This window comes from Scyliorhinus canicula, chromosome 4, assembly GCF_902713615.1.
Source record: "Scyliorhinus canicula chromosome 4, sScyCan1.1, whole genome shotgun sequence".
In the NCBI taxonomy this organism is placed as follows: domain Eukaryota; kingdom Metazoa; phylum Chordata; class Chondrichthyes; order Carcharhiniformes; family Scyliorhinidae; genus Scyliorhinus; species Scyliorhinus canicula.
Window position 1 is genome coordinate 227,392,091 of NC_052149.1, and position 113,663 is coordinate 227,505,753.

Below are 113,663 nucleotides of genomic sequence, written 5' to 3' on the forward strand. Positions count from 1 at the left end.
CATTCACCCCCTGCAACAAAAATCAAGTCCGGCGGGGGTGTTGGTCTACAAAGTCAGTCTGTCCGGTGGTCGAACTGTCCGCTGTGATCTGCGGAGCACCGGGGTTGCAGCCTCTTGCGGTGGCTGGATGGGTGTTGTGTGCTGGGGTACGAGGGCGGACTCCAGGGAGGGTTGTATCCGAGCTTCATACTCTCCTGGTTCGACCGGGGACTGGGGGCGCTGGGGGCTGGCCGGCGCGGGTGCGCGGAACTGTTGGAGCGAGCTTGTGGGCTCGGGAGCACGAGGGGGCGGCAGCATGGGGTGTAGGGTGTGGGGTCCTTCTGTGGGGGTAGAGGGGGCTCTGGATCTGGCGGGTGCCAGATCCCGGAGGGATACGGTGTCCTGACAGCCGTCAGGGAACTCGACGAATGCGTACTGGGGGTTGGAGTGGAGCAGGCGCACCTTTTCAACAAGGGGGTCGGTTTTGTGTGCCCTGACGTGTTTCCTCAGAAGTACGGGGCCCGGTGTCCTCAACCATGCCGGAAGTGAGACCCCCGTGGTAGTGCCCCTAGAGCCTCTCTGAGGGGTCTGATTGGTCGCTGTGTACAAAAGGGACCTAATAGCGTGAAGCGCGTCTGGAAGGACTTCCTGCCACTGGGATACTTGGAGCTTTCTAGACTGGAGGGTCAGTAGGATGGTCTTCCAGACCGTCGCATTCTCCCTCTCCACCTGCCCGTTCCCCCTGGGGTTGTAGCTGGTAGTCCTGCTCGAGGCAATGCCCTTGTCGAGCAGGTACTGACGCAGCTCGTCGCTCATGCAGGACGAACCCCGGTCGCTGTGTACATAGCTGGGGAAACCGAACAGGGTGAAGACACTATGCAGGGCCCTAATGACGGTGTGGGAGGTCATATCAGGGCATGGGATGGCGAAGGGGAATCGGGAGAACTCGTCTATGATGTTGAGGAAATAAATGTTCTTGTTAATTGAGGGGAGTGGCCCTTTGAAATCAATCGTGAGGCGTTCAAAGGGCCTAGAAGCCTTGACCAGGTGTGCCCTGTCTGGTCCATAGAAGTGCGGTTTGCACTCCGCACAGATCGGGCAGTCCCTGGTGATGGCTTTTACCTCCTCGTTGGAGAAAGGCAGGTTTCGGGCCCTGATGTAGTGGGCGAGCCGGGTGACCCCCCGAGTGGCAGAGGTCCACGTGGATGACTTTCAATCGGTCAATCTGCGCGCTGGCGCATGTCCCGCAGGATAGGGCATCCGGAGGCTTGTTGAGCTTCCCAGGTCGGTACTTAATATCGTAATTGTAGGTGGAGAGTTCGATCCTCCACCTCAGAATTTTGTCGTTTTTAATTTTGCCCCTTTGCGAGTTGTCAAACATGAAGGCAACCGATCATTGGTCGGTGATGAGGGTGAACCTCCTACCTGCGAGGTAGTGCCTCCAGTGACGAATAGCCTCCACAATGGCTTGTGCTTCTTTCTCGACTGAGGAGTGTTGGAGTTCTGAAGCGGAGAGGGTATGGGAGAAAAATGCTACTGGTCTCCCTGCCTGATTTAGTGTGGCTGCTAGAGCTACCTCTGAGGCGTCGCTCTCAACCTGGAATGGAGTGGATTCATCCACCGCCGGCATGACCGCTTTGGCGATGTCCTCCTTGATGCAGTTGAAGGCCTGGCGCGCCTCAGCTGACAGGGGAAATAGTATGGCCTTAAAGAGTGGGCGGGCTTTGTCCGCGTATTGAGGGACCCACTGGGCGTAGTAGGAAAAGAAGCCCAAGCACCATTTGAGGGCCTTGGGACAATGGGGGAGGGGGAGTTCTAACAGGGGGCGCATACGGTCCGGGTCGGGGCCCAGGACTCCGTTTTCCACGACATAGCCGAGGATGGCTAGTCTGGTTGTTCGGAAAACGCATTTCTCCTTGTTATAGGTGAGATTCAGTTTCTGTGCCGTCTGGAGAAAACGGTGGAGGTTGGCGTCGTGGTCCTGCTGGTCGTAGCCGCAGATGGTGACATTGTCCAAGTACGGAAATGTGGCCCGCAGCCCGTACTGGTCCACCATTCGGTCCATTGCTTGTTGGAACACCGAGACCCCATTAGTGACGCCGAAAGGGACCCGGAAGAAATGGAAGAGGCGGCCATCGGCCTCAAATGCCGTGTAGTGGCGGTCCTCCAGGCGGATTGGGAGCTGGTGGTATGCAGACTTCAGATCCACTGTGGAAAAGAGTCGGTACTGGGCGATCTGGTTTACCATGTCTGCAATCCTGGGGAGGGGATACGCATGAAGGAGCGTAAATCTATTTATGGCCTGACTATAGTCGACAACCATGCGGAATTTTCCCCCGGTCTTAACGACCACCACCTGAGCTCTCCAGGGACTATTGATGGCCTCTATAACCCCCTCACTGAGTAACCTTCGGACCTCTGTTCTGATAAATACCCTATCCTGCAGGCTATACCGCCTGCTACGAGTGGCTACGGGTTTACAGTCCTTTGTGAGACTGGCGAAGAGTGGAGGGGGGGGGATTCGCAGCGTAGCGAGGCTGCAGATAGTGAGTGGGGACAGGGGCCCGCCGAAGCTGAGGGTGAGGCTCTTAAGGTTACATTGGAAGTCTAGGCCTAATAAGAGTGGCGCGCAGAGGTCGGGCAAAACGTACAGTTGGAATTTTGAGTAGCTAGCGCCTCGGATTGTGAGTGTCGCGGCGGTGCGCCCCTGGATCTGGACCGAATGGGAGCCTGAAGCGAGCGAGATAGTTTGCCGCACAGGGAAAACGGGGAGCGAACAGCATCTTACCAGGTCTGGATGTATGAAGCTCTCAGTGCTCCCGGAGTCGAAGAGGCATGGCGTTTTGTACCCGTGGATTTGGACCTCCGCCATCGAATTTCGCAGATGCTTCGGGCGTGATTGGTCCAGAGTGACTGCGCTGAGTTGCGGGTAGTTGGCGGCTCGATCAGCTGTGCTGGAGTGGCCCCGTGATGACTGCCCTCTGAGTTTGTAGTCGTACTCTTCCGATGAGTTGTCCGAACGTGGAGATGCATGTCGGGCCCGTGGATCGCACGTGGCGGGCGGCGAGGAAGATGGCGTCCAAGATGGGGGCCCCCATGAGTCGCACGTGGCCGGCCACGTGGTGGAGGTTTTCCAAGTTGGCAGCCCCCATGGATCGCACGTGGTGGGAGGGGGCGGGGTCGGGGCATAGGCCGCAGCGTTTCGGGCCCCGCAGGCATGGGAACGATTACTTTGTGCCACTGGGGAGTTGGAATCTGGGGCCCTTTTAGCGAGGCACACTCTTGCGTAATGGCCTTTCCGCCCGCAGCTGCTGCAGGTCGCGTTGCGGGCCGGGCAGCGCTCCCAATTCCGACGATGGCGCGTTCAGAGTGTGCAACGATGATGACAGGATTCTGATCCTGGCAGCACAACGGATCCAGAGGACGAGTGCCTGGAGTCCACCTACCGAGTGGGCATCATTACCACACATGAACATGCCACACCTAACTCATCTCGCATTCAGTCCATCCTCACCGTGGATTCGGAGGACGAATGGCGGCGGTGATGCAGGTCAACCGCTGCTCTAAGCTGGACACAGGCGCTTCTGCCAACCTCCTCTCACAGGCAGACTTCAAACGCATCCAGAAGCCACTCCGCTGAAGGAGCGCCTGAAGGAACAGCTCAAGGAGCTTCAGCAGCAGGGAATTATTTCCAGGGTAACTGAACCGACTGACTGGGTCAGCTTGATGGTGGTGGTTAAAAAAACCCTCTGGAGACCTGCGCATCTGCATTGATCCCAAGGATCTCAACCAGAATATAATGCGTGAACACTTCCCCATCCCGAAGCGGGAGGAACTCACCAGTGAGATGGCACACGCACGGTTTTTCACGAAGTTAGATCCGTCACATGGATTCTGGCAAATTCAGCTGGATGAGTCCAGCAGAAGACTCTGCACCTTCAACACACCGTTTGGCAGGTACTGCTATAACCGTATGCCGTTCGGCATCGTCTCAGCATCGGAGATCTTCCATCGCATCATGGAGCAGATGATGGAGGGCATCGAAGTTCAAACTCAAGTTCCTAGATGACCAGATCTCTCAGCAGGACGTGCGCCCGGACACAGACAAGGTCAAGGCCATCAAAGCCATGAAGGTCCCGGAAGACAAGAAGGTGGTATTGCGCTTCCTGGGCATTGCCAATTTTCTGGGCAAGTTCATCCCAAACATGGCCTCACACATCACGGCCCTACGAAACCTAGTGAAGAAGTCCACTGCCTTCGAGTGGAAGGCGGACCATCAGGCAGAGTGGTTGGAGCTGAAAGCCAAGCTCACCACTGCACCCATATTGGCATTTTACAACCCAGACAGGGAAACAAAAATCTCGACAGATGCGAGCCAGGATGGCATTGGTGCGGTCCTGCTGCAACGCGATGACACTTCATCCTGGGCACCGGTTCCCTACGCATCGAGGGCCATGACGCCCACCGAACAAAGGGATGCACAAAACGAGAAGAAATGCCTGGGCCTTCTCACTGGCATTCTCAAGTTTCATGACAATGTCTACGGCCTGCTGACATTCACAGTCGAGACGGATCACAGGCCCCTGGTCCACATTATCCACAAGGACCTTAATGACATGACGCCTCGGTTGCAGCGCATCCTCCTCAAGCTCAGAAGGTACGACTTTGACCTGGTCTACACGCCTGTAAAGGAGCTCATCATTGCTGATGCATTGTCCCACTCTATCACCGTGCCTAGCGAACCACAGAACATCATCCAGCACAGGGCTAAATCGCTGGCTTTGAAAACAACCAAAGGCAGGCTAACAGCACGGTTCAATTCCCGTACCAGCCTCCCCGAACAGGCGCCGGAATGTGGCGACTAGGGGCTTTTCACAGTAACTTCATTTGAAGCCTACTTGTGACAATAAGCGATTTTCATTTCATTTCATTTCAAATTGAGTCACAGGTACAGCTGCGTGCTGGCACCCTCCCGGCATCTGATGAAAAGGTGGATCGTATCGGTGAGGGGACAGCCAAAGACCCCCTCTTGCAGCGTGTTATGCAACATCTAGCCAATGGCTGGCAAAAAGGGCAATGCCCTCAATTTTTCAATGTAAAGGACGACCGGACGGTGGTTGATGGTATCCTCCTCAAACTGGACCGGATTGTCATTCCACACAGTCTCCAGAACTTGGTGCTCCGTCAAATCCATGAGAGCCACCTGGGTGTGGAAAAGTGCAGACACAGAGCCAGGCAGGCTGATTACTGGCCCGGGATCAGCCAGGACATCACGAACATGGTCCTTAACTGTGCGACCTGTCAACGCTTCACAGCCAGCGCAGAGTAAGGAGACACTTCAGCAGCATGAAATCGAAACCTCTCCGTGGTCCAAGGTTGGCATCGGCCTATTTCATGCGAATGGTCGTGATTACGTGTTAATCACTGATTACTTTTCCAATTACCCTGAAGTCGTGAAGCTCTCAGACCTCACATCTCGGACCGTCATCCAGGCCTGTAAGGAGACGTTCTCCAGGCATGGTATCCCACTCACTGTCATGAGTGACAATAGCCACGAGCCCGGTGGTGGCGGCTACCCTCAAAATTTGGGGGCAATGGAGACGGCATAGGGGAGAAGTGGGTGGCTCGATGGAGGCCCCAATACGGGGGAACCATCGGTTTGTCCCAGGGAGCATTGATGGCGGATTTCTGGGCTGGCACAGGGTAGGGGTTAGGAGGTTGAGGGTCCTGTTTGTGGAGGGGAGGTTCGCGAGCTTGGGGGAGTTAGAGGGGAAGTTTGGGCTCCCCCCGGGAACATGTTTAGGTACATGCAGGTGAGGGCGTTTGCCAGGCAGCAGGTGGAGGGGTTCCCCTTGCTGCCCCCACGAGGGGTGTGGGATCGGTTGCTCTCGGGGGTGTGGGTTGGAGGAGGGAGGACTTCGGACATATACCGGGTGATGCAGGAGGTAGAGGAGGCCTCGGTGGAGGAACTGAAGGGTAAATGGGAAGAAGAGCTGGGTGAGGAGATTGAGGAGGGGACGTGGGCGGACACCCTGGAGAGAGTGAATTCCTCCTCTTCCTGTGCGAGGCTTAGCCTCATACAGTTCAAGGTGCTGCATAGGGCCCACATGACTGGGACGAGGATGAGTAGGTTTTTCGGGGGCGAGGACAGGTGTGCTAGGTGCTCGGGGAGCCCAGCGAAACATGCCTATATGTTTTGGGCGTGCCCAGCGTTGGGGGAGTTTTGGAAGGGGGTAGCAAGGACGGTGTCGAGGGTACATAGAACATAGAACATAGAACGATACAGCGCAGTACAGGCCCTTCGGCCCTCAATGTTGCACCGACATGGAAAAAAAAACTAAAGGCCATCTAACCTACACTATAGAACATAGAAAGTGGGATCCAGGGTCAAGCCAGGCTGGAGACTCGCAATTTTTGGGGTTGCAGTGGAGCCGGGAGTGCAGAAGGCGAAAGAGGCCGGTGTTCTGGCCTTTGCATCCCTAGTAGCCCGGCGAAGGATCTTGCTCCAATGGAAGGATGCGAGGCCCCCAAGCGTGGAGGCCTGGATCAATGATATGGCGGGTTTCATTAAATTGGAGAGGGTGAAATTTGCCCTGAGGGGATCAGTACAGGGGTTCTTTAGGTGGTGGCAGCCTTTCCTGGACTTCCTGGCGGAACGGTAGGGAAATAGGCCAACAGCAGCAGCAACCGGAGGGGGGGGGGGGGGGGGTTAGGATCGGTGGGAGGGAGAACTGTGCACATGGGTTTGTGGGATGTGGCGGGTGTTATCTCTTTCCCTTTTGTTGTTTGTGTGTTCTTTTGTTTTTTTCTTTTGTTTGTAGTTGCTTTTGAAGTTGGGGGGGTATTGTTCTTGGGGTGTTACCACGGTTGTTTTGTTTAATAGAGTTGAGATGTTTATATTTTGTAAAAATTGCAATAAAAATTTTTTTTTTTTTTTAAATGAGTGACAATAGCCCATGCTTCAGCAGCCATGGATGGTCTGTTTGCCCAGTCGTATCGGTTCAAACACGTCACTTCCAACCCGCACTATCCGCAATCAAATGGAAAAGTTGAGAAAGGGGTGCACATAGTGAAGTAGCTCATCTGCAAGGCCGTGGATTCTGCGTCAGACATTCACCTTGCGCTGCTTGCGTACAGGGCGACCCCTCTGTCCACTGGCATGTCACCGGCTCAACTCCTGATGAACAGGGACCTGCGAACGACACTTCCAGCCATACATGTGCCCAACCTGGATCACCTCCCGGTGCTGCAGAAGGTGCAGCAACTCCGAGACCGGCAAAAACAGGGCTATGATGCTCATGCCACTGATTTGCCCGTGTTATCCCAGTCAGACACTATTCGGGTCACGATCCCTGATGGAGGCTGGTCTGCTCCAGTTGTCGTATTCGACAGGCTGCCCCCCGTTCATATGTTGTGCGTCTGGCTGATGATTCTGTTGTGCGATGAAACAGACGGGCACTGCGCAGAGTTGCCTGCCCACAACCACATTCTTCTCCGTTTCCTTCTGTTGTTTTGCCACCTCCTGATTCCTCGACTCACGAGGCCACCAGTCAGGCTTCAATCCCATCCATCAAGGTGCTGTCGCCCCACCACCAGCTCTCCGGTGGTCGCCCAGGATAAGACGCAAGCCACAGAGACTCGACTTATGAACATTTGTTCTGTTTGCTATGTCCTGTGTTCTCGCATTAGACAGCTGTTTTCACATGTACATATGTTCACATCCACTGCATGTATATATGTTAATATTGGCCTATCCTTGTAAATATGTTCACATATGTCATCCAAACATAAAAAAGGGGAGATGTCATGATATGCAAACACCCACATAATGATACACAGACAAGCAGCTAATGGACACAGGGAACAGGACATGACCAATAAGCAGGCAGGACACTCAGGGATGGGATCTGACTATAAAAGACACGAGTCACTCACACTCCGCCTCTTTCCACTGATGACCATCTAAAGAGTCAGTCAAGGGTGTTGTTACAATCTCACACCTCCACCACGTGGAGCTAGTCTGGTTCAGTCAGAGTAACCACACTTGAAACGAAAAATGAAATGAAAATCGCTTATTGTCACGAGTAGACGAGTAGCTTTTGTTAAACGGATTATCACTAAAAATGCTTACATACTTCTACGAAGCACCAAAAGGATAAAAACAAATGTAGACTTTTTCACAGAAGCACTAAAACCGAGCAACAGTGAACTTATAAAGCTACTTCAGGGGCATGGTGCTGAGGTTTTAGACCTCTCCAGTGACTACATGAAAAGAAATTTCAAAAATATAAGTGAGCAGTTGCAGCTATTAGGATGCACAGCTGAAGAAGTGAAGAAATTCTTTTTGGATTATCCACCAGCGTTCTACGCTTCATTCGAAAAACTTTCCAACAAAATCAATTGTCTTCTAGAAAGTGACATTAATATTAAGCAATTATTGAAGAAGCCAAGAATATTGGAATTCAGTGCAAACAATTTGAAAAATCGCATAGAGGAACTAGAAAGGATTGGATATGACTTTAAAAAACATGGCGTTACCATTTTAGATTCCAGCAGAAGGCGATTTGAAGCAAAATTAGAGAAGCTAAATGAGGAGGGATAGCCATGTTGCCTCTGCTGTGATGAATCTGGTACCATTCTGTTATATTCTGGATGGGTATGTTTGATCCCATAGCTCAATCCTAGAATGTTTAAAATTACTTCTGGCTCTCTGAATCATGTGTGCTATACAACATTCTGAGTGAGTGTTTTACAAATTATGCAGTATGAATGGTCAGTAGATTTAATAAATTAACTTATTGTAGAAATTATTATGCTTTAATTAACTTTGTTGCAATAATTAACAAAGTAATTGCCCTTATTGGTCTTGCATCAATAAAAATGAAAAAAAAAAAAAAAAAAAAAAAAAAAAAAAAAAAAAAAAAAGGTAGACGAGGGTAGAGCAGTTGATGTGGTGTATATGGATTTCAGTAAAGCGTTTGATAAGGTTCCCCACGGTCGTCTATTGCAGAAAATACGGAGGCTGGGGATTGAGGGTGATTTAGAGATGTGGATCAGAAATTGGCTAGTTGAAAGAAGACAGAGAGTGGTAGTTGATGGGAAATGTTCAGAATGGAGTTCAGTTACGAGTGGCGTACCACAAGGATCTGTTCTGGGGCCGTTGCTGTTTGTCATTTTTATAAATGACCTAGAGGAGGGCGCAGAAGGATGGGTGAGTAAATTTGCAGACGACACTAAAGTCGGTGGAGTTGTAGACAGTGCGGAAGGATGTTGCAGGTTACAGAGGGACATAGATAAGCTGCAGAGCTGGGCTGAGAGGTGGCAAATGGAGTTTAATGTGGAGAAGTGTGAGGTGATTCACTTTGGAAAGAATAACAGAAATGCGGAATATTTGGCTAATGGTAAAATTCTTGGTAGTGTGGATGAGCAGAGGGATCTCGGTGTCCATGTACATAGATCCCTGAAAGTTGCCACCCAGGTTGATAGGGTTGTGAAGAAGGCCTATGGTGTGTTGGCCTTTATTGGTAGAGGGATTGAGTTCCGGAGCCATGAGGTCATGTTGCAGTTGTACAAAACTCTAGTACGGCCGCATTTGGAGTATTGCGTACAGTTCTGGTCGCCTCATTATAGGAAGGACGTGGAAGCTTTGGAACGGGTGCAGAGGAGATTTACCAGGATGTTGCCTGGTATGGAGGGAAAATCTTATGAGGAAAGGCTGATGGACTTGAGGTTGTTTTCGTTAGAGAGAAGAAGGTTAAGAGGTGACTTAATAGAGGCATACAAAATGATCAGAGGGTTAGATAGGGTGGACAGCGAGAGCCTTCTCCCGCGGATGGAGGTGGCTAGCACGAGGGGACATAGCCTTAAATTGAGGGGTAATAGATATAGGACAGAGGTCAGAGGTGGGTTTTTTACGCAAAGAGTGGTGAGGCCGTGGAATGCCCTACCTGCAACAGTAGTGAACATGCCAACATTGAGGGCATTTAAAAATTTATTGGATAAGCATATGGATGATAAGGGCATAGTGTAGGTTAGATGGCCTTTAGATTTTTTCCATGTCGGTGCAACATCGAGGGCCGAAGGGCCTGTACTGCGCTGTATCGTTCTATGTTCTATGTTCTAGACTTCAATGAAGTTACTGTGAAAAGCCCCTAGTCGCCACATTCCGGCGCCTGTTCAGGGAGGCTGTTACGGGAGTCGAACCATGCTGCTGGCCTGCCCAGTGAGCTAAACAGCCCCTTAACTTAAGTTAGCAGAGAGTCGAACTCACAGAGAACTGTGCTAACTGTGCTATTAGCTCAATAAACCTGATTGAACTAACTTCAAGATCTGGAGTATCTTTCTGATCTAAGATGCATCCAGTTGCAGCCAGTGTTAGACCAGTCTACCTAACACAACACTGTAAACCCCAGTCTCTTCCCCCCTCTCACCCTGTGGACCCCAGTCTCTCCCCTCTCTCCCCTTGTAGACTGCAGTCTCTCTCTCCCTAAGGACCCAGTCTCCCCCTGTGGACCCCAGTCTCTCCCTCCTCTCCCATTGTGGACCCCAGTCTCCCCTCTCTCCCCCCATGCACCCAGTCTCTACCCCTGTGGACCCCAGTCTCCCTGCTCTCCCCCTGGAGACGCGAGTGTCCCCTCTCTCCATGTGGACCCCAGTCTCTCCCTGTGGACCCCAGCCTCCCCCTGTGGACCCTAGTCTCCCCCTGTGGACCCCAGTCTCTCCCTCCTCTCCCATTGTGGACCCCAGTCTCCCCTCTCTCCCCCCATGCACCCAGTCTCTACCCCTGTGGACCCCAGTCTCCCTGCTCTCCCCCTGGAGACCCGAGTGTCCCCTCTCTCCACGTGGACCCCAGTCTCTCCCTGTGGACCCCAGTCTCTCCCTGTGGACCCCAGTCTCTCCCTGTGGACCCCAGCCTCCCCCTGTGGACCCCAGCCTCCCCCTGTGGACCCCAGTCTCCCCTCTCTCTCCCTGTGAACCCCAGTCTCTCCCTGTGAACCCCAGTCTCTCCCTGTGAACCCCAGTCTCTCCCCCTGTGGACCCCAGCCTCCCCCTGTGGACCCCAGTCTCTCCCCCTGTAGACCCCAGTCTCTCCCCCTGTGGACCCCAGCCTCCCCCTGTGGACCCCAGTCTCTCCCCCTGTGGACCCCAGTCTCCCCCTGTGGACCCCAGTCTCTCCCCCTGTGGACCCAGTCTCCCTCCCTGTAAACCCCAGTCTCTCCCCCTGTAGACCCCAGTCTCTCTCCCTGTGAACCCCAGTCTCTCTCCCTGTGGACCCCAGTCTCTCCCCCTGTGGACCCCAGTCTCTCCCCCCGTGGACCCCAGTCTCTCCCCCTGTGAACCCCAGTCTCTCCCCCTGTGGACCCCAGTCTCCCCCTGTGGGCCCCAGTCTCTCCCCCTGTGAACCCCAGTCTCTACCCCTGTGGACCCCAGTCTCCCCCCGTGGACCCCAGTCTCTCTCCCTGTAAACCCCAGTCTCTCCCCCTGTGGACCCCAGTCTCCCCCTGTGGACCCAGTCTCTCTTCTTGTGGACCCCAGTCTCCCCTTTCCCCCTGTGGACCCCAGTCTCCCCCTGTGGACCCAGTCTCTCTTCTTGTGGACCCAGTCTCTCCCCCTGTGGACCCAGTCTCTCTCCCTGTGGACCCCAGTCTCCCCCTGTGGACCCCAATCTCTCTCCCTGTGAACCCCAGTCTCTCCCCCTGTGAACCCCAGTCTCTCCCCCTGTGGACCCCAGTCTCTCTCCCGGTGGACCCCAGTCTCTCCCCCTGTGAACCCAGTCTCTCCCCCTGTGGACCCCAGTCTCTCTCCCTGTGAACCCCAGTCTCTCTCCCTGTGAACCCCAGTCTCTCCCCCTGTGAACCCCAGTCTCTCCCCCTGTGGACCCAGTCTCTCCCTGTGAACCCCAGTCTCTCTCCCTGTGGACCCAGTCTCTCCCTGTGGACCCCAGTCTCTCCCCCTGTGGACCCCAGTCTCTCCCCCTGTGGACCCCAATCTCTCCCCTGTGGACCCCAGTCTCTCCCCCTGTGGACCCCAGTCTCTCCCCCTGTGGACCCAGTCTCTCCCTGTGAACCCCAGTCTCTCTCCCTGTAAACCCCAGTCTCTCCCCCTGTGGACCCCAATCTCTCTCCCTGTGGACCCCAGTCTCTCCCCCTGTGGACCCCAGTCTCCCCCCCTGTAAACCCCAGTCTCTCCCCCTGTGGACCCCAATCTCTCTCCCTGTGGACCCCAATCTCTCTCCCTGTGAACCCCAGTCTCTCTCCCTGTGGACCCCAATCTCTCCCCCTGTGGACCCCAGTCTCCCCCCCTGTAAACCCCAGTCTCCCCCTGTGGACCCAGTCTCTCCCTGTGGACCCCAGTCTCCCCCTGTGGACCCCAGTCTCTCCCCCTGTGGACGCCAGTCTCTCCCCCTGTGGACCCCAGTCTCTCTCCCTGTGGACCCCAGTCTCTCCCCCTGTGGACCCGTCTCCCCCCGTGGGCCCCAGTCTCTCTCCCTGTGGACCCCAGTCTCTCTCCCTGTGAACCCCAGTCTCTCTCCCTGTTGACCCCAGTCTCTCCCCCTGTGGACCCCAGTCTCTCCCCCTGTGGACCCAGTCTCTCCCCCTGTGAACCCCAGTCTCTCTCCCTGTTGACCCCAGTCTCTCCCCCTGTGGACCCCAGTCTCTCTCCCTGTGGACCCAGTCTCTCCCTGTGGACCCCAGTCTCCCCCTGTGGACCCCAGTCTCTCCCCCTGTGGACCCCAGTCTCTCTCCCTGTGGACCCCAGTCTCTCCCCCTGTGGACCCCAGTCTCTCCCCTTGTTTTCCACCTCTCTGATATTCCATTCCTTTGGAGGGCGCAGTATTAGAGAGAATAGGAGACAGTTTGATTTCCTGTTGCTGCAATTATTCCAAATGTTACTGTGCCGAATTTAATTTCCCACATAATACTGACATTTCTCCCTCATCCTGATCCGCTGCTTGTTCCAGACAACATCAATAAAATAGATCTAATAAGAAAAGGTTCTTTGCACAATAAATGGGAGCCTACCTGCTCCATGCTGAGTTCAATCCCGAGACAGAGAGACGAGATCCCGGATTGAATGTTGTTCCTGCAATCGGAATCAAACAGGGTCCGGACCGCCCAGGCAGGTCGCAGATCATCAACTGCCTTCAAAAGCAGCAGTGCTCAGACTCTACACCTCCTCCCCACCCCCCGCCAGAGGGGTCCGGGGACCGGCGCCTCTCCCTGATATTCAACAGTCAATCAAATGTACACTCCCCCCAAGAGCCAATGATACAATCAGAGTGATTGAGGACTGCATCAGAGTGAGTGAGGACCAGTTCAGAGTGAGTGTGGAGCAGTTCAGAGTGAGTGTGGACCAGTTCACTGAGTGTGGAGCAGTTCAGAGTGAGTGTGGACCAGTTCACTGAGTGTGGAGCAGTTCAGAGTGAATGTGGTCCAGTTCAGAGTGAATGTGGTCCAGTTCAGAGTGAGTGTGGACCAGTTCACTGAGTGAGGACCAGTTCACTGAGTGTGGAGCAGTTCAGAGTGAGGACCAGTTCACTGAGTGTGGAGCAGTTCAGAGTGTGGACCAGTTCAGAGTGAGTGTGGTCCAGTTCAGAGTTTGGACCAGTTCAGAGTGAATGGGGAATAGCAGAGATTTTGTGCGGAGACAGTAAGCTGTGTCATTCATAGAAATGTTTGGTTACATTTTGAGAACCTTTCCCTTGGCTAGTCACCCTGGCCTCCTCAATCCAGCTTTTTAAAAATGTGCAAGAATGCACGAAATGGTAACAGGAAATGAAGCATAAACCGTGCTCCGTCCAGAGTCTGTGTGCATTCTACCTTATCATGGACTTTACCCAGCATTTAATCTTCATTTATAGCCATTGTGTTATGTTCGCACTCAACTCCACCCATTTAATCTTCTGCAAATCATGCAGATTGACAATATTGGCATCATCACATGCTTGAAGGTCATGGCAATATAGAAAATAGGTGGAGTAGGCCATTCGGCCCTTCGATTCTACACCATCATTCAATATGATCATGGTTGGTCTTGCAAATTCAGTATCCCACTCCCGCTTTCTCCCCATACTCCAAGGGCCACGTCCAGCTGCCTCTTGAATCTATCCAAAGAATTTCTGCTTTCTGTGGTCGAGAATTCCACAAGTTCACAACTCTCCGAGAGAAGTTCTTACTTATCTCAGTCCTGAATGGCTTACCCCTTATTCCTAGGCTGTGACCCCTAGTTCTGGACGTCCCCAACATCAGGAACAAATTAATTCCACTTCCAGCCTGTCCAGTCCCATCAGGATTGTATATGTTTCTATGAGATCCCCTCTCATTCTTCTAAACTCCAGTGAGGACAAGCCCAGTCGATCCAGTCTTTCTTCATCTGTCAGTCCTGCCATCCCGGGAATTAGTCAGTAAACAATAGAACCAAGGATCTGACTCAGACTTTCAAAGTCCCAAAGTATGGTGAAAGTGTTCGCCATGGCCCCAAACGAGAGGATATCAGTTTGGAAGAGGGGGCAGAGAGTCATAGAATTTACAGTGCACAAAGAGGCCATTTGGTCCACTGAGTCTGCACCAGCCCTTGGAAGGAGCACCCTACGTAAGCCCACGCCTCCACCCTATCCCTGGAACCCCACTTAATATTTTTTGGACACTAAGGGTAATTTAGCATGGCCAATCCACCTAACCTGCACATCTTTGGACTGTGGGAGGAAACCAGAGCACCCGGAGGAAACCCAGGCAGACACGGGGAGAACGTGCAAACTCCGCACAGACAGTGACCCAAGCCGGGAATCGAACCTGGGACCCTGGAGCTGTGAAGCAGTTGTGCTAACCACTATGCTACCCTGTTGCCCCTAATTCTACTGCCCACCCTCATTTGGATTCATCCACATGATTTGACCAAATTGCAGTGTTTCTCAATCTAAGGCGTTGAGCTGCATCCAAAGTTCCAACATGTCAGAGATGCAAAGATGTTTATTCAAGTTCTGTGATCTTAACTTTTAACGTGTTGCACTTGAAGTAACCTCATTCATTTAAATATTGCTTCGTGCAAACGGAGGTTATGGGTCACTGGTAGCATTCCGGCCTCGGCGGTTGGCTCAAGCCATATTTCAGCAACGGAGACAAGAGATCCGGTCTGTGAATAGCAGGCTGATAGCTAATGGTGTACCTGTGTCCAATGGGAATGCAGTGATCCTGTTGACACCACCAGGGATTGGGCCTCTAACTATCAAGCCAAACTTGCCAAATTCCTTCACACCGCCACTCTCCTAAACCTCACCTACAACAAGGAGAAGTACGTGTTTAGCACGACCCGCTTAGCCACCCTCGGCTATGTGGTCCAGAACAGAGTTCTGGGGCCCGATCCCGACTGCATGCACCCCCTCATGGAGCTCCCCCTTCCCCACTGCCCCAAGGCCCTCAAACGCTGCCTGGGGTTCTTCTCGTACTACGGCCAGTGGGTCCCAAATTATGTGGACAAGTCCCGCGCACTCATACAGTTCACCCATTTTCCCCTGACGGCCGAGGCACAACAGGCCTTCGCCCGCATCAGAGCCGATATCGCCAAGGCCGGGATGCAATCAGTAGAAGAGACACTACCCTTTCAAGTAGAGAGCGACGCATCAGACGTCGCCCTAGCCGCCACCCTCAATCAGGCAGGCAGACCCGTGGCATTCTTCTCCCGCATCCTTCATACCTCAGAAATTCGGCACTCATCCGTCGAAAAAGAGGCCCAAGCTATCATCGAAGCTGTGCGGCATTGGAGGCATTACCTGGCAGGCAAGAGATTCACTCTCCTTACTGACCAACGGTTGGTGGCCTTCATGTTTAATAACACAGAGCGGGGCAAGATCAAGAACGATAAGATCTTGAGGTGGAGGATCGAGCTCTCCACCTACAATTACAAAATTTTCTATCGCCCGGTAAGCTCAACAAGCACCCAGACGCCCTATCACGAGGTACATGTGCCAGCGCACAAGTAGACCGACTCCGGACCCTTCACGACAACCTTTGTCACCCGTGAGTCACACAGTTGTACCATTTCATAAAGGCCCGCAACATGCCCTACTCCGTCGAGAAAGTACGGACAATCACCAGGAACTGCCAGGTCTGTGCGGAGTGCAAGCCGCACTTCGACTGGCTGGACCGTGCGTGCCTGGTGAAGGCCTCCCACCCCTTTGAACGCCTCAGCATGGATTTCAAAGGGCCCCTCCTCTCCACCGACCGGAACACGTATTTTCTCAGTGTGGTCGATGAGTACTCCAGATTCCCCTTCGCCAAGCCATGCCCCGACATGACGTCTGCCACCGTCATCAAAGCCCTCAACACAATTATCGCTCTGTTCGGCTTCCCCACCTACATCCACAGTGACAGGGGATCCTCATTCATGAGTGATGAGCTGCGTCAGTTCCTGCTCAGCAGGGGTATCGCCTCCAGCAGGACCACAAGCTACAATCCCCGGGGAAACGGACAGGTGGAGAGGGAGAGCGGGACAGTATGGAGGGCCGTCCAACTGGCCCTACAGTCCAGGAACCTCCCAGCCTCTCGCTGCCAGGAGGTCCTCCCTGATGCACTGCACTCCATCTGGTCACTACTGTGCACCGCCACTAACAACACACCCCATGAACGTCTCTTTGCCTTCCCCAGGAAATCCACATCCGGGATGTCGCTCCCGACTTGGCTTGCAGCTCCAGGACCCATCCTGCTCCGTAGGCACATCCAACTCCACAATGCGGACCCGTTGGTGGAGAGGGTGCAATTGCTCCATTCAAACCCCCAGTATGCCTACGTGGCGCACCCCGACGGCTGCCAGGATACTGTCTCCCTCAGGGACCTGGCACCAGCAGGTTCTCCACCCACACACCCCTCCGGCCCGGCGCCACCCTCCCCCGGCCCTCCCACCAGCTCTCCTGCGAACCAGTTGAAACTGGCTCAAAAGCTGGTGGAAGTAGAGTCTTTGAATGTTTTCAAGGCAGATTGCTGATAAGCAAGGAGGTGAAAGGTTATTGGGGTAGGAGGAGAAAGGTGGATGTGAGGTTATACTTGAATGGTGGAGCAGAAAGGAGGGGCCGAGTGGCCTACTCCTAATTCATTTGTCTGTAAGTGACTGAATTCCATTTACACAGCTTGCTCCATATTCCATGAAATCTCTGGTGGGAAGTACAAAACTACACTATACTGTAAGAATGGAGTGATTCTTAAATGATCCCAGCTGCAATTTAGCCCACAACACCCTGGTGCGTTTGGCTCTCACTTCAGCTCTTCTTTTTGAGCTCAGTGTGGTGAGCGCTAGTTTTTGCACTGAATTGTCCCAGCACAGGAGGCCATTTGGCCCATCCTGTCTACACCAGCTCTCCAAACGAACATCATGACCTTCCCCTAACCCCTGTGCATTGTTTCTATTCAAATAATCATCTAATGCCCTGTTGAATGCATCAATTGAACCTGCTTCCACCACACTTCCAGGCCGTGCATTCAAGACCAGGACCTCTTGTGTGAAAAATGTTTTTCTCACATCGCATTTGCTTCTTTTGCAAATCACTTTAAATCTGTGCCCACTCATTCCCGGTCCTTTTAGGAGTAGGAACAGCTTCTCCCTAACTACTCTGGCCAACCCCCCTCATGATTTTGAACATCTCTATCAACCCCCCCCCCCCCCCCCCCCCCCCCCCTTAGCCTTCTTCTCGCGAGGCAGATCAGTCCCAACCTCTCCAATCCATCCTCATAACTGAATTTTCTAATTGCTGGAATCATTCTTGTCAACCTCTCCTGTACTCTCTCCAATACATTCATGTTTCACAGGGATGGATAAATCTTACAGCAGAACACAAAGCTGTTAATTGTACTGAGCATCCTAACAGGAACAGTGACTCCCATTTGTGTCCGTGAGGCCACATGATATATTCCTCAGGTTGGGCACTTCTATGTGCCCAGATCTCCTCGGGCAATCCAGATGACAGGCCATTCTATAAAAGGGCCATGTTTGTCCCTTTAACACCACAAAATAAATTGGAGATGAGTTTGGAATGTGCATGTTCTGCAGTTAGAGGGCACAGACCTAGTATTCTCAGTGAGATTAGGCACTCAACGCTGTGTATCTTTCTGTCAAAATACACAGTTTCACAGATATTGTAGGAGTCAAACAAATGACAGCTAAGAAATGAAAAGATGTATCATTCTTATATTAGAGATAGTCAGGGAAGGTCATTGAGCTCATTATCAAAACCTTTGTTGCAGTTTCTGCGCAACTATGAATGGCGGGGGTGGGGGGGGGGGGGGGCTAATAACAAGATGTGGGCTTCGCTGGTTAGGCCAGCATTTATTGCCCATCCTTAATTTCCCTTCAGAAGATGGTGGTGAGCTGCCTCCTTGAACCGCTGCAGTCCCTGTGGTGTAGGTAAAGCCACTGTGCTGCTATGGAGGGAATTCCATGATTTTGACCCAATGGCTGCGAAGTAACGACCAATATATTTCCAAGTCAGGATGCTGAGCGGTTTGGAGGGGAACCTCCAGGTGGTGGGGTTCCCAGGTATCTGCTGCTCTTGTCCTAGATTGTAGTGGTCGGGGGTTTGGAAGCTGCAGCTGAAGGAGCCTTAGTGAGTTCCTGCAGTGCATCTTGTAGGTGGTATACACGGCTGCCAATGTGCATCGGTGTTGGAGGAATTGAATGTTTGTGGATGGTGTTATATTCTGGACACGCAGGCCAAAAGAACAGGAAGTTGAAGCACATGGGGTTGAATTCAAATAACAACGCAAGTTTATTGAATAGCTGTTCATTCTACAAAGACTTGACCTCGACTGAGGCAAAGCCTGTGAAGCAGCTGATGATGTCACAAACTATCCCGTGACTAACCTCTTAAAGTGACCACGCACCAACACAACAATAACATTCGATGATCCTGGGGGCTCCATGATAGCCCCCCTTTCTTCGGTGCCTTGTGTAAACGATTACTATCGATCACATGGCCTAAATATTATACTGACATTTCTTTCCTGAAGACCACATGTTTGAAGGCGTTTCAATGTGGCTTCTAAGTTACGCAAGTGTTCCTGTATGTCGTCAAGGTAACATTGCACCCCCTGCAGACCGCTTAAGATCTGGTCCATGGACCGTAGAAACAAAGTGGGTGGCGGCGTAATACCAAAAGGCATAGCAAAATAGGCCTTTGTATGCTTTAATGTTGAGCAGGTGTTGAGATTCAGCTGCAATATTTGCTTGCAGGTAGGCCTGCGATAGGTCGATCTTGCTGAACTCTGCTAGGCCAACGAACAAATCCTCAATCATTGGTAGCAGGTATTGATCTGCTAGGAAAACTGGATTGATAGTTGTTTTGAAATCTCCGCAGATTTGTACAGTCCTGTCCTGCTTCATTACAGGCACAATAGGGGTTGCCTTGTCACTAGTGGTGACTGGTGATATATCCTCTCAGAGGCACTATTTCCTCAGTGACTGGACTAAAGTGACCCCGCATCAACAGAACAACAACCCCAAATACATAACAATGTTGAGCTTCTTCCAGTGTTGTTGCAACTGCACTCATCCAGGCAGGTGGTGAGCACTGCAGTCATTGAATGTCATGGGGTGATTGGTAGATCTCTCTTTGGAGCTGGTCATTGCCTGGCACTTGTGTGGTGGGAATCTAACTTGCCACTTGTCAGCCCAAGCCTGGATATTGTCCAGGTCATGCAGCATTTGGACATTAACTGTGCCTATCATGGCTGTAGAATTTCTCAAAGTGCTTACCACCAATAAACATTTTTTTTTACAAATAGGAAGATCTATTAAACAAGGATAAAATAATAAATTACTCGGTTATTTTGGTCCTGCAGACACCGTCTGCTCCCGCCAGCAGCACCTCTCCACCCATGGGTATGGCCAGGTCGACTGTGGTCCCGCCTCCATATTGATTTTATGGGACCTTTCCAGGGGGCAATGTTCCATACCATCACCAACGCTCACTCAAAGTGGATGGAGGTCCACTTTGCAGGTAATGACTGCCTGGGCCACTATCGAAAGGTTGCATCAAACGTTCAGCACACATGGGAAACCAGAGGTGCTAGTCTCCGACAACAGGACGGTGTTCAAAAGTACAGAATTTGGGTCGTTCATGTCCGCGAACAGCATCTGCCACGTATGGACCACCCCTTACCACCTGCCGCCAAATGGACTAGCGAGCAGTTCAAACATTTAAATGAGGTATGAAGAAGCCGACCTTGGATTCCTGGGAGACCCGACAGACACGCTTTTTTTTAATACTGCATACCACGATGGGAGTCGTACCTGCTGAGTTGTTAATGGGTCACTGTCTAAGTTTGGTTATCCCAGACACTCCTCGCGTAAGCACTGCTACTCGGTCAGGTAGACGCCTCCAGAGGCCACACGGATTATGCCCAAAACCCGCCACTGGGCTAAGAAGCTGAGAGATGGTGTCAGCCCACTGACGCGGATGTCATGCCGGACCTGGTGGGGGTTGGGTTGGGGGAAGAGTTATAACCCCTACAGGGGTCAAGGAATAAGGACAATCCGATTCTCCGTGACCTCCTCAGAATATGAACTTCCCCAGTAATGGGGGTGGGGCTTCCCCTGACCAAGGGGAGCCCTCGCTGTTATAAAAACCCTGACCTCGGCGCAAGTCAGGGAGTGAAAGAGTGTAATTATTAATAAACCTTGTTCACTGTTTTCTACCAGTTTCATACATGCTGATTTGGCAGATTCAACAGACAGATAAAAAGGTATTACAATACAGAGAAAATAAATATTGATTCATAAGAGGTTCAGAATCAATGTCCAATGAGGTATTTTTTCACTGAAAACTGATGTTGTAGAAATCACTTCTCCAGTGGCCGAGACGTTGCAAGGTGAGATAGGCATGCAAAGATTAATCAGTTTTGTACTCCGAAGAATGAAGATAGATGGGTGACGGTGAGAGGGGCTGGGAGGAAGCAGTCAGTACAGGGAACTCCTGTGGTCGTTCTCCTCAGTAACAAGTATACCACTTTGGATACTGGTGGGCGGGATGACTTACCAGGGGTAAGCCATGGGGTACAGGTCTTTGGCACAGAGTCTGTCCCTGTTGCTCAGAAGAGAAGGGGGGAGAGGAGTAAAGCATTAGTCATTGGAGACTCCATAGTTAGGGGGATAGATAGGAGATTCTGTGGGAACGAGAGAGACTCGCGGTTGGTGTGTTGCCTCCCAGGTGCCAGGGTCCGTGATGTCTCGGATGGTGTTTTCAGGATCCTTAAGGGGGAGGGGGAGCAGCCCCAAGTCGTGGTCCACATAGGTACCACCGACATAGGTAGGAAAAGGGATAGGAATGAAAGCCAGGAATTCAGGGAGCTAGGGTGGAATCTTAGAGCTAGAACAAACAGAGTTATTATCTCTGCGTTGTTAGACGTGCCACGTGCTAGCGAGACGAGGAATAAGGAGAGAGAGCAGTTGAACACGTGGCTACAGGGATGGTGCAGGAGCGAGAGCTTCAGATACCTGGACAATTGGGGCTCATTCTGGGGTAGGTGGGACCTCGACAAACGGGACCGTCTACACTTGGACCAGAGGGATACCAATATCCTGGGGGGGAAATTTGCTAATGCTCTTCGGGAGGGTTTAAACTAATTCAGCAGGAGGTTGGGAACCTGAATTGTAGCTCCAGTATACAGGAGGTTGAGAGTAGTGAGGTCATGAGTAAGGTTTCAAGAGTGTACTGGTAGGCAGGAAGGTGGTTTAAAGTGTGTCTACTTCAACGCCAAGAGCATTCTGAATAAGGTGGGTGAACTTGCAGCATGGGTTGGTACCTGGGACTTCGATAGTTGGCCATTTCGGAGACATGGATAGAGCAGGGACAGGAATAGTTGTTGCAGGTTCCGGGGTTTAGATATTTCAGTAACCTCAGGGAAGGTGGTAAAAGAGGGGGAGGGGTGGCATTGTTAGTCAAGGACAGTATTACGATGGCAGAAAGGACGTTTGATGAGGCCTCGTCTACTGAGGTAGTATGGGCTGAGGTTAGAAACAGGAAAGGAGAGGTCACCCTGTTGGGAGTTTTCTATAGGGCTCCGAAAATTTCCAGTGATGTAGAGGAAAGGATTGCAAAGATGATCCTGGATAGGAGCGAAAGTAACAGGGTAGTTGTTATGGGGGACTATAACTTTCCAAATATTGACTGGAAACGCAAAAGTTTGAGTACTTTAGATGGGTCCGTTTTTGTCCAATGTGTGCAGGAGGGTTTCCTGACACAGTGTGTAGATAGGCCAACAAGAGGCGAGGCCACATTGGATTTGGTACTGGGTAATGAACCAGGCCAGGTGTTAGATTTAGATGTAGGTGAGCACTTTGAAGTTAGTGACCACACTTCGGTTAAGTTTACTTTAGCGATGGAAAGGGATAGGTATATACCGCAGGGCAAGAGTTATAGCTGGGGGAAAGGCAATTATGATGCGATGAGGCAAGACTTAGGATGCATAGGATGGGGAAGGAAACTGCAGGGGATGGGCACAATTGAAATGTGGAGCATGTTCAAGGAACCGCTACTGCGTGTCCTTGATAAGTATGTACCTGTCAGGCAGGGTGGAAGTGGTCAAGCAAGAGTACTGTGGTTTACTAAAGTAGTTGAATCACTTGTCAAGAGGAAGAAGGAGGCTTATGTAAAGATGAGACGTGAAGGTTCAGTTAGGGCGCTCAAGAGTTACAAATTAGCTAGGAAGGACCTAAAGAGAGAGCTAAGAAGAGCCAGGAGGGGACATGAGAAGTCTTTGGCAGGTAGGATCAAGGATAACCTTAAAGCTTTGTAAAGGCATGTCAGGAATAAAAGAATGACTAGGGTAAGAGTAGGGCCAATCAAGGACAGTAGTGGGAAGTTGTGCGTGGAGTCCGAGGAGATAGGAGAGGTGCTAAATGAATATTTTTCGTCAGTATTCACACAGGAAAAAGACAATGTTGTCAAGGAGAATACTGACATACAGGCTACTAGACTAGACGGGCTTGAGGTTCATAAGGAGGATGTGTTAGCAATTCTGGAAAGTGTGAAAATAGTTAAGTCCCCTGGGCTGGATGGGATTTATCCTAGGATTCTCTGGGAAACTAGGGAGGAGATTGCTGAGCCCTTGGCTTTGATCTTTATGTTGTCATTGTCTACAGGAATAGTGCCAGAAGACTGGAGGGTAGCAAATGTTGTCTCCTTGTTCAAGAAGGGGAGTAGAGATAACCCCGGTAACTATAGAGCAGTGAGCCTTACTTCTGTTGTGGGCAAAGTTTTGGAAAGGTTTATAAGAGATAGGATTTATAATCATCTAGAAAGGAATAATTTGATTAAGGATAGTCAACACAGTTTTGTGAAGGGTAGGTCATGCCTCACAAACCTTATTGAGTTCTTTGAGAAGGTGACCAAACAGGTGGACGAGGGTAAAGCAGTTGATGTGGTGTATATGGATTTCAGTAAAGCGTTTGATCAGGTTCCCCATGGTAGGCTATTGCAGAAAATACGGAGGCATGGGATTCAGGGTGATTTAGCAGTTTGGATCAGAAATTGGCTAGCTGTAAGAAGATAGAGGGTGGTGGTTGATGGGAAATGTTCAGCCTGGAGTTCAGTTACTAGTGGTGTACCACAAGAATCTGTTTTGGGACCACTGCTGTTTGTCATTTTTATAAATGACCTGGAGGAGGGCGTAGAAGGATGGGTGAGTAAATTTGCAGATGACACTAAAGTCGGTGGAGTTGTGGACAGTGCAGAAGGATGTTGCAGGTTACAGAGGGACATAGATAAGCTGCAGAGCTGGGCTGAGAGGTGGCAAATGAAGTTTAATGCAGAAAAGTGTGAGGTGATTCATTTTGGAAGGAGTAACAGGAATACAGAGTACTGGGCTAATGGTAAGATTCTTGGTAGTGTGGATGAGCAGAGAGATCTCGGTGTCCATGTACATAGATCCCTGAAAGTTGCCACCCAGGTTGAAATGAAAATCACTTGTCACGAGTAGGCTTCAATGAATTTACTGTGAAAAGCCCCTAGTCGCCACATTCCGGCGCCTGTCCGGGGAGGCTGGTACGGGAATCGAACCGTGCTGCTGGCCTGCTTTAAAAGCCAGCGATTTAGCCGAGTGAGCTAAACCAGCTAAACCAGGTCGAGAGGGTTGTTAAGAAGGTGTACGGTGTGTTAGCTTTTATTGGTAGAGGGACTGAGTTTCGGGGCCATGAGGTCATGTTGCAGCTGTACAAAACTCTGCTGTGGCCGCATTTGGAGTATTGCGTGCAGTTCAGGTCGCCGCATTATAGGAAGGATGTGGAAGCATTGGAAAGGGTACAGAGGAGATTTACCAGTATGTTGCCTGGTATGGAGGGAAGATCTTATGAGGAAAGGCTGAGGGACTTGAGGCTATTTTCGTTAGAGAGAAGAACATTAAGAGGTGACTTAATTGAGGCATACAAGATGATCAGAGGATTAGGTGGACAGTAAGAGCCTTTTTCCTCGGATAGTGATGGCTAGCACGAGGGGATACAGCTTTAAATTGAGGAGAGATAGATATAGGACAAATGTCAGAGGTAGGTTCTTTACTCGGAGAGTAGTAAGGGTGTGGAATGCCCTGCCTGCAACAGTAGTGGACTCGCCAACATTAAGGGCATTTAAATGGTCATTGGATAAACATATGGATGATAAGGGAATAGTGTAGGTGGGCAGGAGGTTGGTTTCACAGGTCAGCGCAACATTGAGGGCCGAAGGGACTGTACTGTTCTATAAATGCACAGAACTTCTAACGGAAGCAATGTAAATGGGGCCAGGTGTTCAGCCTGGGAAGAGCTCCTTTCAAAGTCTCACATTACTATGTAAATTTAAAACGCATGGGATTACTACTAGTGTCTCGAGATGGATAGAAAGCTGGTTAGCAGACAGGAAGCAAAAAGATGGAACAAATGGGTCTTTTTCTGATTGGCAGGCAGTGACTAGTTGGGAACCGCAGGGACAAGTGCTCGGACCCCAACTGTTCACAATATATATATATTTTTTAAAATAAATGTTTTTTATTGGGTTTTTGAACAAGGTATAATTACCGTTATGTACACAGGATAAGAAACATATATATATATACACATCGAGAGAAGAGAAGGGCACACCCAAACATACCAAAGAGAAGAAAATAGTACGTAGTAAAAAAAAATACAATAAAAAATAAAATAGAATAACTGGTAGGGTATTGTGCACCAGCTCGACAGCGGGAGCTCTGTACACCTGGCAAAATTATTTACAACACGTAAGTAGGCGACTGTTTGCGGGGGAAGGGGGGATTGGGGAGGCAAATATACATTTGGGTGCCGGGGAGATAATTACAGTGTGCGACACTTGGCTGTGTTTCATGTTGTTGTCGCCTGCGTCTCCCGGACGGATCTTGCGGCCGTCTCGCGCCCACCTCCGCTTCTGCTGCTCCTCCTGTCCTCCCTCTTTATTTTCCTCGTTCCCCGCTCCTGGAGATGCCATGCTCGTTTTGGTATCCCGTGCCGGCTCCCATTTCCCTGCCCCCCCCCCCCCCCCCCCTCGCTGGTTCTCCTCTTGTTCCCCCCCCACGGTTAGTCTTTCTTTCCTCAGGTTTAGCTGTCTCCACCCCCCTCCCCCCGTGGTTCACCTTTCTTTCCGCAGGTTTAGCTGTCTCCCCCTCCCCCCCGGTCTATCTCTCCCTTTCATGCCTTGGCTACTTTCCCCTGATTCTTGACTACTTTCCACTGATTCTTGGCTACCTGGCTATTCTTCCTCTTGTTCGTTGACAAACAGGTCCCGGAACAGTCGCGTGAATGGCTCCCATGTTCTGTGGAAGCCGTCGTCTGACCCTCGGATGGCGAATTTGATTTTCTCCATTTGGAGAGATTCCGAGAGGTCGGACAGCCAGTCTGCAGCTCTGGGTGGTGCTGCAGGCCTCCAGCCAAACAGGATTCTACGGCGGGCGAACAGGGAGGCAAAGGCGTCCGCACTCCTCCCCAGGAATAGATCTGGCTGGTCCGAGACCCCAAAGACCGCCACTTTCGGGCATGGCACCACCCTCACCACTTTGGACATTGCCTCAAAGGCTGTCCAGTACTCCACAAGTCTGGGGCAAGACCAGAACATGTGGGCGTGGTTGGCCGGGCCTACTTGGCACCGTTCACATCTATCCTCCACCTCCGGGAAGAACCCACTCATACAGGTTCTTGTTAAGTGGGCTCTATGTACCACTTTTAGCTGCGTCAGGCTGAGCCTTGCACACGTGGCGGTGGAGTTGACCCTATGCAGTGCTTCGCTCCAGAGTCCCCACCCTATCTCAATCCCCAGGTCATCCTCCCATTTCTTTCTTGTTGCGTCCAGTATGGTGTCAGCCCTTTCTATTAATCGGTCATACATAGAACATAGAACATAGAACATAGAACAGTACAGCACAGACATGTCACTAGTTTCCTTTGTCTAGTATGCTTGCATCCAGTAGTGTTCACAATATATATTAATGATTTTACAGGTGGCATAGAGGTTAGCACTGCTGCCTCACGGCGCCGAGGACCTAGGTTCGATCCCGGCCGCGGGTCACTGTCCATGTGGAGTTTGCACATTCTCCCCATGTCAGTAACTTCATTTGAAGCCTACTTGTCAATAAGCGATTTTCATTTCATGTCGATGTGGGTCTCATTCCCACAAACCCAAAGATGTGCAGGGAAGGTAGATTGGCTAAATTGCCTTTAATTGGGGAAATAAAAGAACTGGATACTCTAAATGTACAAATATATATTAATGATTTGGAACTAAACATATTATCTCCAAATTAGCAGATGATACAATGCTGTGTGGGAGGGTGAGCTGTGAGGATGCAGAGATACTTCAGCGGGATTTGGGCAGGCTGAGGTTATCCGCATTAGTAACAAAAATAGGAAGGCAGATTATTTGAATGGGTGTAAATTGAGAGTAGATACTCAGTGAGACTTTGGTGCATCAGTCACTGAAAGTATTTTTTTCCCTATAAATGTTGAGTACGCAATTCTTTTTTTTCCCAATTAAGGGGCGATTTAGTGTGGCCAATCCACTTATGCAGTCATGGAATGTGCAAATACAACACGGATCTCAGCACCGTGAGGCAGCAGTGCGAACCACTGCATTACCGTGCTGCCCCAGAGTCACTGAAAGTAAGTACGCAGGCAGTAAAGAAGGCAAATGTATGTTGGCTTTCATAGCGAGAGGATTTGAGTATAGGAATAGAGATGTTTTACTGCAATTATATAGGGCATTGGTGAGGCCACACCTGGAGCAGTGTGTGCAGTTTTGGTCTCATCTGAGGAAGGATGTTCTTACTTTGGAGGGCCTGCAGCGGAGGTTTACCAGACTGATTCCTGCGATGGCGGGACTGTCATGAGAACTGAATCGGTTGGGGTTATATTTATTGGCGTTTAAGAGGGAGGGGGAATCTCATAGAAATTTACAAAATTCTAACAGGATTAGACAAGGTAGAGTCAGACAGAATGTTCCAATGGTGGGAGAGTCTAGAATTAGGGGCGATAGTTTGAGGATAAGGGATAAACCTTTTAGGATTGAGGTGAGAAATTTCTTCACCCAAAGAGTGGCGAATCTGTGGAATTCGCTACCACAGAAAGTAGTTGAGGTCAAAACTTGGTGTAATTTCCACGAGGGATTAGATATAGCTCTCGGGGCTAAAGGGATATGGGAGAAGGCGGGATCAGGGTAGCAAACTTAACGATCAGCCATGATCATAATGAATGGTGGAGCAGGCTCGAAGGGCCGAATGGCCTCTTCCTGCTACTTTCTGTTTCTGTGTGGTTGTCAGTCAGGTGATAAAGAGCAGACCAAGCTGTACAGTTCTACAAGCCAGGACCTAAAAAGGATGTGCTTCTATCATCTGGGTCTCAAAGACTGCTAAACATCCCAGTCATTAGGAGTTGATAGGAATGCTTGTCTTAGCAGAGTGTCTACCCTGCTGGTAAGATCAATTATCAAGTGCAAACCACATTTGTATAGCACTCTTCAAAATTGGGCTGGGCAGTTCCCAGTGATTTTTTGGACATGATGAGATGGCTTATTTCGTTAGGGTCACACACAGATTTTAAGCATAGTGTTCAGCCAAGGTTCAGTTTTAAAATTTAGAAATAGCAATGAGTATATACATATATTTAATTTTTAAAAAGTGAAATCTTGGTCCATCACCAAACTTTATTCCTGGAGTAGGGGTGAAAACCACTACAGAGTGACAGATGAAAGCTCCATCAATGGAGCCAAGCTGTCAAAAGGATGATCTTCTGAGTTCCTGTCCCCTGCGTCATCAAGGGTAGCCGCAGGTCCTGGACTTATAACCAATTCTGTTGATGGCCCAATTTATCCCTTGGATTCTAGAACAGTACAGCACAGAACAGGCCCTTCGGCCCTCGATGTTGTGCCGAGCAATGATCACCCTACTCAAGCCCACGTATACCTATCCCAGTAACCCAACAACCCCCATTAACCTTATTATTTTTTAGGACACTAAGGGCAATTTAGCCTGGCTAATCCACCTAACCCTCACATCTTTGGACTGTGGGAGGAAACCGGAGCACCCGGAGAGGATGTGCAGACTCCACACAGTGACCCAGCCAGGAATCGAACCTGGGACTCTGGAGCTGTGAAGCATTTATGCTAACCACCATGCTACTGTGTTACCCGTTGAAAGAATTAGACACTGAAAGGATTGCAATTTCTCCGCTGTCCCCTTCTCTAACCATTCCTTTCACTTGTACTCCAATACAATGGTTGATCATCCAACTTTCCTAAATGCACCAAGACTTAGTTATAAGCCCAATACCCAGAAACAAAAGTAAAATTCCTAGATGTGAATAAAGTCAAATCACCATTAAAAAAAAACTTAAAACAGTGCATTTATTAATTACAAAATTTCGATGGCCATTATCAGAAAGTTACCGCTTAATCTGTGTAAAACTACGGCTCATCCTCTCCAGCAGGAAGTTTGACAGAACAGAGATTCCTCAAACTGAATAGAGTCCAACTTTATTCCCACGTCTAATATTTTATACATACATGAGCACCATTCTGACCATTCACTACCCAAAGACTATAGTTTAAAATGTTACATATATCACTTTAAATTGTTGCACCTTTTGATGTAATCAAAGTGCAAGCCCTGCAAGAAAAAATCCATATTAAGCAGCAAGGGTCAGGTAAAGGGTCAGGTCTTGTTCCTGTCATATTATAGAATGACCGAAGGACAGCTCCAAGCTACTATTAAACCAAGACCATCGACTGCACCCCACTAACAACTTGACTTCCAGAGTTAAAAAGCACATCGAAAGACTGAGAATTACACTTCAGAACAAACATTGCGTATCTGCAACAAGTCTCTCCGCCTCAGTGTATGCCCCAAAGCAGACTATTTATTGAAAGTTTGAATTTCACTTGAATAGATACTGTAGAAAGAATTGTAAAACCATGGCCCAGCATCTTCCTCCCAAAGGCTTGCTATTTGTTACTGACTTTTACCCATCACGCAGGACATCAATAAGCCAAGTTTGCGCTTGGACTTTGTCGATCCTCAGTCACTTAGCTTCCAACGGGTTAGCGAATACATTTAATTTGTCAATGGGACCTGTCGATGGTCCTAGGTTCAATCCAGTCTGAAACAATGATCCTGACTCCAACCCAACTTCTAATGTGTTTAATCACACATGGGGGGGAATAATGCACACAGTGCACATGATCCCAAAACATATTATGTGTTGTTTAGTAACAATACTATCCTTTGCAAAGGAACCATCTTATTTTAAGTGAAATCACCCATGTGTGAGGGCAGACAAAGTATAGGATTACAGTAATAGATTGAGATCAGTTGTTATCTGTTAACAGTGCTGCTGTTTGCACATGGCTTTTTTCTTTACAAATGGTTTGTGAAAGCAGAACTGTTGAATCTCCCAGATATTAACTGCCACCTGATCAGAAAATCCCACAATTTATTATTTACAATTCGTTTCACAAATAGGATTGCAAGGATAAAGGAACATTCATAAAATTAATTGACATAATCTGTAGAAGGATTTATTTACAAATACCTATTAAAACAAAAATAAAAGTCGCGGGAAACAACTCAATCAGTGGAGCAAGATGGTTTACAACGATCCATTTCTGTGGCGTGATGATTATCTCCACAACTCAAAGTGATTTGATCCAGAGTCACATCATCAGAATCTCATCCCACTCAAAATGCCTGGAGAGGTGGAATCAGACCTCAGGTCCGCAGAGCTCTGGAGCTTAAAGTAAGTTTGTGTTGCCTGTAAAAAAAAGATTCATACTGAAAATGTTGCAGCAAATATTGATCCATAAAAGTCTTATAACAAGTAGATGGGATTAATAAAATGTATTGGTGACAATTGTCCAGACCAGAAATTCCACATCATTTCATGAAGAATGAAATTCAACTAAAATTCAGAACTGTTGAAAATGCAATGCAATCCATCATTTGGATAGAAAACATTCAGCCATATATGAATTTTTATGGAAGGTACAAGTATATTAATGCCTATCTGCTCTCAGGCAACATGTTGCCCGGCACATGCGGTTAGCTTACACTGACTGCAAAGAACACAAATACTAGCACTAACATTAAGGGGAGTTTGACCACATCTCTTTCAAGTCAGAATTGTGGATCAAGGAATATCACAGAATCAGACACTAAATTGATCAGAAGACCATTAGACAGCATTGAGGTTAATCAGTAAAAAAGGTTATTGCTGCCTTCACTCAAACTCATTTCATTCATCAAACTCCACCTTATTCCCCCAGGAAGTGATAGTGTACAAATCAAACAGTAAAACAACAAGGATTATAAATACAGGGGGGGGGGGGGGGGGGGGGGGGGGGAGGGAGAGAGAGCAGAGGCTTGCCTGGAGGTTGGATGCAAGGCTGCTGGCGGACCCGAACGTTTGCACCAAAATCGGAAGGCTGATTGAGGACTATGCAGGGTTTAATAGGAATGGAGAAGTATCATCGTCAGTGGTCTGGGAAGCGTTGAAAGCAGTAATGAGGAGTGAGGTTATCTCGTTCAAGAGAGCGAGTGTGATAGAGTCCAGTATAGGAAAGGAGAGCTGGTGGTGGCGCTGGAGCAGGTGAATAAGGTGTGAGAAGAGTTTTATAAGAATCTGTACAAGTCGGAACCTTCGGAGGACGAGTCAGACATGAGGGAGTTGGGTGTGTCCCGAGGTGGGAGAGGAGGAGAGGGCAGGGTTGGAGGAGCCTGTCGTGGGTGGAAGTGCAGGTGGTGATAGAGAAGATGTAGACAGGTAAGGCAACGGGACCGATGGGCTTCCCAGTGGAGTTTTAAAAGAGGTTTCTGAATAAGTTGGCATCGCTGCTGGTGGAGATGTTCGAGGATGTGGTATCAGGGGGTACTGCTGGAGACTATGGAACTGGCATCCATTTCGCTGCTGCTGAAAAAGAATAAGGACCCAGTAGAACGTGGGTCACACAGGCCAATATTATTGAATGTGGATGCCAAGATTCTGACAAAGGTGGGAGGGGTCCCTCTCGAAGGTGATTGGGGACGAACAGACTGGGTTTGTGAAGGGCAGACAGTCTGATGGGCGGCATCGGTTGAATATGGTGCTTTCTCCAGTAGAAGGAGAGTTAGAGGTGGTGGTAGTGTTGGATGCAGGTGTAGTGTTGGATGTAGGTTGGATTGAAGGTGATTGGGGACGAGCAGGCTGGGTTTGTGAAGGGCTGACAGTCTGATGGGTGGCATCGGTTGAATATAATGCTTTCTCCAGTAGAAGGGGAGTTGGAGGTGGCGGCAGTGTTGGATGTAGAGAAGACGTTTGATCATGTGGGGTGGAGCAATTTGTTTGCGGTGTGAGTGAGATTGGGCGAAAGCGGTGTACAAGGTCCTGAGGAGGAGTGTGCTTACAAACGGGATGAATTCCTCTGCACTGGGAAATGAGGCAGGGATGGCTCTTGTTCCTGCCTCTGTTTTTGCTTGTTTATAGAGCCCTTGGTCATTGCGCTGAGGTGCTTGGATAAATGGAGGGGGCTAGTTGGGGGGGGGGGCTGGTGGTGTGCTTAGGATATTTGAGGCATTTTCAGGCTACAAGTTAAATTTGGAAAAAAGTCAGTGTTTTGTAGTACCTTCTCTGGGGGAAGAGAGTGGAGGTGGTTGGGCGAGTGGGGGGTTGCCATTTCAGATCACAACAACACACTTTAGGCATCTGGAATGCAGATGGCTCGTGACTGGAATTGGCTCCGTAAATGGAAGTTCACGAATTTGGTGGGCAGGGTTACGGTGGATTTGAGGTGGGATAGCCTTCCCCTATTGTTGGCACGCTGGGTGCAGACTGTGAAGATAATAATAATAATAATCTTTACTGTCAGAGTAGGCTTACATTAACACTGCAATGAAGTTAGTGAAAAGCTCCTAGTCGCCACATTCCAGCGCCTGTTCGGGTACACAGGGAGAATTCAGGATGTCCAAATTATCCAACAGCACGTCTTTCGGGACTGCTGCCGCAGTTTTTATTCTTGTTTCAGTGCCTGCTGGTCTTTTTGCCAAAATTTCTCATGGTGATGGAAAGGCTGAAATTTTTTTGTTAGTGTGGATAGGTAAGGTAGCAATGATTAGGAGGACAGTGCTCCAGAGAGGGTGACAGTTGGGGGGCTTGGCCCTTGCGAATATGTCATACTATTACCGGGCGGTGAACACCCAAGAAGGTGCAGGGCTGGAGCCGGGAGACAGACTTTGTGGGTGAAGATGGAGGCAGGTTTTGTAACAGCCAGGACTGCAGGCATGAGCAAAGGCACTGCTTCAGTTTGCCCCAGGGAGGTATTTGGGGAGTCCAGTGGCAGTGGCCACGTTGAAAATAGGCAGTTTCGGCAACACTGGGTGGGTTCGAAGTTGATGCCAATTAGGGGGAACCATGGGTTTGAGCCTGGGAGGATAGATGCAAGGTTTCGTGGATGGAAGGAAAGAGGGGTGGTGGAAATAAAGGATCTGTCCTAGAAGGACAGTTTGCGAGTCTGGAGAAGTTGGGGGCAAAGTTTGGGGTGTGGCGAGGAAAGGGTTTCAGGTACATATAGGTGCGGGAATTTGTGAAAAGGTCTGTCCCATCTTTTCAGTAGCACCGCCCTTCTGGTGGCTGGAGGGAGTGTTGGTGATGAGGTGATGAGGTTGGGCGACAAGGTCATCTTGGCGATTTATGGGAGGAATTGGGAGGATAGGGCGTATCTGGGAGGAGTTACGGCCAAGTGGCAAGAGGAGTTGGGGATGGCACTGGAGGGACTGCGGTGTGAGCTGCTGCAAAGGGTTAAAGCCTCAACCTAGTGTTCAACGCTGTGGTTGATATAGTTAAAGGTAGTGCACAGAGCACACCTGACAAAGTCAAAGATGAGTCAGTTGTTTAGGGATGGAAGATTTGTGAGCGGTGTGGGAGGAGTCCAGCCAATCACATACATATTGTTCTGGTTGCAGACGGGAGCGGGGACAGATGTTTTAGCCTTTGCCTCGTTGATCACTCACAGGCAGGTCCTGTTGGGATGGAGATCAGACTCTCCACCCTGTGCCTCAGTGTGGCTGGGGCAATTGAATAGAATTCATGTATTTGGAGAAGGTGAAATTTGCTCTAGGGGGCCGAACAAGGGATTCCACAAGAGGTGGGGTTTGTTTGCATTGCATTTTAGAGAGCTGGTTGCCACCAACTGCTAGGGTGGATGGGAAGGGGGCCTGGGGTTTTGTTTCATCTTTTGTGAATGTTATAAGCGTTATATGCTTAAATTGTTGAAATGTTAAAAACATTTAAAAAAAAAATATTTTTCAAAAAAAGAAAAGAAAAAAGGTATTTGGGAGTGCAGGTGGCCCGGTTTCATAAATTCAACTTTACAAGTCTGGTTCGCAAGGTTAAGGTGGATCTACTGAGGTTGGCTCGTCTTCCCCCGTCGTTGGCTGGTCAGGTGCAGACGGTGGAGATGCAGTTTTTGCCGCAGTTTTTATTTTAGTGCCTGTCGGTCTTTTTGTCAAAGTCATTCTTTAAGCAAGTGGATAGGTTGGTTTTGTCGTTTGTCTGGGCAGGTAAGGTGGCTAGGATTAGGAAGACAATACTTCAAAGAGGGCAGCGGTCGGTGGGAGTGGGCTGGGTGAGGATGGAGGTTGGGTCTTATAGAGGGTCGGGGTTGCAGGCGCTGGCACCGCTTCTATTACCTCAGGTAGGTTTTCAGGGAGTCCTGTGGTGGTGGCCACACTGAAATTATAGAGACAATTTCAGCAGCAATTTAGGTTAGGGCAGGGTCGAGGCCGATCAGAGGGAACCATGGATTTGAGCCTGGGAGGATGGATGCAAGGTTTCAGGGATGGGAGGAAAGAGAGTGATGGAGATGAAGGACTTCGGCGGGGCGGTTCGCAAGTTTGGGGGAGTTGGGGATGAAGTTTGGGTTCCCGTGTGTGGAGGGTTTTAGGTACATGCAGGAGCGGGTCTTTGCGAAAAAGGGCTTTTTGCCCTTTCCAGTAGCACCTGCCTCCTCATTGCTGGAGGGGGTGCTGTTGGTGATGGGGTTGGAGGGTGGGGTCGACTTGCGATTTGTGGGAGGATTTTGGGGGAAGATACTTCCAGGATACTACGAGGTCTGGATAGAGTGGGCGTGGAGAGGATGTTTCCACTTGTAGGTAAAAATAGAAGCAGGAGACACAATCTCAGACTAAAGGGACGATCCTTTAAAATATAAAAAAGGAGGAATTTCTTCAGCCAGATGGTGGTGAATCTGTGGAACTCTTTGCCGCAGAAGGCTGTGGAGGTCAAACCACTGAGTGTCTTTATGACAGAGATAGACAGTGATGTGTTGGGTAAACTGGGTCTATGTGGACTGCGTTTGATGCAGTGTAGAAAGAGACAGGCTTCCAACACTTGATGAGATGCAACACAATTTTATTTAACATCTAACTATATTACATGCTTAACTGTGGGTCGACACTATGCTGACTTGACTGGAGACCTGAGGCTAGCCTGACCAGACTAACTGACTACTACATGGTGTTTGCACTGGCTGCTGCTCACCAGCTCTGACTGTCTCAGAGGCTGGATCCCAAGAGAGCGGGAAAACTGGTGCACTCTGGCATTATAGTGGTCGTGTCCTGTCTGGTGATTGGCTGCTGTGTTCTGTGTGCTCACTGGTCATCTTGTGTGTCAATCACTGCCTGTCTGCACTCCATCATATACATGGATGTATATTATGACAGATAGGTTCTTGATTACGATGGGGATCAGGGTTATGGGGAGAAGGCAGGAGAATGGGGATGAGAAAATATCAGCCATGATTGAATGGCGGAGCAGATCCGATGGGCCGAGTGCCTAATTCTGCTCCCATGTCTTATGATAATGTGTCTCTGGAGGGGGTTACGGTCAAGTGGGAGGAGGAACTTGGGATGACGCTAGAGCAGGCGTGGCGTGAGGTGCTGCTGAGGGGAAATGCCTTAGGCTCGTGTGCAAGACTGGAGTTGATACAGTTAAACGTAGTAGACACGGCACACCTGGCGAAGTTGAGGATGAGTCGGCTGTTTGAAGGAGTAGAGGATATTTGTAGGAGGGGCCCAGCTCATCTTGTACACATGTTCTGGTCCTGACCGAAGTTGGAGAAATTGTGGAGGTTGTAGTTCAGCACCATGTCGGCGATCTTGCGTGTGGACTTGGAGCCTAGTCCCCTGGGGGGCATATTTGGGGTGTCAAGACCTGCTAGAGTTTCAGGTGGGAGCAGTTGTCTTAGCCTTCGCCTCGCTGAATGCTCGGAGGCGGGTTTTGTTAGGGTGGAGGTCAGCTTCTAAATTCACTTGCTTTTCAGTGGTAGCGGCCTCTGGATTTTCGGTGAGAGCAGGGGCCTGTCGGAAAGGTGAGTACCTGTATGTTAGTTGGGTGGTTGCTAAACCCGAGACACTACACTTGTAGTGTCCCCCACCCTTCCACCTCCTCTAACCTAAGGGGTTGACAATGCTCCTCCTGCAGAATCTTTGAGGTGAGGGACGCCGTCAGTGTCCCTGCTGATTTCATCTGTGGGAAGTGCACCCAACTTCAGCTCCTCAAAAACCGTGTTAGGGAACTGGAGCTGGATGAACTTCGGATCATTCGGGAGGCAGAGGTGGTCATAGATAGAAGCTTCAGGGAGGTAGTTACACCTAAGAATAAAGATAGATGGGCGACGGTCAGAGGGGCTGGGGGGAAGCAGTCAGTTCAGGGATCCCCTGTGGTCATTCCCCTTAGTAACAGGGATAGCACTTTGGATACTGGGGGGGGGGGGGGAAAGAGACTTACCAGGGGTCAGCCATGGGGTACAGGTCTCTGGCACAGAGTCGGTCCATGTTGCTCAGAAGGGAAGGGGGGAGAGGAGAAGAACATTAGTCATTGGAGACTCCATAGTTAGGGGATAGATAGGAGATTCTGTGGTAACAAGAGAGACTCGCGATTGGTGTGTTGCCTCCCAGATGCCAGGGTCCGTGATGTCTCGGATGGTGTTTTCGGGATCCTTAAGGTGGAGGGGGAGCAGCCCCAAGTCATGGTCCACATAGGCACCAACGACATAGGCAGGAAAAAAGATAGCGATGTAAGGCAGGAATTCAGGGAGCTAGGATGGAAAATTAGATCCAGGACAAACAGAGTTATTATCTCTGGGTTGTTACCCGTGCCACATGCTAGCGAGTCGAGGAATAGGGAGAGAGACCAGTTGAACACGTGGCTGCAGGGATAGTGCAGGAGGGAGGGTTTCAGATTCCTGGACAATTGGGGCTCATTCTGGGGTAGGTGGGACCTCTACAGACGGGATGGTTTATACCTGGACCAGAGGGGTACTAATATCCTGGGGGGGGGGGGGGGGGGGAAGAAGAGAGAGAGAGCAGAGTTTGCTAATGCTCTTTAGGAGGGTTTAAACTAGTTCAGCACTTGCTTAGCAATAACCAGCTCCTTGAAGCACAGTTTGGGTTCCGCCAGGGCCACTCAGCTCCTGACCTCATTGTATCCGTGGCACAAATATGAACAAAATGCTGAACTCCAGAGGCGAGGTAAAAATGACTTCTCTTCAAATCAAGGCAGCATGTGGTTGATTGTAGCATCAAAGAGCCAGAGTAAAACTGGAGTCACTGGGAATCAGGGTAAAATTCCATTGGTTGGATTCAGACCAAATCCTAAGGAAAATGGTTGTGGAGGTCAATCATTGGAGTTCCAGGGCATCACTGCACAAGCCCCTCAGGGTAGTGTCCAATGCCCAACCTGCTTCATTAATGAACTTTGGTCCATAATAATGCCAAATGTGGGGATGTTAGCTGATGAGTGCACAATGTTCAGCCCCATTCACGACTCCTCAGATACTGAAGCAGTCCATGATGTCCAAATGCAGGAAGACTGGACAATATCCAGGCTTCAGCTGACAAGTGGCAAGTAACATTCATGCCACAGTGCCAAGCAATAACCATCTCCAACAAAGGGAATCTAACCATTGTCCTTGACATTCAATTATCTGACTGGATCAGTCATACAAATACTGTGGCTACAGAAGCAGGTAGGCTAGGAACCTTGCAGCGAATAATTCACCTCTTGACTCTCCAAAGCCTGTCCACTATCCACAAAGCACACTTGCCTGGATAAGTGCTGCTCCAATAACACAAGTAGCTTGACACCATCCAGGACAGCCAGCTTGATTGCCACCACAACTGCAAACATTTACTCCCTCCACCACTGAAGCACACAATTACAGCCCTGTGTACCATCAACAATATACCAGACAGGAGCTAACCACAGCCCCTTCAACATCACCTTCCAAACCTCCAACTACTACCATTTAGGTATAGGGACACCACCACCTGCCGCGCCTCTCCAAGCAACTCACCATCCTGACTTGGACTATATTGCTGTTCCTTCAATGTTGCTGGGTTAAAATCACGGAACTTCCTTCCTAACAGCACTGTAGGTGTGCCTACACCACACGAGACTGCAGTGGTTCAAGAAGGCAGCTCACCACACCTTCTCAAGGGCAATTAGGGATAGGCAATAAGTGCTGGCCGAGCCCATGCCCACCTCCCATGAAAAAAAACAATCTTAGCCAATGATCTGCAAGATTTCTGGTCAAGGCCGCCTCTCGATACCTAGAATTAATATTAGTCAGCTCTCAGTACTGAGTGCCAATGCAATGAATAAAGCTATAGGCCTAATTAGGTATCTATAATTGCCTCATATTTGAACGTCCCATAATCCAGCAAAGCAATAAAATTTAACCAAGTTTACCTTCTCTCAATGGTGTTGTGGGAATGGGAGCAATATTCTCTTTCACAGAGTGTTTGAAAGCTTTAGCAGGATCAAAGCGCTTGATGCCTTGAACTTTGCAACGCTGCTCTTGATATTTCTGCTCAGTTAGCTTCTCCTTGGATAGCTGGGCTCGTAGTTTTGTCAGCTCCTACAAGGTAGAACAGTCAGATCAAACATTTCCTTGCCATGGTTACATCTCCATACTGCTCAATTACAAAAATATTGATTCATACAAAATTCAAGTCAAAACCCAAAATACCATTCCACAAAGCAAACAATGTGGAAAACTGAGATAAAAACAGGAAATGCTTAATAAACTCAGCAAATCTAGCAACATCTGAGTAGAGAAATAGAGTTTGTTTAGTGTTTAAATGACTCCTACAGAACTGAAGACTATTAGAAAATGTACAGAATTATAGAGTTGGAAAGGGGTAGAGGAGGGGAGGCAGAACAGAAGACCAGGGGCAAAGGAGATATTGACAAATTTGTCATTGACCCAAGACAAAGCGAGTGTGTGTGTATTAATGGGGCCATTAAGGGATGAAGAGTGCCAATTGTGGCAAAAGGTGAGGCAGCTGAATTGTGTTAAATGGGAGAAACTGAACACCCCACAGATGGCCAGGTTGGGGAGGCGGTGGGGCAGTGCCGGGCCAGGCCCAGGGGCTGGAAGCTAATGGACAAACTACAAAAGCGGTGGGAGATTTAAAATAGAGGAGAAAGTTTGCGGTCTAAAGTTGTTGAACTCAATGATGAGTCCAGAAGGCAGTAATATGCCTAATCGGAAGATAAGGTGTTGTTCTTCCAGTTTGTGTCGGGCATCACTGGAACACGGCAGCAGGTCTAGGACATGAGGGCAAAATGCTGAGTTGAAATGGCAAGTGACAGGAGGGTTGCTGGTCATGGTTGCAGATGGAGTGAAGGTGTTCTACAAAGTTTTTTTTATTGAAAACTCAATAAAAAAACATTTCCAAAATAAACTCTGGAAATCAAACAGCAAAAAGGATCACAGCTGAAAATAACTGAAATCTCCCCACCAAACCACAGAACACCTGAATTGAATAATCAACTGTTTAACTTCGGAAATCATCTCTATTGGAATCAATCTGTAATGGCTACAATGCTCACCACCTGCTCCTCGCAACTCAAGGACTGTTCCATCTAACTGGTTATATATATTTACTTCATAAAATTCTTATTTCTAATCCGTATGAATATAGATGCACGTGTTTTACTATTTCTCTGTAATTATTAGCAGTTAATAAACTTTTTAAAAATTAGTTCCCAATTCTTTTTTTTCCAATTAAGGGAGAATTAATGGTCAATTCACCTACCCTGCACATCTTTTTGGGTTGTGGTGTTGAAACCCACGTAAACATGGGGAGAATGTGCAAATTCCACACGGACAGCGACCCGGGGCTGCGATCAAACCCAGGTCCTCAGTGCCGTGAGGCAGCAGTGCTAACCATTGCGCCACCATGCTGAGCAGTTAATAAACTTACTGTTTCTTAATTCAAGGAAGCCTGGTTCAATTGGCGCCTTTTAAAATGTAACTGTTGGATGCGAACAAGGTATCCAAGGGAAAGGGAACCGTTCTAGATTAAACCTTTGTGGCTACCAGCAGAGAGTGTATTGAATAAAAACCGAGGCAGTCATCCCTGCTCACCTGGGTTTGTGACACTTTTGGGGGCATCCCAGTCGGACGGTGACAAATAAAGGGGTCTCACCAGGATTAACAACTTTTTGTACAAAACAAAGATGAAAGTGAACATGCACAGAAACTATTATTATGGGCCAGGGTTTAGAGAACACCAAAGTATATCACCGAGTTCACCTGACCCACAACTTTGAATAGATTTTGGTTATGGGGAGCACAAGGGCCCACTTTACCGGTGTGATGCAACAGAGATCTAAAGTACTTTTAAACAAAAACAATGTTTATTCTATGAATCCAGATAACATTTTTATAAACACACAGTAAACATCTCATCAACTACCAACACTGATAATCCCCATAGATACTCTATAGGTAACCCTTAATAACTTTCCTAACAACATCCATGAGTCAAAACCCTTTTAACAAAGACAGTAGGGTTGCATTCCTTACAGAATCAGGTATTACTTTGAAACTATCAAGTGATCTGGAGACATTCTTTAGTAGAGAGAACACGAACACCTTTGGTTTGAATGCAGCTCCCCAAATGAAAATGAAACTAACTCAGGTTCGATTCCCGGCTGGGTCACTGTCTGTGTGGAGTCTGCACGTCCTCCCCGTGTGTGCGTGGGTTTCCTCCGGGTGCTCCGGTTTCCTCCCACAGTCTAAAGATGTGCGGGTTAGGTGGATTGGCCATGCTAAAATTGCCCGTAGTGTCCTAAAAAGTAAGGTGGGGGGGGGGGGGGGGGGGTTGTTGGGTTACGAGTATAGGGTGGATACGTGGGTTTGAGTAGGGTGATCATTGCTCGGCACAACTCCCCCTTTCTTTCAGATCCGCCTACCCTTCTTGCTATCTAGCATGTCTATTTTGTCTATTGGATCAAACCAGGTCATTTAGAACTTCTCGGTCAGTTGTCAGTCAATTGTCTGTGCAGAAGTCCCTAACTGCCAGTGCGCCCACCCCACCCCGCCCTTCTCCATCTTTTGAAGGTGGTGTCCATTTTGGCTGGCATGAGCCAGTGGTTGTTGCAGATGGGGCCTTGATGGACATTCGGTTAGATCAAAATGCGGTCTTAGTTGATTCTGGTGTAGGCCTCAAATGAGTCAATGACCTTTTCTGGCTCCGCTACTAATTTGCCTCTGCCCTCTCTAATCTTTGCTATTGTGATGGGCAATTTCAGCCAACTCAGTATAGCAACTTGTATTATGCAGAACATGTAGAGCAGTTTTAACCCAGAACATATTGAACCCAGCTATATATCAATACTCTCTAGTATAATTTAAGATGCAGCAGGAAATTAGAAGCAGCTTCGGACCAGGTAGACAGACATCACAAGAGAATAAAAAACGTATTGCGTGTCTGCCGTCAAAGGCTGATGGCCAGAGGGGGGGGGTTAGTATTTGATTTGATGAAAGTTTTATCGTGTGTATATATTTGGCAATATATGTTTATATTTGATACTCAATAAAATGTTTACTAAAGAACTTCAGGGCTGGTTACTTTGACACTTTACGCTTGAGCAATTCTGGTCACTGACCTAGTCAGGCTGCTTACCTGCTTCAGTTCCACATTTTCCTGCTTCAGTTTCATTACGTGCTTAATCTTCTGCTTCTGGTTTTGGTGCCCAAGCAGTTTGATGTAAGCTTCACTCAGTTTATTCAGCTCTTCCTGGGTAGCTCCATGTTCATTGAGGAGGCAATTCTTTTCCTTTTCAAATGAGTCAAGTTGCTCCTATTCACACAAAATACAGATCAAGTCTACCAACAACTTCATATCTGGCAAACTGACAATCTTAAATCCAAGCAAAGGAGCAGCAAATCCACCACAGACTAATTAACAAACCTCAAGATATGCAAGAAGAAAAAACACTTGGTAGAGCTCAGCTTGCTGGAACCCCAAAGCAAGTTGTTTGGAATGAAACCACAAATGCCTATTTAGATCTCTCAGATGAACGGTAGCAGGGACCAGGCATTTACCAACAGGGAAATAGCATGTTTCCAGTCACCCATAGCATAGTTCATCCTTTGATCATTCTCAAATAAAAGTTTCCTGATGGGAGCCAGTGCCCCATTTACATTTACCAGGTTGAAGTAGAAGGAACTGCTGTTTCTACACCCAATGTTAAAACATATTGAGATGGGCTTTTTGCAGACCCTTCAGTGTTAGCGAGCAGACATCAGGAGCCCAGAACCCGACAAGTTAGAGCTGCAGCTAAAGGACCTGTACAATGCTTGAAATAAACCCATGAATTGCTCATGCACATGAGCCTTCAATGGAGTGTGTCTGCAAACAGGAACATGTATTTCTAGCACCATTAACAGGATAAACATCTCAAAAGTGCTTCCCAGTGGCATTAATCTTTCCTTATTCTAACCAGAAAATATGAACTTGAAAGCACAGAGGTTAATGTTGGAGGAGAGGTCATACCTGGAAAGGTTTAACTTTGTTGTGTAATCCTTCATAAAGCACCTGCCATTTCTGTATTTCAGCTTTTAGCTCTGTAACCAGATTCTCACCCAAAGCAGCACGACTGCAAGAGAAACAAGAATTTAAACAGGAAATCAAACTTGTATTCTCAGCCAACCTTCTCAATTGCATCAAAGGAGACCAATTACTTAGAGGAAGTATGACTTGGAAAATAGAATACCACAATATCCCTCAAAAGGAATACAACACTGTCCATTTACACGGTGAATTAGAGAAACTTCTGAAGCCTTTCGCAGAGGCCGAATGAGGTAGAAACTGACACCAAGTCAAATGCTTGCACAGATGTATCACTTTTAAATACTTTGTTTAGTGTGGTGTACATCAAATCATTGCAAAGTCTGTAAGCAACATAGAGACACAGCAGGCAAGGATTGAAATTCAATTTCCTCAATTATAACTCAGCAGTCTCAGTTGGGAAGTTGCAAATATGGAAGTTTGATGATTCTGGAGCAAAAGAAATATAGGGAGTCCAAGTTAGGCACTATTCAAAATTGGTCGCTGATTCCACTGGTTAGAGCATTTAAGTTAGGAACCATCCAAACTATTTGGGTGTCTTTTGCCCATAATACTGGTTTCTGAACTTCTATTCTTGAATACTGATTAATAAGCAGTTATGACTCATAACATTCCTGAAATGCTGAGCTATGTTCAGGCCCCACGTCATTCTAGTCAATTTAGTACAAAGTCTTACAGCAAAGCATCTTCACATTTTCTCACAAAATAACATTTATCCAAGGGCAGCCCGGTGGTGCAGGGAGTAGCACTGCTGCCTCACGGCGCCGAGGCACCAGGTTCGATCCTGGCTCTGGGTCCTTGTGGAGTTTGCACATTCTCCCAGTATTTGCGTGGGTTTCTCTCTCTTCCCCCCCCCCCCAACCCAAAGATGTGCAGGGCAGGTGGATTGGCCATGCTAAATTGCCCCTTACTTGGAAAAAAGAATTGGGTACTCTAAATTAATTATTTTTAAATAAAATTTATCTGCTAAATTCCTATTTACACAGGGGCACTCCAGAGCAGTCTGAGCATATTCTTTTTAACCCTGGAATCTTGCACTACACAAATTCCCTCTTCATTCAGGCTCCCTTAATTTTAAAAAAAATCTCCTAGTGAGCAAGTGGAATAACCCAACTCCCAATTACAATGGTCAAACTTGGACAATATGAAGAGACGCAATAAATCATTAATATCACAATCTCAAAATTGACTGCAGATACAGTCCACCAGTTACTTTGAAACCTTAGGAGGCTCAACCATACACTGAAAAACCAATTGAACATTAGGTTTGTACCTTTGTTTTTCCACCTCCTGACAGGTCTTGCTCTCTTCCAATAGTGCTTGAAGTTCGGTTATTCTCAGGCGACAAGCTTCATCCAACTTTCTAACTTCAGCTTCCTTCTGAGCTAGCTTTGTCTGTGCTTCTAGCAGCATTCTTTGTGGAAGGAGAATAGAAAAAGGAATTTAATGTGCATTGACGCTTTAAGTTAAGTCTGCACTGACCCAGGAGGACCTCCTAATACTGGAAAATGGACTTTTAGCTCTTTAAAGCAGATGAAATGGAAAGTCTTTGCTTGGGAATAGATTACAGGTTTTACATGCCAACTTTTAAATTAATTCTTTAGTATTACATTAGTTTAGCAAAACAATTCACAATTTGGAGCTTACTAAACAGCAAACTGCATTCACCATAAATAATCAAAAAACAGTTTTGATGAAGTTGAGTCAGCGCTTAATTCCAGATTTACATGACAATTTACCTGGTGTAAATGAACAGCTATATTACTGATCCAAGTACTTAGACAAAGAACAAACGCTTACCAATATATACATATAACCTTGACAAACTATTTGTTTTTTTTGGACGCATAGGTACAAAATTTAAAAAAAAGAGGATGGAGGTGGGATGCACATGGCAATATTTCTTGGATAATATCCACTCAAGTTGCACTGCCATAAACGTTACACTAGACTCAGTGGGAATGTGTAAAAACTAGACGGTTATAGGTGGGCCCATTACATAAATATCTAATAATATAACTTATTGTCACAAGTAGGCTTCAATGAAGTTACTGTGAAAAGCCCCTAGTGCACGACATGTTAAATTCCGAGCAATTTCATCAATGGAAACTGAATAGAGACTATGTTGGCAATATTGAACAGTATACCTTGCATATTCTTCTTTTACTTTTTCTTTAGATAGCTGAATCTCTGCTAACTGCTGCTGTTTGTCCTTGGTTTGATCTTGTAATAGTGCAACTTCCTTCACCAGTGCAGTGTTGCTCTGCTGGAGACATCCCACCTTTGCAGTTACAGACAGCTTGTAGCTAAACAAATGTTACAGAAGTTAGTATTCCTCAGCAGTGTTTGGAAAAGGTAGTTTTAAGGGATTTATATTTGTTTGGGTAAACCTTAAAAACACAATACAATCTTAAGGGGGTTTAATTTAATGTTTGTTCCTGGAAGGGACCTATAGTTAGATTTGTGCTGGACAAAAGGTGTTTGTAGTTGGCTTCAATTCCAATTGGAATTCTGTTGTGTTTAGAGGGGGTCATGCTGTGCAAAAATAAATAGACGGTATTGCTTAGCAACAGGAGGTGATACACCAGAGAGCGAGCGCGCACAAAAAAAGGAAGAGAGTGAGAAAAGGGGGAAAAAGAAAGAGAGAGAGAGAGAGATTGATTTCTTTTGTGCTTAGTTTTTATTGACAACCGCAGCAGTTGGAGGCAGGAAAGGCAACTCTCATATCTGTTTGGAGCAGGAACTTATTGTGGTAATGAATTCTATAGGCTCATTGGGTGAAGAAATGTCTCATCTCTACTCAAAATGGTTTACCCTGAATCCTGCCCTCTGTGCATAATATGGTTGTGTACGTACTCCTATACCTTGCAAATTCTGCTTCAGTGTCTCCGAGCTGTCTCAGTGATTTACTCTGCTCCTCGCGTAGCTGACTGATAATTTTGCTGTGATTTTCATTCATCATCTCCAATTCTGCATTCTTCCTATTTAGAGAGAAAAAGTCAAACTCGTCACTTAACTCTGAATAATCCAATAGAGCTTATGCCAACGGAATTTTTTACTGTATTCAAACTCCAACCAGGGGAAACTAGAGCAGTTTGGATACTAAACGGTTAGAATGTTTTAATGCCGGCGACAAACTGTCAAGTGCTCACTGTAGGTATTTTAACTTTGAAACCACAAAGGCAACCCTATCATCATGACAACCGTGCAATATAAAGTTTGGGGAAACATTTGATCTGCATCATTTCGGATACATAGATGAAACGAAACCTAAACCATTCCTTCTTTCATTCCTTAACTGGCAACTTTGAAAGGTAGAGTAAAGCTTGTACAAACAGCTACCCCTAAATGGCATTTTCTACCAAGCGACCTACATTGTAATTGATACAAACTGCATCTTGAAACCACAGACTTTCACAAATGATAATTTTTTTATAAAATGTAAACTGATGGTTTAATATTGGACATGTAGTTGAGTGCAAAAGCAATTTTAAAAAACCAGCTTGTCATGAATTTCACTTTTCCAACATGCATAGCATCAAAAGATAAACTCAGAAACCAAATGCTTGCACTGCTGCATCACAGGATTTTCTCACTAAAATAAAGAGCCTGAGACAGGACAACAGATGGGGTGAAGTAACAAACATAAATATGGAGATGATACACGGTGTGAACAGATGGAGGGAATAGCTTCCCTTTATCCAACTCATGGATGGTCCCTGATTCTCAAAACCATTTCAGCAGCTGGTGTAAAGCTAAAGATTCTGAACTTCAGGGAAGCAACTTTTGAGAGATAAATTGAATATTTCTAGAAAAGTCACATGCTGTCACGTTAGATATCACGTGTTCAGAATATATCTCGCGGACAAACATCCAGGAATGCCTCCGACCAGAGTCGGCAAATCAACTCCACCAGTCTGTCTGGTATTTCTGTGTTAACAGCTTCATCCAACTCCCCATCACTTAAAACATTAGCATTTGCAGCAGTACATTAAACACCCCAATTCAGATCAGTCTTAGGTACTTCAGCCCTACAATGGCAACCTTACCTTGTGCAGGCTGTCAAAGTAGCAGATACTATGATCAGGATCAATCCCCACAATGGAAAAAAGACCCCACACCCACACAGAAAATTAACTGAAATCACATTCAGTTGACAAAGTGATTAATTAGGACAAATATGGAACACTATATGAGAGATACAGCCAATCTCAGAATATTTGTTTCATCGGTTTTCAAACAATGAAACAACTAAGAGATGAAATTCTTTAAGGGTTGCTAATTTCCAGGTTTCACTATGCACCCAACATTTCCCCCTCAATCACTGGAGAATGAGATAACATAAGTAGACTGACTCAGCCAGCTCTCCCTGCAGCCCAGCAAGCTCTCGCGCTCTCAGTTCATTTTCCTTCTCCAGCTGTTTGGCCAACTCCTCAGCCTCCACCTCTTTCAGCTGTAACTGTTCCAGCTCATCGAGAGCCCCCTCCAGCTCCTCCTCCAACAGAAGCTTTTCCTTGGTCATTTCTTCTTGGAAGGCATCAAGCTCCTTGCGTAAAGAGTCAGACAGTTCCTGCAGAACAAAGGACAAAAGTCAGATCCATTTTTAAACACAAAGCAAATCGTAAACTAGACAGTCATAATTAACTAATTGAAACGGTTATATCATATTTCCCTGCTATTTTGAGCAGTTGCTTCATGTTGCACATACTGTCCAAATCTAGAAGATTTGATCTAGGATTGTGCAGCCACAGCCTGTCAGGTATAAATTTCACAGCACTGTGTAAATTGAACTACTTTTCTTCAAGGCACTGTTAGCTGCAGTTATGCCATGCCACCCTGTCACCATCATCATCTAGAGCTAACCGTTGCAAGATCAGTACCATTAAACACTCTGCCACACAAAGCCAATATCCTGGCATTCGGGAAGAAACTGGAGGAGGCTCGTCCAGAGGATAAACAGATAAGGGCCTAGTGGGTAGAACAGCCTACTTCTACGCTAGAAAAACTTTGTAATGCTACTTCATCCTAATGGTGATAACATCTTCCTATTCTGCCTAAAAGGTGACGGTTCTGGGCCAAAGCTAATTATTGCTTTGTGCTGCAGGTTCACATCTGGTGGGATATATGCTAGCAGCATCCAACCTACCAGTCACAAGTTAATGCTATCTGATCCTGTCCTCCCTCAATGCTGACATGAATTCAATGCCTACTGGATAGTGATTAAGAACAGGAATATTATCGCTTCTAGGCCTTTTGGCTAAGATCTGGTATGTCTCTCTTGTGGGGACCATGAATTGGATTCAATTTGAATTTGAATTGGTTTTTGGAGCAGGCAAGGAGCTGGATTAGGGATTCGCCCCTGACCACACTTGAACCCTGGCTTTGTAACTCAGAAAAAGAACAAGAATATTTTTCCCTCCCCTGCCTGGGGCAAGACGACTTTTGTGTCCCAAACACTGCCTTGACTCAGGATAGACTGGGTAAGCGAACGTGGTGTGGGCCCCGAAGGTCAGCCAGTTGGGGAACTTGAGTCCCGGGGAAAAATGTTTGAAAAACACTGGTCCAGATTACAGGCACAGGCTCAATATGCTAGACCAGGGCTGTAACTCATGGTCTCTGAGCCAATATGTTACCAACTGAGGCATAAATGACAATTTAAAAAACAACAATAATGCCATACTCAAAGTGGACTATAAAGTTACAAGACAATGTATATTTTCCAATGTGCACAGTAATAACAATAGACCATACTAAGTGGATCCAAATTAAAAGCAAAAAATTCCTGTGACTTAGCAACTAAGGTAATGAGAAAATCACACTTGCAAGTCAAAAAATCTACAGCAAGACCCAAAAGATAATTCAAAATTTATATTCTGAAACAATTGCTGGGAAACAAATATTTTTCTTCAGCTGCACTTTTAAACCATTGTTCATTTTAGACATATGGAGCGGGCCGGAGAATCCCTGCGACCGGGCCACGCCGCCGGCACGTGACTCTCACGGCCAGAGCGCCGATTCTCGGCCCGTAATGGGCCGAGCGGCTGCAGTTAAAACGCTGAGTCCCGACAGTGCCATCCACACCTTCTCGCAGCCAGCGGGAACTCTGCGTGTAAGGGTCGGGTGGCGGTCTTCGGAGGGGGGGGGGGGGGGGGGGGGGGGGGTGGCTTCCGATGCAGCCTGGCCTCTTTTCCTACGCGCCGGCCCCTGTACCCCTGCCATGTGCACGGTGGCACCGGCGCCATTGCGCATGCACAGATCCTGCAGTGCCCAGTTCGCGCCGGAATCGGCAGATGGAGCGACATGAACCGAACCGAGCTGGCCCCCTGTAAGGGCCAGAATTACTCCTGGCAGCGGCCCGTTCACGCCGTCGTAGAACGTGACGCCGTGGACGCTCTGCCGCAGGACGGGAGAATCCGCCCATGAAATCTCCAGTGCTAATCAGGTGAACAGCAATCATTTTTTTCTATTTTATCATGGGATGTCAGCATCACTGGCAGGACCAGCATTTATTATCCTTCCCCAATTATAATTGAAAAGGCTGGTAGCTAATGGGTGGCACAGTAGTTAGCACTGCTGCATCACAGCGCCAGGAACCCAGGTTTGATTCCGGCCTTGGGTTACCGACCGGCTGTGTGAAGTTTGTACATTTGCCCTGTGTCTGCATGCTCTGGGTGCTTCCCACAGTCCAAAGATGTGGTGGGTTAGCCCTCACCAATGTGCGGAGTTACAGGGATCGGGCGGGGGAGTGGGCAGAGGTAGAATGCTCTTTTGGAGGGTCGTTGCAGACTCTATGGGCTGAATGGCCTCCTTCTGCACGATAGGGATGCTATGGATGTGGTGCAGGTACACATGAGAAAGAGTTCCAGGATTTTGATCCAGTGAAGGAATAGCAAGACCGTTCCAAGTCAAGATGGTGTGTGACTTGAAGGTGATGGTGCCTGCTACCCCTTTTTCTTTATCAGCTATGAGAAGTACTCAGAGTCAAGGAATGCCTTCAGAGGTACAGGGTGTCCACTCAACTGCTTACATCCTTCTCAGAGGATAGCCAATAGCACTCATCACAGAGATCTGCACCTTCCCCATAGCAATGAATGGGAATCAACATCACACAACAACTAAAGTTCTTCTATTCTCCAATCTGCAGTGTAATAGTGGAACAAATATAAAACCAAAACAACACTTGTATGGCGGTAAAAGTAATTATGGGTGCAGGGTTTCCATATGAAGCATTATAAGGTACATTAGAAAGGAAGTGCAGGCTGCTGTATAGTTATTGCAACCAGTCTCATTTTCCAAAACTTTTACCTTCTCCTGTTTGACAGAGGAAAGTTCATCTTGCTTTTGCTGCAGTTCTTGTTCCATTTGATTCAGTTTTTCCTTTATTGCAGACAACTCCCTGGTTAAACTTTGCTCCTTCCTGTTACATTCTGCCTCTATTCCTTCTGTAGAAAAAGAAAGGTTAACTGCAGTAAAATTGCCATGTGGTTATAGTTAGGCAATAACCATACTGCACCTGCCCTTGTGATGGAGAACAGGTTGAGCTCCCAGCAGTAAAGCCTAATGTACCCATCATTAATATGTAATGCAAATGAATGTTCCGGTTATTTAGACTGACCTGCAATGAGCAAAACCTTTTTAAAACAATCTCTCCCTCTTCTTAAGGTACAAACTCACAATGAGGTACAGTTTAAAACTTTTATCAAGTGCAAACCCATAAACCAGTGATGGGCAACCTATACTCATGAGTGGGCCCACAAATGGCCCTCTAACTCAGTGGGCTGCAAGATTGAAGTTGGATATTTTTATTGACTATGACCCTTGAATAAGGTCAAATACATTTAATTCAGGCAGAAATTTTCAAACAATGTTTAATCACTCATGTATTAATAGAACCATCAACTTCAAATGGTAAAAACAAAAGAAATATTGACACTTGATTGGATGCAAGGAGCGCACCGCTCTCGCAGTCAATGTTGCACGCAATCAGCACACACCTCACTTCATATGCCCTTGTTTTATATGAATATCACTTGAGTCATACTCGGAGGAAAAAAAGCTACATGGATAGAAACCAGCAGAATGTGACAACTTTGCACGTGGGCAAGTCATCAAAATGTCTTGTAGGCTGCACTCAGAACCATGATGGGCCTTAGGCTGCCCAACACTGCCATAAACTGTTTGCCATTTGAAATAATGAGTAAACAGCTTTCAACCACTTCCAGCTCAGTAGTAGACACAGTGGGCAGTGCATTGCACCAAAAACAAATTTGGGTTTAACCCAATCAAATCTCCAAGTATTGACAAATGGCATTGTGCAGTCACCAAGACACCACTATAAATTTGCTCAGAAGCAGAACCCACAACCCTATCCTTGTACACTTTCCCAACTCCTGCAAGCTGTTACACTAAAATGCACTGTGGCTTTATGTCCACTACATTCTCAATCAAATGTTACAAAGGCAGGTAAAATTCAATTTCAGTAGATCAATTATAAATCACTAACCAGTCATTAGCCAAGAGCTCAATTCCCGGCAGTGACTGCTGAATTGTCAAATTCTCACTTGCAACCAGTTTGTCAGACTTTTCAAAAATGGAAATGTTGAGGCAATAATTTTACACATTTGACACAATGACAATGTGACTGCTTCAGAGTTAATGGCATTCCCAGAAAAAGATTAAAGTATAGGTGCTATGGAGACAGATAACCCCCCAATACGTCAGTCATTAGTCATTCTTTAATAATACTGCAGTACCTTTCTCCTGTTCAAGCTGTCGATATTTTTCATCAGCATCTTTTATGTGTTCACAATGAATCTCCTTGTTCTGCCTCAGACAGTTCTTGAGATTTAGTATTTCCTTTTCCTTCTGAACAAGCTGCTCCTCTGACCGACTGATCTCCTCCTTAGATCTTCCAAGCTGCGCCTTTATCTGGCTGAATTAAATGACATTCTAATACAGCCACAGTTTATTTTAAACAAGCATCTGCACTCAAATTCAAAACGACAAAACGTATTCCATTCTATAACCAAATTGCTGAATGCACATAAAATGGGTTGACAAAAACTTAATGAATTAACTTAATCTCACTTGATGGAACTTGGTTAATTACGAATTAAGTTAGCAAACACTGTTGACATATGACATAGCTGCCCTCGGTTTTGATGTTTCTTTTTCACACTATACTACGGATGAACAACTCTGGGCCTAAAGCAATTTTTGAAGGCACAAGACCAGAAATTCCAGTCTGTGCTTCAGCATGGATAGACCCACAATATGGCGGGTGCTTAGATTACTGATTACTGAACAGGGGCAGCACGGTAGCATGGTGGTTAGCGTCAATGCTTCACAGCTCCAGGGTCCCAGGTTCAGTTCCCGGCTGGGTCACTGTCTGTGCGGAGTCTGCACGTCCTCCCCGTGTGTGCGTGGGTTTCCTCCGGGTGCTCCGGTTTCCTCCCACAGTCCAAAGATGTGCGGGTTAGGTGGATTGGCCATGCTAAATTGCCCGTAGTGTCCTAAAAAGTAAGGTTAAGGGGGGGTTGTTGGGTTACGGGTATAGGGTGGATACATGGGTTTGAGTAGGGTGATCATTGCTCGGCACAACATCGAGGGCCGAAGGGCCTGTTCTGTGCTGTACTGTTCTATGTTCTATGATCCGAGCCATGGTGGCAACCGGAACATCACCGCTGATTTTTCCCTTCTGCTTAATTTGAGCGATGGGAAACTAGGGAAGAGAGTTGGCGAGGATTGGAGAGAAAATTAGGTTTAAAAAAATACAGACTTAGGTGTGCACCCATAGCACTATCCAGTGACACCTTTGGAAGTACACAAGTGCTGGCGTGACCTCAGGATTCTGTTGATGCTCAGGTGACATTCACATTTGAAGAAAGGTCTCTTGGAAATTTACCACATGGTGACTTGGAACCAACCCCAGGGGAGGATGAGAAATAATGAAGAAAAACACAAAAATAAATATGCAGACACTGGAAAATTAATCTCACATCTCATTTAAATGTGTAGAAAATTTAAAATGATTGGAAATCTTAAAAGATCAGTGTTTTGTTTGAAGAGGTAAATTCTCAGCAAGTTTCCTATTAAAGGAAAAAACATCAGTATACAAATGGGGGTGGCATTTAACCCACATTTCTGCCAACCCTTTTCAAAGCAATCCAGTAACCCTTCTCAGCCCCATTCCCAACAATGTCTTAAACTTAGTGTCATCAAGGTACACAGGAAGAAATGGTCAACATTCTGGCACTGTGGCAATGTGCAGTGAGAAAATGTGCATAACCTCATCATTTCTTTGCATAATCAAAGCCTACTCTAACCCAATACAGACTCAAATTTGGGAATGAAGTTATTCGTCATTAATTTCAATCCCCAGTTTTAAGTGATCTGAAAGTTACAAACTCAGATTTGCAGTGATAAAGAAATTAACTATCCGTCCCTTATGCATCAGTTGCCTCACAAGTACCTGTGCTCTTCCAAAGAGAGGGAGAGTTTCATTTCAGTTTCAACTTTATCTTTCTCCAATTCGACTTTCTCCTGCTCCATCACAGCTCTGAACAGAAAGTTAAAATATGCAGAAATGTAATAAAGTCTGTTATGTCATCACATTTCAATTATAGTTGCAATTCATATTTGCAAAAGGATTTCCAATTAAAATAAGTTTAAAACCGTTTTCAAATAAAACATTAACCCCCCCTTCTTCAGCAGCAAGTCACTCTCCCACTGATTATTGGGAGTTTACATTTAGATAGTGCCTTTCAGCTCCTGAGGTCACTGCAAAGGAATTGAATTATTTCAAGCCATAGTTAGTTATATTTACATTATGCAAAAGTAATTAGTCATCAAGTTTGCTCCGAATCCCATCTGAAAATATATTTGGAAATAAATATCACTATTAAAATTCTTGTGTGGCAAGTTCAGCACCTTATTACTCTCCTTCCTAACACCCCTACAATTGTCCCCACTACTCTCCCAAAGACATGTTCTTTTTAGGCTGATTCCACCACCACCAACAAGCCTGTGGTACATACGAATTAGGATCAGGGGTGGGCCACTCACTTCCTCGAGCCTTCTCTGCCCATGACGATTATCCATGTGTTAGTTATAACACAGACATAGAACATACAGTGCAGAAGGAGGCCATTCGGCCCATCGAGTCTGCACCAACCCACTTAAGCCCTAGCCCCGTAACCCAATAACCCCTCCTAACCTTTTATGGTCACTAAGGGCAATTTATCATGGCCAATCCACCTAACCTGCACGTCTTTGGACTATGGGAGGAAACCGGAGCAAACCCACGCAGACACAGGGAGAACTTGCAGACTCCGCACAGACAGTGACCCAGCAGGGAATTGAGCCTGGGACCCTGGAGCTGTGAAGCCACAGTGTTAATCACATGTGCTACCGTGCTGCAGGGAATATACTTAGACATTATTTAAAAATCAATGCACGGGATGTGGCATTGCTGACGAGGCCAGCATGTATTGCCAATCCCCAATTTCCCTTGAGGAATGGCGGTGAATGCCTTCTTGAGCTGCTGCAGTCCCTGAGATATAGGTACACCTACAATGCTATTAGGGAGGGAGTTCCAAGATTTTGACCCAGCAGCAGTGAAGGAATAAATCCACGACCAAAGGCATCATGGACCCTTTTTCCATCTTGTGCCCTACATGCTCATTGAACCACACTGATGGGGAAATCTCAGCCAATTACTAACCCACTTCAAGGTACTGAGGCAAACTGTTATCACCAGTCCCTGCTTGAGCTAATTTAGGATAGACTGTTGACATAACTGGGAACTTTCTGTACTTTTCAGCACCTCATCTCAAGAAGTCAGATTATACAAAACGTTTTTAAAAGTAGAACTGCTCAGATCACTGCTCACGAATGAGGTAGCATCTTCAAAAAAAAAAAAAATACATACAATTTTCCCTGTAGCTCATCAACCTCTTCAGTTGATTCTTTCAGAAGGCTCTGCACAACCAGCAGGCTCTTTTCAGCCTCTTGTTGCTTGACTGTTGTGACCTGAAATAAAGGAATTTAGCAAGCCCAAATTCAGACAATTTATGCCACACAAACAACATGCAAGGGGCAGGGTAAGAGTCTGTATTTCCTGATGGGGCTTTACCTCCAATAGAATGAGATTTCTGCCTTCCACAGAAATGTTCCCAATTTAGTGATCATACTGAAGCAGAGATCGCCTTCCAATTTTGAAAACTCAAAGCACTGTGGTGACCCCAATTACCTGAAACTGTCCAAAAGCATAATAAGCTTGGCCAATGAACTCATGAGGAAATTGGTGAAGGAAACATAGACGAGCTGGTGGAATGGGTGGGCATAGGCATGAAATTTATTGCAAAAGAGGTACGTTGTGGTAGGTAGAATGGAGGAAGGACAGCACAAATTAAAGCAAGCAAATTTCGAGAGGGGGTGCAGGAACAGTGAGACATATGCACATCAATTGATGGAGACAGCAAGGTAGGCTGAGGAAGTGGTCAAATAGGCATACAGGACAGAGGCAGAGAAAGCAAAGTCTCAACTGAAAGTGTCCAATTCTGGGCAACATGGGGAAGTGGTGGCGCAGTGACATTGTGGCTAGACTAATCCAGAGAGCCAGGGAAATCGCCTGGATACCCGGGATTGAATCCCACCATGGCAGATTGAGGAAATTTTAAAATAACTCTGTAAAACATGTGGAATTAAAAGTCTAACGATGACCATGAAACCTAGCTGATTGCTATAAAAAAAACCCAGCTGGCTCACTAATGTCCTTTAGGGAAGGAAACCATACCCGGTCTGGCCTACATGTGACTCCAGACCCACAGCAATGTGGTTCACTCTTAACTGCCCCTGCATGGGCAATTAGGGAGGGACAATAAATGCTGGGCAGCAGGCAGCACAGACCTCAAGTGAGCACAGGCGGCGGGCGGTACAGCAGGGGTTTTCCTGAGAGTCTTCAACATCAGCTCTGGATCCTATGAAGTCTTATGTTAAAAGATCAATGGGGAAAAAAATCCTCCTGCTGATTACCACATATCGTACCCCCTCAGCTGATAAATAAGTACTACATGTTAAACACCACTTGGAGGAAGCACAGAGCGTTACCACGGGTACAGATTGTCCTCTGCATGACGACTTCAATGCCCATCATCAATGAGTGGCTTGGTAATACCGCCATCATCCGAGCTGGCTGGATCTAAAAGGACAGCTGCTGGACTGGGACTGCAGCATGTGATTCTGCAAGGCCATGGACCCTGACAACATTCTGGCAATAATCCTGAAATCTTGTGCTCCAGACTTTGCACGCCCCTAGCCAAGCTGTTCCAGTACAGCTACAGCACTGGCCTGGGTATGTCCTGTACATAATCTAACTCTGCCAATTACCACCCTATCAGTCTGCTCTATCATCAGCAAAGTGATGGAAGGAGTCATCAACAGCACTATCAAGCAGCACTTACTGAGCAATTACCTGCTCACTGAACTTGGGTTCCACCGGGGCCATTCAACACCTGACCTCATTACAGCCTTTGTTCAAACATGGACAAAAGAGCTGAATACCAGAGGCGAGACAAGAGTAACTGCCCTTGACATCAAGGCAGCATTTGACCAAGTATGAATCAAGGCGTCCTACAAAAACTGGAGTCACTGGGAATCATACCTGGCACAAATTGTGGTGGTTGGAGGCAAGTCACATCAGCTCCAGGACATCAATGCAGGAGTTAGTTTCCAAGGCCCAACTGTCTTCAGCTGCTTCATTAATGACCTTCCTTCCATCATGAGGTAAGAAGTGGGGATATTAATGTTCTGCACCACTCGCGACTCCTCAGGTAATGAAGCAGTTTATGTCCAAATACAGTAAGACCTGGACAATATTCAGGTTTGGACTGACAAGTGGCAAGTAACATTCGCACCACACGTGCCAGGCAATGGCCACCTCTAACAAGACAGGATCCAACAATTGCCCCTTGACATCCAATGGCATTACCATCGCAGAATTCCCCCACAATCAACACCCTGAGAGTTACCATTACCCAGGAACTGAACTGGCAATATAAATATGGTGGCGACCAGAGCAGGTCAAAGCCTAGGAATCGTGCGGTGGGTAACTAACCTCATGACCACCAAAGCCTGTCCACCACCTAAAAGGCAGGAGTGCAACAGAATACCTCCCCCTTGCCTGCATGAGTGCAACTCCAACGCTACAAGAAGCTCAACACCATCCTAGGAAAAGCTGTCCCATTGTGATTGCTCCCCCTTCCACAAACATCCACTCCCTCCAGCAACGACAAGAGCAGCAGTCATGTGTAACCATCTAAAAGGTGCAGGAACTCACCAACGTTCCTTAGTCAACACCTTCCAAACCCAAGACCACTACCATCTAGGACAGGGGCAGCACCACCTGGAGGTTCCTTCACTGTCGCTGGCTCAAAATCCTGAAACCCCTCCATAACAGCACAGTGGGTGCACTTTACACCTCAAGGACTGCAGCGGTTCAAGAAGGCAACTCACTACCACCTTCTGAAAGGCAACTAGGGATGGGAAATAAATGCTTGCCTAACCAGCGACGCCCAGATCCCGTAAAGTAATTCTGGGCAACATGGGGAAGTGGTGGCGCAGTGACATTGTGGCTAGACTAATCCAGAGAGCCAGGGAAATCGCCTGGATACCCGGGATTGAATCCCACCATGGCAGATTGAGGAAATTTTAAAATAACTCTGTAAAACATGTGGAATTAAAAGTCTAACGATGACCATGAAACCTAGCTGATTGCTATAAAAAAACCCAGCTGGCTCACTAATGTCCTTTAGGGAAGGAAACCATACCCGGTCTGGCCTACATGTGACTCCAGACCCACAGCAATGTGGTTCACTCTTAACTGCCCCTGCATGGGCAATTAGGGAGGGACAATAAATGCTGGGCAGCAGGCAGCACAGACCTCAAGTGAGCACAGGCGGCGGGCGGTACAGCAGGGGTTTTCCTGAGAGTCTTCAACATCAGCTCTGGATCCTATGAAGTCTTATGTTAAAAGATCAATGGGGAAAAAATCCTCCTGCTGATTACCACATATCGTACCCCCTCAGCTGATAAATAAGTACTACATGTTAAACACCACTTGGAGGAAGCACAGAGCGTTACCACGGGTACAGATTGTCCTCTGCATGACGACTTCAATGCCCATCATCAATGAGTGGCTTGGTAATACCGCCATCATCCGAGCTGGCTGGATCTAAAAGGACAGCTGCTGGACTGGGACTGCAGCATGTGATTCTGCAAGGCCATGGACCCTGACAACATTCTGGCAATAATCCTGAAATCTTGTGCTCCAGACTTTGCACGCCCCTAGCCAAGCTGTTCCAGTACAGCTACAGCACTGGCCTGGGTATGTCCTGTACATAATCTAACTCTGCCAATTACCACCCTATCAGTCTGCTCTATCATCAGCAAAGTGATGGAAGGAGTCATCAACAGCACTATCAAGCAGCACTTACTGAGCAATTACCTGCTCACTGAACTTGGGTTCCACCGGGGCCATTCAACACCTGACCTCATTACAGCCTTTGTTCAAACATGGACAAAAGAGCTGAATACCAGAGGCGAGACAAGAGTAACTGCCCTTGACATCAAGGCAGCATTTGACCAAGTATGAATCAAGGCGTCCTACAAAAACTGGAGTCACTGGGAATCATACCTGGCACAAATTGTGGTGGTTGGAGGCAAGTCACATCAGCTCCAGGACATCAATGCAGGAGTTAGTTTCCAAGGCCCAACTGTCTTCAGCTGCTTCATTAATGACCTTCCTTCCATCATGAGGTAAGAAGTGGGGATATTAATGTTCTGCACCACTCGCGACTCCTCAGGTAATGAAGCAGTTTATGTCCAAATACAGTAAGACCTGGACAATATTCAGGTTTGGACTGACAAGTGGCAAGTAACATTCGCACCACACGTGCCAGGCAATGGCCACCTCTAACAAGACAGGATCCAACAATTGCCCCTTGACATCCAATGGCATTACCATCGCAGAATTCCCCCACAATCAACACCCTGAGAGTTACCATTACCCAGGAACTGAACTGGCAATATAAATATGGTGGCGACCAGAGCAGGTCAAAGCCTAGGAATCGTGCGGTGGGTAACTAACCTCATGACCACCAAAGCCTGTCCACCACCTAAAAGGCAGGAGTGCAACAGAATACCTCCCCCTTGCCTGCATGAGTGCAACTCCAACGCTACAAGAAGCTCAACACCATCCTAGGAAAAGCTGTCCCATTGTGATTGCTCCCCCTTCCACAAACATCCACTCCCTCCAGCAACGACAAGAGCAGCAGTCATGTGTAACCATCTAAAAGGTGCAGGAACTCACCAACGTTCCTTAGTCAACACCTTCCAAACCCAAGACCACTACCATCTAGGACAGGGGCAGCACCACCTGGAGGTTCCTTCACTGTCGCTGGCTCAAAATCCTGAAACCCCTCCATAACAGCACAGTGGGTGCACTTTACACCTCAAGGACTGCAGCGGTTCAAGAAGGCAACTCACTACCACCTTCTGAAAGGCAACTAGGGATGGGAAATAAATGCTTGCCTAACCAGCGACGCCCAGATCCCGTAAAGTAATTCTGGGCAACATGGGGAAGTGGTGGCGCAGTGACATTGTGGCTAGACTAATCCAGAGAGCCAGGGAAATCGCCTGGATACCCGGGATTGAATCCCACCATGGCAGATTGAGGAAATTTTAAAATAACTCTGTAAAACATGTGGAATTAAAAGTCTAACGATGACCATGAAACCTAGCTGATTGCTATAAAAAAACCCAGCTGGCTCACTAATGTCCTTTAGGGAAGGAAACCATACCCGGTCTGGCCTACATGTGACTCCAGACCCACAGCAATGTGGTTCACTCTTAACTGCCCCTGCATGGGCAATTAGGGAGGGACAATAAATGCTGGGCAGCAGGCAGCACAGACCTCAAGTGAGCACAGGCGGCGGGCGGTACAGCAGGGGTTTTCCTGAGAGTCTTCAACATCAGCTCTGGATCCTATGAAGTCTTATGTTAAAAGATCAATGGGGAAAAAATCCTCCTGCTGATTACCACATATCGTACCCCCTCAGCTGATAAATAAGTACTACATGTTAAACACCACTTGGAGGAAGCACAGAGCGTTACCAAGGGTACAGATTGTCCTCTGCATGACGACTTCAATGCCCATCATCAATGAGTGGCTTGGTAATACCGCCATCATCCGAGCTGGCTGGATCTAAAAGGACAGCTGCTGGACTGGGACTGCAGCATGTGATTCTGCAAGGCCATGGACCCTGACAACATTCTGGCAATAATCCTGAAATCTTGTGCTCCAGACTTTGCACGCCCCTAGCCAAGCTGTTCCAGTACAGCTACAGCACTGGCCTGGGTATGTCCTGTACATAATCTAACTCTGCCAATTACCACCCTATCAGTCTGCTCTATCATCAGCAAAGTGATGGAAGGAGTCATCAACAGCACTATCAAGCAGCACTTACTGAGCAATTACCTGCTCACTGAACTTGGGTTCCACCGGGGCCATTCAACACCTGACCTCATTACAGCCTTTGTTCAAACATGGACAAAAGAGCTGAATACCAGAGGCGAGACAAGAGTAACTGCCCTTGACATCAAGGCAGCATTTGACCAAGTATGAATCAAGGCGTCCTACAAAAACTGGAGTCACTGGGAATCATACCTGGCACAAATTGTGGTGGTTGGAGGCAAGTCACATCAGCTCCAGGACATCAATGCAGGAGTTAGTTTCCAAGGCCCAACTGTCTTCAGCTGCTTCATTAATGACCTTCCTTCCATCATGAGGTAAGAAGTGGGGATATTAATGTTCTGCACCACTCGCGACTCCTCAGGTAATGAAGCAGTTTATGTCCAAATACAGTAAGACCTGGACAATATTCAGGTTTGGACTGACAAGTGGCAAGTAACATTCGCACCACACGTGCCAGGCAATGGCCACCTCTAACAAGACAGGATCCAACAATTGCCCCTTGACATCCAATGGCATTACCATCGCAGAATTCCCCCACAATCAACACCCTGAGAGTTACCATTACCCAGGAACTGAACTGGCAATATAAATATGGTGGCGACCAGAGCAGGTCAAAGCCTAGGAATCGTGCGGTGGGTAACTAACCTCATGACCACCAAAGCCTGTCCACCACCTAAAAGGCAGGAGTGCAACAGAATACCTCCCCCTTGCCTGCATGAGTGCAACTCCAACGCTACAAGAAGCTCAACACCATCCTAGGAAAAGCTGTCCCATTGTGATTGCTCCCCCCTTCCACAAACATCCACTCCCTCCAGCAACGACAAGAGCAGCAGTCATGTGTAACCATCTAAAAGGTGCAGGAACTCACCAACGTTCCTTAGTCAACACCTTCCAAACCCAAGACCACTACCATCTAGGACAGGGGCAGCACCACCTGGAGGTTCCTTCACTGTCGCTGGCTCAAAATCCTGAAACCCCTCCATAACAGCACAGTGGGTGCACTTTACACCTCAAGGACTGCAGCGGTTCAAGAAGGCAACTCACTACCACCTTCTGAAAGGCAACTAGGGATGGGAAATAAATGCTTGCCTAACCAGCGACGCCCAGATCCCGTAAATTAATTTTAAAAATAACTTAGGAAGCCTGAAGACTTTTAAAGATGGTGAATTGTTCAAGAGGGGAAGAACTTCAGCTACGAGGATAGATTGGCAAAGCTTGATTATTTACCATGTAGCAGGTTGAGAGGAGGTTTGGTAGAGGTGCTCAAAATTACAAGGGGTCTGGACAGAGTAAAGAGACAACATTTTCCATTGGTGGAAGGTCAAAATGCAGAGGTAACTGGGAAAAGAACCAGAGGTATCAGGAGGAAAAAATAATTAGCAGAAAGTGATTGTGATCTGGAATGCACTGCTGGAGGCAGATTCAATCGAGGCTTTCAAAAAGAAATAGAATGACGGAAAGATAGATTTGTGGGGGTACAGGAGAGATTGGAATGGAGTTGCTTGTACAGAGAGCTGACATGGGCTTGCTGGGCCCAATGGCTGCTTCCTGTGCTATAACCATTTTATGATTTTATATGAAAGGCAAAACGAAGACCAGCTGATAAATGAATCCCATCAGCTACAGATATTGCATGGAAGGCATCCTTACCATGGAATTTTCAGATTTATTCTTCAACTTTCCAACCAAACTTGGTGGTTGTAAGCTTCTCATAACGAACAGTTAAGTTAGCAGAGAACGGAAAGGTCGATATTCGGATAAGTAGTGTCTACGAACCAATGATCCCTCATTTACCGAGTTGCCTGGCCACCTATCTTGAAATCACAAGCCAGCAAGGAACTTAAATTACAGTTCCAATACCTTTACAAACAGCTCATGGAACAGCATTCCCAAATCATTTTGGTCCCAACTGATTACAAAATCTATCTCAGCTGAAGCAGGTTATATCATACTGAAGGGCGACTTCAATTTAAAAAAAACACTAGTCACTGTCCAAAAAGCCTTGCGTAATAATTTTCAAGTGCACTGAAATGACAAACATTGTGCTACTAAGTATCAATTTAGTCTGTGTTAGCAGGTGAAGGAAGGCGGGCAAACTCACTACTCATTTACAACGGCATTTTAATAATTAGGACAACGAGGCCTTGATTTAATATTCCTTTCAAAGCACGAGATTTGTGGCAACGCAATACTGGATTGGAGCATCACAGATTGTGTGCTCAAGCCTTGGGAATGGGCCTCAAATCCACCCATATGAATCCAAAGCCAGTGTGTTCACAGAGAAACTCATCAAGAGGAATGTGTGGGCAGATTCCACGTGACTGGCTCACTGTAATATCGGCTGCAGCAAGACCATGCCTGACTGTCAATGGAACTTGAAATTATGCTTTTTCAGCCAGGTTTTAATAGATGAAACAGCTTCACATTTCCAGCTATAATAAATTCCAGACTGTCGAACAAAAGACCCACTATAGTTACCAAACCTTACCTTGCTCTTTTCCTCCATGTCTGTGGAGAGCTGATCCAATTTGCTCTCATAGTCACTCACTTTGGAATTTAACTGCATGTGAAGATCCTATGAATTTAAACAAGCAATGTCATTCCTGTCTGTTTCAGCAATTGAAGATAATCCTAGTTAAGACACAAGGTAATTATAAGGGCGATAACAACAAATAACTACACAATGGATATCATTTGTGGACACAAATACATACTGTAGTTTCTTTGTGGTTTAGCAAATACATAGAGCAAATATCTGAACTACACAGTCCAAGTATGTCCAACATACACTAACAGTTTGCCACTGCACACCTGGGCTATCCTAGACAGAAAACATGTAACTACAGGCCAATTAGCTTAACATATAGGAGCATTACAAAATATATAATCTAATCAAGCAGACTCCACTTCATGAAGGAGAAAATTGTGCCTCACCAGTTTAGAATTCTTGGAGAAAAATGACCATGATAGATAAAGGGAAACCATTAGATGTAATACACTTGGATTTCCAAAAAATGTAAGATAGAGGTACCACACAAAAGGCTACTTAATAAGAGCCATGTTGTTGGGGCAGCATGGTGGCGCTGTGGTTATAATAGCTGCCCCATGGGCAGCACGGTGGCCTAGTGGTTAGCACAGCTGCCTCACGGCGCTGAGGTCCCAGGTTCAATCCCGGCTCTGGGTCACTGTCCGTGTGGAGTTTGCACATTCTCCCCGTGCCTGCGTGGGTTTCGCCCCCACAACCCAAAAATGTGCAGAGTAGGTGGATTGGCCACGCTAAATTGCCCCTTAATTAGAAAAAATAATTGGGTAATCTAAATTTATAAAAAAATAAAATAATAATAGCTGCCTCACGACGCCGAAGACCTAGGTCCGGCCCCGGCTCACTGCCCGTGTGGAATTTGCACATTCTCCCCATTTCTGAGTGGGTCACACTCTCACAACCTAAAGATGTGCAGGGTAAGTGGATTGGCCACACTAAATTGCCCATTGATTTGAGGAAAGATAGATTTGGGTACTTTTCAGTTTATTTTTAAAAAGGAACCCATGATGATGAGGGCCATATCATAGAATTTACAGTGCAGGAGGCCATTCAGCCCATTGAGTCTGCACCGGCTCTTGGAAAGAGCACCCTACCCAAGGTCAACAACTCCACCCTATCCCCATAACCCAGTAACCCCACCCAACACTAAGGGCAATTTTGGACTCTAAGGGCAATTTATCATGGCCAATCCACCTAACCTGCACATCTTTGGACTGTGGGAGGAAACCGGAACACCCGGAGGAAGCCCACGCACACACAGGGAGGATGTGTAGACTCCGCACAGACAGTGACCCAAGCCGGAATCGAACCTGGGACCCTGGAGCTGTGAAGCGATTGTGCTATCCACAATGCTACCGTGCTATATTAGCATGGAAAGAGGATTAGCTAACTAATAAAGAACAGTTGGGATAAGAGGGGCCTTTTCAGGATAACAACGCGTAACTAGTGGAGTGTCGCAGAGATCAGTGCTGGGGCCACAATTATTTACAATATATATTAATGACTTGGATGAGGGGAGTGAATGTACTATGGCCAAGTTTGCGGATAACAAAAACAGGTGGACAAGTGGTGAGGCTGAGACAAGAGTGATCTAGACAGGTTAGGTGAGCAGGCAAAAACTTGGCAGATGGAATATAATGTAGGAAAATGTGAAGTTATGCTCCTTGCAGAAAGAATAAAAGAGCCGAATATTTAAATGGAGAAAGATTGCAGAAAGCTGCAGCACAGAGGGATGTGGAGGTCCTCATCCATAGTTAGCAGTTCAGTTCAGCAGGTAACAGAAGGAAAATTGAATGTTGGCAGTTATTTCAATGGGAATGGAGTATAAAAATCAGGAAATCCTGCTAAAACGGTACAAGGCACTAGTTAGACCACACTGGGAATACAGTGAACGGTCTTGGTCCCCTTATCCAAGGAAAGATGTACTAACATTGGAGGCAGTCCAGACAAAGTTCACTAGGTTGATCCCAGGTATGGAGGGATTCTTATGAGAGAGGTTTAGGAGGTTGGACCTGTGCTCATTGGAGTTCAGAGAAATGAGGGGTAACCTTATTGGAGACATAGGATTCTCCGGGGCTTGACAGGGTAGATGCCGAGTGCTTCTTTCCCCTTGTGGGAAAGTCCAGGACCAGAGGAAGAATTTCTTCTGAGGATAGTGAATTCTGTGGAATTCTTTATTTCAGAGGGCTGTAGAGGCTGGGTCATCAAGTTATGTTCAAGACTGAGATGGACAGATGTTTAATCAGTAAGGAAACGAAGGGTTATGGGGATGATGCAAGAAAAGAGTTGACAATTGTCACATCAGATCAGTCATGATCTCATTGAGTCAGTCCTGTCATTCAATGGAGCAAATGGCTTATTTCTGCTCCTATGACATTATAAACAACCAGGTGTTCACACACCCAATTGTGACCCAGTGCCTCTTACCAGAGGGCAAAGCGTAGATAAAACCAAGCTCAATTGCAATATCCACAGTTAAATAATCTTCTAACACAAATCAGACTGTCATAAACAAAGGGATATTGGATATTCTCAGCAAACTGAAACCATGCGTCAAAGCATTCAGGATGTGAGGGAGAATTAGATCAAGTACTGACAGAAGTCCCCGTCACCCCCCAGTCCCCCGTCCAAATACTCACCTGAATTTGTTCATTAGCATTATCCAAATAACCGTGCAGCACTTTATTCTCTTCACGCAACTCCTCTGTTAGAGCTGGTTAATAAAAAACAAAAATCTTTCTAGTGGAAATAGGAAGAAACTATATCACAATTGTGGCATTTACCCATTTATAACCCATTTCAGAATGGAGATAAACATTATGCTCATGAGAAAGTGGTTAAAAACCCACAATTTTACCAATATTCTCAGGTAGAAATAAGACTAACTTTCCAGGAAGAGGGTAGAACAGAAGTAGTGAAGGAAAGCAAACAGTATGGACTCAAATCGTAACGCTAGCAAACATTTCAAACACGTCTGCACCCAAGTCTTTTTAAAAATAACAGTCATATATCGTGCAAAATTGTATCAAACATCCAGGCTTAAAACTGTGAAAGTTGTCAATTTCTGTGGTATCCCAACTTCTGACCAAATAATTCTGACTTTGTTTCTTGGATGTTACGCTTTTAAATACAGATTTTGTTTTTCCAGCTGCCTGTGGGACTAGAGAACCACCCTAAATAAACAACATAATCTAGACTTGAACCACAGCATAGAACAGTCTAATCAGCCACTCAAAACTTATTCAACTATGGTCTACATAGCTAGACAATTCTGCTTTTGTTGATCTACAAGCATGTTATTCTGCTAATAATATCAAAACATTTTCCTGAAATATTTCACAGGTCTGCACATGTGTACATTTCATAGGTCAAACTATTCATTACAGCAAGTTAACTGCACAGAAACAAAGTAAAATTCTTAGCGAGCAGTGCATAAGGATGCTTGAAATGTGCATTACCTTGAAATTTGTCCATTTCTACTTCCAGGCTCTCATTGTGGGCTTTAGTATCCTGGTGCATTTCCTCTGTTGGGAGAAGGACATGATGAGCATCTTGGAGCCCTAACTGCTAAAAAGAATTAAATGCATGCATACTGCAAGAGACTATTACGTCAAACATGGCACGGGTTTTGTGATCTTAAGGAATAACCTACCAAATTTAGCAAACCATTTCAATTTAAACAGTTTCCGAATGGGAACTTACCCAGCGATCCATTTCTTTCTTGCAATGCAGCCACTGTAGCTTTGGAAGCTTCCAGATCAGCTTGCAGAAGTTTCACTTGACCTTCCAAACTAATCTGAAGATAGCTGATCTCCTGTAACACAGGATTTAAACAGATATAAAGAAAAAAGGTAACATTCAAAGGGAATACTGAAGTGTAGCCACCAGCTGCAAATATTTAAACAGGAGGGGCACAGCATGCAAAAAAAGTGTACTGGAGGTGTGTGATGTGCCTACACTGCAAATGAAAATTGGAATAAACCTGGCATTGTGCACCTCCACTCAAATGCACCCCAAATCGTGCCAAATTTATAAAGGATGAAAAATGCACACATTTTCTACCTTGTTCAACAAGTTTACATTAGTAAATAAGTGCCGGGCAATGACAATCGCCAACAAGAGAGAATCTAACGTCACTCCATGACATTCAATGGCATTACCATCACAAAATCTCCCATTATCAACATCCTGGGGGTTGCTATTGACCAGAAACACAGCTGGAACAACCATGGTGGCTGCAATAGCAGGTCAGAGGCTGGAAATTCAGTAGCAAGTAACTCACCTCCTGACTCTCAAAAACCTTTATATAATTAAGATTGTTTAACCACACTTCCAAAGGTTTTGACCGTTTTAATGATTATTCTAAACTTGTCCAAATTTCTGGATCTAAAATCACAGGATAATATTTCAAACCTACTATTGCAGTCACACAATAAGACAATGGCATGCCATTAATTCATGCAGCAAAACAAGATATTACAGGCAGAGTGATTGAGGGAAATAGAAAATAATCCAATAGACAATGAAAGCATGGGGAGAAGAATTCTGGAACTGAAGGTTAATATAAAATATATTGTCTGAAGACTTTACAGATGATCTTTTAAGATTAAGTGAAATAAATGCTCCATAATTTAACCGTGAAGTTAGCATTATATGTCTAGAAGTACATACCTTCAGGATTTCTTTCTCCTGGGAAATTGGAAAATAAGATTTACAAAGAAAAAATTACAACATTGGCATAGTTTGCAAGGATTCAGTGCATTATGATGTCCTGAGAGTGGGAGAAAGGGGGAAAGAGGAGAACAGGTCACTACTCGAGAGCCTCAGCTGGTTTAAATCAGGAGTAGCAATCCATATACTCCAGGAAAGATTCAGGTTTGATCGCCTCTGTTCAGATTTAGCAGATGGGAACGGATGCTGCAATTGTTATCCTTTTTCTCATTCGCACCTTTTTTCTTATGCTGTGAAATGTTAGGAGCTGGCGAAATGTGAAGCCATCCACTTTCAAAGGAAAAATGGGAAAGTATTTTCTTTTAAATGGAGAGATTAAAAACGTCATTCAGGAGAGACCTGTGCATCTATTAATTCACAGAAAGTGAACATAAAGGTACAGGAAGCAATTCTGAAAAGAAAGGGCACGTAAACCTGTATTACAAAGTAATTACTGCATAAGGGCAAAAGGATGTTGGCAAGACCACAGCTGGAGTTTTGGTCACCTTGCCTGATGGGGGAGATGGTTACCTTCAATGGAGGGCAACACTGGTTCAGTTAAATGACTCTGGGATGAGGATATTGTGCTTTGGAGACAGTTTGAGTAGATAAGGCCTATATGTACTGGAGTTTAGACAGAGATGATGATCTCACTGAAACATGAAGTGCTTAACAGGTTTGGCAGGGCAGCTGCTTCCCCTAGTGGGGAATCTAGAATGAGATGGGTCACGATCTCAGAATAAGAGTTAAAAAGGCAGTTAGGACAAAGATGAAGACTGGGGCAGCACGGTAGCACAGTAATTAGCATTCTGCTTCACAGCACTGTGGATCCGGGGTCACTATTCATGTGGAGTTTGCACATTCTCCCAGTGTCTGCGTGGATCTCACCCTCACAACCCAAACATGTGCAGGGTAGGTGAATTGGCCACGCTAAATTGTCCCTTAATTGGAAAAGAGAGAGAGAATTGGGTACTCTAGGTGAAGAGAAATGTATTCACTCAAAATGCTGTGAATGATTAAAATCATCCAACCCAGAAAGCTGTGTAAAATTAGTCATGGAGTATGTCCAAGGCAAAGATTGATAGAACTTAGGAATTAAGGGAGAATTCAGCAAATACTGCTGAAAGGTGTAGTGAGCGGGAAGGTCTGACATGACTCGATTGAATGGTGGAGCAGGCTTGGGTCGACTAGTCTACACCTGCTCCTATTTATTTTGTTCTTATGAACAGAGAGTTCAGGTTCCCGTACAGACATCATGGAAAACTAGCAGACAGGTACTAAAATAATTTAAAATTCTAATGGGACGTCACTATCTCAAGTCACTTGAAAACAAAGGGGTGAGTGTTCACACAGAAAAAGAACTGTTACAGTGCAGGAGACCAATTTGGCCCATCATGCTTACACTGGCTCTCCGAATGAGTAATTGCGTGCATTCTCCCGCCTGCTCCCTGTAACTCTGCACACTGTCCATTTTCAGACAAGTGTCATTCCTTTTTGAATGTTTCAGTTGAACCTGCCTCCGGCACATACTCAGGAAGTGCATTCCACACCCTGCCCATTTGCTGCGTAAAAACGTTTCAGGTCACTTTTGCTTCTTTTACCAATTATAAAATTACATAAAGCTCTGGTTAAACTGCATCTGAAGTAACTTGCATGTATTGCATCAAATTCCATGCATTTTAGAAAGTAAAAGGTGTAACTTGGCTGCCAGGTTAAGACCCTTTGGCTATACTTCCCATCATTTATACTGGAAACTATTGGGCAACTGCACTTTGAACAGCGGCTGCAGAGACTCAGATAGAAATCTCAGAGGAACAGGAAGCAGCCATTCAGCACCTTCAGCCTGTTCTGCCATTGAATTATATCATGGTCGATCTGTATCTCACCGAACACAAATTCACTCACTTAGTGTTTACATCTAAAGATAATTCCAGACTTTCACCGTGAAGAAATACTTGCAGACATCACCCCTCCAAAGCAATTAGCCAAGCTTCAATACCTTGTCCTTAGCGTCAGTCTTATTCTTCACTTCAATCAACTCCAAGCACAGGGTATTAATCTTCTTCTTGGTACCATCGTCAGAAAACTGAAGGAAACAAACAGCAAATATTACACAGGGGGCACCAATGCACTTTTGTTCTTTAGAATTGATCAATAATTAAAAGTGGTATCTTATTCTAACAGTTGAAATGCCACATTATTTAATACCATTCTGCACCAAACACTAAACTCAGTAGCTACTCATACTTGACATTTAAAGTCATTGACCTGAAACATTACTGCTCGCTTTCTTCAACGATGCAGAGCATTTCCAGCGCTTCTGTCTTATCAATATTGGCATTTACAGAAGATCAAAAATTGAATTTGTGCCGTTCAATTTGTTCCAACAAGTAGTTAGCCCCGGGGACTTCTGGTGGCAGCCATGGAGTGAGCGGTCGCACATTTGATGGCTCAAATCATAGAAGTTACAGTCAGGGACCTATACACGGACGACAGGATCGCAACACTGGACGAACTGACAGAGAAATTTCGGCTAGCTGGGGGGGGAACGAGCTACGGTACCTGCAGCTCAAAAACTTCCTACGAAAGGAGACAAGGACGTACCCACAACCGCCACGACAGACACTACTGGAAGACCTACTGGACGCAAGTATCCTAGAGAAAGGGAACTGTAGCGACATGTATGACCGACAGGTAGAAAGGGACGACACCGTACTGGACGCAACAAGAATGAAATGGGAGGACGACCTGGGGATTGAGATAGGGTGGGGACTCTGGAACGAAGCACTGCATAGGGTCAACTCCACCTCCACGTGCGCAAGGCTCAGCCTGACGCAATTAAAAGTGGTACACACAGCCCACTTAACAAGAAACCGTATGAGTAGGTTCTTCCCGGAGGTGGAGGACAGATGTGAACAGTGCCAAAGAGGCCCGGCCAACCACGCCCACATGTTCTGGTCTTGCCCCAGACTTGTGGAGTACTGGACAGCCTTCTTCGAGGCTATGTCCAAAGTGGTGGGGGTGAGGGTGGAGCCATGCCCGATAGTGGCGGTCTTCGGGGTTTCAGACCAGCCAGATCTATTCCTGGGGAGGAGGGCGGACGCCCTTGCCTTTGCCTCCCTGATCGCCCGCCGTAGAATCCTGTTTGGCTGGCGGTCAGCAGCACCGCCCAGAGCTGCAGACTGGCTGTCCGACCTCTCGGAATCTCTCCAAATGGTGAAAATCAAATTCGAAATCCGAGGGTCAGACGACGGCTTCCACAGAACGTGGGAGCCATTCATGCAATTGTTCCGGGACCTGTTTGTGGCCAACGTACAAGAGGAAGAATAGTCGGGTGGCCATGAAATCAGGGGAAAATGGACGGGAATTGGGGGAAGGTAGCCCGGGGGGGGGGGGGGGGGGGGGGGGGGGGGGGCTACGGGTTCGTTATGGGGGTTTGATGGCTAGCTAAGGCCCAAAACCAAACTGTAAATAAATGCCTATAAACATGTGCCTCGGCCATATTGGGAATGTAAAATATGTATGCCGGCTAAAGGGGGCGGCCACAGTTGTTATTATGAAGATGCTTACCTGTAAATATACATGTTAATTTTTGCTGGGTTTTTTTTTCTCTTTAATAATTTGTTGGATATAAAACATGAAAACTCAATAAAAAACATTTTATGAAAAAAATAAGAAGTTACAGTGCAGAAGGAGGCCATTCGGCCCATCAAGTCTGCACCAGCTCTTGGAAAGAACACCCTACCCAAGCCCACACCTCCACCCTATCCCTATAACCCAGTAACCCCACCCAACACTAAGTGCAATTTTGGACGCTAAGGGCAATTTAGCATGGCCAATCCACCTAACCCGCACATCTTTGGACTGTGGGAGGAAACCGGAGCACCCGGAGGAAACCCACGCACACATGGGGAGAATGTGCAGACTCCGCACAGACAGTGACCCAAGCCAGGAATCGAACCTGGGACCCTGGAGCTGTGAAGCAATCATGCTAACCACTATGCTACTGTGCTTGCCTGTGGTCCTGCTCAAGGCGCAATTTTTTGGTCTTTTCCCTGACCAAAAGGCAAAGTTTTTGATGGTAAGTGCAGGAGTGCCTGTAGGTGTTACTCCTCTGGTTTGGCTGGTGGATGGATCCACGAACAAGGAATGGGACAAGAGGAGGACGGCACAGTGGTTAGCACTGCTGCGTCACAGCAGCGAGGACCCGGGTTGGATCCCACCCCTGGGTTACTGTCCGTATGGAGTTTGCACATTCTCCCCGTGTCCGCGTAGGTCTCAAACCCATAACACAAATATGTGCAGGGTAGGTGGATTAGCCTCACTAAATTGCCCCATAATTGGAAGAGAGAGAATTGGGCACTTTAAATTTTTTTTAAAACTTCTAAAAAAGGAATGGTGTGAGAAGAGCTGCTGAAACAGGAGAGTCTTTGTGGTGAGCCACAGGATAAGATGGCAGAGGGCAAGGGAGCTGTTCTGCCCACCCAGTGGTCAATCGAGCAGCTAGTGGAGTTTTAGAACACAAACTTCAGCAAGCAGAGGAAGGAGATTCTAAAGGACCTGACTGAAGTGCTGGAACCGATTAAATCAGGGATCGAGAGAGTGGAACAGAGGCCGACTGTCCAGGGCCGGGTGATCCAGAAAGTGGACGAAGCGATGGGAGAGCACGAAGAGCAGTTGACCCCGTTGGTGGTCGAGGTGGGGGTGATGGGGGAGACCCAAAAGGGGCTGAGGGATCTGGAGAATTGCTCCAGATGACAAAATTTGAGGATCGTGGAGATGCCCAAAGACATAGAGGTGTGGAGGCTGGCACGTACGTGGCCAAAATGTTGGAGATTTTGATGGGGGAGTGGCCTTTGACCAAGCACACCGGGCACTGATGAGGCGGCCGCAGCAGGTGAGCTGCCTGGATAGGTGAAGATCTTCCGATGGCAAGGCAGATGAGGTGCTGCTCCTGGGAAGGGAACGAGCTACAAGTGCACCAGGACTTGGATGCATAACTGCCGAAGGGGAGGGCCAGGTTTAACTGGGTCAATGCTGCTCTCTTTAGGAAAGGGCTGAAGTTTGGAGTGCTGCACCCGTTCGGGCTCTGGGTGATTTCCCAGAAGCGCGAGAACGATTGGCACGCCAGAAGAGGCGTTGGAGGTCATGAGGGATAATGGACTGGGAGGAGTGAGGACATTGAACTTGAGAGTTTGTGCTCGTGTTTGTTTTCTCAAAAATCTTTCCCGTTGAAGTGTTTCCTATGTTTTGATGGGATGGTTTCTGGTGAGCAGGTTGGTCATGGGGGAACATCGAGGGCAAGTGCCTCTTTTGCTGCTCTTTCGGGGTATATGAACAGGGGAGGGAGTAGGAAGATTGGAGGCCTTGGGCAGGGCCACTATGCTACTGGGTGAGCTAGGCAACGGGAGTGCGCAGTGAGAGGTAGGCGCAGGGGAGAGGGATGGGGTTGATGGTTCGCTTAAGAGTGGGGGGAAGGTTGCTGACAAGGATGCCATGCATGTGGCGCAGTTGGAAAAGTAACGATGATGTTGGACATCCAAGGGTGGGTCTGGAGGGTCACATGGCATGGGTCGCCCCAAAAAGAGGCATGGCTGATCGACAAGGGAGACGGCAAGGAGCCTCCCAACCAGGCTGGTCACGTGGAACACGAGGGTGACGAATGGGCTTGTCAAACAGTCAAGTCTGTTCACACACCTGAGGAGTCAATCTGAAGGCGGACATGACCTTCCTGCAGGAGGTGCACTTAAAAGCACCCACTGGTTGGATGTGGGACTGTTGGCAGATGAGGTGGTGTGTGAGGGGGTGAGGGCAGTCTTCTGGGGGGTAATGTGGAGCAAAAGGATATGGGGAGGTCATGCTGCCACACTGTGGAAGGCACGCAAGGCGGTGGTTAGGGGGGAGTTATCTCGATTCGGGCACATAGGGAGAAGGTGGAGATGACAAGGCTGGTAGATGGGATCTGGAGGGTGGACAGAAGATATTCAGAGACCCTGGAGGCAGGGCTGTTGAAGGGAATGCAGAGGCTCCAGAAGGAGTTCAGATTAGTGTCCATGGGGAAGGCGGTGGAGAACGCGAGTCAGATGCTGGCCCACCAGTTGAGGAAGCAAGCAGCAGCGTGCAAAATTGGCAGAGTAAAGGACAAGATGGGTACAATGGTGTTGGACCTGGAGGGGGTGAACAGCGTGTCTGATGCATTTTGCAGGAGATTACGAGTTGGAGCACCTGGCTTGGTGGGTGGGGTGTTCCTGGACAGGCTGAAGTTTCCTCAAGTTGGAGGAGGAGTTGGTGCACGGATCAGGCGCCCCAATCAGGTTGAGGGAGATGATGGAGAGCATGGGGGTGATGCAGGCAGGGAAGGCCCCCAGACGGGTTTCCGGTCAAGTCTCCCGGAAGGTTTTGTGTTGGGGGGGGGGGATTGTATTGCCCGATATTGTTATTGAACAGAGATGCCAAGTTAGCGAAGGTGTTGGCTTCGTGAATCGAAGACTGTCCTGGGGTGATAGGTGAGGATCAAACAGGTTTCGTGAAAGGGAGGCAATTGTCGGCGAATGTGGAGGCTACTAAATGTTATTAAGGTGCCTCCAGAGGGGCAGGACGTGGAGGCAATGGACGCGGAGAAGGCGTTTGACTGAGTGGGAGTGGGAATATTCGTGGGAGGTGCTGGAGTGGTTTAGGTTCGGGCAGGGATTTATGGACTGGATCCGGTTGCAGTACAAGGCACCGGTCACAGAGGATAGGTGCAGGCGGGGAGGCCCGCTAATCATGTCCACATGTTTTGGGCGTGTCCGAAGCTGAAGGAGTTCTGGCAGGGGTTTGCAGACGTAATGTCTGAGGTGCTTGGGGTGAAGGTGGTCCCACGGTAGCGATATTTGGAGTGTCAGATGACCCAGGTGTCCAGAGGGGTGAGAGGGGCCAATGTCTTGGCCTTTGCCTCCCCGATAGCCCGGAGACGGATGTTGCTCGGATGGTGGGACTTGGAGCTGCTGAAAGCAGGGGTTTGGGTGAGCGACCTGCCAGAATTCCGGAGGCTGGAGAGGGTCAAGTTCGTCCTGAGGGGCGATGAGTTTGCTCAGAGGTGCAAGCCGTTCATCGACTTATTTAAGGAGGTTTGAGAAGTAAGCAAAGGGAGGGGTAAGGGGGTTAAAATGGGGAAAGCAGGATGGAAGAAGGGGCAATCGTGGGGGAGTGGGCGTGTTGGTTATTTATAATCTTGTATTATTTTTCTTCTGCTTTTGTTTGCTTTTATGAAAATGCCTTGAATAAAATATATTTTAAAGAAAAGATCAGTTAGTCCATCCATTTTTTAAAAAATCTCTTATTACCCAAAATTACAAAAACAAACTAGACAGATCTGAAGTGTTATGCTACACATACACCTCTCCACTGTCATTCCATTCTTATTTAATTGTAATGAGTGTTGGATTTGATTTGATTTATTATTGTCACATGTATTAATGTAGTGAAAAGTATTGTTTCTTGCATGCTATGCAGACATCACATACCGTACATAGGGAAGGAAGGAGAGACTGCAGAATATAATGTTACAGTCATAGCTAGGGTGTAGAGAAAAGATCAACATAATACAAGGTAGGTCTATTCAAAAGTCTGATGGCAGTAGGGAAGAAGCTGTTCTTTGAGTCGGTTGGTACGTGACCGCAAACTTTTGTATCTTTTTCCTGATGGAAGAAGGTGGAAGAGAGTATATCCGGGGTGCGTGGGGTCCTTAATTATGCTGGCTACCTTTCCGAGGCAGCGGGAATTGTACACCGAGGCAATAGATGGTAGGCTGGTTTGCGTGATGGACTGGGCTACATTCACAACCTTTTGTAGTTTCCTGCGGTCTTGGGTAGAGCAGGCTCCATACCAAGCTGTGATACAACCAGAAAGAATGCTTTCTCTGGTGCATCTGTAGAAGTTGGTGAGGGTCGTAGCTGACATGCCAAATTTCCTTAGTCTTCTGAGAAAGTAGAGTCATTGGTGGGCTCTTAACTATAGTGTCGGCATGGGGGGGAACCAGGACAGGCTGTTGGTCATCTGGACACCCAAAAACCTGAAGCTCTCGACCCTTTCTACTTCATTCCCACTGATGTAGACAGGGGCATGTTCTCCACTACGCTTCCTCAAGTCGATGGCAATCTCCTTCGTTTTGTTGACATTGAGGGAGAGATTATTGTCGTCGCACCAGTTCACCAGATTCTCTATCTCATTCCTGCACTCCGTCTCGTCTTTGCTTGTGATCCAACCCACTACGGTGGTGCCATCAGCAAATTTGAAAATCGACTTGGAGGGGAATTTGGCCACAGTCACAGGTGTATAGTAGGAGGCAGAGGACACAGCGTTGTGGGACACCAGTGTTAAGGATGATCGTGGAGGAGGTGCCTATCCATTGGTTTATTGTCATGTGTACCAGGTTACAGTGAAAAGTATTGTTCTACGTGCAGCTCTCAAACAGATCATTCCATACATGAAAAGAAAATATACAACAGGGCAAACACAAAATAAACAATGTAAATACATAGAGACAGGCATCGGGTGAAGCATTAAGAGATTATTACAGTTACAGGAAATGTAAGAAGAGGATCTGTGAGAGAGCTCAGAGTTGCCATGCTCCAGCGCCATCTATGGGTGATCTGCATTTTGCAATGCAATGGCTTTTCTTTCTGCTTCCATAACTTTTTACCTCTGATGGTCTCCCCATCTACAAGTAATTCCTCAGCAACATCTGAAGGCACAGTATTAGTTTTCACATGATGACACACAGCTCTACCTCACCACCACCTCTCAACTCCCAACTGTTGCTAATTTATCAGATTGTTTACTGGACACCAGCCATTGTTTTCGATCACCACTCCAAACTCTTTTCCCGAGGCAACACCTCCATCCCTCTTCCTGGCAAGTTTGAAATTAGCTAGTCTGTTTCAATCTTGGTGTTGCTACTGGTGATCCCAAGATGAGCTTCCAACCCCATCTACATGCCATCATGAAAAACCTCCGTTCCAACCTCAACTCTCATATGCGAGTTCTCCAATTCTGGGTCCTTGTGCATTCCCAATTACAGCTGCTCACCATCACCAGACATGCTTTCAAATGACCAGACCCCAAGCTCTAATTCCTGGTCTACAACACCTATTCCCTCCTTTAACACATTTCTTAAGATTTACCTCTTTGTCCAAGCTTTTGTTCATTTTACCTAATGTATTCTAATGTGGTTTGATTTTGTACCTTGTTTTATAATCCTCCTGTGAAGCGCCTTAGGATGTTTCTCTACATTAAAAGTGCAAAGTTGTTATCTTCTTGACTACCTACATGCAGTTAAAGCTTGTCAACTGCACTCTGTACAATTCTGCATTGGCCTTCTTACCCTCTTCCACTGGAAGACCTCAAAACAGTCTACCATGTTCTTTTATGTTGTAAGTACGAAACCAATAAACAGAGTTGCATGCATGCCAACTGGGGAAGAACAAAGGGCAGGGACAGTACCAAGTCTTAAGTTGCCATTGCGGCTGTAGTCAGTAAAAGATTAAGAATTAGAGGTTAAATATAGAGTAATATTTTCTAGCTGCACTGATGGACAACTGCAGGTGTCGCAAATTGTCATACTTGCAAATCTGTAATGAAGCACCAATATATACACCTTTTCTCAGCCGCACCAGCAGCAAAACTGAAAAGATACCCACAGGAGAATCATTGGAAAGAAAATGTAATGCTGCAGTATCAAATGTTGCAGTAAAATCAGTGCAAAATTCAAACTGGCCAAGAGAGAGAGAGAGAGAGAGAGAGATTGTAGGGTACAGCCATGGTTAACCAATACCTTTGTTTTGAGCAACTCATTGGCTTTGTGTAGATCAGCAAGTTGTCTTTCCAGGGAAGCAACGGTGGACGTCAAGGATGTTTTCTCTCTCACAGCTGCAGTTAACTTACTTTCAACCTTCCTCACCTCCTCTTCCAGGGCCTGCAGTTTTTTGTCTTGTTCCCCACGCTGTTGCAGGAGGCAACGGATCTACAATTGTATGTTTGTTTACATAAACATTTTACTACCTTAAAAAGTGCATTGCATAACGAATATCGTAAAATTTAAAGTCACTATAGACGAAAAACAAAATAGCACATTGCTGTTATTCCACAAAATATTCTCCTGGATAGACTTTATTGACTAAAGCTTGACAATGATCAAACAACTAAAGGATGCATCGTTAAATTCAGGAACTCCAGGTATTTAGTATACACAGCGTGAAAATCTCATTTCTTGTGACAAGGGGGGGTTAAGCGATGTCCCAAACCGAGCAAGACAACCAGAGGTTTTACTTCTGACTTCCCCCAACTGGAAGACAGGTGACCAAGTATTCTGCTGAAAGGGACGGATTTCACACTGCATTTGGCAAGAGCTAACAAAGCAACTGCTTATTCTAAGTCAGAGTGTATTGGAAATGCCTGTCAGGTTTTTCTCCAACATGAAAGCATCTAACCATCTCTCCCTTGAAATTCAACGGCATTATCGTCACTGAATTTCCCACCATCCTGTGGGTGTTATCATTGACCAGACACAAACTGGACCAGCAATATGGACCAGCAGGGCATCGGCTCGGAATTTTGCAGCGAGTAACAATCAATAACTCACCAAAAACAGTTCCCCAGAAGCCTGAAGTGTGATGGAATACATTTATGGGGTAGGTGGACTGCAGAGTTGAGGTCACAATTAGATCAGCCATGATCTGGCAGAGCAGGACGAGGAGCCGAATGCCTATTCCTGCTCCTAATTATGTATATTCGATGAGTGCAGCGCCAACACTACTCAATGTCTTGACACCGTCCAGGACAAAAGCACCCTGATTGAGCCCCCACATGCACCACCTTAAACATTCATTCCCTTCACCAGGAGCATTGTGTACCATGGACAAGATGCACTGCAAAACTCACCAAGATTCCTTCAATAACACCTTCCGACTCTTACTACCCAAACAAGGGCATGGGAACAACACTTGTAACTTCACCTCCAAGTCACACCAGTGGCTGACATGAAGCTATAGTACCATTCCTTCACTGGTTCCTGGGTCAAAGATCAGTGCCTACCAGCACTGTGGGTGTACCAACATTACATTGACTGTAGTAGCTCATTACCACCTGTCCATGGCAGATATGGGATGGGTACTAAATGCTCCCGCTCAAGTCTCTCCACTATGGCAAGGTGGCAATCCGCCTTGGAATTCTCATGTGGAATATTGTGATCAGTTTTGGGTCCCATAGCTGCGATGCTGGGGGCCTCAGGAAGAGACCGAGGTAGATCACACACTCGGCACTTCTGATTGTATCAAATGCTTCAGCCTCATCTTTTGCATGTGCTGGGATTCCCCGTTTCTTTTTTTTGTGGAAATTTAGAGTACCCAATTCATTTTTTCCAATTAAGAGGCAAATTATCGAGGCTAATCCACCTAGCTTGCACATTTTTGGGTTGTGGGGGCGAAACCCACGCAAACACGGGGAGAATGTGTAAATTCCACACGGACAGTGACCCAGAGCCGGGATCGAACCTGGGACCTCGGTGCCATGATGCAGTTGTGCTAACCACTGCACCACCGTGCTGCCCTGGCTTCCCCATTATTGAGGATGGGAATATTTGTGGAGCCTTCTCCTCCAGTGAGTTGTTGAATTGGAGACCACCATTCACAACTAGATGTTGCAGGCCTACAGATTAGATCTGATCCATCCCCTTTGGTTGTTTCCTTCATCACCTGCTGCAGACCCAGTCTAGCAGCTATGTCTTTTAGGACTTGACCAGCTCAGTCTGTGGTGGTGCTAGCGAGCGACTACAAACCATCCAGAGCGCAAAACTGTTCCTGGGTGACTATCAAGCCCTCCAACTCACCACTAATTGTCAAAACATCCTCCATCTCCTTCCCCTTGCTTTTTCCCCTATTCAGTTATCCCATCTGGATCCTGTTAACCCTTCATCCTCCAACTCCTTGACTTGAACATGGCACTTGGTCTCAACTCCCATGTGCAACACAACATTCCTTTTTTGTAAAATGTGAACAGGTATTGAATGTTGCTTATCTAGCATTACAGTATGTGTTAACTATGGGGATTCTCAAGCAATTCCTGTATTTTCTGACGTTTTAAATTGCGAATGATTTACTACTACCCTACTTCTGAGCATTACATTTTACAGTACCAGCAAAAATAACCCTGGTGTTATTTTCCAAATGTTAGTAAAAGTCCACTTGCCTCTTGTTCCAACATTTTCTGCTTCCTAAGCTCCAACGCCAAGGTTGCATCCTTCTGCACATTGGTCTAAAAACAATTCACAGAAAAGTAGCACTTCATTACAGAATGCCTGCATTTAAAAATAACCATCGACAAGCATGTCTACAGAAAAAGTGCTCCATTGTTGTGGTTAAATGCTCAGTCATTATCATGCAACCTTCAACTTGTAACTGAATTGTGGCAAATCACACTTGCTAGGACTCTAAGATCCGAATTTCCTTTCAGTAAAGAACAGGGGTCTCAGATCAGCCAAAGCGAACATTGTTCTACGTAAACTGATCATTCTCTCAGACAAGTTTCAAATATTTGAAACATAAAAGATACAGGACTCCTGAGGAGTAGGCTAACAATCTCAGTCTGGGACAGTTCTCACATGGAGCAAGCACAGGTATAGATACAATTCTTTTCTTCTAGGCTATAACCGTCTCAGTTTCATGTTGTTAAATCTTTGGCTTTCAATCACCATCTCTGGGAACTCAGTGGTAACTAAATTGTAACTGTTGGTAAATGTTCACTTGCCTCTTGTTATATCGGTTCTGAATAAATTAACTCACTGATTTAAAAAAAACAGGAGGAAGAGGATAAGAACTCAAACTTTCATTAAACAGCATCACTTATTTAAAATAAATAAATGTAAAGCACCCAATTCATTTTTCTTTTCCCAATTAAGGGGCAATTTACCGTGGCCAATCCACCTACCCTGCACATCTTTGGGATTAAACAGCATCACATAATTAGGTTTAGGACATATAACCATCCAACAATATCATGGCTGAACTTGTACATCTTTTATAATACTTAATTTCACGGCTAATGTGAACAGCTTTTCTGGCCAGGAATGACAGGGACTAGCTTCTTCAGCACCAACATTCATGGTCAAAGGGCACAAAATACAGGCACTGCCCTACACGGAGGAAGTTTATCAGTCAGACCAATGAACACCTGATGCAAGCAGTTTCACAGGCCAAAATTCATCAGGACAGCAGAAATGGAGTCATTGATCATGCAAGTCCCAAAAAAATGATAGCGCTTCAATATCAGCTTATAAACCAGGTCGTCAACAGAAAGAGAGACCATGAATTATTTAAAATATATGCTAGTCTTATCTACAAGTGTCAAACAAAACCAGAGACAAAATCTACTAAATCCAGAATCAACAGGCTTTGTATTAATATAAAATACACTTTGAAGTTATTCATTGTGTTACTAACTGTGCCAAAGTTGAGATTCTTCCGTGAACTTGCTGGTGATATCAGACCTTTCTCAGTTTCAATTGTCACCTGGTTTCCTGGCTCTGGAAGCAATGAGAAAGTTATTGAAGAAACATTTTAAGCATAAAGCTTCCACAGGATCAACAGGTTTTAGAAACACAAGAGAATGGTGAATTTCTTTTGTAGTCTAATCCTTGAAGGATTTATCACTCAATGCTTACCCATCCTACCATTCTCAGCTGTCCACAACAGTCTGATGAATAGACAGGACACAAGTCAACTCTCATCTGTCCAACATAAGCTCACATCACAATCCATACTGGTCTGCAACAGAAGCACTGCCAAATCTAAACCCGCAAATACATATTTGATAGCCAATTATGTGGAGTACGCTATAGAAAGCCTACAGCGTACTCCACGTATGGAAGGAAAGGAAGCCTATCAGCAACTTACCTCGATAACCAACATTTGCTCATTTACCATGCCATGGCAATGAGTAAAATCAACATTGCTGCTATGGCTTTTTCAGAAAAAACTAACGCACAAGTATTTGAAAATAGCGAATCCTTACAAATACTCCACAATAATTTTAAATATAACTACAGTGTTTAAGGGTCATAGCGCCAGCTGCAAAATTAGAATCATTAAATCAACTTGGCTTTAATTGAAAAGAAAATATACATAGGCGTTGCTGGCTGGGAGCTTTCAGTTTAAGTGATGGATGTCATTAGATAAGGGCTTCCATGGAGATTTAGGCATTTGTATCAAACAAGTGCTTATTTCACTTTGTATTTACCATGTGGATGGCAGAGGCAAGGTAACATTGATGATCCATCCCAAGTTGCCTTAACAACCAAGTGGCACACAAAGCTACAAGCGCAATACAAGTCAACTCTTGTAGATACATCAGCCCACTACATTTTCTGAAATCTGTCATGGTGGGATATGAAAATTCAACCTATGATTGGACCAGTAATCATAAACACCACATTGTCCCAATATTCAAGGTAGAAGGTTTCAACCTGCCAGTGTTTACAGGTATATGTGTGTTCTGTTACTCCTTTATTGTGAGGAACTTGAATTTTTACTGCCCCCATCAGAAAAAAGTACTCCTACCTTTTTGCTTTTTAAACCGATGGGCTTTTTCAAAGGATACCGGACCCCTGGAACCCTCCACCTCTTTAACATCATAATGACCTGGTGCAGGGGCACAGCCTAAAACAGGAAAGGGCATACAGCAAAGATAGGAACAATTGAGTGTTTTTGGTCTTCAACTGGAAATGTGATTTATAAAACAACACTATTACAGCACATGGAGATTGTATTTTGTAAAATAGAGTTTATTTAGGCTACAGCTGAAATATTATATGCAGCACTAAAAACCTCTCTCCTGACCATATCACAGACATGCACTACATCCATTATAATAATAATCTTTATTGTCACAAGTAGGCTTACATTACACAAGAGTCCAAACTTAGGCTGGGAGGGTTCCCTCCAGCAGAGGCAGAACTAGCAGCTCATAATTGGCCATGAAGCATTGTAGGTCATCGGCAACAGAATGTTATTCAACCACAATATGCCACCAAATGACCCAGGGGTGGTACAGTAATCAGCAGTGGTGCCTCGCAGCACCTGGACCCAGCTTAGATTCTGACCTCGGGTGAATGTGTGGAGTTTGCACGTTCTCCCAGTGTCTGCGTGGGTTTCTTCCCACAGTCCAAAATTGTGCAGATTAGGTGGAGTGGTCATGCTAAACTGTCCTGTAGTGTCCAAAGATTAGGTGTGGGGGATTGGGCCTAGGTAGGATGCTCTATCGGAGCAGGGGCCAGTGCAGACACAATGGGCCAAATGGCCTGCTTCTGCACTGTTGGCCCATTAGTTGAGGAAGCAGCTGGTGGCGAGGGAGACTGGTAGAGTTAGGGATGATAAGGGTACGGTGGTGATGGATCCGGAGGGGGTGAATAGGATGTTTGAGGCCCTTTATTGGAGGCTGTACGAGGCGGAGCCTTTGACTGGGGAAGAGGGGATGCTGTGGTTCCTGGATGGATTAGAGTTTCCCCAAAGTGGAGAAGGGGCTGGTTCAGGGGGCTGGGGTTCCCAATTCTGCTGAGGGAGGTGATGGATGGTATGGGACAATGCAGGCAGGGAAGGCCTCGAGGCCAGCCAGCTTTCTAGTAGAGTTTTTCTAAAATGTTTGGGGCGGGGGCGGTTGGAGTGGGTCTCGTTGGGGGGGGGGGGGGGGAACCTCGTGTAAGCAGATGATTCTGCGTGCCCTGGCGACGGTCCCATTGCTGTTCTCCCCTTGGAAGTATACGAGTAGCCCAGTGGTGGAGTCATCAATTAGAACGTTGAATCAGGTATCTGCAGGTAAAGGCATTTGCTAGGCGGCAGGTGGCGGGATTCCCTTCGCTTCCCGCGAGAGGGGTGAGCGACAGGGTGCTTTCGGGGGTCTGGGTCGGAGAGGGAAGATATCTGATATCTACAAGGTTATGCAGGAGGCGGAGGAGGCGTCAGTAGAGGAGCTGAAAGCTAAGTGGGAGGGGGAACTGGGGGAACAGATCGAAGACGGGACATGGGCTGATGCCCTGGAGAGGGTTAATTCTTCCTCCTCGTGTGCGCGGCTTAGCCTCATCCAATTCAAGGTGCTGCACCGGGCCCACATGACTGGGACGAGGATGAGTAGGTTCTTTGGGGGTGAAGACAGGTGTGTCAGGTGCTCGGGGAGTCCAGCGAACCATGCCCATATGTTCTGGGCATGCCCGGCACTGGAGGAGTTCTGGAAGGGGGTGGCGAGGATGGTGTCGAGGGTGGTGGGATCCAGGGTCAAGCCAGGATGGGGACTCGCGATTTTTGGGGTTGGGGTGGAGCTGGGAGTGCAGGAGGCGAAAGAGGCTGGTGTGCTGGCCTTTGCGTCCCTAGTAGCCCGGCGAAGGATCTTGCTACAATGGAAGGATGCGAGGCCCCCATGTGGAGACCTGGATCAATGACATGGCGGGTTTCATTAAGCTAGAGAAGATCAAATTCGCCCTGAGAGGGTCGGTACAAGGGTTCTTTAGGCGGTGGCAACCTTTTCTCGACTTTCTGGCTCAACGATAGGGTACGGGGACAGTAGCAGCAGCAACCCGGGGGGGTGAGGGGGAAGGGGGAGGGAAAAGGTTTGGGGGGGGGGGGGGCGGACGATGACTATGTTTGTTTATTTAATTTAAATTTATTTTTAAGTTCTTCTGTTGTTCATTGGGGGGTGGGGGATGGGATACATGCGTCGATACGGTCTGGGGGTGATACAGTTATTATGGGTTATTTTGTTGCAGTTCATTGTTTGTCGTTACGTTTTATATTTTCTGTAAAAAATTCCAATAAAAATTATATTTAAAAAAATTAGAACGTTGAATCAGCTGAGAAGGCACTTTCAACTAGGGCACGTATTAGTGTCCCCCCCCCCCCCCCCCCCCCCCCCCCCCTCCATGTGGAAATCCTAGGTTTGTGCTGGGGGGTGGCAGGATATGGATGGGATGTATAAATAATGACACAACCAAGGAATAGTGCGAGTTGGAGACATGTTTGTGGTTGGTAAGTTTGTGGGAGAGGTTTGAGTTACCAAAGGGGAATGAGTTTAGGTATTGGCAGGGGAGATTGAAGAAACTGTTCTCATTTCCCCAGGTGCCAGAGTACATGTTGCTGGGGAGGTTGCTCCCAAATGTGTGGGGGGAAACAGAAGGATTGGCAGTTATATATAGTAGTTGGGGGAGAAGGGAGCAGCCTTAGTGAAAAGGATTAAGCGGAAGTGGAAGGAGTAGTTGGGGTTGGAGATGGAGTGGGGAGTTTGGAGCGAAGTAATGCACTGGGTCAACTCAACCTCCTCATGCGCAAGGATGAGCCGCATACAGTTCAAGGTGGTGCATAGGGCCCATATGACTCGGGTCTGGATGAGTGGGCTCTTCCCGGGAGTAGCGGATGTGTCCAAAAGGTTAGGTGGGGTTACTGGGATAGTGTGGGGGACTGACCCTGGGTAGGGTGCTCTTTCAGAGGGTCTGTGCAGACTTAATTGGCCGAATGGCTCCTTCTGCACTGTAGAGATTCTTTGTGTACAGGAGGTTTGGAGGGGCCAGTGAACCATTCCCACACGTTTGGGGATGTGCAAAGTTGGACAGCTTCTGGAAAGCGGTGTCCTAGAGTCTGTCAGGGATTGTGGGCTAAAGTTGATGCCGGACCCTATGGTGGCCATTTTTGGTGTGTCGGAGCTGCCTGGCTTGCATGAGGAGAAGGGGAGTAATGCTGTGGCCTTCATCTGATTGCCCGGCGACTGATTCTGTTAAATTGGAGGTCGGTAGCACCATCGGGGGTTGCAATGTGGTTGGGGGACCTATACGAGTTCCTCAAGCTGAAGAAAATTAAGTTTACCCTCAGGCGATCAGAGGTTTGCAGTACGATGGAGGTTACTTCGGTCCATGTTTGAGGATTTGTTTGTCGTGGGGAGTGGGGGATTATAAAGGGCAAAATTTAACAAACTGTATGTACTATGTTTTGTTGGGGCAATGTGGATGTTTTTCAGAGGATGCTTGGAAAAATTTATTTTTTCTTTTTAAAAAAAAACAGCAGTGATAGATCCAGGCAGAGGCTAGGAAATCTGCAGCAAGGAACTAGCCTCCTGGCTCCACTAACTTAATCATCCACCCCTCAAAACACGGATGCCTGCCTGGTTTCATGATTCAAGATCAAATAACATCCTTAACTTGTGGAAAGGAGATCTGCTTTGGAATCTATTTGGCATGCAGATGCCATGCCCAGACCAGTTGGAGTGGATTTCAAATGATCATGGTTACACTATTGGAGGAATCAGTCTTGGTGAGGATGTTATTAGAGTTTGTTCATCTGTCTTCCTATTAGATTTGGGAGTATCCTGCAAAAGCATCAATTTCCCAGCACCAATGTGATAGAATACTCCCCACTCCAGCTCGACACTGGAGCTTGAGGCACAGTGGTGCACCCGCAAGGCTGAGGGGTTCATGAATAGCATATTTTACATGGTCGCCTACCCCACAGCTTAAGGAAATGCAGTCATCATAGAGCCATGCAGTACAGACGAGGCCCTTCAACCCATCAAGCCCGCACCTTCAAAAAACTACTCTAATCCACATTAATCCCACTTCCCAGCATTTGGCCCATAGCCTTGAATGTTATGACATTTATTTTCTACTAAACATTTTATTCAAGGAACTTTCACGTAAACAAACAAAAGCAGAACAACCAAATATTATAAACAACCAACACCCACTCCCCCCCCCCCCCCCAATACCACCCCCTTCTCCCATCCTGCCTTCCCCATTTTAAGCCTCTTATTCACCCCCCTTTCACTGACCCCCTCAGTCCTCCTTAAAGAAATCAATAAACGGCGTCCACCTCCAAGTGAACCCATCGACCGACCCCTCAGGATGAACTTGACCGTCTCCAGCCTCAGGAATTCTGCCAGGTCACTTACCCGCACTTTCGGCAGCTCAGAGTCCCTCCACCCGCGCAGAATCCGTCTCCGCTCTATCAGGGAGGCAAAGGCCAAAACATCAGCCTCTCTCACCCCCCAGATCTTCCAACACCTCCAATATTGCTACCTCTGGACTCGGGGTCACCTTCACCCCAAGTAAATGCATGACATTTCAAGTGCCCATCGTTTTTAAGGATTGTGAGGTTTCCTGCTTCAACAAGCAGTGCATTCCAATTCCCACCACCCTCTCGGTGAATCCCAGCTAAACCTTCTGCCTTTCACCGTAAAATTATGCCCCCTTGTTAGCACACGGCACAGTAGCATAGTGGTTAGCACTGCCACTTCACCGCTCCAGGGTCCCAGTTCTATTCCTGGCTTGGGTCACTGTGTGGAGTCTGCACAATCTCCCCGTGTCTGCGTGGGTTTCCCCCGGGTGCTCCGGTTTCCTCCCACAAATCCCAAAGACACAGTTGTTGGCGAATTGGACATTCTGAATTCACCCTCAATGTACCCAAACAGTCACAGGAGTGTGGCGACTAGAGGCTTTTCACAGTAACTTCATTGCAGTGTTAATGCAAGACCACTTGTGACAATAATAAAAGATTAATATTGACCCTTCAACCAAGAGGAACATCTTGTTTTTTTATCCACCCTGTCCAAGCACCTTAATCTTATACATCGCTTTCAGGTACCCTCTCAATCTTCTCTGCTCCAAAGAAGAAAACTTGGATCTTATCCAGTCTCTCTTTACAGCTGAAATACTCTATCGCAGTTAACATCCTGGTGAACCCCCTCTGCACCCACTCCAGTGCAATCACATCATTCCTATAGTGTGATAACCAGAACCAAAAACAGTTCTCCAGTTGTGGCCGAACCAAAGTCCTGAACAGCTTCGACATAACCTCTATGTTCTTATAATCTGTGCCGTGACTTAACTACCCTATTAACCTGTCCTGTGGTCTTGAGGGACCTCTGGGTAAAACCCCAAGATTCCTCTTCAGCTTCCTAGCATCCTGCCAGTTATAACTGCCTCTATAACTGGCTGTTGAATCTTCTCCCAACTTGGCTCTGACTGTGCTCTCCAGAGGAATGTGCTCCCAACACAAGAAAAAGGCTCTTGGGTGAGATGCACTCTGGGGTTTTCTAACTATCTGCCTGCCCCCCTTCCTCACCTGGAGCACAGCCAGAGCCAAGTTCACAGTGCGTGGGTGGCTCAGCTGCACAGAGGGGGGTTAAGATCAGATGAGCAAGTGTAAGAGGTTAGATAGTGAGGGGCGCAGGCAGGCGTTTCTGCGGCCGAAGGCCTGACTGCAGGGTCAAAAATGTCACTGCAGGGCATTCTGAGGGAGCAGTGGGGGGTTATTGGGTGAGGGGGTCAAGGTTCACATTGGCACTAATGGCATGGGCAGAAAGAGGGCAGCAGGAATTTAGGGGGTTAGGTAGCAGATTAAAAGGCAGAACCTCCCACGGTTGTAATGTCCCCTCCAAGTCCTTGGTCCCCAACAGCACGGTGGGTTTACCTACACCCCAGGGCCTGCAGCAGGGTGGGCTGCAGTCACAGGGCACATATTGCACTGATCAATAAACCTGTTGTCCGGACACAAGCAGCCGTCCGGCAGCGCAATCTGACTGATAAACAGACCAAGATCCCGGCGGGGGCCGCACTGCCCCCCGGGCCGGGGGTAACAGACCCGGGCCCCGCGCTGCCCCCCGGGCCGGGGGTAACAGACCCGGGCCCCGCGCTGCCCCCCGGGCCGGGGGTAACAGACCCGGGCCCCGCGCTGCCCCCCGGGCCGGGGGTAACAGACCCGGGCCCCGCGCTGCCCCCCGGGCCGGGGGTAACAGACCCGGGCCCCGCGCTGCCCCCCGGGCCGGGGGTAACAGACCCGGGCCCCGCGCTGCCCCCTGGGCCGGGGGTAACAGACCAGGGCCCCGCGCTGCCCCCCGGGCCGGGGGTAACAGACCCGGGCCCCGCGCTGCCCCCCGGGCCGGGGGTAACCGACCCGGGCCCCGCGCTGCCCCCTGGGCCGGGGGTAACAGACCCGGGCCCCGCGCTGCCCCCCGGGCCGGGGGTAACAGACCCAGGCCCCGCGCTGCCCCCCGGGCCGGGGGTAACGCAGTTACTCACCCACTCGGTCATTGAAGCGTTTAAGGGTCGCTCTGGGGAAGGACATCTCTCCTCTCGCCGGGCCGCCGCCAACCGCCAGCAATTCGAATCTGCAACCACGTGACCCGCCCAGACAGCCCGGGTCAGCACGTCATCATTACAGCCCCGCCCCCTCCAGGTCGCCCGGTAACCCCGCCCCCTCCTCCCCCCCAACAACCCCGCCCCCTCCTCCTCCCCCAATAACCCCTAGTAACCCCCCCACTCCCTCCTCCGCCCCAACAACCCCAGTAACCCCCAGCCCCCTCCCCCAACAACCCCGCCCCCTCCTCCCCCCAACAACCCCGCCCCCTCCTCCTTCCCCAATAACCCCCAGTAACCCCCACACTCCCTCATCCGCCCCAACAACCCCAGTAACCCCCAGCCCCCTCCCCCAACAACCCCGCCCCCTCCTCCCCCCAACAACCCCGCCCCCTCCTCCTCCCCCAATAACCCCCAGTAACCCCCACACTCCCTCCTCCGCCCCAACAACCCCAGTAACCCCCAGCCCCCAACAACCCCGCCCCCTCCTCACCCCAACAACCCCAGTAACCCCCAGCCCCCTCCCCCAACAAACCCCCGCCTCCTCCCCCCAACAACCCCGCCCCCTCCTCCTCCCCCCAACAACCCCGCCCCCTCCTCCTCCCCCCAACAACCCCAGTGCCCCAACAACCCCAGTAACCCCCAGCCCCCTCCCCCAACAAACCCCCCGCCTCCTCCCCCCAACAACCCCGCCCCCTCCTCCTCCCCCCAACAACCCCAGTGCCCCAACAACCCCAGTAACCCCCAGCCCCCTCCCCAACAAACCCCCGCATCCTCCCCCCAACAACCCCGCCCCCTCCTCCTCCCCCCAATAACCCCAGTGCCCCAACAACCCCAGTAACCCCCAGCCCCCTCCCCCAACAAACCCCCGCCTCCTCCCCCAACAACCCCGCCCCCTCCTCCTCCCCCCAACAACCCCAGTGCCCCAACAACCCCAGTAACCCCCAGCCCCCTCCCCCAACAACCCCCCCACCCCCTCCTCCCCAAATAACCCCAGCCCTTCCCCCAACAACCCCCCGCCCCCTCCTCCCCAACAACCCCCCGCCCCCTCCCCCCAGTAACCCCCGCCCCCTCCTCCCCCAACAATCCCCAGTAACCCCTCCAACACCCACTAATCTCCCGAGTACTCAGTAACCCCCCCGCTCCCTCCTCCCCACCCCAGTAACCGCCCTTCACCCCCTCCCCAACCCCCAGTAACCGCTCCACACCCAGTAACCCCATCCTAAACCCCCCTCCCCAACCCACACTAAATGCCCCTCACCCCAAAACCCAGTAACTCCCTCCCCACACTCAGTAACCCCCTCACCCCACACCCCCTCCCAATAACCACCTCCAGTAGCCCCCTCCCCAGTAACAGGCCCACACCCGGTAACCCACCCCTCCCAACCCCCTCTCCCGACACCTCCTCCCCCGGTAAACACCCCTCACTCCCCATCCCCCCCCCCCACACCCAGTAACTCCCCACACCCAGGAGCCCCTTCTGCAACCCCCAGTAACCGACCCTCATTCACACACTCAGTCACTCCCCCTGCCCCGTAACCCCCTCGCCACGCTCAGTAACGCCCTCCTGAAACCCTGCCCTCACCATAAGACGTAGGCCACTCAGCCCATCGAGTCTGCTCCGCCATTCAATCATGGCTGTTATTTTTCTCATTCCCATTCTCCTGCCTTCTCCCCATAACCCCTGATCCTCTTATTAATCAAGAACATATTTATCGCTGTCTTAAAGACACTCAGTGATTTGGTCTCCACAGCTTTCTGTGACAAAGAGTTCCACAGATTCACCACTCTCTGGCTGAAGAAATTTCTCCTCATCTCATTTTAAAGGATCGTCCCTTTAGTCTGAGATTGTGCCCTCTGGTTCTAGTTTTTCCTACTAGTGGAAACATCTCCACATCTACTCTATCCAGACCTCACTGAATCCTGTAAGTTTTAATAAGATCCCCCCTCATTCTTCTAAATTCCAATGAGTACAGACCCAGAGTTCTCAACCGTTCCTCATAAGACAAGCTCTTCATTTCAGGGGTCATTCTTATGAACCTCCTTTTCCAAGACCAGCACATCCTTCCTTACATACGGGCCCCAAAACTGTTGACAATACTCCAAACGGGGTCTGACCAGAGCCTTATACAGCCTCAGAAGTACATCCCTGTTCTTGTACTCCAGCCCTCTCGACGTGAATGCTAACATTGCATTTGCCTTCCTAACTGCCGACTGAACCTGCACGTTAACCTTAAGAGAATCTTGAACAAGAACTCCCAAGTCCCTTTGTGCTTCTGATTTCATAAGCATTTCCTCATTTAGAAAATAGTCTATGCCTCCATTCCTCCTTCCAAAGTGCATAACCTCACACTTTTCCACATTGTATTTCATTTGCCACTTCTTTGCCCGCTCTCCTAGTCTGTCCAAGTCCTTCTGCAGCCCCCTGCTTCCTCAATACTACTGTCCCTCTACAGATTTTTGGATCATCTGTAAACTGAGCAAAAAGATCCCTTTATCCCCATTATCTGCCTTCTGCCAATCAGCCAATTGTCTATCCATGCCAGGATCTTACCCTTAACACCATGGGCTCGTAACTTATTTAACAGTCTCCTATGTGGCACCTTGTCAAAGGCCTTCTGGAAATCATCATAAATCATATCCACTGGTTCTCCTTTGTCTAAACTCCTTGTTACCTCCTCAAAGAACTCTAACAGATTTGTCAGACATGACCTCCCCTTGACGAAGCCGTGCTGACTCAGTCCTATTTTATTCATGCACTTTCAAGTACTCCGCGATCTCATCTTTAATAATGGACTCTAAAACCTTGCCAATGATCGAACTCAGGCTAACCAGGATTGGATTGGATTTGTTTATTGACACGTGTACCGAGGGACAGTGTGTTGCCCTTTTTAATAACGATGAGGCTCATTAAAATGCAAACGAGCGGGGGTTTCGATCAGGTCTAGCTACCTGTGTTGCAAATACACAGAAGCTCTGTATCTGTCTGAGTCCTGGGTTAGCCATAATTACCATAGTCCTTTGCAGGTGGCCATCTCAGATGGCTACAAGTGAAAAGTATTTTTCTGCGAGCAGCTCAACAGATCATTAAGTACATGGGAAGAAAAGGGGATAAAAGAAAATACATAATAGGGCAACACAAGGTATACAATGTAACTACGTAAGTACCGGCATCAGGTGAAGCATACAGAAGTGTAGTGTTAATGAGGTCAGTCCATAAGAGGGTCATTTAGGAGTCTGGTAACAGCAGGGAAGGAGTTGTTTTTGAGTCTGTTCTTGCGTGGTCTCAGACTTCTGTATGTCCTGCCTGATGGAAGAAGTTGGAAGAGTGAGTAAGCCGGTTGGGAGGGGTCTTTGATTATGCTGCCCACTTTCCCCAGGCAGCGGGTGGTGTAGATGGAGTCAATGGATGGGAGGCAGGTTTGTGTGATGGACTGGGTGGTGTTCACGACTCTCTGAAGTTTCTACCGGTCCTGGGACGAGCAGTTAACAGAGTTAATGTGGACATGCCGAATTTCCTTAGTTTCCTGAGGAAGTATAGGTGCTGTTGTGCTTTCTTGGTGGTAGCGTCGACGTGGGTGGACCAGGACAGATTTTTGACAGCCTATAATTTCCCGTCTTCTGCCTCCTTCCCTTCTTAAAAGGTGGTGTTACTTTAGCTAATTTCCAGCCCTCGAGGACCCTCTCTGCCTCCAGTGATTCCTGAAAGATCATCACCAATGCCTCCACAATCTCCTCAGCTATCTCCTTCAGAATCCTGGGGTGTAGTTCATCCGGTCCAGGTGATTTATCCACCTTCAGACCCTTCAGTTTCGGCAGGACCTCCTCCTTCGTGATGGCCAATCCACTCACCTGTGCCCCCTGATTATCAAAGAACAAAGAAAAATTATAGCACAGGAACAAGCCCTTCGGCCCTCCAAGCCGGCGCCGATCCAGATCCTCTATCTAAAACTGTTGTCTATTTTCTAAGGATCTGTGTCCCTCTGCTCCCTGCCCATTCATGTATCTGTCTAGATACATCTTAAATGACTCTATCGTGCCCGCCTCTACCATCTCCGCTGGCAATGCGTTCCAGGCACCCACCACCCTCTGTGTAAAGAACTTTCCACGCATATCTCCCTTAAAGTTTTCCCCTCTCACCTTGAACTCGTGACCCCTAGTAATTAAGTCCCCCATTCTGGGAAAAAGCTTCTTGCTATCCACCCTGTCTATACCTCTCATGACTTTGTAGACCTCAATGAGGTCCCCCCTCAACCTCCGTCTTTCTAATGAAAATAATCCTAATCTACTCAACCTCTCTTCATAGCTAGCGCCCTCCATACCAGGCAACATCCTGGTGAATCTCCTCTGCTCCTTCTCCAAAGCATCCACATCCTTTTGGTAATGTGGCGACCAGAACTGTACGCAGTATTCCAAATGTGGCCGAACCAAAGTCTTATACAACTGTAACATGACCTGCCAACTCTTGTACTCAATACCCCATCCGATGAAGGAAAGCATGCTGTATGCCTTCTTGGCCGTCCATCAACCTGCGCAGCCACCTTCAGGGTACAATAGACCTGAACACCCAGATCTCTCTGTACATAAATTTTCCCCAGGGCTTTTTCATTTACCGTATAGTTTGCTCTTGAATTGGATCTTCCAAAATGCATCACCTCGCATTTGCCCTGATTGAACTCCATCTGCCATTTCTCCGCCCAACTCTCCAAACTATCTATATTCTGTTGTATTTTCTGACAGTCCCCTTCACTATCTGCTACTCCACCGATCTTAGTATCATCTGCAAAATTGCTAATCAGACCACCTATACCTTCCTCAGATCATTTATGTATATCACAAACAACAGTGGTCCCAGCACGGATCCCCATGGAACACCACTGGTCACAGTTCTCCATTTTGAGAAACTCCCTTCCACTACTACTCTGTATCCAGCCAGTTCTTTATCCATCTAGCTAGTACACCCTGGACCCCATGAGACTTCACTTTCTCCATCAGCCTACCATGGGGAACCTTATAAAATGCCTTACTGAAGTCATGTATATGACATCTACAACCCATCCCTCATCAATCAACTTTGTCACTTCCTCAAATAATTCTATTAAGTTGGTAAGACATGACCTTCCCTGCACAAAACCATGTTGCCTATCACTGATAAGCCCATTTTCTTCCAAATGGGAATAGATCCTATCCCTCAGTATCTTCTCCAGCAGCTTCCCTACCACTGTCAGGCTCACCGGTCTATAATATGGTGGGAAAAAGGAAAACTCAGAAACAATCAGTCATGTATATGAGCAAGTCGTTTATTTCTTACTCTGCAGAGGACACGTTCCTCTAACCACAGGAGAGAGAGGAAGGCTCCCCGAGCGCAGCAACCTTCAGTCTTTATACATTCAAAAGATAAGAAGGTTTAACACAGGCATTCATGTAGACAATGGCTGGCTTTGCTCCTTTACTAGTATTTCTCCATTCCATATAAGGAGTTGTTTTTCTCCTGGCTTTACTATCTCGTCCTTCATACAGCTGGCATATCAGTTTTGCAGCTCCTCTCTCTAACCTTGCACACACACACACACAAACAAACGCCTGCAGCTTTGGTTAATCACACTATTAAGCAGTTATTCAATATTAAGTATTAAAATTGTCCATTACAATAATTACCTGGATTGTCCCTGCTACCCTTCTTAAACAAGGGGGACAACATTAGCAATTCTCCAGTCCTCCGGTACCTCACCCGTGATCAAGGATGCTGCAAAAATATCTGTTGAGGCCCCAGCTATTTCCTCTCTCACTTCCCTCAGTAACCTGGGATAGATCCCATCCGGACCTGGGGACTTGTCCACCTTAATGCCTTTTAGAATACCGAACACATCCTCCCACCTTATGCCGACTTGGCCTAGAGTAATCAAACATCTATCCCTAACCTCAACATCCGTCATGTCCCTCTCCTTGGTGAATCCCGATGCAAGGTACTCGTTAAGAATCTCACCCATTTTCTCTGCCTCCACGCATAACTTTCCTCCTTTGTCCGTGAGTGGGCAACCCTTTCTCTAGTTACCCTCTTGCTCCTTATATATGAATAAAAGGCTTTGGAATTTTCCTTAACCCTGTTTTCTAAAGATATTTCATGACCCCTTTTAGCCCTCTCGATTCCTTGTTTAAGATTGGTCCTACATTCCAGATATTCTTCCAAAGCTTTGTCTGTCTTCAGTCACCTAGACCTTATGTATGCTTCCTTTTTCCTCTTAGCTAGTCTCACAATTTCACCTGTCATCCATGGTTCCCTAATCTTGCCATTTCTTTCCCTCATTTTCACAGGAACATGTCTGTCCTGCACTCTAATCAACCTCGCTTTAAAAGCCTCCCACATATCAAATGTGGATTTACCTTCAAACAGCTGCTCCCAATCCACATTCCCCAGCTCCTGCCGAATTTTGGTATAGTTGGCCTTCCCCCAATTTAGCACTCCTCCTTTAGGACCACTCTCATCTTTGTCCATGAGTATTCTAAAACTTACGGAATTGTGATCACTATTCCCAAAGTAATCCCCGACTGAAACTTCAACCACCTGGCCGGGATCATTCCCCAATACCAGTTCAGTATGGCCTCTTCCCGGGTTGGACTATTTACATACTGCTCTAGAAAACCCTCCTGGATGCTCCTTACAAATTCTGCTCTATCTAGACCTCTGACACTAAGTGTATCCCAGTCAATGTTGGGAAAATTAAAATCTCCTATCACCACCACCCTGTTGCTCCTACATCTTTCCATAATCTGTTGACATATTTGTACCTCTATCACATGCTCACTGTTGGGAGAACATAGAACATAGAACATTACAGCGCAGTACAGGCCCTTCGGCCCTCGATGTTGCGCCGACCTGTGAAACCCCTCTAAAGCCCATCTACACTATTCCCTTATTGTCCATATGCCTATCCAATGACCATTTGAATGCGTTTAGTGTTGGCGAGTCCACTACTGTTGTAGGCAGGGCATTCCCCGCCCTTACTACTCTCTGAGTAAAGAACCTACCTCTGACATCTGTCCTACATCCATCTCCCCTCAATTTAAAGCTATGTCCCCTCGTGCTGGACATCACCATCTGAGGAAAAAGGCTCTCACTGTCCACCCTATCTAATCCACTGATCATCTTGTATGCCTCAATTAAGTCACCTCTTAACCTTCTCCTCTCTAACGAAAACAGCCTCAAGTCCCTCAGCCTTTCCTCATAAGATCTTCCCTCCATACCAGGCAACATCCTGGTAAATCTCCTCTGCACCCTTTCCAATGCTTCCACATCCTTCCTATAATGCGGCGACCAGAACTGCACGCAATACTCCAAATGCGGTCGCACCAGACTTTTGTACAACTGCAACATGACCTCATGGCTCCGAAACTCAATTCCTCTACCAATAAAAGCTAACACACCGTACGCCTTCTTAACAACCTTCTCAACCTGGGTGGCAATTTTCAGGGATCTATGGACATGGACACCGAGATCTCTCTGCTCATCCACACTACCAAGAATCTTACCATTAGCCCAGTACTCTGTCTTCCTGTTATTCCTTCCAAAATGAATCACCTCACACTTTTCTGCATTAAACTTCATTTGCCACCTCTCAGCCCAGCTCTGCAGCTTATCTATGTCCCTCTGTAACCTGCAACATCCTTCTGCACTGTCCACAACTCCACCGACTTTAGTGTCATCTGCAAATTTACTCACCCATCCTTCTACGCCCTCCTCCAGGTCATTTATAAAAATGACAAACAGCAGCAGCCCCAAAACAGATCCTTGTGGTACACCACTAGTAACTGGACACCAGTGTGAACATTTCCCATTAACCACCACCCTTTGTCTTCTTCCAGCTAGCTAATTTCTGATCCAAACTGCTAAATCACCCTTAATCCCATGCCTCAGTATTTTCTGCAATAGCTTACTATGGGGAACCTTATCAAACGCTTTACTGCAATCCATATACACCCATCAATTGCTTTACCCTCATCCACCTGTAGTACAGCCCTCACATTGTTACCGCACCCTTCCTATTTCTGAGCGCTGCCCATATCGCCTCACTGCTCGAGTCCTCCATCGTGCCCTCCTTCAGCACAGCTGTGATATCCTCTCTGACCAGTAATGCAACTCCTCCACCCCTTTTACCTCCCTCTCTATCCCTCCTGAAGCATCGATATCCTGGGATATTTAGTTGGCAATCATGCCCTTCCCTCAACGAAGTCTCAGTAATAGCAATAACATCATACTCCCAGGTACTAATCCAAGCCCCAAGTTAATCTGCTTTAACTACTACATTTCTTGCATTAAAACAAATGCACCCCAGACCACCAGTCCCTTTGCGTTTATCATCTGCTCCCTACCTACTCTTCCCCTTAGTCACTCTGAATTCATGGTCTAGTTCCTTACAGGGTTTAGTTACTACCTCCTTACTGTCCACTAACCTCCTCATTTGGTTCCCATCCCCCTGCCACATTAGTTTAAACCCTCCCCAACAGCGTTAGCAAAAGCGCCCCTAAGGAAATTGGTTCCAGTCCGGCCCAGGTGTAGACCATCCAATTTGTAGTAGTCCCACCTCCCCCGGAACCAATGTCCCAAAAGTCTGAACCCCTCCCTCCTGCACCATCTCTCAAGCCACGCATTCATCCTGCCTATTCTTTTATTTCTACTCTGACTACCACGTGGCATTGGTAGCAATCCTGAGATCCTCTGAGGTCCGACTTTTTAACTTGGCTCCTAACTCCCTAAATTCAGCTTGCAGGACCTCATCCCATTTTTTACCTATATCATTGGTGCCTATATGTACCACGACAACTGGCTGTTCTCCCTCCCCCTTCAGAATGTTCTGCAGCCGATCAGAGACATCCCTGACCCGTGCACCTGGGAGGCACCATACCATTCAGGAGTCTTGTTTTTGACCACAGAACCGCCTATCTACTCCTCTTACAATTGAATCCCCTATGACTATAGCCCTTCCACTCCTTTTCCCACCCTTCTGCACAGCAGAGACAGCCACGGTGCCATGAGCCTGGCTACTGCTGCCTTCCCCTGGTAAGCCATCTCTCCCAACAGTATCCAAAATGGTATACCTGTTTTGGAGGGAGATGACTGCAGGGGACACCTGCACTGCCTTCCTGCTTTTTCTCTGCCTTTTGGCAACCCATTCCCTTTCTCCCTCAGCAATCCTAATCTGTGGTGTGATGAATTCGCTAATCGTGCTATCCACGAGCTCCTCAGCATCGCGGATGCTCCAAAGTGAGTCCATCCGCAGCTCCAGAGCTGTCATGCGGTCTAACAAGAGCTGCAGCTGGACACACTTCCCGCACATGAAGGAGCCAGGGACATCAGCCACGTCCCTGAGCTCCCACATTGAGCAAGAGGAGCATAACACGGGTCTGAGATCTCCTGCCATTTTTAATCTTAAACTTAACTTAGTCCAACTATAATATCAAATAATAGATAAATTAAAAAGGGAAAATCGCACAAGAAAAAAATTTGCATGATAAAAAAAAATAGAAATAGAAAACCTTACGTTATCAACACACCTCAGGGAAAAGAAAAACTACTTACCAGTCACCATCCAATCACTTACCTGCTGGCTGTGACATCATGGTTTAACTTCTTTCTACTTCTACCTGCCTTCAACAACAGCTCCTCCACAAACCACCTTCTGGATACAGTGTTGCTCGTTCTCGGTGAGTGTGCTTAACACTCAATTTGGCTCTGTTTCTTTACTTAGCTCTGGAGTCGCCAGGTATCGTTAAGATACCGCCACAAGTTTCAAGGTGAAGTTCAAAGCAATAAAACCATACACCAATTAGTAAGTTCAAACAACTGAGTTTATTATAATACAATTATAAAACTGCCCATGCACACGCTAAAAGGATTAAACTATTCCTACTGCTAAATAAACTAATACTTATCTCGAAGGAACTGCCGGATCAGGGAACAAGGCCTCTTGCTCTGCTCTGGTCTGCAGACTTCAGGTTGGTATAGGTTAAAAGGGGTCAGGAGTGTCTATCTCTGGTAGCGATCGTTGTGAGACACTTACTTGCTGGCGGCTGCTGTCCCAAACCTCTCTCTCTCTCCTTCAAGGTCTTCTTGGCAAAAGCTGGTCGAGGTGCTGGTCCACAAGGGAGGGCTGGTTTTATTGCTTTTTAGTTGTCCTATGTTTGCTTTTAAAGGGTTCCCAATCTTCTGGCTTCCCATTAATCCCCATGACTTTGTATGCTTTTTCTTTTGCTTTTATGCTGTATTACCTTGTCAGCCATGGGTGCCTCGTCCTCCCTTTAGCATATTTCCTTCTCCTTGGGATGAATTTCTGTTGTGCCTCCCAAATAACCCCCAAAAACTCCTGCCATTGCTGTTCCACTGTCTTTCCTGCGAGGCTCCCTTTCAAATCAACTCTGGGCAACTCCTCCCTCGTGTCTTTGTAGTTACCTTTATTTAACTGTAATACCGCTATATCTGATTCCTGCTTCTCCCTCTCAAACTGCAGGGTAAATTCTATCATATTGTTATGTGGAGATGGCGGCGTTGGACTGGGGTGAGCACAGTAAGAAGTCTTACAACACCAGGTTAAAGTCCAACAGGTTTGTTTAGAATCACTAGCTTTCGGGGCACAGCCCCTTCCTCAGGTGAATGAAGAGGTGGGTTCCAGAAACATATATATTGACAAAGTCAAAGATGCAAGACGATACTTTGAATGCGAGACTTTGCCGGTAATTAAGTCTTTACAGGTCGAGACGGATCAACTGGAGAGAGGGTTAACCCCAGGTTAAAAAGGTGTGAATTGTCTCAAGCCAGGACAGTTGGTAGGATTTCGCAACCCCAGGCCAGGTGGTGGGGGTGAATGTAATGCGACATGAATCCAAGGTCCCGGTTGAGGCGGTGCTTGGCTATAAGTTTCTGCTTCGCGATTCTGCGTTGTCGCGCGTCCTGAAGGCTGCCTTGAAGATCAGAGGCTGAATGCCCTTGACTGCTGAGGTGTTCCCCGAATGGAAGGGTGTAGCCACCTAAGATGGACACTGGGCTACAAAATGGAGAACTGCTAAGGCTGCAGGGAAAAACAGTCTTAGCAAGGACAAGCAGTTTGCAGGAGACTAATTAGCATTCTGCACGTATAGAAACCAGTTTGTGGCCAGGTGCAGAATTTCAGCCAAAGGTGTAAATGGCAACAAGATCTACATAGTAATGAGGTGATCCAGATCCAGACCCCACACAATAGAAACATTTAAGTATGAATGGATACTTTTGAGTAGACGCCCAGACAGAACGGCACCATAGTATCCAACACAAAGAACCATAGGTACCGCCCCACCCATCGAGAAACGACCCTCAGATTGGGGGGTTTGGAAGATATCGATTGGGAAAGGCCCAATCGATACATGGCAGGTAAAAGACCCGCCCCGAAGGGGCACGGACTTCTAGGGACTATAAAAGTAGACCCCGCACATGGTTCGGTCTGCTTTGGCTCCGGCTCTGACTGCTACTTTTGCTCCGGCTCCGCTTTGCTGCTACATCGCATCCTGACTCCAGTTCCATCACCAGCCGTTGAGCCATCAGCCATCGAACTGTAAGTGCCAATACAACGATCGCTACGTGATCCAGACCTTGCTAGATCCTGACAACTTTAAGTACCAGAGAGTTGCAGACCAAGAACGGGACGAAGGCCTTGCTCCCTGACCTTGCCTGTTCCTGTCTAGATAAGTATTTTAGTTGTTTAGTATTAGAAGTAAGTTAGTCTCTTTAGCGTGTGCATGTGTATTTATTATATTTGTCATAATAAATATCAATCGTTTGGACTTACTAATCGGTGTACAGATTTATTACTTTGAACTTGACCTTGATATACTTGTGAGGTGTCTAAATACGGCACCTGGCGACTCCTGAGCATAATTACATACACAGAGCCATAGTAGTGTTAAACACACGGCCTTTAAACGGAGGCGTGTTAATACACTCCAGTAAAACGAGCAACAAGGGAACATTCCTTTTTTTTTCAAATTTAGGTTACCCAATTATTTTTTCCAATTAAGGGGCAATTTAGCATGGCCAATCCACCTATTCTGCACATTTTTGGGTTGTGGGGGCGAAACCCACGCAGACACGGGGAGAATGTGCAAACTCCACACGGACAGTGACCCAGAGCCGGGATCGAACCTGGGACCTCAGTGCCGTGAGGCAGCTGTGCTACCCACTGCGCCACCGTGCTGCCCTTGAAGGGAACATTCCTGCCTGGCGATTGCCGTGCGATGTCCGTTTATCCCTTGTTGCAGTGTCTGCATGGTCTCGCCAATGTACCACGCTTTGGGACATCCTTTCCTGCAGCGTATGAGGTAGACAACGTTGGCCGAGTCGCACGAGTACGTACCGCGTACCTGGTGGGTGGTGTTCTCACGTGTAATGGTGGTACCCATGTCGATGACTGGCACATCTTGCAGAGATTGCCATGGAAGGGTTGTGTGGTGCCGTGGTCGCTGTTCTGAAGGCTGGGTAGATTGGTGCAAACAATGTTCTGTTTGAGGCTGTGCGGTTGTTTGAAGGCAAGTAGTGGGGCTGTGGGGATGACCTTGGCAAGATGTTCATCTTCATCGATGACGTGTTGAAGGCTGCAAAGAAGATGTCGTAGTTTCTCCGCTCCGGAGAAGTACTGGATGGTTGTGTCCCATGTTTGTCTTCTGAGGAGGTCGGTGCGGTTTTTTACTGTGGGGCGTTGGAACTGTTGGTCGATGAGTCGAGCGCCATATCCTGATCATACGAGAGCATCTTTCAGCATCTGTAGATGTCTGTTACACTCCTTCTCGTCTGAGCAGATCCTGTGTATACGGAGGGCTTGTCCATAGGGTATGGCTTCTTTAATGTGTTTAGAGTGGAAACTGGAGAAGTGGAGCATCGTGAGGTTATCCATGGGCTTGCGGTAAAGCGACGTGATGAGGTGACCGTCCTTGATGGAGATGAGTGTGTCCAAGAATGCAACCGATACTGGAGAGTAGTCCATGGTGAGTCTGATGGTGGGATGGAACTTATTCTGGACTTAGTGTTATGTAATGAGCCAGAATTGATAAAAGATCTTAAAGTAAGGGAACACTTAGGAAGCAGTGATCATAATATGGTAGAATTCAGTCTGCAATTTGAAAGAAGGAAGGTAGAATCAGATGTAAAGGTTTTACAGTTAAATAAAGGTAATTACAGGCGCATGAGGGAGGAACTGACGAAAATCGACTGGAAGCAGAGCCTAGTGGGAAAGACAGTAGAACAGCAATGGCAGGAGTTTCTGGGAGTAATTGAGGACACAGTGCAGAGGTTCATCCCAAAGAAAAGAAAGGTTATCAGAGGGAGGATTAGGCAGCCATGGCTGACAAAGGAAGTCAGGGAATTCATCAAGGCAAAAGAGAGAGCCTATAATGTGGCAAAGAGTAGTGGGAAGTCAGAAGATTGGGAAGGCTACAAAAACAAACAGAGGATAACAAAGAGAGAAATAAGGAAGGAGAGGATCAAATATGAAGGTAGGCTAGCCAGTAACATTAGGAATGATAGTAAAAGTTTCTTTAAATACATTAAAAACAAACGGGAGGCAAAAGTAGACATTGGGCCGCTCCAAAATGACGCTGGTAATCTAGTGATGGGAGACAAGGAAATAGCTGAGGAACTTAATAAGTACTTTGCGTCAGTCTTCACAGTAGAAGACATGAGTAATATCCCAACAATTCAGGAAAGTCAGGGGGCAGAGTTGAATATGGTTGCCATCACAAAGGAGAAGGTGCTAGAGAAACTAAAAGGTCTGAAAATTGATAAATCTCCGGGCCCAGATGGGCTACATCCTAGAGTTCTAAAGGAGATAGCTGAAGAAATAGTGGAGGCGTTAGTTATGATCTTTCAAAAGTCACTGGAATCAGGGAAAGTCCCAGAGGATTGGAAAATCGCTGTTGTAACCCCCCTGTTCAAGAAGGGAACAAGAAAAAAGATGGAAAATTATAGGCCAATTAGCCTAACCTCGGTTGTTGGCAAAATTCTAGAATCCATCGTTAAGGATGAGATTTCTAAATTCTTGGAAGTGCAGGGTCGGATTAGGACAAGTCAGCATGGATTTAGTAAGGGGAGGTCGTGCCTGACAAACCTGTTAGAGTTCTTTGAAGAGATAACAAATAGGTTAGACCAAGGAGAGCCAATGGATGTTATCTATCTTGACTTCCAAAAGGCCTTTGACAAGGTGCCTCACGGGAGACTGCTGAGTAAAATAAGGGCCCATGGTATTCGAGGCAAGGTACTAACATGGATTGACGATTGGCTGTCAGACAGAAGGCAGAGAGTTGGGATAAAAGGTTCTTTTTCGGAATGGCAACCGGTGACAAGTGGTGTCCCGCAGGGTTCAGTGTTGGGGCCACAGCTGTTCTCTTTATATATTAACGATCTAGATGACGGGACTGGGGGCATTCTGGCCAAGTTTGCCGATGATACAAAGATAGGTGGAGGGGCAGGTAGTATTGAGGAGGTGGGGAGGCTGCAGAAAGATTTAGACAGTTTAGGAGAATGGTCCAAGAAGTGGCTGATGAAATTCAACGTGGGCAAGTGCGAGGTCTTGCACTTTGGAAAAAAGAATAGAGGCATGGACTATTTTCTAAACGGTGACAAAATTCATAATGCTAAAGTGCAAAGGGACTTGGGAGTCCTAGTCCAGGATTCTCTAAAGGTAAACTTGCAGGTTGAGTCCGTAATTAAGAAAGCAAATGTAATGTTGTCATTTATCTCAAGAGGCTTGGAATATAAAAGCAGGGATGTACTTCTGAGGCTTTATAAAGCACTAGTTAGGCCCCATTTAGAATACTGTGAGCAATTTTGGGCCCCACACCTCAGGAAGGACATACTGGCACTGGAGCGGGTCCAGCGGAGATTCACACGGATGATCCCAGGAATGGTAGGCCTAACATACGATGAACGTCTGAGGATCGTGGGATTATATTCATTGGAGTTTAGGAGGTTGAGGGGAGATCTAATAGAAACTTACAAGATAATGAATGGCTTGGATAGGATGGACGTAGGGAAGTTGTTTCCATTAGCAGGGGAGACTAGGACGCGGGGGCACAGCCTTAGAATAAAAGGGAGTCACTTTAGAACAGAGATGAGGAGAAATTTCTTCAGCCAGAGAGTGGTAGGTCTGTGGAATTCATTGCCACAGAGGGCGGTGGAGGCTGGGACATTGAGTGTCTTTAAGACAGAAATTGATAAATTCTTGATTTCTCGAGGAATTAAGGGCTATGGGGAGAGAGCGGGTAAATGGAGTTGAAATCAACCATGATTGAATGGTGGAGTGGACTCGATGGGTCGAATGGCCTTGCTTCCGCTCCTATGTCTTATGGTCTTATGGTCTTATTGATGTCATCATGTAGTCGTTTCAGTGATTCTTCGCCGTGGGCCCAAAGAACAAAAATGGTGCATAACGTCGGTTGAAGGTCCTGTTTGGTGAGGAGGTCTTGTTCAAACTTGTGCATGAGGGTGTTGGCATATTGAGGGGCGAATTTGGTCCCCATGGCTGTTCCGTGTGTCTGGATGAAGAACCTGTTGTCGAAGGTGAAGACGTTGTGATCCAGAATGAAGCGGATGAGTTGCAGAATTGCGTCTGGAGATTGGCAGTTGTTGGTGTTGAGTACTGAGGCTGTTGCAGCAATGCCGTCGTCATGGGAGGTGCTGGTGTAGAGTGCCGAGACGTCATTGTGACACGGAATGTTCGTGGTGCAACTGGTCCATGTGTGCTGAGTTTCTGTGAGAAGTCCGTCGTATCGCGACAGAAGCTGGGCGTTCCTTGTCCAACTACCAACCTGATTCTCCCAGTCCATCTGCATATTGAAGTCCCCCATGATTATTGTATTATTGCCTTTCTCACATGCTTTTTCTATCTCCTGAGTTGTTTTCTGCCCCACATCCAGACTACTGCTAGAGGCCCTATACTGAACTCACATCAGGGTCTGTTTACCTTTGCGATTCCTCAACTCGTCTTCACACACAAATTGCCCCTTTGGACTCTAATGGGTCCTCCTCTTTCCCTGGTTAACCTCTTCCCCTTAATGTATTTATAGAATATCTTAAAGTTCACCCTAATCATATTCGCAAGCCTTTTACATGCCCCCTTTTTGCTCTTCTAATTCCTTTCATAAGTTCCCTCTTGCACTTATATTCCTCACATCCCTCAATAATCGCGATATCTAGTCCCTCGATAATCGCGCTTTCTAGTCCCTCGATAATCGCAATATCTAGTCCCTCGATAATCCTAGATATCCAGGGTTCCCTGAACTATTTGCTCCTGTATTTCCCCCTATAGCACTGATATGAGACTCACGGCATGGTAGCACAGTGGTTAGCACTATTGCTTCACAGCTCCAGGGTCCCAGGTTCGATTCCCAGCTTGGGTCACTGTCTGTGCGGAGTCTGCACGTTCTCCCCGTGTCTGCGTGGGTTTCCTCCGGGTGCTCCGGTTTCCTCCCACAGTCCAAAGATGTGCAGGTTAGGTGGATTGCCCTAAATTGCCCTTTGCTCATGATATGCAAACATGCAGCTAATGAACACGTAGAATAGGACACGGCCAATGAGCAGTCAGGACACTCGGGGGTGGTATCTCACTATGAAGCACTCACACCCCACCTCTTTCCACAGACCAACATGTACAGAGTGAGACAGGGTGTATCCTCAGCATCACACCCCAGCACGTGGCTTAGAGCAAGGCTGGCTCAGTTAGACTGAGTTACTACATTTAGATTAGCAGAGAGTCGAACTCATTGAGAACTGTGCTAATAGTTCAATAAAACACATTGAACTCACTTCAAAATCTGGAGCATCTTTTACTCAAAACTGCATCAAGTGGCAGCTTGTGTTAATCCAAATTACATAACACAACATGATACCAGGAGTCAGTTCAATCTAGTTAGTTCAACTCAGCAAGATCTGTGACGACCAGCGAATGGAAAGGATTCCGGCTCCTCACCAGCTCAGGACCTCCGGCAATCTCAGTGCCAACTGGCGGACATTCAAGCAAAAAGTTCAGCTTTACGTCGAAGCCTCAGACCTCAATGGTGCGTCTGATGCACGGAAGATAGCTCTTTTCCTCACCACAGCGGGTGATCACGCCTTAGAATTATTCAACTGCTTTCACTTCGCCAAAGACCAGGACAAGACAAAGTTTCAGACCATCCTGGACAAGTTTGACAGCCACTGTGAGGTGGCCACCAACGAAATCTTCGAGCGCTACATATTTCAGCAGCGATTGCAAGGTAAAGACGGATCCTTCAACTCATATTTAACTAACCTTAGACTGCTAGCGCAATCCTGCAACTTCAGTGATATAACTGACTCCATGATTAGAGACCAAATCGTTTTTGGAGTTCACTCTGATCCTCTGAGAGAGCAGTTACCGATGATCAAGCATATGACCCTGCCAGTAGCTATTGAAACATGCAGTGCATGAGCATGCTGAAAATCGCTATTCTCAGTACAAATCGACAGAAAATGATAAACTAGCCTCCCATGAGGTGGAGAGTGTGCAGGCCATCTCCCGAATGCTGCGCCTGAACATTGACGAAAGCGGCCATTTTGAGCGCTCTTCCCGGGGCCCGACGCATGCGCGATCCAACCGCGCTGCGCATGGTCAACGACGCACGGAGCATCAGGAAGCCAACGTCATGACGTGTTTGAACTGTGGCACCGCCCATTTAAAGAAACACTGCTCTGCAAGAGGCAGAGCTGTTTAAACTACGGGAAGCCAGGCCACTATGCAGCCCTGTGCAGATTTGCACCACCAATCAGGCTTCCATCCCGCCTGTCAAGGCCCCGTCACCTCTCCGGCGGTCGACCAGGATCAGACGCAAGCCTCAGAGACTGGACTTGTGAACGTTTGTTTTGTTTGCTCTGTTCTGTGGCCTCTGTCAGTCATGTTAGACAGACTCATTCACATGTAAATACATTCACATACGCCAACAAAACATTTTTAAAAAGGGGGAGATGTCATGATATGCAAACATGCAGCTAATGAACACAAAGAATAGGACACGGCCAATGAGCAGTCAGGACATTCAGGGGTGGTATCTCACTATAAAAGAGATGAGGCGCTCACACCCCGCCTCTTTCCACAGTCCAACATCTACAGAGTGAGACAGGGTGTATACTCAGCATCACACCCCAGCACGTGGCTTAGAGCAAGGCTGGTTCAGTCAGACTGAGTTACTACATTTAGATTAACAGAGAGTCAAACTCACTGAGAACTGTACTAATAGTTCAATAAAACACATTAAACTCACTTCAAAGTCTGGAACATCTTTTACTCAAAACTGCATTATGTGTTATTCCAAATTACATAACACCCTTAGTGCCCAAAAAGGTTAGATGGGATTACTGGGTTACGGGGATATGGTGGGCTTTTGTAGGGTGATCTTTCCATGGGCCGGTGCAGACTCGATGGGCCGAATGGCCTCCTTCTGCACTGTAAATTCTAAACTCTACCCACAGAGATTCTATATCTTTTGATCCTCTATCGCTTCTTGCTATTGATTTAACTGCATACCTTACTAACAATGCAACCCCGCCCCCTCTGCCCATCTGCCTGTCCTTTCGATAGGACACAGATCCCTGGATATTTAGATCTCAGCCCTGATCCCCTTGCAGCCACGCCTCTGTGATGCCCACAACATCATACCCGCCAATTTCAATGTGCGCAACAAACTCATTTACCTTGTTCCGTATACTGCGCGCAATTAGGTACAACACCCTTAGTCCTGCATTGACTATCTCATACTTGTCACCTTTATTGCTTTGCCTGATCTTTGATTTCTGCCACCTTCTATACTCTCTGTTCTATTACGTGATCGAGAAACTTGACTAACTTCTCCTCAGCCCTTGGCTCCTTTAACTAGTTGAAAGTCCTTATCATTAACCTACACTTCCACCCTCTCCTTTAACTTTGATTTTCTAATTCTGCATACAACTGAACTCTCCCCCCCCCCACTATTTAGTTTAAAGTCCCTTCATGACCCCCGTTCCCCCTCCACGACCCCACTTCCCCTCTCTATGGCCCCAGTCCCCCCCTCCATGACCCCGTCCCCCCCACCATTCCAGTGCCCCCCCACCATCCCAGTCCCCCCTCCAACACCCAAGTCCACCCTCCATCAGCCCAGTCCCCCCCGGCCCCAGTTCCCCTCTCCTCGACCCCACTTCTCCTCTCCATGACCCCGCCCCCCCCACCATTCCAGTCCCCCCTCCACAATCCCAGTCCCCTCCCTCTCCCTGCCCCAGTCCACCCCCTCTCCTGCCCCAGCCCACCTGACCACAACCCTTTTCTCCCAATGCCACACTCTCACCACCTGCCTCAGTACCACCCCTTCACCACTGGCACCCACCCGCCTCCCGTTACCACCTACTCTACCAATCATTTTACCCGCAGCCCCCAATACTGACTCCTCTCACCTCTTGCTTCCAGTTTCATCACTCTAATGAACTTAACTAATTGTTTTGAGAAAGTAACTAAAGTAGTAGACAGAGCAATGACTATGGGTGTCGTTTATAGGGACTTTCAGTTGGCCTTCAACAAAAAATGCTGCTAGCTAAAATTAAAGCTTGTGGAATCGAAGGCAAAGTGTTTTAACTTGGTTAGGAGAGTGCTTCGGCAGCAGAGGACAGAGTCGGGATAATGGACATGTACTTGAATTGGAAGGAGGTGGTTCTACAACAGTCATTTTCAAACTCAGGATCGCCTCCCGTAGGTGGGTCGTGGGCGGGCGTCTGGTGGGTCACGGGCGCCATTGCTCATGGTGTACCCGATCGTGGGAAGAAGTGCCCAACGGCCGCAAACGGCTTTCAGAATGCCAGCCAAACTGCGCATGCGTGCTCCCTCAGGAGTGCGCAGGCCAGGAGTCCAGCGAGGCAGACCGCCACCTCCTCATATCCACGTGGTGTCCCAGGAGCAAATTCTTTTAAAAAATCAATGGCGTCTTCTCTCCAGAAGGGGTGGCAGAGAGCAGGTCACGCTGATGTCACATGCCCCGGGCGCGAGAGAGATCCCTCCATTTTGCAGCCGCCAGCAGTGCTGGTGTGAGCTCCAGGGCCTCTGGTGAACAACCCATGAAGAAGAAGCTGAAAACAGGAACAAAACAGCATAAAGATGCAAATCAGGATGCAAAGTTCGTGTGTGTTACATGCAGGGAAGTACTGGCAAATGAAAGATTAAAATTCTAAAAACTTCAAAGACATTTGAATACAGCATGGTGAGTTCGAGGGCAAACCTCTTGATTTTTTTCAAAGGATGCAGCAAGAACCTAAATTGTCAACTGAAGTCCTTAACAGAAAATTAACATTGAATAGCAAGTGAGATCAGGAGGACCATGCAGGCTCACCTGTCACATTAAAGGTCAGTGAAAATAGTGGGCCACGAAGGTCGGCCGGTTGGTAAAAATGGTCCCCAGCAAAACATTTGAAAAGTACAGTTCTGCAACAATCTGCTGGGACCTCAACTATTCATTATATTTATAAATGAGTTAGACAACACAATTAAAGCCACATATCCATGTTTGTCAATGGCATAAAGATAGATGGCATAAAGTACAGTATGTAGATGGGAACATAAAATTGCAATGATATATTGATAAAGTGTGGGCAAAGCTGTGGTAGTTAAACTTCACAGCAGGTAAATATGGACCATAAAAAGGATAGATCAGTGTTTTATTTAAATGGGGGAAAGTTACAAGGAAAGTCACTGGAAAATGGTGGAAAGTCACTGGGGCTGTTTAGCACAGGGCTAAATCGCTGGCTTTGAAAGCAGACCGAGGCAGGCCAGCAGCACGGTTCAATTCCTGTAACAGCCTCCCCGAACAGGCGCCGGAATGTGGCGACTCGGGGCTTTTCACAGTAACATCATTTGAAGCCTACTTGTGACAATAAGCGATTTTCATTTCATTTCATTTTGTTAGGAACCATGGTGATTCTTGGAGACCCTTCAACGCAAATCACAAACATGTAGCAGTCATAGAATCCCTACAGTATTGAAGAAGGCCATTTGGCCCATCGAGTCTGTACCTACCCTCCAAAAGAGCTCCCTACCCACGCCCACTGTCCACCGTGCCCTATCCCCGTAACTGCACCTAACCTGAACATCCTTGGACACCAAGGGACAATTTAGCATGGCCAATCCACCTAATCTGCACATTTTTGGACTGTAGGAGGAAACCGGAGCACCCGGAGGAAACCCACGCAGACACTGAGACTCCTCACAGTCTCCGGAGGTCGGAATCGAACCCGGGCCCCTGGCGCTATGAAGCAGCAGTGCTAACCACCGTGCCGCCAAAATAATGATCACAAAGGTCTCGTGGATCGTTTGCATTTTTAGGGTTAGCGGGTTAGACTATAAACAGGAGAAAGTTTTGCGACAAAACAAAGACCTGGTTAGACCACATCTGGAGCGCAGTGTTTGGGTCTGGGCACCTTAGAAAGGACATATTGGCCGGTGAACAAATATAAAGATGATTCTCCACAAAATTACCAGGGCACCAAGAGTTAAATTCTAAGAGATTACATAAACTGGGCTTGTATTCCCTGGAAGAGAGTAGCTAGTGGTATCTTATGGGGAGGTGGTGACATTGTGGTATTGTCACTGGATTAGTAATGCAAAGACCCAGACTAATGCTCTGAGGTCCTGGGTTTGAATCCTCACCAGGGTAGATAATGAAATTTGAATTTTAAAAAAAATCAGGTATTAAAAGTTTAATGATGACCATGAAACCATTGCCGATTGTCGTAAAAAACCATCTGGTTCACTAATGTTCTTCAGGGAACAAAATCTGTTGTTCTTACCCGGTCTGGCCTAGATGTGACTCCAGTCCCACACAGCTATGCGGTTGACTCTTAACTGCCCCCCCCCCCCCCCCCCCCCCACTGAAATTGCTGAGTTAGCCACTCAGTTCAAGGGCAATTAGGGATGGGCAACAAATGCCGGCCCAGCCAGCCAGCGATGCCCACAACCCAAGAACGAATGAAGAAGAATATGAGCGATCCCAGAGTGTAGTCAACCCTGCTCTTTTGCAATCCCCAGATCCTGCTAGCCTGGTTGGTACCTGGAAGGCAGTTCAGTGAAGGTTCATTAGGTTGATTGCTGTGACGAAGGAAAGGCTTATCAGGAAAGGCTGAGCATGTTGGGCCCACATTCGTAATTTAGAAGAGTGGGAGATGATCTTATGAAGCTAACAAAATTCTGAGGGGGCTTTACAGCGTAGATGGGGAGAGGATGTTTCCCCTCATGCAGGAATCTAAAATGAGGGGCACAGTTTCACAATAACAGGCTGCCTGATTGAGACAGAGATTAGGAGGAATTTCTTCTCCGAGATTGTAAATCTTTGGAATTGTCGACCCCAGGGAGCTCTGGAGCGAAGTCATTTAATATACTCAAGACCAGGACAGACAGGTATGTTATTCTCTAAGTCTGAATAAAGATTGTAGACTTCCAGTGAACACAAATACTTTATTCAATGGGTTTGTTCTGTTTCCAGAGCTTATAATACAGACAAGAGGTATGACCAGTGAAGCGAAGGTAAACTGCCTATGCTGAGCTGTCTCTGTCTGCTGCTGCTCACTAGCCCTGTGCTTCTGAAAGAGGCGGCTCCTCCCTTGGGCTGGACCCTTTATACCCGTCTCTGATGCTACCCTCTAGTGATGCTGTGGCTGTTACATCTGTCTGTAGTCCCTGGTGTATGTGCAGATGTACAGATCACTGCAACAGGTTCTTTAACTGTAAAGAAGTCAAGAGTGACAGAGAAGAGGCAGGAAAGTGGAGTTGAGGTGAAGATCAGATCAGCATTGATATTGAATGGCAGAACAGACTCTAAGGGCTGAATGGCCTACTCCAGCTCTTATTTCTTATGTTATTAGGCTTGAAGGGCTGAATGACCTTCTTTTGTTACCATGTTGTTATGTTCCCATTCAGGACTTGTCCTCACTGAAGCTTAGTGTAAAGAATTGTTAAGGTGCCAGAAGCCATTTGGCCCATCGTATCTCCTACCTTAAAATCTACCTGTCTGTCTGCCAACTTGTCTATGTCCTTTTGAGGATCAACACAGTCTTCATCACAGTTTACAATGCTTCCAAGTATTGTATCATCCGCAAACTGTGAAACTGTCCCCCGCACATCAAGATCTAGATCATTAATGTACATCTGGTCTGTGTGGGTTTCACCTCCACAACCCAAAGATGTGCAGGTTAGGTGGATTGGCCACACTAAATTGCCGCTTAATTGGAAAAAAATAATTGGTTTCTCTCAATTAAAAAAAAAATTAATGTACATCAGAAAAAGCAAGAGTCCCAACATCGACCCCTGGGGGAATCACTATTACAAACTGTCCTCTGGCCTGAAAAATATCCATTGAGCATTACGGGGCCTCACGGTAGCATGGTGGTTAGCATCAATGCTTCACAGCTCCAGGGTCCCAGGTTCGATTCCCAGCTGGGTCACTGTCTGTGTGGAGTCTGCACGTCCTCCCTGTGTGTGCGTGGGTTTCCTCCGGGTGCTCCGGTTTCCTCCCACAGTCCAAAGATGTGCGGGTTAGGTGGATTGGACATGCTAAATTGCCCGTAGTGTAAGGTTAATGGGGGGATTGTTGGGATAGGGGTTACGTGGGTTTAAGTAGGGTGATCATTGCTCGGCACAACATCGAGGGCCGAAGGGCCTGTTCTGTGCTGTACTGTTCTATGTTCTATGTACTCCCCGCTTCCTATTATTTCGCTAATTTTGTATCCATGTTGCTACCGTCCCTTTTATTCCATGAGCTACAGCTTCCTTCACAAGTCTGTCGTGTGTCACTATATCGAATTCCTTTTAAAAGCCCAAGTACACCACATCAACAGCATTACCCTCATCGACCCTTTCTGTTTTCTCCTCAAAATACTACAACAAGTTAGTTAAACACAATTTGCCCATTAGAAATCCATACTGGCTCTTTGTAATCAATCCAGATTTTTCCGTGTGACTACTAATTCTATCCTGAATAATTGGTTCCAGAAGCTTTCCCACGGCTGATGTTATATCTGGCCTATAATTGCTGGGCTATCTTAACAACCTTTTTTTGAACAAGGTGTAACATTTGCAATTCTTCAGGTCTCTGGTACCTCCTCTGAATCTAGAGAAGACTGGAAGATTATGGCCAGTGTCCCCGCAATTTCCATTCTCACTTGCTTCAATATTGTTGGATGCATCACGTCCAGTGCCGGTGCCTTGTTAACTTTCAGTACCGACAGTTCATTCAACACTTCCTCCCTGTCAATTTTAACCCTTCAAGGGACAGACTTTCCTCATAGGCGAGTGTGTAACAGGCGGAATAGGTGTGCAACCACACAATCCGTAACAGATGAGTTAAGGGGTCACAGGTACACATGCCATACAAGGCAGTCAATCCCCTTGTTTGTGCCTTCACCAAAAATGAATTTAGCCTCTACCCCTTAGTTACTAGGCTGAGAAAGGAGGGAGAGAAACTGCAGCATCAGTCACAGGAGTGAGCCGTGATTTTCAAATCAATTGACTAATGCAGAATGTTTTTTTAAAAAAACAAATTGGGTAGGCGCGGTCAGGCGCTTAGCAAAATGATTGTTTCCGGAACATACTGAATCCCGTGGTGGATCTTGTTTACATCACAGATGGAGTGATTTTCTAAGTTTATTTAAGTGGCCTTTTTGAACAATGGAAACAACATAATCACTTTGTTCCATGGGGATTTACTGTGTGCTGACTGTTGTTTGTTGTGTGCAGTGTGTTCCAGTTCCCTGTGTGTCATGCAGACCAGGGAGAATCTATGTGTTCAGTCGCTGTACACATCACGTAGGGGGACACAACAGGTACAACTTCCATGTTTTGTCATGACCAAATGATAAGCGGTCTTGAGCCCAAATAGGTCTATTCTGTCTCCTTCAATCCCACCTCCTCCTCTTCATCACCCCCACCTTCCTCAGCATACCTCATTCAAACCTCCTCCCCTCCCCGACACACTCCCCACCATCTCCCTCATCTCTCCCCCCCCCCCCCCCCCCCCCCACCACCACCTTCGCTCTTGTGTCATTCAACCCTGCCCCTCACCATATCCTTCAACCCGGTAAACTAGTAAAACTCCCATTCTCTTAGAATGGGAACAACATAAGGCAGCACGGTGGCACAGTGGTTAGCATTGCCGCCTACGGCGCTGAGGACCCGGGTTCAAATCCTGGCTCTGAGTCACTGTCTGTGTGGAGTTTGCACATTCTCCCTGTGTCTGCGTGGGTTTCGCCCCCACAACCCAAAAGATGTGCAGAGTAGGTGGATTGGCCACGCTAAATTGCCACTTAATTGGAAA

General features: G+C 47.3%; 2 protein-coding genes across 3 annotated transcripts in view; one reads left to right on the forward strand and one right to left on the reverse strand.

Annotated features, from left to right (window-relative positions):
- Positions 1-8,856, forward strand: part of LOC119964277 (transcription termination factor 1, mitochondrial-like) — a 9,650-nt gene extending 794 nt beyond the window's left edge. Inside the window, exon 2 of the mRNA XM_038793553.1 lies at positions 8,068-8,856. Coding sequence (XP_038649481.1) covers positions 8,068-8,581 — 514 coding nt within the window. The 3' untranslated portion in view covers positions 8,582-8,856. The remainder of the gene's footprint in view (positions 1-8,067) is intronic.
- Positions 8,857-28,818: 19,962 nt separating this feature from the next.
- Positions 28,819-88,361, reverse strand: hmmr (hyaluronan-mediated motility receptor (RHAMM)). 2 transcript variants are annotated; one of them, XM_038796184.1, is made up of 23 exons: positions 88,254-88,361; positions 81,760-81,858; positions 80,644-80,726; positions 79,394-79,459; positions 76,983-77,171; positions 69,168-69,254; positions 67,130-67,147; positions 66,161-66,272; positions 65,917-65,982; positions 65,098-65,171; positions 62,405-62,491; positions 54,313-54,413; positions 52,855-52,941; positions 51,137-51,315; positions 49,689-49,825; positions 46,739-46,953; positions 45,248-45,364; positions 44,531-44,689; positions 43,657-43,797; positions 42,309-42,411; positions 41,436-41,612; positions 38,209-38,377; positions 28,819-30,240 (listed from the first exon to the last, which is right to left on the reverse strand). In XM_038796184.1, exons 1-23 carry the CDS (start codon positions 88,297-88,299, stop codon positions 30,221-30,223), a joined length of 2,532 nt encoding a protein of 843 aa, XP_038652112.1. In that variant the 5' UTR covers positions 88,300-88,361; the 3' UTR covers positions 28,819-30,220. The 2 variants fall into 2 exon arrangements, with proteins under 2 accessions (XP_038652112.1, XP_038652113.1); XM_038796185.1 differs by lacking the exon at positions 67,130-67,147.
- Positions 88,362-113,663: the final 25,302 nt, after the last annotated feature.

Coding starts and splice junctions, on each gene's coding strand:
- hmmr (XM_038796184.1), bottom strand. CDS start 88,299: ATGTCCTTCCCCAGAGCGACCCTTAAACGCTTCAATGACCGAGTGG. Junction 62,492..65,097: donor ATGCTAATGAACAAATTCAG/GTGAGTATTTGG, acceptor TTAAATTCATAG/GATCTTCACATGCAGTTAAA. Junction 44,690..45,247: donor ACTGAAGCAGAATTTGCAAG/GTATAGGAGTAC, acceptor ACATTTGTTTAG/CTACAAGCTGTCTGTAACTG.